At 39.5% G+C, this 144,179-nt stretch overlaps 3 protein-coding genes across 5 annotated transcripts in view; 2 read left to right on the top strand and 1 right to left on the bottom strand.

Moving 5' to 3' along the window:
• The window catches only part of BOLL (boule homolog, RNA binding protein), a 73,807-nt gene extending 58,506 nt beyond the window's left edge, over positions 1-15,301 (top strand). The window contains exons 10-11 of the mRNA XM_027563788.1: positions 1,602-1,700; positions 14,701-15,301. Coding sequence (XP_027419589.1) covers positions 1,602-1,700; positions 14,701-14,724 — 123 coding nt within the window. The 3' untranslated portion in view covers positions 14,725-15,301. The remainder of the gene's footprint in view (positions 1-1,601; positions 1,701-14,700) is intronic.
• A 33,977-nt stretch (positions 15,302-49,278) lies between these two features.
• MARS2 (methionyl-tRNA synthetase 2, mitochondrial) lies at positions 49,279-52,203 on the bottom strand. Its single transcript, XM_027563755.1, has one exon. It carries the CDS (start codon positions 52,143-52,145, stop codon positions 50,364-50,366), a length of 1,782 nt encoding a protein of 593 aa, XP_027419556.1. The 5' UTR covers positions 52,146-52,203; the 3' UTR covers positions 49,279-50,363.
• An 11,367-nt stretch (positions 52,204-63,570) lies between these two features.
• RFTN2 (raftlin family member 2) lies at positions 63,571-141,040 on the top strand. 3 transcript variants are annotated; one of them, XM_027563735.1, is made up of 10 exons: positions 63,571-63,684; positions 64,058-64,262; positions 78,665-78,848; positions 80,418-80,532; positions 84,254-84,533; positions 86,933-87,136; positions 96,783-96,904; positions 98,072-98,175; positions 129,503-129,581; positions 139,272-141,040. In XM_027563735.1, exons 2-10 carry the CDS (start codon positions 64,124-64,126, stop codon positions 139,539-139,541), a joined length of 1,497 nt encoding a protein of 498 aa, XP_027419536.1. In that variant the 5' UTR covers positions 63,571-63,684; positions 64,058-64,123; the 3' UTR covers positions 139,542-141,040. The 3 variants fall into 3 exon arrangements, with proteins under 3 accessions (XP_027419536.1, XP_027419524.1, XP_027419547.1); XM_027563723.1 differs by having other exon boundaries at positions 63,592-63,684; positions 64,116-64,262; XM_027563746.1 differs by lacking the exon at positions 63,571-63,684 and adding an exon at positions 66,179-66,310 and having other exon boundaries at positions 64,178-64,262.
• The last annotated feature ends 3,139 nt before the right edge of the window (positions 141,041-144,179 follow it).

Genomic DNA, 144,179 nt, shown 5'->3' with positions numbered 1-144,179 from the left:
CTTGACCTCTCAGAGACATTGGATATACTCCTTGAAATTCTTCATACCTTTGGCTTCCATGATCCTGCTCTCTTCTGGCAATCCTTTTACCTCCTCTTATTTTCCTGTGTAAGCTGATCTTTTTCTCCCCATGATTTCTTTTTTGATTCTTCATTCTTTCACCCTACATACTCACTCTGATGTTATCATCCATACTCATGTCTCTGGCCCCATCCTCACTTCTGAATTTTAGACCTGCACTGTTCAGTACAACAATAGCCATTACCACATGCAGCTATTGAAATGTGGCTAGTCAGAATTGAGGTGTGTTTTAAGTGCAAAATACACACCAAGTTTTAATGACATAGTGTGAAAAATGAGTGTAAAATTTATCACTAACTTTATGTTGAGTACACTGATATATTTTCATATGTTCAAATAAAATCTATTACTGGAAATTAGTTTTACTTTTTTTTTTTTTTTTTACTTTTCTAACATGGCTACTGGAAACTTTTCTTTCAGTTTTATTGAGATACAATTGGCATACAGCAGTGTGTAAGCTTAAGATGTACAGCATAATGATTTGATTCATACATATCATTAAATGATTATCACAACAAGCTTTGTGAATATCCATCATCACATACAAAATTAAAGAAATAGGAAAAAATTTGTATGTGATGAGAAGTCTTAGGATTTACTCTCTTGACAACTTTCCTGTATAACATCCAGCAATGTTAATTATATTTATTGTGTTGTACATTACAGCCCTAGTACTTACTTAGCTATAACTGGAAGTTTATACTATCTTAATTTTAATTAACATTTAATTAACAATTTTAATTAACATTAATTAACATTTAATTAACATTTTAATTAACTTAAATTTAATTAACAATTTTAATTAACATTAACATTTAATTAACATTTAGTTCACATTTTTGTTAGTGCTTCTTTAGAGCCATCAGCTTTTGATTGACTATATACCTGTAATAGAAGTCCTACAAATACCTCAGATTTTATGTGTTACAAACTTAACTTCTTTCTAACCGCCACACAATTACATCAACATGAAACTTGCTTTTCTTTTATTCCATATATCAGTGAATGGTGCCACCATCGGTTGGACAAGCCATTAATCTGCTTTTACATGATCTCTTTCCTGTCTATTACTCTATTGCCTCACCTTTCAGCTATCAGTCAGTGTATATTCTTCCTTCCAGCCATACCAAACAACATACACAGATAGGTATTCTTAGTTGCCTCTACCTTTTCATATACTACTCCTACCTCATTCCCTAATTTTTCAAATTCTAGCATAAACTCCACTAGAAAATGTCCCCTGACCACCTCCCCAACTTTCTAAAGCTATGTTAATTGTTTTCTTTTCCCCATGCATCCCTATTCATGTGTCATAGGACTTTGTTTTCCCCCATACATCTCTATGCAAAATGTCATACATTTTGACTAGTCTGTCTCAGACTAGTCTACAATTAAAGATAGAGAATGTGTTTCTCATCTGTGTTTCTCCATTATGTAGCAAAATGCCTAGAAAATTGTAATACTGAATAAATATTTTTAATTAATGAAAAGCAATATTTTAAAATTTTTTTTACTTTTAGCCTTATTCTGATCATGGAGTTCAAGCAACATATCACCAGGTTTATGCTTCAAGTGCCATTGCTATGCCTGCACCAGTGATGCAACCTGAACCAATTAAAGTAAGAAGCTTGTTTTGATTTTTTTTGTTGTTGTTCTTAAGTCATATTTCACAGTTTCCAAATTCTCTTCTGGAAAGAAACAGCTTTAGATATTTATATCTCATTTGTGATCTGAAGTACAGGATTAATGAATTCTTTCATATGAAGGAAATACAGTTCTAAATTGGCTATAATTTCTATTAGTTTTGGGGATAGAGAAGAATAGAAAGTTAATGCTTAATCAGTACAGAGTTTCTATTTAGGATGATGAAAAGGGCTTCCCTGATGGCTCAGATGATAAAGAATCCACCTGCAATACAGGTCTGAGTTTAATCCCTGGGTTGGGAAGATCCCCTAGAGAAGGAACTAGCTACCCACTCTAGTATTCTTGCCTAGAGAATTCCATGAACAAAAGAGCCTGGCAGGCTACAGTCCATGGGGGTCACAAAGAGTTGGACATAACTGAGCAACTTTCACTTCGCTTCACTTCTGTTAGTTTTGAAGAAGTTATAAACCACACATGGTCAAAAGTTTTCATTTACTGTAGAGTAAAATATATATGACTTAAGATCTTCCATTTTTAAATATACAATTAAGTGGTATTAATTATATCCACATTGCTATGCAACCATTGTCACCAATATCTAGTTCCAAACTTTGTCATTACCCCAAATAGAAACTCTGTACCCATTAAGCAATAACTTTGTGTTCTCTCTCCCCAGTCCCTGTTAACTTCAAATCTACTGTCTGTAATTCACCTAGATATTCCATATATTCAGCGTTTTATTACGTTAGTGACATGTAACATTTACGGGGAAATGAAAATAGTTTTAATGATCTACTCTTCCAGTTTGGGAATTGTGCTCATGCATCTTAAATTAGATCCAGGCCAAGAGTGGTAATGTAGTTAGATCCCATTATATATTTAGTATATTTCAACTGCCTTATCCTGCTTCTTCCCATGTGACCTAGGTTCTTAGTGAAACTCTTGCATCTTCACTTTCGGGAAATGTGACTATATCTCTAGTAAAGAAGAGATGAACTGTTGAACTGTTATGATGGAAATATGACTCTTGCTTGCAGTATATTCTTTACAATAAAATGATGGAGGTTAACTATTTCACACTCATATTTTTGCTTCTGACCCATCCCATATGTTGGAACTCAGTCTACTTTAAGGAGTCTTTCATATCCCCTCTCGCCTTTACTGCATTTCTTCATTACTGTTGCTGCTAAGTCACTTCAGTCATGTCCGACTCTGTGCGACCCCATAGACGGCAGCCCACCAGGCTCCCCCGTCCCTGGGATTCTCCAGGCAAGAACACTGGAGTGGGTTGCCATTTCCTTCTCCAGTGCATGAAAGTAAAAAGTGAAAGTGAAGTCACTCAGTCGTGTCCGACCCTCAGTGACCCCGTGGACTGCAGCCTTCCAGGCTCCTCCATCCATGGGATTTTCCTGGCAAGAATACTGGAATGGGGTGCCATTGCCTTCTCCGATTGCTATTGCTACTGCACTGCAAACATGAATTAAAACCATAATTTTGACCTAATGCCAAAGCCTAAAGTGTTGGTAAATGTTATTTATAGGAAGTTCATCATAGGATCAAAATTATCTAAAACAAACTTACAGTGTTGATGCTTTCTCCAGATATACCTCTCTTAAAATAGCTATGCCATACTAGATAATCAGTTGCAGATTATATATTACATACATACACATTATATATGTATGTGGGGGGGGGTGTATATATATACACATACAAATGATTGAAGTTGTACTTGTTGAATAATTCCAATAGAGGATAGAATGGTATTCAGAAAGAAGAAATTTCTAAAGAATATAAATGTTAAATATTCTTGATTTAAAGTTTTATTCTTCTAGTTGAAGAGTGTATCCTTTTCTATATTTTCTTAAATGTGTGACTAAGAAATGCAGAAACTGTGCAGAGAAAATGTTATCTTATTCTTTATTATATAAAATTATATAAATGTTGAATATAAATCAGAACAGAGGTATAAATAAATACCTTACTTTCTACATATAAGCATAAAACTGGATTCAGAAACCTGCCTGTTGCATGACTAGAGAGCTGCTAAGAGGAACTTTACCCTTTCTATTTTGACATAGATCTTTGCTCTACTATATCACAGGCTAAAGGGGAACAAAATCACTGACTTGTTTCTATTTTTACTTAATCCATCTTGTTAAGGCTTATAGTAATTCTGGTTATCACATGGGATACAGCCTAGGGAAGATTTTGGTACTGCAAAGTTAAGATTTCAGGACTTGGTAAGAATTGAAGAGCTACGAACTGTTATAGTTAACTAGCTTACTCCAAAGCCCACATCTCACACAATTGTAATTAGATGTCCTCAAATCTGAGATATCATGGATTATCATTTTATATATCACTATGAAAGAAGAAAGCCCTGTATCCTGATGCAGGGTTTTTGAAATATGAAAAGATGTTTATCTCAGAATCAATGAGGTTTGGCATGTTTTATTTTTATTTACTTATTTACTTTTATTCTTTCGCTGTGCCACACATAGGATCTTAGTTCCCTGACCAGGATCAAACTCATACCCCCGCATTGGAAGCACAGAATCTTAACCACTAGACCACCAGGAAAGTCCCTGGCAAGTTTTATTTTTCATTTAGAGCTGCAGGATCATAGGAAGCCTGAGTTGAGGGGCAGAAAAAAACTCACAATTTCTCTTTTGTTAGAGATAAAGGGAAAAAAAAGAGAAAATTCAGTTAAATAAACTTCAGAATCAAAACTGGAACACAGGGGGTTTTGTATAGTTTTGTACATCCTGTTTTATCTTTCATGGTTGAATGTTCTATGTATCTTATACTCAGTATTCTTCTTTAGGTGATTTGATGGCACTCAATAGAAAATGGTGCCCCATTCAGGAACAGAAAGTCCAATTCTATAGTTTTCTAAAACTATACAACTTTGTAGAAATACTTCACTGTACAAGTTTTACTGGAAACTTGTGTGGAAAATTATCCATTTTTTTATAATGTACTTGTATTATAGAAATATTAATCCACAAGTGTTAAATCAATAGACAGTCTTATCCTAAAATTTATTAAAGTAGACTAATATTAAAATAGTGATATCTGCAAGATTAACCTTTATTCTTCCTATGTAAATTTTCCCTGGTGTACCAAAAATCTTGTTGACTTAAAATATAGAAAAGCAGAAATACTCCTTGAAAGAATTTAAATGTATTGTTTTTAAAAGTGTAAGTCATTTTTAAAACTCTTAATTATTATTATAATTTTAATGATGTTAATTGTATACATACAAAAATAAAATTTCATATGTCAAAGCTGTCTTAAAACAACAAATCTAATCAATAAAATACAGACCTTATTCAGAGCACAAGTCTAACCATTATAAATGACTGTCAGAAACTACTCATTGACTGTAAGCCACAGGTTACTGTACTCTATCAAATTAAATAAAATATTTTAAAGCAGATCAATATAGAAACTAGTTGGTTAATATGGTACTAATTAGAATTGTTGTTATTTGGTCACCGAGTCATGTCCAACTCTTTTGCAACCCCAAGTACTATAGCCACCAGGCTCCTCTGTCCTTGGAATTCTCCAGGCAGGAGTACTGAAGTGTGTAGCCATTCCCTTCTCCAGGGGATGAGGTCTTCCTGACCTAGGGATTGTACCTGGGTCTCCTGCATTGCAGGCAGATTGTTTACTGTCTGAGCAACCATGCTGCTACTGCTAAATCGCTTCAGTCATGTCCAACTCTGTGTGACCCCATAGACGGCAGCCCACTAGGCTCCTCTGTCCCTGGGATTCTCCAGGCAAGAACACTGGAGTGGGTTGCCATTTCCTTCTCCAATGCATGAAAGTGAACAGTGAAAGTGAAGTCGCTCAGTTGTGCCCGACTCTTAGCAACCCCATGGACTGCAGCCTACCAGGCTTCTCCGTCCATGGGATTTTCCAGGCAAGAGTACTGGAGTGGGGTGCCATTGCCTTCTCCGCTGAGCAACCATGGAATCCCATTAATTAGGGTATCATTCCCTGATTCAACAGAGTCACATCTTTTATACAGAATTAATTGTTTAAATCAGTAAAACAAAATCATATAATGTCAAAATTATCCCGCTGAACTAGACTATAGTAAGGAACAAAAGGCAGAATTTAGAAAAGAATAAAAGAAAAAAAGGCAGAATGGCCATCATCAAAAACTCAACAGACAGTAAATACTAGAAAGGGTGTGGAGAAAAGGGAACCCTCTTGCACTGTTACTAGGAATGCAAACTGATACAGCTACTATGGAGAACAGTATGGAAATTCCTTTAAAAACTAGGGATAAAACTACCATATGACCCTGCAGTCCTGCTACTGGGCACATACCCTGAGGAAATCATAATCAAAAAAGACAGTGTACCCCAGTGTTCTTTGCAGCACTATTTACAATAGCTAGGACATGGAAGCAATGTAGATGTCCATCAGCAGATGAATAGATAAAGTTGTGGTACATATACACAACGGAATATTACTCAGCTATAAAAAGAACACATTTGAATCAGTTCTAATGAGGTGGATGAACGTAGAGCCTATTATACTGAGTGAAGTAAGTCAGAAAGAGAAAGACAGATACCGTATATTAATGCATATATATGTAATTTAGAGATGGTACTGATGAACCTATTTTCGGGGCAGCAAAGGAGACACAAACAAAAGGACAGACTTGTGCACACAGTGAGGGAAGGATAGGGTGGAATGTTTTGAGAGAGTAGCACTGAAACATATACATTACCATAGGTAACATAGTCAGTGGGAATTTGCTATATGATGCAGGGAACCCAAAGCCAGTGCTCTGTGACAACTTAAGAAGGGTGGGATGGGGAGTGAGGTGGGAGGAAGTTTCAAGAGGAAGGGGAACATATGTATATCTATGATTGATTTATGTTGATGTATGGCAAAAACCATCACAGTATTGTAAAGTAATTATCCTTCAATTAAAAATAAAATTTAAAAGGAACAAAAAGAAAATCTTTGTCTATTTGGGCATTCAAAACTTTTAATATGAATATCAAATCCCTTGGTAATAAGGGTATAAGTAGAGAATTATAAAGTATCTCTATTTCCTTATGACATTTTTCCATTTAACTCTGAAGTATACTACCTATTCATGAAAACATTTCATATTAAGGATGATATTTAACCAGTTGCCAGGCTATGAGGAAGTTCTTCTAATTAAAGCACTGATTGGGCTTGAATGAAAAACACCTCTTTCACCTTACCCATTGATAAGACCAAATGATTCAAAAGTAAATTGGAAAGAGATTTTACTTACTACCACTGCCTGTTTCTAGCTCAGAGACCCATAATGTGCACTCACCTAAACATTAACAACTGTCTCTACTTTATAGAAAAATTCCACTGCTATCTTCTTCCTAACCATTTCCTCATGTCAGTATCATTAACACATTTTATAAAGCAATTAGAGATTGAAATTCCCTCGTGTTCAGCTGGTCCTAAGGGTAGAAGAGGACAGTCGTAAAGGGGTATTGCATTCTGAGGACAGAAACATAAAAAAACCTGTGCTTTGCACCTCCAAACATACAGGAGGGTAAAAATTTTCGTTTACTGTGCATAGGTCTAACTATAGATAGCCTCAAAGGAGACAGAGAACAATAAAGGGAATCAAAGACTCATGAAACCAATTTTTAGAATTGTCATGGAGAGATCACAGGTCAGGAAGCAACAGTTAGAACTGGACATGGAACAACAGACTGGTTCCAAATAGGGAAAGGAGTATGTCAAGGCTGTATATTGTCACCCTGCTTATTTATCCTGAGAAATGCTGGGCTGGAGGAAGCACAAGCTGAAATCAGGATTGCAAGGAGAAATATCAATAACCTCAGATGTGCAGATGACACCACCCTTATGGCAGAAAGTGAAGAACTAAAGAGCCTCTTGATGAAAGTGAAAGAGGAGAGTGAAAAAGTTGGCTTAAAGCTCAACATTCAGAAAACGAAGATCATGGCATCTGGTCCCATCACTTCATGGGAAATAGATGGAAAAACAGTGTCAGACTTAATTTTTTGGGGCTCCAGAATCACTGCGGATGGTGATTGCAGCCATGAAATTAAAAGACGCTTAACTCCTTGGAAGGAAAGTTATCACCAACCTAGACAGCATATTCAAAAGCAGAGACATTATTTTGTCAACAAAGGTCCATCTAGTCAAGGCTATGGTTTTTCCAGTGGTCATGTATGGATGTGAGTTAGACTATAAAGAAAGCTGAGCGCCAAAGAATTGATGCTTTTGAACTGTGGTGCTGGAGAAGACTCTTGTGAGTCCCTTGGACTGCAAGGAGATCCAACCAGTCCATCCTAAAGGAGATCAGTTCTGGGTATTCATTGGAAGGACTGATGTTGAAGCTGAAACTCCAGTGATTTGGCCACCTGATATGAAGAGCTGACTCTTGAAAAGACCCTGATGCTGGGAACGATAGAGGGCAGGAGGAGAAGGGGACAACAGAGGATAAGATGGTTGGATGGCATCACCCACTCAATGGACATGGGTTTGGGTGGACTCCGGCAGTTGGTGATAGACAGGGAGGCCTGCCATGCTGCAATTCATGGGGTCGCAAAGAGTTGGACATGATTGAGGGATTGAACTGAACTGAACTGAAACAGTAAAGTACACACTGAAAAACTATTTGAATATGACACTGCATCAAAGATAAGGATAAATAATATATACATGTATTATGTATAAAGGATATTATATAAGAGGAAATTAAATTTTTAAAAATATATCCCGTGTTCCCAATAATTACAAGCTAAAAAACAGGAATAATGAAGTAGCTGCTAGCCAGTGTAAAAATAAACACTATATGAAGCTGTTAATACAGTGGAAAGAATTAGAAGTTGTTTGTTACTGCATGCTTGTTACCACTGAGAAATAGTTGACTGGCCCTCTGAAATACCTACTGTGAAGCTCAATGACAAACCCATCATTCACAAAGAACTTCCCATTAGGATTTTAGTCTGCCTTATTAAATATGGATGTGCAGTCACATTAGAAGGAAGCATTCAGGGACTTCCCTGGTAGTACAATGGATAAGAATCTGCCTGCTAATGCAGGGGATACCAGTTTAGTCCCTGGTCAGGAAAGATTCCACATGCAGATCTTAAGCCGGTGAGCCACAACTATGAAAGCCCACACACAACAACAAAGACCCAGCACAGCCAAAAATAAATAAATGAAGAAGAAAGCCTTCAGAATGAGAGACCAAAACAGGGGGAAAAAAGGAATTCAGAAGAAACATATAATTCAGGGAGCAAAAAAAAAATCAAAGAAGCATAATAATATCCTCTCAGAGATAAGGAAAAATTTATGACATGTGGTCCATGCATAGTCATCCCAGAAAATACTTTTTTTTCTAAACCTCTTAGTCTTTTTAATTTTTTAGATTTGTATTTTGAAATATTGATAATTTCAGATTTATAGAAAAGTTGTAAATAAATTTTTCTAAAGACAGAGGCGAGTAACAATAGAGAAAAGAATAAAGTCAGAAGATAATTCAAGAAGCCAAATATTAATTCTGGAAAAAGAGAAAATGGCTTGGAGAAAATTAGCAAAAAAATTAATAGAAGAAAATTCCCTAGGAAATTAATGACAGGAGTTTCTGGATTAAAAGAGCCCAAAGAGAGATCAAAATGGTGGAGTAGGAAAATGTGGAGCTCACCTCCCACCACAAACACCTCAAAGATACATCTACGTGTGGAGCAGTTCTCACTGAAAACAAACTGTAAGTCATCTGGCAGAAAGACAGCTATATTAATACAACTAAGTTTGTAAGAAAAATCCAAGATCCAGATGAAATCAGGTAGGAAGAGAAGAGAAATGATCAGGTCAGGACCTGCACACCTGGGAGGGGAAGATGGAAAAGGAGAGGGATTACACAGGCTCAGAGGAAGTATACAGACTTACTCCCTGGAGAGTGAGGTTCAGTCCCCATTTTGGGTTTCCCCACCCCTGGAGTCTGGCACTAAGAAGACAAACTCAGAATTCGAGTTTGAGCATTAGTAATAAGAATGCTAACTGCATTAGAGGAAAGAATTGATTAGCACAGTGCCAGTTTTAACAAAGAACTAGAAAATATAAAAAAGAATCAGAACTGAATATGACAAATGAAAAACAACTAGAGGGAATTAACAGCAGACTAGGTGATGCCTAAGTGATCTAGAAGGTAGAATAATGGAAATCCTTCGATCTTAACAGCAAAAAGAAACAAATTTTAAAAATGAGAACAGTTTAAGGGACTTCTAGGATAACATCAAGTATGAAAACATTCACATTATAGGGAACATTATAGGGAGATGAGAGAGAGGAGTTGAAAACATAGTACATGAAATTATGGCTGGAAACTTAACAAATCTAAAGAAGGAAACAGATGTCCAGGTACAGGAACCACAGAGGATCCCAAATAAAATGAACCTAAACAGACCCACACCAAGGTATATCATAATTAAAATGGCAAAAGTCAAAGATACTGAGATGATTCCAAAGGAAGTAATAAAACATTCAGTTCAAGGGAACCCCCATAAGGCTATCAGCTGATTTCTCTGCAGAAATTTTGCAGGCCAGAAGGAGTGGCATAATACATTCAAAGTACTGAAAGGGGAAAACCTGCAACCTAGGACATTCAACCAAGCAAGATTATCATTTAGAATAGAAGGGGAGCAGGATTGCAGGAGGGGTTAGTTGCTAAGTCATGTCCACTCTTGTGACCCCTTGGACTGTAGCCTGCCAGGCTCCTCTGTCTATGGGATTCTCCAGGCAAGAATACTGGAGTGGATTGCCATTTCCTTTTCCAGGGGATCTTCCTGACCCAGGGATCAAACCCAGGTTTCCTGCACTGCAGGCAGAGTCTTTACCAACTGAGCTAAGAGATACGTAATTTTCCAGACAACCAAAAACTAAAAGAATTCAGCAATAGCAAACCTAACCTTGAAGGAATGTTAAAGGGTCTTTTTTAAGTGGAAAGGGTCACAAGAAGTAAGAATCTATAGGAAAGAAAAAGTCCACCAGTAAAGGCAAATATGTATTAAACACGGTGGAGTAACCACTTAAATAAGCTAGTACTAAGAGTAAAAGACAAAAAATTGTAAAAGTCAACTTATAATTACATTAAACAGTGAAAGGATAAACATGAAGATGTAAAACATGGCATCAAAAACAGAACATGGGCATCTTACTTTTCATAACATAAGATTCAATTTATCAAACCTTAGTACAGAATTGTTTCCTGAGCTTTTTTTGATGACATCTTTCCCTACTTTGAGGACACAGGATAATGAGCAATAGATTTTGTATTCCACACTTCACTAACAATATTTTAAATGTGTCTGTTTTGGAAAGGCATGAAGGAGGAATATAGGGGTATCTTTTTCACTCATGAGATTACTGTTCCTTCATTACTGAGATCTAGCCAAAGCACTTATCTAAGATATACTGTCAAGATTTGCTGAACCCACTCCAGTGTTCTTGCCTGGAGAATCCCAGGGATGGAGAAGCCTGGTGGGCTGCCGTCTCTGGGGATGCACAGAGTCGGACACGACTGAAGCACCTTAGCAGCAGCAGCAGCCAAACCTCAAGGATTTTGTCGTAGTTCTTGTCCTCTTAGATTCTAATTCAGTACTGTCAACTAGCCTGTGCTCAGATTTTACTCATTCTTATATGTGGCTCTCTTTCTTTCCACTGTATTTGATATTTCAGTGTCTCTTTAAAAAAAAAATATATTCCTCTTTACCAACTAATCATGGCATGATTCTCTTTGCCCTCTAAGTTGTCTTCTAAGGGAGTTTTCAATTTTATTCTGCATTTTGGTAGTTTTTAAGTGACTCTGATCCTAGTCCTTTGATTCTTTTCCTATTTTAACTCTAAAACACCACCACCTGGATGAATGTTCACTACCTCCTCAAACTGAAAATCATGAATATATAATTTCTTACATTTTATTTTCAGGATCCTCACCTCTTTTGTGTTAGCTTGCCCATCTTACTTATCCCCTGAAATCAAAACAATGCTTGTTATTTTTCTGACCTGTTTTAAGCCACACAATCTATTTATACTGTTATGTATCCCTTTTTCAGTTCACTAACTTGCTAAAAATGATATACTCATTTCTCTTTCCACTGCCACATCCCTTTTCTAAGCTCTATTATTGCCTAACCAGATTACTGTATATTTATTCAAGGCTTCTCTATCTTCAGTTTCCATCCTTTAGTCATGCATAAAATCTGAATTTAGTTTTTTTAATCTGAGGTGGGTTTTTTCCCTGTTTTTATTCTCATCAACTCTTATCTGTATCCTTACCAAATTCCTGCCATTGCAGTCTTCCTTCAATATTCCCATAATAATCAACATGTTATTCATATATAACTACTTATATTTTTTCTTTGAGCTGTAATGAATTAGCACCACTCTTGTTCTCTCTAGGCATATTGAGCCTTCAATCAAGCAATTCCATATACAGAGAACAGTTTAACTTCACTTCTCTATTTTTTATGAAAGAACCAGGACATATTACCAGTAAGCTATGAGTAGTAGCTTAGGTATGAATAGCTATATATTACCACAGTATATTTCATTCATTTACCAAATATTTGTTGAGCATCTTTCATGTGCTAACCAATATTCTAGACACTGATAATATAGCAGTGAATGATATTAAGTGGTATTAGACACTATTGAACAGGCCAGAGAAAACCTGGCCTGTCTATAGTTTAGCAAACCAGACAGGTTTGAACCCCTAGAATCATGCTGTTCCCAACCTGGTCACCACTAGCCACAAGATTCTAATTTCAATCTTAAATAATTAGAATTAAGTTTAAAATTCAGTTCCTCAGTTGCAACTAGCCACATTTCTATTTTTAATTGAGGTATAGTTAATTTATAGTATTGTGTTAGTTTCAGGTTATACAGCATACTGATTCAGTACTTTTGCAGATTTTCCATTATAGCTTATTATAATAGCTATAATTCCTTGTGCTGTACAATAAATCCTTATTGCATATCCATTTTATATATAGTAGTTCATATCTGTTAATTCCATACCCCTGATTTGTCATTCCTTCCCTCACCCCTTGGGTAACCACAAGTTTGTTTTCTGTGTCTGTGGGTCTGTTTCTGTTTTGTATATATACATTTGTATTTTTTTTAGATTCCACATATAAGAGGTATTATATTGTGTTTGTCTTTTTTCTGTCTTGACTCATCTCATTAAGCATAATAATATTCTCTAGGTCAATCTATGTTGCTGCAACTGGCAATATTTCATTCTTTTTTGTGGCTGAATAATATTCCATTGTGTGTATTAATCTGGTTTTCTATTGAATGGCATCTGGATTGTTTTTCGGCTGTTGTAAATAGTGCTGCTACGAACATTGGGGTACATTTATCTTTTCAAATTAGCATCTTCTTTTTTTTTTTCCAGATACATACCCAGGAGTAGAATTGCTGGATCATGTAGTAGTTCTAGTCTTAGTTTCCTAAGGAACTTCCATACTGTTTTCAATAGTGGCTGCACCAGTTTACAACCCACCAGCAGTGTAGGAAGGTTCCCTTTTCTGCACACCCTTGCCAACATTTATTTGTAGACTTGTTGATAATGACCATTCACTGACAAGTGTTAGTTGATATCTCATTGTGGTTTTGATTTGCATTTCTCTAATAATTAGTGATGCTGAGCATCTTTTCGTGTACATATTAGCCATCTGTATGCCTTCTTTGTAAAAATGTCTGTTCAAGTCTTCTACTTGTTTTTATTAGATTGTTTTTGATGTTGAATTATATGAGCTGTTTGTATATTTTGGATATTAACCCCTTATCTGCTGTGTGTTTACAAATATATCCTTCCCATATATTCTTCCCATCCTGTAGGTTGTCTTTTCGTTTTGTTTATGGTTTCCTTTGCTATGCAGAAGTCTTTAATTAGACCTTATTTGTTTATTTTTTCTTTGATTTTGCTTTAGAAGACTGATCCAAGAAAATATTGCTGTGATTTATGTCAAAGAGTGTTTCACCTGTGTTCTCTTAACAGAAGTTTTAGGGTTTCATATTTTACATTTAGATCTTTAAACCATTTTGAGTTTATTTTTGTATGTGATGTGATGTAATGTTCTAATCTCACTGTTTTACATGTGCCTGTCCAGTTTTCCGAGCACCACTTGCTGAAACCACATTTAAAGTGCTAAATAGCCCCACATGGTTAGTGACTACCATATTTGACAGTGTAGATACAGAATGTTTCCATCAACATAGAAATTTCAGTCAGGTAGTACTGCTCTAAAGAAATTGGAATATGGAAACTTGAGCCTATCCACAATGTAGAAATATGTCATAGGACAGCTTGGTTCCCTAAATTAAGAAAAGACTTTTGCTCAAAGTGCCAAAAAAAAATGGTAGTAGGAACTAGGTTGTTTCTTTGGCCCAAATTGATATTAACACAAAAACATTCTCAGGATAACACAGATACACAGAATTACTCTGTGTTATATGACTTAGATATCTTAAGTGCCTGTTCTACCAGTGCTAACTTGAACAGTACTTTGGAGGTTTTAGACAACTTTCTAAATAGACTTCTGGCAACCTCTACTTCCTTTTTTAAAAATATGTTTTTAAAACTACCTAATAATATTTTCAAAATAGAAGGAATGTAATTCATTTGTTTCTCTGTTGACCTCTTTCTCATTTCATATATGAAACATTTATACTATTAATATAATGCTAGACTAAAGATTGTGTGAAGTAGATTGTAAGCTCTCAGAGAGCAGGAAGCAGGCCTTTCCTGAGTTCTGACCCCTCCTAATCTCTACTTAAACACTATTGTATAATTAGTACCACATGTTCTGTGAGTATTTATTAAATGTTCATGGATGTTCTACACGTATCTGTTCTAACTTATCTTTTTTTTTTTTTCCTCATTCAGGGTTTCTGATCTATATTCTCCTTCTCTTTACTTAACAGACAGTGTGGAGCATTCATTATTAAGACAATTTGGGCAGCTCTAGTCCAGCTCAACTGATTTCTTATCCAGTGATCCTTGTGTAGCCGAGATCCAGCTTCAATGAACCGGCTAGAAGCTGCCCATTGTGAAACTTAGGGTTAGTTAATACCTCACCATACTTATTTATTCCACTATAAGCTGTCTAAATTTGATGAAATTTGCTTTTTCAGCTGTTCTACAAAATTATTTAGGTAAATGTGGCATGTTGATTTTTTAATGTGTTTATCTAACTGTAGTGACATTTTCTACAACGTGTTTTATCCATTCCATAAATAATAACCACATTGGGAATAGTGAGGTGTCTTTCATTTTCTCTGCTTTGTGTTATTTCTTTTCCTCTCAATCTTTTAGAAGTTTATGTTTCATGTTCTTTGGTATTTATTTTAATATTTAGGATAAGAGTCATTTCTAATTCTAATGCCTTTTATCATATAGTTAATCTTAATGAATCAGTTCTACTGCTTGGCAATTTTGTCATTTTTGTCTAATTTCTTGTTACTACTGCTCTTTAATTTTGCTTCTACCATGGTTTTCAGAATTTTAATAGTATTTATATGCATTTTTAAAAACATTTCCAAACGTTAGAAATACCATCAACATGATCAGTATTTTTGCCTTTTCATGTGATTAATTTGACTATATTAAATTTTTTCTCCTAACATTTGAGATAATGCTCCAGTATCCCTATAACATAAGCCATTTGGTACCAAACTTTATATAATATGGATCACTTAGTAGAATTGTTTTGATTAAAAGAAGGGCTTACCTCTGACATCTTATTACATTGATATTCTTCTGTATTTTGGTGCTCTTTTAATGCTTTAATCTTTTGACCTCTTCTTACATTTTACCAATATTTTCAATTATATATGTGTTCTTAAAAGGACAATTATTTCCATAAAAAGCAAATCTATTTCCTACTCCAAAGAAAAACATTAAATTATAATTATAAAGCCAATTCTTATTATATAATTGGAAAATAAGTGAGGAGAAAAAGCTGTTATTCAAAAGTTATAGAATAAATCGTGCTTTTATTTTTATTTTTTTTTATTTTTAGTATGAAAAAAATTTATTTTTAGTATGAAGACAACCACCTTCAATCCATTTGTAATTCTTTCCCTGACCTCCTAATTTTAGACAAGAAGGTAAAGCCATAAATATTGGCATTACCCAAATAAATCTGTTTTCCTTTCTTATTCCATCTACAAATATATTCCGTGCTCAGCAGCAGAAATAATAAGACAAGGACCTTAAAGTTTCTCCTGGTGAGTCAAATAGGGAGTTTCTTTTGAAACCATAATTAATATGCTTGCCAGTCAAATGGTTTCATGAAGACAGCATGACCATATGAAATATATACTAGCATATGAGAATTCCATGTACATTAATTTCTGTCAGGTTTTAGAAATGTAAAAAGACTTAAGTCCCACAATGAAATTTCAAAGTTTTTCGTTCTGTAAGTAAAAAGTACTAACTACTGGTATTAGAGGTCTTCTTTTAATAGTACTGTCCTTGAGAACAAAAAAAGTTAATGTTTTGACTTTCAAAATGTTAAACATGATGCTAAACAAATCCTGGATTGTTAATAAAAATTAATGATGCATTATTGGATAAGGAATTTTTATAATTATGCATACCTAGATGTGTTTTTTCAGAGCAATGTAGGTTGTATGTATGCACACACGTATATACATAAAAAGCATATACACATACGTTTTCTCTATATATATACATGCATATAATTCACACATATAGATTTTCTTAGAATTTAGCTTCATTTTGAGAAGCTAATCAGAACTGTGGAAATTACTGAAACCTAAATATATGGAGGGTATCATCAACCTTCTTCATGGCCTAGCTTGGTAGCCCAAATGTGTTTTTCTAAAAACAGACAGATTGGAAGGATGAAACTTCTCCCTACATGTACTAAGGAAAGCTCATCTTATTTTTTTCCTTTCTGTAGGTTTTTTTTTTTTGGTTGTGCTGTGCAGCTTGCGGGATCTTATTTCCCTGATCATGTGTCAAACCCAGGTCACAACAGTGAAAGCACCAAATCCTAATTCCCTGGCAGCATTGCCTATAGTATATCTTCTATAGATAAATTTGAAGTTTTTACTTACTTAGTACCCATTATGAAAGATCAGCCTTAAGACAGCTGCAATTCACTCTGTTTTAGAGTGAAACGGATAATACGTATATCAGTCCCTGTACCAGAATCACAAGGTAATAACTTTACAACCTATTTTCTGAAAATCTCTAATACAATCAGAGATAGAAAGATGGTAGCATGGCAAAAGGTAAAGCATCTTGGGAAATTAAGACTTGTAATTTCCTATCAACTGATTTCACAATAGCTTAGAAAAAGACATATGATTTAGTTTATAACATTGTTTTATAAATTTCTGCCAATAATGGCAGTACATTATTTTCAAACACATTTATAGATGATAACTCCCATATGTTAGGAGTGTTTCCTGGATTTATGCTATGTTTTACTATAGAATAATGAATTTGGGTCACACTAAAATTATATGTATTTTTCCCAGAAGTAGTGCTTCAATAATATTAAAATATAGAATCAAAGGACTAGAAAAAATTTTCAGAAAACATCCAGTTCAACTTTGATATCATGCCTCAACATGCCTTATTGTCATAAATAGTAAATTGCTCGACTGTGAACCTACACTTTGACTAAAATGTACTCTGAAATCCCTGTAGACTTCAAGGGGAAGGGGCCAAATTATACCCTAAGAATGGATGTAATATTCATAATTGGTACTGTTTCTTTCAACTGTATTCAGTGTTTTCATTCCTGTACATAAATTCCTAAAAATATACTTGGCTGTCAGCTTCTGTACTTGCAGGCTGAGTACTACTCTCTGGTTAACAGCTAAAGTTATTGCTTTCGTTGGACCTGCTATGTGTGTTTCTGTCTCTGCTTTTATGTATTGCATAAATTTGCTAATTACTTTCTGCATTCTCCTGCTTCCTCTCAGAAATCAAATGCCATTCAAGATCACTTGTTTTATTGTCATTATTTTCTCCTTTCCATGTGGCATAACTTCTTCAGTTCTCTATTATATATACTAGATTCATGGTTATCTTGATGTTACCTGCTTTCTGACCTGTCAGGATCAGCATATATAACATAGAAGGTGTAGATTTCAAACTAGTGAAATAACAGATTGAGGATTTCCCATATTATCATTCTTTTTAGGCATAATGCTTAAAATAGTATCAATATAATGACAAGCCTGAATTTATCAAAGTAAAGATACACAGTAAGTCATTAAGACATTCTACTTAGGCTGGTGACTGATAGCCATACTGACTTCTGGCTTAATTTTAAAATTTTCCATTTACTGGTTTGTCAGTTTTCCCCATTTGATATGTATTTTTTAGTTAAAGAAGCTAATACTTGATTATTTACAAATATTTTAGCGCATAATTTTCTGAAGGAAGCTAGTATGGTACTTAGTTTTGCATTCCTGTCAAAGTGTGTACCCGTGAGTAATGGTCATTCAGTATTTCTCTAAAAGTGATCTAGGTCATAAATATCTCAGTGCACTTTCCCCACTTTGAAAAGAAGGGGTATAAGAAGCTGCCTCTGTATATGTAGGGACTAAAGTCCTTCCCTCCCTCCCCTGCTAAGTCTTTTCCTCACTTCAGCCCTTTTACTTGTTGGTTTTTGTTCCTAAGCAGAAAAAACTGGGGGGACCTTCACAATCCTGAGATCTATGTACCTGTAACATTCCACTATGCTCTTAGGCTTAAAGAGAGGATTTCCAAAAAGATTTTTTTTATTAGACTCTTACTTTTTTCTGCGTTTATTTCTCTGTGGACTAGAGAGGGTGAAATACATATCTGAGAGTTTTTCTTTCCTAGGGAAAACGAACACTTTTCAGGAAATGGTAGGTTTTTTTGTTTTATTTTGTTAAATTTAAGGAAAGTAAAGTATAAAGGCTTCAAAGTAAATGTCTCAAAGTTTTTAGCATTTATTTTCCTCCCATTACTTAGTATCAAGTTTTATGACATTCTTACTAGATTTCTGTCTTTAATATGTTTTGGTGCTTTTTTCATTTTCCCTAAAATTACGAGTGAAAAATTCAAAATACAGTTAACCCTTAAACAACTTGGGTATTAAGGGCACTGACTGACACACACACTGACACACACACCCTACCTGCGTATAATGCATTAATCAGCCCTTCATCTGCAACATTTTTTATCCATGATTCTCCCCTGGTTCCTTACCTGTAAATTCAACCAATGGAGGATTTCCAACAGGATAATGTAACTTGAAAAAATTCAAGCAATATGGGGAACAATGTTTTGACTAAAGGAATCCAGCTCACATAATTAATTGATACTTCAGAGTATCATTCTTCATTTTCACAGCTGCTTTCCTTCTTCCATTTCTGAACCCATTAGTACTCTTGAAGCTTCATGTTTTTCACAGTGGTTCCTAATTATAACAGAGTGATCATTTTCTAGGTATGAAAAAAGAGAACTCAGATAGCTTTTGCTTGACCATGGAATGTTTTATCCTTTTCTTTCTTTTGCTTAATGTATTATAAATATTATAAAAGGAGACTTTAAAAGATGATGGTCAGGCACAGTTATCTTTGTATCTAATTAAAGATCAGATTAAATTAGAAAGGATGTTAGTTAATAGTCATCTTTTTGTAAATCTGTATCTTACTAGATTTCAAAAAGGTTTCTTGTTTCCTCAAAGAATCTCATAAGTATAACTCTAGATAATGAAATACAGACATTTTGGGTTACACTTTAACAGATTTGTACTTTTGAATTAAAACCATTTTAATCCATTGACCTGCTTCTTGAAAATTACTTTCTAACTCATCATCACCTTTGCTTAAATTTTGTGTACCCATTACAGAGAATTCAAGTTCCCTGATTTTCTTCAAAAATGGACTGTTAGGGAAAATATCCAAAATTAATTCTAAAGATCATTTCTTCATGTAAGTTGTCCTGTTGATCTACTTTATTTATTAAACATCTTTCAAACCAAACTTCTCGATACACTCTAGGTAGAAAGTATTAGTCGCTCAGCTGTGTCTGACTCTTTGTGACCCCATGGACCATAGTCCGCCAGGCTCCTCTATCCGTGGAATTCTCCAGGCAAGAATACTGGAGTGAGTTGCCATTCCCTTCTCCAGGGGATCTTCCCAACCCAGGGAGTGAACCAGGGTCTCCCACGTTGGAGGCAGGTGCTTTACCATCTGAGCCACCAGGGAAGCCCTAGGTAAAGGTTGCCAACCATATAGTATGCACTAACATTTTAATCTCAGGTCATACAGTTTCAAAAGACTCTTATCTTTATTGATAATAAATATAGTTCTAATAAGACAAGCTTATCATTAGGGTCTGTCTGAGTAGGGTCATGTGAAAGGATGACACTATATCTTTTCTGAGAGTTTTCTCAGATCTTTTCTCAGAGTTTCATCAGAGACTTGTCATGTTCCAAAATGAACATTAGCTTAATCTTCTCCGAAATGATTGTATGGGTTCAGAATTACGAGTCCTTGTTTTCTAGTACTTATTTCCTCTTGAATCTCAGCGTCACCTTCGTTGATGAGCAGCAGACAGACAATTTGATTATCTTATAGAAATCAAAGCTATTTACCTATAGACGAGATCCTCTGATGTTTTATCAATCATATTAAGTTCTGTTTTCACTTCTCTCCTTCTGGTAGTCAGAAAGATCTTGATTTTGCTGACCTCTGCTCCTAGTTCTTATATGTGGGAATTATATATTTATTATTCAAATCAGGACACTTGAAAGTGGACACTAAAAGTAATTTATTATATAATTTTTGAAATATGTACTTCAGTTCAGTTACTCAGTTGTGTCCGACTCTTTGTGACCCCGTGAACGGCAGTATGCCAGGCCTCCCTGTCCATCACCAATTCCCGGAGTCCACCCAAACCCATGTCCATTGAGTCAGTGATACCATCCAACCATCTCATCCTCTGTCATCCCCTTCTCCTCCTGCCCTCAATCTTTCCCAGCATCAGGGTCTTTTCACATGAGTCAGCTCTTTGCATCAGGTGGCCCAACAAAGTAGATTATCCTATTAATAAACCTATTAAAATAATTCTATTCAAAGACTTTTTCAGAAATAAAATTTTGATATTACAGAAGGCATAAACCTAGATTGTCTCAGGGAAATCGAAATGTAAGTGATCCTACTGATACATTTTAAAAAATGAATGCAATATTAGGATCAAAAAGTATAGTCTGAAAGACATTAAGCCATAAAAAATAGGTGTGAATTCCTCTTACTTTAACCCTTGAAGCTTTATGGTTTCTGCCTCAGCCATTGATACAGCTGTATAAGTAAACTGAATTTTGTTCAGGTAGAATAAGCCTGTTTCCCTGTGTTATAAACATGAAATTGCAGAATCTCATAACTGAGGGACTGTAGGGTTGGAGAAGGCAATGACATCCCACTCCAGTACTCTTGCCTGGAAAATCCCATGGACAGAGGAGCCTGGTAGGCTGCAGTCCATGGGGTCGCTAGGAGTCAGACATGACTGAGCGACTTCACTTTCACTTTTCACTTTCATGCATTGGAGAAGGAAATGGCAACCCACTCCAGTGTTCTTGCCAGGAGAATCCCAGCGACGGGGAAGCCTGGTGGGCTGCTGTCTATGGGGTCGCACAGAGTCGGACACGACTGAAGCGACTTAGCAGCATAGGGTCTACAACTGTGGAATAGTCTTTTGATATTAGTCTTAAAATGTAGTAACTTAACCCAGGTAACTCACTTTGCTATATAATTTCTAGGTAGTTCTAAAGAAGAGCTTTCGTTTAGTCATTGAAGATTGTTTCAAGTCTATGATAACATTCCTTGGGAATTCCCTCATGGCTCAGATGATAAAGAATCTGCCTGCAATGCAGGAGACTCAGGTTTGAGCCCTCGTTCGGAAAGATCCCCTTCAGAAGGAAATGGCAATTCACTCCAGTATTCTTGCCTAAAGAATCCCATGGACAAAGGAGTCTGGTGAACTGCAGTCCATGGGATCTCAAAGAGTCAGACACAACTGAGCGAATAAAAACTGCATTAACTTTGTTGATGGATGATAATCTGCTATAAAATGATGCTTAAAATATGTTTTTGCTTACTATATTTTTCTAAGACAAAATAACACCTTATTTATATAGCACTTTAAAATTTATGAGTACTTCACATGCATTAACTCATTTTATCCACTCAATATTTTTGTGGCATAGGCAACTTTCTTTAAGAGAAGTGAAGCTTAGAAAGGTAAAAAGAGTTGCCAAAGATGACATTACTATTAAGTGATAGAAACTCAAACTTCTATTACTAATAAATAGTCACCTGTAAGGAGGCAAGTGGGAAGTGGTTGTGTGGGGAAATGGGAGGGGAGTATCCTTAGAGAACACATTACTTTGCAGAAATAGTGGTTGTCTTATTCAAGAGTTTATAGAACATCAGTTGTCGAATCACTAAAATTAAATCTTAGATACAAATAAAATGTCTATTCTAATCCCTTAAGCACCTGGGAGTTGGAATCAAAAAATATTTCAATACTGAAGTAAACTTATATCTCTTAAGGTAGCCAGATGCCTCATCATCTAGTTAGTGACATCCATGAATGGATGGAGACTCCCATTGTCCCTACCTATTATCCAGCAAAAGCACAGCCAAGGGAACAGGTATGACAGAATCAGCAGGGAAAGAAGACCCTATTGAGCTTGACTGTAGTCTGGCATGGTGAAGAGACCTGAGACATGTAGAATAAGTGGGAGGCCCTCTGAGGCCCCTCGCCCTCCTTTCTCCCCCACCCCTGTCCCCATGAGGGAACAGGGGTGGGGCCCACTGGCCTTACAGGCCTCTGGTAAAATACTACTACTATGATGGGGATTTTTGCCACTGACTGGGGTTGGGGAGGGAAGAGGGGAAGCTCCAAAGGGCTCTGGATTCTGGCTCTGGATTGTGTTGTTAAAAACAACAGAAATAAAAATGAAAAACTCTGATAAACTTGAAACTGTTTAATCATGCTTTTGTCAAGTAACCTAAGTCTGAAGAGTTCCCCAACCAAAACAGGGGTAATAGAATCATCTTAGAATTTAATTTTTAGATTGTTAATCAAAATTTGTCCTAAAAAGTGTTGTGCTGACCAAGTGGGCTTTATTCCTGGGATGCAAGGATTCTTCAGTATTCACAAATCAATCAGTGTGATACACCATATTAACAAATTGAAAGATTAAAACAATATGATTATCTCAATAGACGCAGAGAAAGCTGTTGACAAAATTCAATACCCAGTAATGATTTAAAAAAAAAACAAACTCCAGAAAGCAGGCATAGAAGGAACATCCCTCAACATAATAAAAGCCATATATGACAAGCCTATAGCAAACATTATCCTCAATGGCAAAAAAAAAAAAAAAAAATCCTCTAAAATCAGGAACAAGGGTGCCCATTGTCACCAGTACTATTCAACATAGTTTTGGAAGTCCTAGCCACAGCAATCAGAGAAGACAAAAGAAATAAAAGGAATCCAGATTGGAAAAGAAGAAGTAAAACTCTGCAGATGACATGATCCTCTACATAGAAAATCCTAAAGATACCACCAGAAAATTACTGGAGGTAATCAATGAATATAGTGAAGTTTCAGGATATAAAATACACAGGATCTGGATACACAGAAATCCCTTGCATTCCTATACACTGACAATGAAAGAAACAAGGAAACAGTTCTATTCACCATTGCAATAAAAAGAGTAAAATACTTAGGAATAAATTTACCCAAAGAAACAGAAGGCCTATATATAGAAAACTATAAAACACTGATGAAAGAAATCAAAGATGACACAAATAGATGGAGAAGTATACCATGTTTGTGGATTGGAAGAATCAATATAGTGAAAATGAGTATATTGCCCAAAGCAATCTATAGATTCAATGCAATCCCTATCAAGCTACCCATGGTATTTTTCACAGAACTAGAACAATTTCACAATTTGTATGGAAACACCAAAAAACTTGCAATATCCAAAGCAATCTTGAGAAAGAAAAATGAAACTAGAGGAAACAACCTTCCTGACTTCAAACTATATTCCAAAGCTGCAGTCATCAAGACAATTTGGTAGTGGCACAAAGACAGAAATATAGGTCAATGGAACAAAATAGAAAGCCCAGAAATAAAGCATCTATGAACACCTTTGACAAAGGAAGCAAAAATATACAATGGAGAGAAGACAGTCTTTTTAACAAGTAGGAACTTCCCTGGTGGCACAGGTGGTAAAGAATCTGCCTGCAATGCAGTAGACCTGGGTTTGATCCCTGGATTGGGAAGATCCCCCAGAGAAGGGAAAGGCTACCCACTCCAGTGGAGTATACAGAATACTCCAGTAAACAGAATACACTCCAGTATTCTGGCCTGGAGAATTCCATGGACTGTATAGTCCATGGGGTTGCAAAGAATCAGACATGACTGAGTGACTTTCACTTTCACTAGTGCTGGGGAAACTGGTCAACCATGTATAAAAGAATGAAACTAGAACATGTTCTAACACCATATGCAAAAATAAACTCAAAATGGATTAAAGATCTAAGTGTAAGACCAGAGACTTTAAAACTCTTAGAGGAAAACCTAGGCAGAACACTCTCTGATATAAATCACAGCAAGATCCTCCATGACCCACCTCCAGAGTAATGGAAATAAAAACAAATGGGACCTGATTAAATGTAAAAGCTTTTACACAAGGAAGGAAACAATAAGCAGATGAAAGGCAGCCTTCAGAATACAAGAAAATAAAAGCAAATGAAACAACTTACAATCTTCAAAATACACAAGCAGCTCATGCAGCTCAATAACAGAAAAACAAACAACCCAATCAAAACATGGGCCAAAGAACTAAACAGACATTTCTCCAAAGAAGACATACAGATAGCTAATAAACACAAGAAAAGAAAATAATCACTCATTATTAGAAAAATGGGAATCAAAACCACAGTGAGGTATCATCTCACACCGGTCAGAATGGCCACCATCAAAAAGCTACAAACAGTAAATGCTGGAGAGGGTGTGGAGAAAAGGGAACACTCTTACACTGTTGGTGGAAATGAAAACTGGTACAGCCATTATGGAGAACAGTGTGGAGATTCCTTTTAAAACTGGAAATAGAACTGCCATACAACCCAGCAATCCCACTGCTGGGCATACACACCAGGGAAACCAGAATTGAAAGAGACACATGTATTCCAGTGTTCATTGCTAGGACATGGAAGCAATGTAGATGTCCATTGGCAGATGAATGGATAAGGGAGTTGTGGTACATATACACAATGGAATACTTAGCTATAAAAAGGAACACATTTGAGTCAGTTCTAATGAGGTGGATGAAATGAGCCTATTATACAGCATGAAGTCAGAAAGAGAAACATTCTCAGTATTTCTCTTTCTATGGAATTTAGAAAGACAATAAAAACAATCTTACATGCAAGGCACCAGAAGAGACAGATATAAAGAACAGACTTTTGGCTCTGGGAGCAAGTGAGGGTGGGGTGATTTGAGAGAATAGCATTGAAACATGTATATTACCATATGCAAAATAGATGACCAGTGCAAGTTCCATGCATGAAGAAGAGCACTCAAAGCCGGTGCTCTGGGACAACACAGAGGGATGGGATGGGGAGGAAGGTGGGACGGGGGTTCAGGATGGTGGGCAACACATGTGCACCCGTGGCTGATTCATGTCAATGTATGGGAAAAACCATCACAGTATTGTAATTATCCTCCAATTAGAATTACTTTTTAAAAAACTGCAGTTCAGCACACTGGGAAATATAAGGAACTCAAAGTGAGAGAAGGGCCTTTTAAATTATCCCAGAAAAACTTTAATCACTGGGGTAGCAAAAGATACTTACAGGCAGTGCCATCTACTTTATATTTTGAGAACATGACACATTTCTACATGTTTTTGAAAACATAAAGGCTACCAATAAAATAAATGTTCGGTTGCTTTTCTTCTTCCTTTCCATTCTTGGTGATAACTGCAATGCACAGCCATCCAAGGTGGATGGGTCATGGTGGAGAGTTCTGACAAAACATGGTCCACTGAATTAGTGAATGGCAAACCATTTCAGTATTCTTGCCTTGAGAACCCCCTGAACAGTATGAAAAGACAAAAATATATGACACTGGAAAATGAGCCCCAGGTCAGTAAGTGTCCAATATGCTACTGCAGAAGAATGGAGAGAGAGCTCCAGAAAGTGAAGAGGCTGGACCAAAGTGGAAATAATGCCCAGCTGTAGATGGGTCTGGTGGTGAAAGTAAAGTCCAATGCTGTATAGAACAGTATTGCATAGGAACCTGGAATGTTAGGTGCATGAATCAAGGTAAGTTGGACATAGTCAAGCCAGAGATGGTAAAAGTGAACATCAACATTTTAGTAATCACTGAACTAAAATGGATGGGAATAGCCAAATTTAATTCAGATGACCACTAGATTACTACTGTGGGCAAGAATCCCATAAAAGAAATGGAGTAGCCCTCATAGTGAACAAAAGAGTACAAAATGCAGTACTGGGATGCAGTCTCAAAAAATGACGAAATGATCTCGGTTCATTTCCAAGGCAAACCATTCAACACAGTAATCCAAGTCTATGCCCCAACCACTAACACCAAAGAAGCTGAAACAGTTCATATTTGAAGACCTCCAAGATCTAGAATTAATAGCCAAAAAAAGAAGAGATGGCCCTTTCATCACAGGGGCTTGGAATGCAAACTAAGGAGTCAAGAGATACATAACGTAACAGGCAAGTTTGGCCTTGGAGTACAAAATGAAGCAGGTCAAAGGCTAACAGAGTTTTGACAAGAGAATGCACAGGTCATAACAAACACCCTTTTCCAACAACACAAGGGATGGACATCATCAAATAGTCAATACCGAAATCAGATTGATTATATTCTTTGCAGCCAAAGATGGAGAAGCTCTGTACAGTCAGCAAAGAAAAGACATGGAGCTGACTATGGCTCAAATCATCAGCTCCTTATCGCAAAATCCAGGCTTAAATTGAAGAAAGTAGGGAAAACCACTAGGCCATCAGGTATAATCTAAATCAAATCCCTTATGACTTTAAGTGGAAGTGACAAATAGATTCAAGGGATTAGATCTCACAGAGTGCCTGAAGAACTATGGACACAGGTTCCTAACATTGTACAGGAGATGGTGACCAAAACCCTACCAAAGAGAAAGAAATGCAACAAGGCAAAATGGTTGTCTGAGAAGGGCTTACAAATAGCTGAGAAAAGAAGAGAAGCCAAGGAGAAAGGGAAAGATATACCAATCTAAATGCAGAGTTCCAAAAAAACAGCAAGGAGAGGTGAGAAAGCCTTATTAAGTGAACACAAAGAAATAGTACTCTCGCCTGGGAAGTCGCATGGACGGAGGAGCCTGGTAGGCTGCAGTCCATGGGGTCGTGAAGAGTCAGACACGACTAAGGCGACTTAGGAGCAGCAGCAAAGAAATAGAGGAAAACAATAGAATGGGAAAGACTAGAGAGCTCTTCAAGAAAATTAGAGATACCAAGGGAAGGTTTCATACAAGAATGGGCACAATAAAGGACTGAAATATTAAGGACCTAACAGAAGCAGAAGATGTTAAGAAGAGGTGGCAAAAATACACAGAAGAACTGTTCAAAAAAGGTCTTCATGACCTGGATGACCACAAAGGTGTGGTTACCTAGCGCCAGACATCTTGGAGTGTGAAGTCAAGTAGGTCATAGGAAGCATCACTACAAACAAAGCTAGTGGAGGTGTTGAAATTCTAGCTGAGGCACTTCAAATCCTAAAGGATGATGCTGTTAAAGTACTGCACTCAATATGCCAACAAATTCGAAAAACTCAGCAGTGACCACAGTACTGGAAAAGGTCAGTTTTCATTCCAGTCCCAAAGAAGGGCAATACCAAAGAATGTTCAAACTGCCATACAGTTGTGCTCGTTTTGCATGCTGGTAAGGCTCAAAATCCTTCAAGCTAGGCTTCAGCAGCAGTATGTGAACTGAGAACTTTCAGGTGTACAAGCTGTGTTTAGAAAAGGCAGAGGAACCAGAAACCAAATTGCTAACATTTGTTGGATCATGAAGAAAGCAAGGAGGTTTCGGGAAAATCTACTTCTGCCTCACTGATTATGCTAAAGCCTTTGTGTGGATCACAACAAACTGGAAAATTCTTAAAAAGATGGGAATACCAAACCACCTTACCTGCCCTGAGAAACATGTATGCAGGTCAACAATCAACAGAAGGGAGTGCATTAAGGCTGTACATATTGTTACCTTGCTTATTTAACTTATATGCAGAGTACATGTGAAATGCTAAGCTGAGTGAATCACAACCTGGAATCAAGATAACTGAGAAATATCAACAACTTCAGACATGCAGATGATACCACTCTAATAGCAGAAATTGAAGAGGCGCTAAAGAGCCTCTTGATGAGGCTGAAAGAAGAGAGTGAAAAAGCTTGCTTAGAGGCTTCTGGTTCAAGATGGTAGAGTAGAAGGATGTGTGCTTATCTCCTTCTGTAACAGCACCAAAATCGCAACTAGCTGTTGAACAGCTGGTTCAACAGGAGGATGCTGGAACCCACCAAAAAAAGATACCCCATGTCCAAAGACAAAGAAGAAGCCACAAGAAGGTAGGAGGGGTGCAATCACAATAAAATCAAATCCCATACCTGCTGAGTGGGTGACCCACAAACTGGAGAACAGTAATAGCAAAGAAGTTTTCGCACTGTTGTGAAGGTTCCGAAGGTTCTGTCGGGGCATGCTTGCCAAGCTGGATATCTGACAAAGGGACTGCGACTCCCCAGGGAATCTGACCTTGAAGGCCAATGGGATTTGATTATAGGACTTCCACAGGACTGGGGAAAACAAGGACTCCAGTCTTCGAGTGCACACACAAAATCTTGCATACACCAAGACCCAGAGGAAAGGAGCAGTGACCCCACAGGAGACTGAACCAAAACTACCTACAAGTGTTAGAGGGTCTCCTGTGGAGAAATGGGTCAGCAGGGGCTCACCTCAGCGATAAGGGCACTGGCAGCAGCAGTCAAGGAAGGGCTCCCTTGTCATAAGCCCTCTTTTATGTCACCATTAACATGAGATACGAGGGCTGGGTCGCCTCAAGCCAAACAACTACCAGTTCAGTACAGTTGCTCAGTCGTGTGGACTACAGCATGTCAGGCCCCCCTGTCCATCGCCAACTCCCTTAGTTTACTCAAACTCCTGTCCATTGAATCTGTGATGCCATCCAACCGTCTCATCCTCTGTCATCCCCGTATGCTCCCACCTTCAATCTTTTCCAGCATCAGGGTCTTTCCAACTGAGTCAGCTCTTCGTATCAGGTGGCCAAAGTATTGGAGTTTCAGCTTCAACATCAGTCCTTCCAATGGATATTCAGGACTGATTTCCTTTAGGATGGACTGGTTGAATCTCTTTTCAATCCAAGGGACTCTTCAAGAGTCTTCTCCAACACCACAGTTCAAAAGCATCAATTCTTTGGCGCTTAGCTTTCTTTATAGTCCAACTGTCACATCCATACATGACTACTGGGAAAACCATAGCTTTGACTAGACAGACCTTTGTTGAGAAAGTAATGTCTCTGCTTTTTAATATGCTGTCAAGGTTGGTCATAATTTTTCCTTCAAGGAGCAAGCATCTTACTTTCATGGCTTCAGTCACCATCTGCAGTGATTTTGGAGCCCAAAAAAGTAAAGTCTGTCACTGTTTCCATGGTTTCCCCATCTGTTTGCCATGAAGTGATGGGACCAGATGCCATGATCTTCGTTTTCTGAATGTTGAGCTTTAAGCCAACTTTTTCACTCTCCTCTTTCACTTTCATCAAGAGGCTCTTTAGTTCTTCTTCACTTTCTGCCATAAAGGTGGTGTCATCTGCATATCTGAGGTTATTGATATTTCTCCCAGCAATCTTGATTCCAGCTTGTGCTTTATCCAGCCCAGCGTTTCTCATGATGTATTCTGCATTTAAGTTAAATAAGCAGGGTGACAATATACAGCCTTGACGTACTCCTTTTCCTATTTGGAACCAGTCTGTTGTTCCATGTCCAGTTCTAACTGTTGCTTCCTGGCCTGCATATGGATTTCTCAGGAGGCACATCAGGTGGTCTGGTAGTCCCATCTCTTGAAGAATTTTCCACAGTTTGTTGTGATCCACACAGTCAAAGGCTTTGGCATAGTCAATAAAGCAGAAGTAGATGTTTTTCTGCAACTCTCTTGCTTTTTTGATGACCCAACAGATGTTGGCAATTTGATTTCTAGTTCCTCTGCCTTTTCTAAATCCAACTTGAACATCTGGAAGTTCACAGTTCATGTACTGTTGAAGCCTGGCTTGGAGAATTTTGAGCATTTCTTTGCTAACGTGTGAGATGAGTGCAATTGTGTGGTAGTTTGAGCATTCTTTGGCATTGCCTGTCTTTGGGATTGGAATGAAAATTGACCTTTTCCAGTCCTGTGGCCACTGCTGAGTTTTCCAAGTTTGCTGGCATATTGAGTGCAGCACTTTCACAGCATCATCTTTTAGGATTTGAAATAGCTCAACTGGAATTCCATCACCTCCACTAGCTTTGTTTGTAAGGCCCACTTGACTTCACATTCCAGGATGTCTGTCTCTAGATGAGTGATCACACCATCGTGATTATCTGGGTCATGAAGATCTTTTTTTGTAGAGTTCTTCTGTGTATTCTTGCCACTCTTCTTAATATCTTCTACTTCTGTTAGGTCCATACCTTTTCTGTCCTTTATTGAGCCCAACTTTGCATGAAATGTTCCCTTTGTATCTCTAATTTCCTTGAAGAGATCTCTAATCTTTCCCATTCTATTGTTTTCCTCTATGTCTTTGCATTGATCACTGAGGAAAGCTTTCCTATCTCTCCTTGATAGTCTTTGGAACTCTGCATTCAAATATATATCTTTCCTTTTTTCCTCTGCCTTTCACTCCTTTTCACAGCTCTTTGTAAGGCCTCCTCAGACAACCATTTTGCCTTTTTGCATTTCTTTGTCTTGGGGATGGTCTTGATCCCTGCCTCCTGTACAATGTCATGAACCCCCATCCATAGTTCTTCAGGCACTCTGTCTATCAGATCTAATCCCTTGAATATATTTATCACTTCCACTGTATAATTGTAAGGGATTTGATTTAGGTCATACCTGAATGGTCTAGTGGTTTTCCGTACTTTCTTCAGTTTCAGTCTGAATTTGGCAATAAGGAGTTCATGATCTGAGCCAGTCAGCTGTCTTGTTTTTGCTGACTGTATAGAGCTTCTCCATCTTTGGCTGCAAAGAATATAATCAATCTGATTTCAGAGATAGTAGATAATCAAGTACCAGAGATAGTAGATAATCAGCTATCAGCAAATAATTAGATTAAAGCTTTACTGATCAAGGCCCTGCCCACCAGAGCAAGACCCAGTTTTTCCCACCACCAATCCCCATCGGGAAGCTTACACAAGCCTCTCAGCCTCCTCCATCAGAGGGCAGACAGAAGAAGCACGAATAAGCACTGTCTCACAGTGGCTAAAATGAAAACCACCTTAAAGGAAGTTACCCACAATGAAAAAGCAGAATATCACAGAGGAAGATAAAAACCCCAGAAAAACAACGAAGAAATGGAGATAAGCAACCTTCCAGAAAAAGAATTCAAAATAATGATAGGGAACATGATCTAGGATCTCAGGAAAACAATGAAGAAGATGAAGACCTACAAGAACTAAAGAACAAACAGAGCTGAATAATATACTAGAAGGAGTCAGTAGCAGAATAACTGAGGCAGAAGAATGGATAAATGACCTGGAAAACAGAATGGTGGAAATCACTGCTGCAGAACAGAATATAGAAAAAAGAATGAAAAGAAATGAAGATAGCCTAAGAGACCTCTGTGACAGCATTAAATGCACCAACATTCACATTATTGGGGTCCCAGAAGGAGAAGAGAGAGAGAAGGGACAATGAGAAAATATTTGAATTGATAATAGCAGAAAACTTCCCCAACATGGGAAAGGAAATAGTCAACCAAGTCCAGGAAGCACAAAGTCCCAGTCAGTGTAAACCCAACGAGGAACACATCAAGACACATAATAATCAAACTGACAAAAATTAAAGGTAAAATATTAAAAGCAACAAGGCAAAAATGACAACACACAAGTGAACTCCCATCAGGCTATAGCTGATTTCTCAAAGAAACTACAAGCCAGAAGGGAATGGCATATCTATACATTTAAAGTGATGAAAGGGAAGAACCTATAACCAAGAATACTCTACCCAGCAAGACTCTCTTTCATATTTGATGGAGATCAAAAGCTTTCCAGGCAAGCAAAAGTTGGGAGAATTCAGCACCCACCAAGCCAGCTTTACAACAAATGCTAAAGGAACTTCTCCAGGGCAGGAAACACAAGAGAAGGAAAAGACCTACAGAAAATAAACCCAAAACAATAATAATAGGATCATATATATTGATAATTACCTTAAATGTAAATGGATTTAATGCACTAACCAAAAGATATAGACAGGCTGGACAGATGAAAACATGTGCATGTATGCATTTCCACTTACCACATCAGTCTGCTTGACCCCCTCAAATTGTTTATGTAATTATTTTATATTGTTAGATTAATCATGTTCCCATGATTAACTAATTATCTAATTTTTTGTCTGGCTATTGTGAAAACTGATAAGATATTTTTTACGATTGTGATTATGTAACTATTACTCAGTACCATTGTAACATGATTGGTCAACAGAAAAGTAATAGAACTCTATATCACCAAAACTACCATGTAATAATAAAACCTGTAATCACTTTTTAAAATTCAGATGCATATCAGGATTATCCTGGAAATTTTTGGAAAATACAAATGCCCAGGTATTGCTTTTTCTTTTGCCAGGACTCCAGATATCTTTCTAATGAGCAACCATGTTTAAAAACAACTGGACTATATGATGATATTTTACTTTTATCTAGTTTCACTTTTTCTATTTCATATTCACTGCTCCCATTTCATTTAGTTTATATTTTCCAATTTCTCCATCTCTTTTTTTTTAATGTTCTTTCTCAAGCCTTTATCAAGCGTAGTAGAAAAGCTTTCATATACATATATATAAATAATGTTAATATATAAGAAAACTTACGTATTTTTGCCTAACTAAAAAATTTATGACATTTTGATTCCACTTGTTTGACTTACTATGAATAGAATGTAGGATTCCTAATTTTAAAAAATAGATGTGCAACAAGCAACAAAGGTTTACTCTATAGCATAGGGAACTGTAGTCACTATCTTGTAATAACCTATAATGAAAAGTAATTTCAAAAATAATATGTATGTATGACTGAATCACTTTGCTGTGCACCTGAAACATTGTACATCAACAATACTTCAATAAAATATATATATTAAGAAAAATAAAATTTTAAAAAAGAATAAGCTGGCTTAAACTCAACATTCAAAACACTAACATCATGGCATCTGATCCCATCACTTCATGGCAAATAAATGTGGGAAAAGTGGAAACAGTGCCAGATTTTATTTTCTTGGGCTCCAAAATCACTGCAGATTGTGACTGCAACCATGAAATTAAAAGACGCTTGCTCCTTGGAAGAAAAACTATGACAAACCTGGACAACATAGTAAAAAGCAGAGACATTACTTTGCCAACAAAGGTCCGTCTAGTCAAGGTTATGATTTTTCCAGTGGTCATGTATGGATGTGAGAGTTGGACTATAAAGAAACCTGAGTGCTGAAGAATTGATGCTTTTGAATTGTGGTGTTGGAAAAGACTCTTGAGAGTCCCTTGGACTGCAAGGAGATCCAACCAGTCCATTCTAAAGGAGATCAGTTCTGGGTATTCATTGGAAGGACTGATGTTGAAGCTGAAACTCCAAAACTTTGGCCACCTCATGCAAAGAGCTGACTCATTGGAAAAGACTCTGATGCTGGGAGAGATTGGGGGCAGGAGGAGAAGGGGACGACAGAGGATGAGATGGCTGGATGGCATCACTGACTCAATGGACATGAGTTTGTGTGAACTCCAGGAGATAGGGAACCTTGGAGTGCTGCAGTTCATGGGGTCACAGAGTCAGCCACAACTTAGCAGCTGAACAAGGCAATTGCTAGTCTTTGCATAGACCCTCCATGTAGTGTTTGCTGTTGGGGATAAGAGCTATTCTAGTTATCTTTTTTTTTTTTTAATTGGAGGCTAATTACTTTACAGTATTGTGGTGGTTTTTGCCATACATTCACATGGATCAGCCATGGGTGTACATGTGTTTCTCATCCTGATCCTCCCTCCCCATTCCATCCCTCAGGGTCATCCCAGTGCACCAGACCTGAGCACCCTGCCTTATGCATCGAACCTGGACTGGTGATCTATTTCACATATGATAATATACATGTTTCAATGCTGTTCTTTCAAATAATCCCACCCTGGCCTTCTCCCACAGAGTCCAACAGTCTGTTCTTTACATCTGTGTCTCTTTTATTGTCTCGCATATAGGGTCATCATTACCATCTTTCTAAATGCCATATATATGCGTTAATGTACTGTATTAGTGTTTTTCTTTCTGACTCACTTCACTCTGTATAATAGGCTCCAGTTTCCTAGTTATCATTGTTTATATCCTAATGACAAGTACCAAACTCATGCTACTGTTGATACTGATGTTGTTTTTCAGTTGCTAAGTCATGTCGAACTCTTTGTGATTCCATGGACTCTAGCCCACCAGGCTCCTCTGTCCATGGGATTCTCCAGGCAAGACTGCTGGAGTGAGTTGCCATTTCCTTCTCCAGGGACCTTCTCCACTTTCCTTCCTTCCTCTGGACCAGAGGCTGAACCCACCACTCCTGCATTAGCATGCAAACCCTGTACCACTGAGCCACCAGGGAAGCCCAATTTTTACACTGATAGAATGTGTTATTTCAAGATAAATGGATCACTATCATAATTGCCTACTGAAGTCTCCTTAGCTCAAAAATTCTAACAGTGCCCACAGTTAAATACAGCTTAATATCACTGAAATCACAACACTTATTTTGATAACTATTAGGTTAGTACAAACATAATTGCAGTTTTGGACCATGAATTTTAAATCATTATAACTAGACTCAAACACATCTTTATTAATCAAAATAGGAACCATTAGAATCAACACATTTTTGCCAACAAATCTGTGCTTCAGGATTTGACAAACTTGGAAAGCATTTCTGCCTCCTACTGGTTTTGGAAGCTGGTTTGGAAACAGCAAAACTCTTGCTGGTTTGGAAGCTGGTATCAGAAGTGCTTTTGATATCTCCAAAAAATTGTCGAGATGCTTGAAGAAGTCAGGTGACTAGTGGCAAGAGGTCAGGTGAATATAGTAGATGAGGCAAAACTTCATAGCCCAATTTGTTCAACTTTTTAAGCGTTAGTTGTGCAACATGTCTTCAGGCATTGTCATGGAGAAGAATTGCCCATTCTGTTGACCAATGCCAACTGCAGGCGTTGTGGTTTTTCAGTGCATCTCATCAATTTGTTGAGCGTACATCTCAGATGTAATGGTTTTGCCAGGATTCAGAAATCTGTACTGCAATATTGTAATTATCCTCCAATTAAAAAAAAAAATTTAACTGTGACGGATTCATTTTGATATTTGGCAAAACTAATACAATTATGTAAAGTTTAAAAATAAAATTAAAAAAAAACTAAAAAAAGTAATAATAAAAATAAAAAAAAAAATTTAAGAATTAAAAAAAAGGCTGTAGTGGATCAGACTGGCACCAAACAGTGACTGTGGCCCTTTTTTGGTGCAAGTTTAGTTTTGGGAAGTGCTGTAGAGCTTCTACTCAGTCCAACTATTAAGCTGGTCATCACAGGTTGCCATATAAAATCCACTTTCCATCACACGTTATAATCTGATTAAGAAATTGTTTGTTGTTGGTCGTGTAGAATAAGAGAAGATGACACTTTGATATGATGATTTTTTTATTTTTGGTCAGCTCATGAGACACCTACTTACGGAGTTTTTCACCTTTCTAGTTTGCTTCAAATGCCAAATGACTGTGGAATGATCAACAGTGAGTTCTTCAGCAACTTCTAGTGTAGTTGTTAAGAGGATCGGCTTGAATAATCCTCTCAGTTGGTCATTGCCAAATTCTGATGGCAGGCCACTATGCTCCTCATCTTCAAAGCTCTCATCTCCTTTGCAAAACTTCTTGAAACACCACTGCACTGTACATTTGTTAGCAATTCCAGGGACAAATGTGTTGATGTTGAGAGTTGTCTCCACCCATTTTGAACTCGAGTGAAAAATCGCTCAAATTTGCTTTTTGTCTAACATCCTTTCTATACTCTAAAATAAATATAAACAGCAAGTAATAAGTCATTAGCAAAAAACTAAAGGGAGAAATGTGCATTAAAATGATGTATAACATAATCACATTTATTTAAGTATATATCACAATATCAAATGACAAAGTTAAACAAATCTAAAACTGCAATTATTTTTGCACCAACCTAATATCTTTTTGGGGGGCTCTAAAAATCACTGCAGAAGGTGACTGCAACTATGAAATTAAAAGACGCTTACTCCTTGGAAGGAAAGTTATGACCAACCTAGATAGCTTATTCAAAAGCAGAGACATTACTTTGCCAACAAAGGTTCGTCTAGTCGAGGCTATGGTTTTTCCTGTGGTCATGTATGGATGTGAGAGTTGGACTGTGAAGAAGGCTGAACGCTGAAGAACTGATGCTTTTGAACTGTGGTGCTGGAGAAGACTCTTGAGAATCCCTTGGACTGCAAGGAGATCCAACCAGTCCATTCTGAAGGAGATCAGCCCTGGGATTTCTTTGGAAGGAATGATGCTAAAGCTGAAACTCCAGTACTTTGGCCACCTCATGCAAAGAGTTGACTCATTGGAAAAGACTCTGATGCTGGGAGGGACTGGGGGCAGGAGGAGAAGGGGACGACAGAGGATGAGATGGCTGGATGGCATCACTGACTCGATGGACGTGAGTCTGAGTGAACCCCGGGAGTTGGTGATGGACAGGGAGGCCTGGTGCTGCGATTCATGGGGTCGCAAAGAGTCGGACACGACTGACTGAACTGAACTGAATATCTTTTCATTTATTTTACAATACTTTATACTTTTCTGATTAGAAGACTTTTATACCTTCACAAAGTATCCTTAAGTGGTATGAGTAAACTCTCTATGTAACTGCACAATTGAAAACCTTTTTTGACCCTAGAAGCATCTAGATCTGATATGCTATAGAATACCCATTGTTTTTATGACTTACTCCTGATGGTTAACTATTCTAGCATTGGCAGGTTGTTTCATTGTCAGTAGATGTGTTCAGTCTTAAGTCAATAGAATGGCATGTATGTCCAAATCCTGGAAATTACAATAATCAACCATGCCTCTTTAGAGAAATGAGGCTTTTATCTTAGAAGCTTTAATTTCCCTTGAAAGTGAAAGCGAAGTCACTCAGTCGTGTCCGACTCTTTGCGACCCTGTAGCCTGTACCAGGCTCCTCCATCCATGGGGTTTTCTAGGCAAGAGTACTAACTATAGATAAATTGGTAGCTTTTAGAAGAGCTACTAGAACACCTGTACAATTTCTGTGGTCACATTCAAGCTGGGCAATTGATTTAGCCTACATGCTACTTCCAATGTTTTATTCAGTTTTATGAGATAAACTTAGGCTCTTGGTGCTTCCATTCTTCTTGAATCACAATGTGCATGTGTGCTAAGTCTCTTCAAGTCATGTCTGACTCTGCGACCCATCAGGCTCCTCTTTTCATCGGATTTCTCCAAGCAAGAATACTGGAGCAGGTTGCCATGCCCTCCTCCAAGAGATCCGATCCAGGGACGAACAGTGTCTCATGTCTCCTGCATTGGCAGGGGGGTTCTTTACCACTAGCGCCACCTGGGAAGCCCTGAATCACAACATTTAAATTCAAATCATCTAAAGGCAAAGGACTGTATAGTCAAAGCTATGGTTTTTCCAGTAGTCATGTACAAATGTGAGAATTGGACCATGAAGGCTGAGCGCCGAAGAATTGATACTTTTGAATTGTGGTGCTGGAGAAGACTCTTTTGAGTCCCTTGGATAGCAAAAAGATCAAATCAGTCATTCTTAAAGGAAATCAACCCTGACTATTCATTGGAAGGACTGATGCTGAAGATGAAGCTCCAGTCCCTTGGCCACTGATGCAAAGAGCTGACTCATTGGAAAAGACCCTAAAGCTGGGAAAGATGATTGAGGGCAGGAGAAGGGAGAGATAGAAGATGAGATGTTTGGATGACATCACTGACTCAATGGACAGGAGTTTGAGCAAACTCCAGGAGATAGTGAAGGACGGGGAAGCCTGGAGTGTTGCAGTTCACTGGATCACAAAGAGTCAGACATGGCTTAGCAACTGAACAACAATATCTAAATACAAAGCAAAGAAGAGCTTTTTTAGACAAAAGGATTGGGCTAAACACTAATGCTCTGAAGTAGGCATTTAGTCATTGAGATGCCTTAGCTAAAGTTTTTATATTTTCAAGTGTATTGAGTAAAGCAGTATCTCCAGTAGTCCTATGTTCAGCAGTGGATCAAATAAAAATCATTTGTTGGAACTCAGTCTAGTCATGAATATTTTACTTAACAGTAGGATGTTACTCCATTAATACCAAAGTTTACTAATACCTGGTTTTCTCTAATAGTCACTTTCTAAATCATAGGATCTGCCTTCTAATTGTGTATATCAGTGTCTTTTTTTTTTAAACGAATCTTTACCAAAGTTCAGGGCTGGCACAAAGAAGAAAGTATAACATAATAATTTAGAAATGCCACTAGATATGGCTATTCTCCAGTCCTTTGCAGTTTTTTATAGCCCTAGGATGCCTTCCAATTAAGCAGGTTATAAAGTAGCCTACTCTCTCTAGTGGGAATTTCCTAAAGTACACCTTTCTCTCCTCAGAATCCAGGCCCCGTTAATATTTTTAAAATCTTTCCCTTTGGTAATAATAAAATAAGAGCCATTTACTGTGCATAAAACCCTAATTTTCTTTAAATCTCTTAATAGGAACCAAGGTTACATTCTGTGAGAAGAAGCTTTCTCAACCTTCATCTGTAGGTTTGAAACTTCGATCGATATTCTCGAAGCCCACACTTTCATCCTAGAAAAGATATCAGAGCAGAGGATTCAATTCTTACTCCACCTTCTTCCACTGATTCTGTTAAGTAGAGTCTCAGATAACTATTTTATCCAATAGTAGAAAACAACTAGAGCCATGTATGGTCTGGTAACAAATACGAGGGGTTTTGATGTGCCTAAGGTTAAATGTTTTTGCTTTTTTAAGGGAGGTAAAAAAAATCTTAGTAGCCAGAACATTGGAAGTACAGGATAAAATGATGGTTTCCTTTATTAATTCACACATACTTAAATAACACAGACTTATAATCTGTAACAAGCAGAACAAAGGTTATATATATAGAACAGGTATCTTGATAAAGTGTGAAAAGTTTGATCATCATCTGGCTCTTATCCACATGATGTCATATACAACCACTTAAAAACATCTTTGGTGTTTGGATTTTACAGTTTTATTCCAGATGTTTTCTATTTTTTAGACACAGCATGGCATAAATATAGAATATACATAGGAACAAGTCATTTGTTACAATAAGATAAGTTCAAAAAAACTATCTTATTAGGGAGATAATATCTATAGATATTTGTTTTCATTATACTTAGGTTTGTTTATATTCTACTTATATTAAATATTTTTGGTAAAACATTTCAAATTCTAGGTTTACATTAGGAATTTTGCCAGATACTAATATATAGACAATTTGTATATATAATATCTGGAAGTCTGTCACATGACCATGTATTTTATATGAATTACTATGGCCAAAGTTGAAACTATTCTTAAATATACTTAAAGGTATCTCCATATCTACTTCTTGCCCTCTTTTGTTATTCATATGAGAAGTATAGGGGTTCTTATAGCATCTTAGCAAGTATAAACATTCACTGCATATATCATGTACAATTCAATACCTTCTTTTAACACAGTGACACTGTCGATATTCCTATGTATCTTTCATTCAGGTCTTAGTTTGTAAGATTTCTGGACTTTCAAAACATTAACTTGGACTAAGTAAAACTTAACCATAACATTATTTTTCACCTTTTAAATACAAAGCTTGATTGTCTGCTTTTACAGATTAGAAAAGTTTATTATTAAAAAAACACCACACACTAAGTAGAACTTTTTAAAATAGAAAATGGCCATGCATGCCAACTTCTCTTTAAATGCTGCCTGTTTAATATATATACCAATTTTCTTCTGCAAAAACATTATATTCTTTTTAATAATAAAAAATAGAAATTACATAAATAAGCAATATTTAAACTGACTACATGGAAATTTATTATAGCATTTATTTACATTTGATTGCACAATGCTAGGAGTCTTATTTTTTTCACTATTTTAATTTCATGTCCACTCAAATAACTAGAGTTGGTTTGCACCTCTATTAGGAAAGAGTAAGAATTACATATTTTTAAAATTATATATTAAAACTTTCTTACAACATTAGAAAGAAAACCCAGTTATAACGAGTTAACTTTTTTTAACCCTGTCTCATAAAGAATAATGAACTACCATTGAAGTATGTATTTTTGGAGTATTTCACCAAAATGTTTCTACGCTAAAATATTTATGTTTAGGAATAAAATATAATATAGCACAGTTATAGAATAAGTAATATAAAGATATTCTGACACATCCAAAGGCCAATCCATCTATTGAGAATATTTTATTTTCCTACATTAATTTTGAAAGTAGCATGCTGTATGTTATGGTCCAGTGTTCTATAGTTAGAGCCCTAATCAAAAAAATCATGAAACAATCTAATTCCACTTGTCTGGTATTTTCAGTATACATTTTAATCCCATATTTATAATTCAGGCTTATTTAGTATACACCAAAGCATTTTTTTCTAAAACTTTAATAAATTTCTAGAGTCCAAGAATAATTGCATTTTGCTTCAAAAACAGATTTACATTGGTATTTTTCTTAGGTAATATATTGTAGGCAAATGTGCTCTTTGCCAAAATGTTTTCCTGTATTTCCACAGTGCATTCACTAAATTCTGTAAAGATTACATTACTTCATCTTTCTCTTCATATATAAAATATTTTAAAAATGCAGGTAGTGTTAATGTATCCCCAAAAAAACCTGTTCCATTTAACTTGTGATATTTTCCTCTTATTTTATAGCTAATATAACATATCCATGATAGCAAAAGCAGCTTTAATAACAATGAGATCAATGTTTTAGCTTTTAATTATCATGTCCTTTTTGTTATGTCATGATATAAAAATGAACTAAGAAGACTAAACCTTAGCCTCATAGTTCTGAAACAACCAATGACAGTACATAAAGGAAATGTTTAATTAATATAAAAAGTATTACCTAAAAAAGCATATCTTTTTTCTTTGTTTTAGAGAAAAAAATCTAAAGGATAACAATTTTAAAGTATACAGTAACAATTTGAGATTATTTTTAATGCTTTCAGAGTGTTTCTTGCTAGTCATATTTAAGATCTTAGTTTTCAAAATGTCTTAACTTTGGTACCAAAGCAAAGAAAGCTACACAATATCCACTTCTATAACATACTTTTAACAACACGTAAAAGAAACTTCCTAAAATCCTTAGTAATATCCCTATTATGCAAACTATTTTTCAAAAGATACTAATAGATGTAAATTTTTCCTACCCTATAAAGTCAACCTTAGGATTATTTTATTCAGGCAGTATCCAAGTGTTTATAAGAATAGTTCTCAATAAAATAACACATTTAATATCCTAATGTCTATGCAGAAAGAAAACTGAAAATAAACTCAGCAACAATCCTATGTTTACAAATACATTTTTATGCCTGTGCCCTAGCTATGTGTCTGTCTTTAGAGAATGACTTGTTTAAAACTCAAGCTCAGACTTAACTGTCCTCACATATTGAATATTTAAAACATCTACCTCTACAAACTTATCGATGATGGGTTTTGATAACTTGGTTGAATTTGGTTAGTCTCTTTCACACTTCACTAGTTAAGCAGTAAGTTTTCACTATTTTTCCTTTTTTTTTTTTTCCTGCCTGAGATTAGGGTGATTTCCTAGTTTCTACACTTAGCTACAGTGTAAAAACTGTTATACATTTATATTGAGACATCCTTTGTGCCCCAGAACTGATAAGATTCATTTTTAGATGATCTTAATACATTATGGAAAAAGGAAGATGTGCTATATATACTCTTAGGGTAGAAAACGGATTTATGACATTAGTTACATCTAAAAATGTTTTACTTAAAATTTGTTATGAATTAACTACCTTCCAGAAGCTGATTTTTATGTGGACATTTTAATAAGAAAAAACTTTATTCTTTGAGGATTATTAACTAATAGACTTTTTAAACTGGGTCAGTGTCATCATGAACGTTAAGAATATTTCTATCATATTCAGCAAAAAAATACTCCTTCCAAATCTTAAAATGGTATGAACATCCAACCATCAACTTTCATGCAATTAACCATACATATTTTCAAACAATTCATTTTATTTTAGTACTTAACAATTTTCTTCTATAATACCAAAATGGGCTTCTTATATACTGTAACATGATTTATTTAATCACATTCCAGTAATGAGTTGTAAAATGAAACTGAACTCAGGACTAAAAAGTTTCTCTTTCTAAAAATTTAGGGAGTTTCCATAGAATAAGTTTTATAAAAATTTAAATAAAAAGAGTTAATGCAATAATTTGAATTTACCAGGACTGAAGATTCTTTGCGTTAGGAAAGCCTTTGTAAATTCCTTTAGTAAGTGAATTTTAATGGTAATCTTAAGGATGTAGATTATGTAGACTGTGTAGGATATTTTTTATAATATTTCACTCTGATTCTATTAGCAAGTCATAATCTACCATGCAAATACTGGAAAAGTACCCATCATGCCTCGCTAACTATGGGACTGTATAGTTTGAATTTAAAGAATTTGGAAGAAATTACTTAAAACATTACATAAAGATGTATATGTTCCTAGCTTCCAAGTTAACAAGGACTTTAATATACAATTTAGATGATAGCCAAGGGACCTATATACACATAGGTTTCATCCTAAACTTCTTCAAGGTGTAGCCCATGTCCAACTTTAGCTACATTTCATTAAAAAAGTAAAATATGACAGAGTGTTCTTTATGAAATTCATAATAAAGTCTCTATAGAATTTGTAGAAGTTAAAACACGTCTTGACTGTCATGTGTGACATATGTCAGATATAATTTACCAGGATTTGCTTTGGTAGTAACTGGAGTCAAGGGCATTTAATCTGGTTCCTGCAAGCTTGTTAGGAAAGATGCTGTAAGAATATAGTAATAAATGTTCAGTAAAGTCATAGAACTTAAATTGTTAGTTAAGTAGATGAGTCTTAAGTTCATTTGTATTAAAACTGTATGTATGAAATGAAAAAGTTTCAGTGTGACCTTAATAAAATTCTCTGGCTTTATTACTATAATAGTTAATTCAAATAAAACTTGAATATTGCCATGTTTCCATGTTTAGAGATAAATGTATAAAGTATTAGTAAAATGTTATTTTTAAATACTTGGATTCATGAATTTATGACAACATACTTTCACTTTGAGAATTGTTGGATTCAAAAATTTGGAACACTCTTCTGAAAATAAGAAACAACAATCTTAAGGAAAAAGAAAAAAGAGATTATGGAGTTATTAAAATTTTTAACCATTTACACCAATACACATAAGCAGCATATATAAAGGAAACTATTGAAAGCAAGAAAAGGAATATATTTCATTATAAGGTAAGTATCTTTCCCAGGTTTCTTTTTCGGCACTCGTATGTTTCATAATCTAGCTATCAAGAACTAACTCATCTTGAAACACTGATTAATGTATTTCAATTAAGTGTTCTTATTTAGACTTTTCATTTTCAGATCTTTGGATCTGATTTTACTATTTCCTCTTCTTCACAATACAAGACTCAGTATATACTCAGGGATTGTTGTGGTGTTGGTGTTAAGGATGGTGCTGAGGCTCTGGCACTAAAACAAGTTTGAATCTAGGCTCTCCTGTTTTATAAACTGTATAAGTTTAGCTAAGTTACTTAATTTCTTTGGTGTCTCAATTTCTTATCAGTTAAACAGAGTTAAAAGAATACTTACTAAGGTTGACGGAAAGAGTAAATGAGAACACAAATAAGGAACACAGAATTGGTGGTCCTCTCCCTTCACCTTCACTTATTATTGAACTAACAGAAAAATTGGTAAAATTATGGCCATGGGATTGTTCTCTTTTAATAATCTAGAAAGGACTCACTGAACAGGTATATTTGTTGGCATTTCTACTGAAAAAGCAAGTTATTATTTTCACAGAAGCATGCATGGAAAAAGACAAGGTTTTAAGAGTCACAAAACCTTACCTGCTATAACTTTTTCATTTTTTTCTACCCTTAGAAATGATGATACACTAAGTGGTGAGCATTAAAGACTGAAATGCTAACATCTAGTGTAAGTTATTTTACTTTCTCATTGCCTAGTTTCTCTGAACTCACAAATGGCAGTTTAATTTCTTTCCAAATTTGAACATTTCTTGTCATCTTCAATTTTAACTTTTTATATTTTGAGGCTGTTAGATTATACAAGTTTAATTGTTATAACTTACTATTGTTATTTTTATATTCAGTCTCACTTCATCTTTAATAATGATTATCCCCTCAATATAGATTGTCTACTATTATGATGCTAGCTTTTTTTTGGTTAATATATGCCTAGTGTTTCTTCATGTCTTATTTTCTGTTATGTTTAAGTATATACCTTTTTTTTTTTTTAATCTTTACATAATTGTATTAGTTTTGCCAAATATCAAAATGAATCCACCACAGGTATACATGTGTTCCCCATCCTGAACCCTCCTCCCTCCTCCCTCCCCATACCATCCCTCTGGGTCGTCCCAGTGCACTAGCCCCAAGCATCCAGTATCGTGCATCGAACCTGGACTGGCAACTCGTTTCTTACATGATATTTTACGTTTCAATGTCATTCTCCCAAATCTTCCCACCCTCTCCCTCTCCCACAGAGTCCATAAGACTGTTCTATACATCAGTGTCTCTTTTGCTGTCTCGTACACCGGGTTATTGTTACCATCTTTCTAAATTCCATATATATGCGTTAGTATACTGTATTTATGTTTTTCCTTCTGGCTTACTTCACTCTGTATAATAGGCTCCAGGTTCATCCACCTCATTAGAACTGATTCAAATGTATTCTTTTTAATGGCTGAGTAATACTCCATTGTGTATATGTACCACAGCTTTCTTATCCATTCATCTGCTGATGGGCATCTAGGTTGCTTCCATGTCCTGGCTATTATGAACATTGGGGTACATGTGTCTCTTTCCCTTCTGGTTTCCTCAGTGTGTATGCCCAGCAGTGGGATTGCTGGATCATAAGGCAGTTCTATTTCCAGTTTTTTAAGGATCTGAACTACATATAGCTAACTTTTAAAATTTAAGCTTCAATATTGCTTCCTTTCGACAGAAAGTCCATCCTATGATATTTTAATTACCAATATATTTGTATTTATTTCTGCCATGCCATTATGGGTTTTCTTTTACCATATTTTTCATTTTTCTTTGCTCTTTTTTTCACCTTCCTGTCTTCTGTTGAATTGAGTTCTTTAACATTTCATCTGGCTAAGAAGAAATACATTCCAGTTGTGTTATTTTAGTGATTAACCAAACTGTGTAACATGCTTGTTAACTTTTTATTTTTAGTATTTATAGCCTTTAACCAGTAGATATTTCTAGATTAGTTCAAAGGAAGTCAAACTACTGATACTGTCATATTTAATGTGTCCCAATGTAAAGGTTATTATCCTTTTAAAATATTTTAATTAGGAAAAATGTGTAATTAGTCATACTTTTATTGACTGTATTAAGAGAATAAAACAATGATTCGTATCTGTATCAATCATAAACTAGTTCTCGAAGGTTCACCTCCTGTTCAATCCCATAAACCAGTGACTGTCAACCAATGAGGGGGTGTACGTACCTCGAGAGTGGTAGCATAGAGGTTAGTACCATGTTACCCATACCATACACTACGATAACTGGCATCACCCATTTCCAGCTATTCCTAGAGCTGTCCCTTCAGCTTACCTAAGTGAGTCTTCTAGGCCCTCTGCAAATGTTTCATCCAAAAATCCTTAGGACGTGAAGGCAGATCTCATCTCTCCTTGGAGTTATTTTCTTCTTGCAGATCATACATTTAGTTTCCTGAAACATCCTGACATTTCATACCATCATCTTCTTAAGTAAGGAGCTGTGGACTTATGGTGAATAAATTGTGTCACAGACTAAACGGGAGTGAAATACAGTTCATAGCCAAGGATGGAACTTCTCTAGTCTCACCTTACTTTGGTGAAGATCCAATTAAGACTGAAGCTCCCAACAGCTATACACGAGAAGAAGCACAGTAGAGAGTATATTATTTGTAGTTGTCTATACCATAGGAAGATCCTCTTGGTGTATACCTCTTCCCAGTCCCCTTTACTCATCATGGAAATTTAAGTAGAAACTGATTAATATAATTAATACAATCTAAAGCAAAGTATTTTAAATATGGTCAACTACTCCATTAGATGGTTCCTCTTAATTCACAGGATCTATACAGGGTAAAACTAAAGCTCTATAACTATCTACTTCTTTCCCCTCAACTCAAAGTAGTTCTTGATAGAAGAAAGCAGCTTAGGCTGGGATTCTCCTATCCTCTGCCTCAAACTTGAAAGGTTAAAATCCTCACTAATTGACCTTAATTAACTTGGTTGTTACTGTTCTGGCCTTCCAGCAATATTAACCTCCAAATATAGTGTGTTCCTATTAATAGAAGTTAACCAACCCTATCTAAAGCTCCTAGAAGAACAAGGGGCAGGGCCAACTGTGTTATGCTGAAATGACATTTTATACTGTCTTAGTTTTGCAAGGGGCTCCAAGGCTTTGTTCTAGAACTGATCCCCCTAATTTGTAATCCTGGTTACCTCCACCTGTGCCCACGCTCCCTGCAATCTCTCTGAACTAGTTAACTTTTGCAGCAAAAATAGACACATCACTGCCAGTAGGTCCACATCTTTTCAGGTCCACTGATATTCATTCTGGCAAAAAATGAAGACAAGGACCTATCAACGTTTACAGCATCCCAGACCTCATTAGCAAGAACAGTTGTTCTACATCTGGTAGAACTATGGATAGGGGGGGAACTGCCTCCAGGAGGCAATATTATACAGCAACTTTATGGACCGAGTCTTAATCAAGAGGCATGGCTGCTTCCCCACTGTAACTCAAAGTTACACTAATGCAGGCTGACACTGCAACTACCCACACACTCAGGGATGAAACAGCCAGCCAGTAAACTATCCCTACCATAATGCCCAAGAAGTAATCTGTGGATTGCTCAGTACTGCCACCTGCTACTCAAGCTTCATTATTATGTCATCCTAGTTGGAGGCCCAAAACCTGACCAACTACTGGCTTTACTTCAGTTTCAGAACTTTCCAGATCCAAAGAGTTATGTGCCAATAACAGATACAACTATAGGGGGTTGGGGGGCAAGGGCCTGTACCTGAGAGCCCATGTAGCAGCCTAAGCCTTCTTGAGTGATCAACTTAATACTCAATTTCTCAGGCTCTTCTCAGTCCCTATAGAGTCACACAGGTGCTCAAGAAAAATAATAAGGCCTACTTCCAGAATAAGTGTGAGATTTCAATTAAATGAGACTGTAACTATTTCTTGTTTCTGCCTATTCTTGACCCCCATATAGCCATAGGTCTTCTGACTTCTGAGGTGCCTATCTGTGAGTTCGCTTGTAGAATAGCCCTCTAATATACAATGGTGCCACATATACATTGCCCACAACTTCTTGCATGACTTCATAGTAGACTGTAGTCTTCTGAGCTGACAGCTTATTATTACTTTAACATGACATTCCATGAACACCTGATCAGTGCTCTATCACCTCCTGCAACACTGCCTCCAAAAATACCTTAAAATCAATATTTGAGAGCCTTAGGGTAATATTGGGAGAAACTTCCTTTCTCGTCAAGGAATCCACAAGATGCCAGATAAGGTGTTAGCAATTCTGGAACAGGGAAATTCTTAGAAGTCTACAAGTTTATCATCTTTTCCCACGAAGTGGTTAAGGTGTACTCTCTTAGAAGTGCATGCCTTCCAGTTTTAAGTTCACCTATCCTCTACTTGCCATTCTTAAACTGCTGAATCAAACTTAACATACCAACTCAGTACTCAGAGGATCCCTGCTTTACCTATTCTGCCTCCTGCAGAGAATCTAACTGGTTCATCTTCCATATCACCACAGAATAAGTCCTATCCAACTTACCACACTTCTTCACTCAAAATATCCTGTCTTCTGTAATAATTATGCCCTCTCCTCTTGGCTCCCCCCGTTTTCCTGTGTCCTCTACTACCACAAACACTCTGGTAGAACTTAAGTGCCTACACAAATGACAGACTGCACAAACGGAACTCCTTTAACACCCAGCAAGCCAAGGTGCAGTGTACTAACTGGCATTAGGCCATGGCAAAGACCATTCCAGTGAAAGACACTGTCCTTCCATTCATGATAGGGGCTGTAAGACTTATAATGGCACTACGAAGACAGAGGTTATCAACACTGCTTTCCAAGTCTGTTTTCCTTCATCCATGTAAACATCCCATCTCTTTCACTGCTCTGCTCTCTAGCCCCAAGAGATATTATATGCCATCCTAGGTCCCAGTAATCTACCCTAGTAATCCCAGCAGATAACTGGAATATGTCCTATGGAAAGCCCAAGATTCCATTATGAAGAATAAGGAGGATCTAAAGGAACACTGGTAGAAATAGTCCTTCCACCCTTAGAATGCCTTCAAGCATTCTTTTCTAAGCAATGTTTCCAAGCAACCAGAAATCTCTCACTACACTAATTAATAAATAGAAACTGGAGCTGAACAGTAGCACCCAGAATAAATCTGGGGGAACTACTAGCACAATAGTTTAATTCATAGTGAGCTCTCTCTGCTTGCTACCATTCTTAGAATGGATATCTCAAGGCAAGTTCTCATTTTAAACTTTGCCCTAGCTGTCTAATCACCTATGAGATTAGCCATGAGACTAGTCTGGGCAAATAATGCTGGCTTACTATGTTGTAGTCACTGTATAAATTGATACCTTAACATCTTCTCTGTGATGTTCTCTTATGGAGCCTTGGAGAGATCCCTAAGTCCAGTTTGAGATTCCTGGAGCACTGATCATTTCCTCCCTTCACCATCACCTTCAACAAACGCAACAGAACTGATCTGAATAAGGTACTTAGAAAACTTTTAAACTTTAATAAGTTAAAGGAGCAAAAGAAATAATAAAAACTACTTGAAAGTAAATGTATTAAATTTATAATAGCTATTCCACAATTTCTATACTGTATTATACATACTGATTGACCAAAAGAAATCATATAAGGTAAATTATATATGTGGATAACAAAATTAAGACCAAGAAATATAAAGAAAAGATTACCCTTCTGAACTTTCTACAGATTTTTTAAATCACACCTGTAAACCTAATGTTATTAAAGTTTAAAAAAATTTTAACATACCAAGTAAATCAAGAGAGCTTTATAATTTATCATGGTCCAAACACATGTGATAGTTACTTATTAGCTGACTAAACATCTAATGGAGTGAATGTCCTTTTTCAGTAGTCTGAAATGAGGATTTTGATCTTTTTTTATTGCTTATTGTAAAACAGCAGTAATTGCAGTTATCCTTATTTTAAGAAAATAAAATTTTTTCTTTAAATTATGCAAAATTACAAAGCAGAAAATGTATTTTAAATACTCTGAAACCTCAATGTTAAGTAATTAAATATGTGAGACTAGAGCCATCTACCGGTTAAAGTATAATGGTACAAAGCACAACTACTGGACAATTAACTAGCAAAACTGGGAGTCAAGATTGTTAAGAATTAAAAATATAGGCAAAAATCATCTAATCTAGGACACTGGTTTTTAAAGCTTTAATGAAACAATCTGTTTTCAACAGGAGACTCAACATATGTAACAAAGTAAAAGCTGAGGTAGGGGGCCTCCAACCCCCACTCTCTGCCCAGCAGAGGCCAGGCCAATAAAAAACAAGCCATGAGAGGTAGTCTGGGCAAATAACTGGTTTGGACGGAGGTACACAATGAGAAGGAATAGTATCAGCAAAGTTGTCTCTTACCCCTGGAGACATCTCAGAGACACTGGGGTACAAAGGACAGTGGTTAATGCACACAGAGAACTGAAGAGTAGGGAGTAGGCTCCTGAAAGGCTATCAAACCTCTTTTCACAGGGACAGTACTTATGTGCTCATTTGATCCAACACTTTAGAAAGCATTAATATAATTTCCCTGAAAATGCAAAAAATAAGAAAATAACAAATTTACTTTTTTACCACAAGCTAATAAGAACTGAGTTTCTAGGTCTTGTGGGCTTTTACCAGCCAGGACCTAGACTGGTCCAGTCTTGGAAACAAGACCCCAGTTTCAGGTCCCAGTCTCCTCCCTTCAAAAGGGGATGGATGTCCATAGAATCGAGACAAAAAATGGAGCTCTCCAAGGCTCCTCTCTGTGGAAGAAACCCCCAACCTAGACAGCAGCCTGTCAGCTAGGCTTGGGGTGACAGGCTGGAGCAGAGTTCCAAAGACTCGCAAACACTCCAAGGCCACATGAAGCACAGTACCCAGCCAGGGAGCATCCACGGGGCTCTCCCAGTTCAGCTTCCATGGCGCATGCCTTTGGACAAAGCCGTTAGTCTGCCGGACACAGCTGGACACTGCCTCCAGAGCCTTATAGATCTGAAAGTTATCGTAGTGGTCTGCTACCTGCTTGGGCAAAGTGGCCACTGCGCTCACTAGAGCGTAGTCCTCTGCCTGAGCACGACCTGACGGCCCTACCAAGCCTGGCTCACTGGGAAAGCAAGTAGCGCAGAAAGCCGGATAGATCCCAGAAGGATTGATCTTGTTGGCAGTACATCGGTTCAGGAGACCTCCCAAAGCATCTGCCAGCTCGGAATCCAACAACTTAACCACCTTTTCATCATAGTAATCACAATCCCAGCTGGGGACGCCCTGCCGAAGAAGAAAGTAGCGGAAGCCATCCACCGTATAGCGGTCAAGACAAGTCCTGGGATCCACCACGTTACCCAAGCTCTTAGACATCTTCTGACCACAGACTGTCCAGTGGGAGTGGACATAGATGCGGTGTGGTGGGCTCATGCCGGCCCCTAAGAGGAGGGCAGGCCAATAGATAGCATGGAATTTGAGAATGTCCTTGCCTATGATATGAGAGGTGTTCGGCCACCAAGATTTGAACTCAGCGTCTGGGTAGCCAACTACAGTAAGGTAGTTGACCAAGGCATCCAGCCATACGTAGATGGTCTGTGAATCGTCCCCGGGCACCGGAATGCCCCAGTGCAAGTGGCTACTCCTTCGAGAGACCGATAGGTCCGGCAGCTCCTCCTCCAACCACTGAAGGACTGTGTGATGGAATGGCTCCGGTGTTATGGCCTGAGGGTCGCCCCGCAGCCACTGCTGGAGCGGCTCCCGGAACTGGGAAAGCCTAAAAATGTAGTTTTCTTCCTTGGTCCAGGAGACCGGGTGTCCGCTCTCGAGAGATACAGGACACAAATCCCCTGACGGGCCGGGCTGCCTGGTGACCTTGGCTTCAGGCAGGAAGCACTCGTCGGAGGCGCAATACCAACCTTCATAGAGGCCCTTATAGAGAAGACCCCGAGACTTCAGCATCCCCCAGAAATGCTGCACAGCTATCCGGTGCCGGGCCTCGGTGGTGCGGATGAAGTCGGTGGAAGAGATGTCAGCCTCCCGGAAAAGCTGCTGGAACTGGGCAGAGACTCTGTCGCACAGCTCGGACGGAGCCAGGCCCGCGGCGGCGGCTGCCTGCTGAATCTTCAGGCCGTGCTCATCGGTACCCGTGGAGAATCCCGTGGCGGCGTCACTGGGAACTCGGAGGCGATGGTGTCGGCACAGGGCGTCCGCCAGCAGCGCGGAGTACAGGTGCCCGATGTGCGGCGCGGCGTTCACGTAGAAAATAGGTGTGGTAAAGTAGGCGCGCGAGTCGCGGGTATCGTCGCGGACACCAAGAGGACCCGAGCTGTAGTAGCGGAAGCTAAAGTCCTCCAAGAGCGAGACCCTACTCGCCCCTCTGCGACCTAGCAGCCGGAAGGCAGAAACTCGCAGCATGACGCCCGCGGATCTCTAGCGGCGAAGGGGGCGTTCTGGAAGCACGTGTGAGGGGCGCATGCGCAGCCGGGCCGCACCGCCGCTTCCGGCCAGAAAGCCAATGAAGGCCGGCCCGGAGCGCCGGCCCTCCGCGGCACCTCCCGAGCGCCTCCCTCCACTGGCCTCAGGGCAGCTGTTGTGAATTGTGGGAGCGAGCGAGTATAGCTTAGAGGAGCTGAGTGTAGGAGAGGTTGTGAAAGCAGATAAGTCTGTATCTTTCTATAATATGCTGCGTGACCTGCTCTGGGATGTAATTTTATATTTATAGATCTGTTTTGGGGTGTTTGTTTTTTTTTTTCCTCCAGGCTGAGTTGCTTATGGGCAAGAATTTTATATTCAGGCATTCCTCAAACTCCTGTCAGTGACCAGTTGCAGGACTATACCCTCTACATAGCTATGGTCAACGTAGGAATCTAAAATATCATATACATTTTCCTCTCAGAACCTAGTGGATACAATAAATCCAGAAGGGAGAAGAGAGAGGGGAAGGAAGAAAAATGATGACCTAAATAAAGTACTTGAGGAAAGGGTAAGATCTGAAAAAGTAACAGAAATATTTTCTCCAAATGCAATTTTTGTTGAATCCATGAAAGAGGTTAGCCTGTGATGTGTCCAGTCTTTTCAGAGATTATTGAGATTCAGAAAGCTTGAATGCTTTCGCCGTGCACCTAAGGAGAAAAACAATCTTCAGATTTATTTCTCAGTGTAGTTGCCGGTAGTATTCTTCTAAAATGATCCTGAGGTTCTCCTAGAGAAGTGTTTTTCATGTTTGCTTTTAGTAAGGGAATCCTAGCATTTTTCAAAAAGGATGCCTCCATAGCCCAGAACTGGATTCATATTAAACCTTGCTTCTTGACATACTCTCATCTTTGGTCTATGACTGGCCATCTTTTTTCTCTCCCATTTAACTTGATTATTTAATAATAACTTTATTATATTATTTTAATAAAGCAAATGTAATGCCTGTGAATCCATAATCCAATTTATAAACTGGAAGTGGTTTTCTGTATGTGATCCCAGCAGAGCTGCATTAAAACAGCACCTGGAACCTTGTTAGAAATGCATATTCTTAGGCCCCACACTCACCTCCTGAATCAAAAACTCTGGGGGCTCCCAGCCATCTAGGTTTTAATGAGCTTTCTAGGAATTCTGATGCACACTAAACTTTGAGACCCACTGAACTAGGAGATCACTGGCGATTTAGATCTATGTGCTCTTTTTTCCTTGTATTCCTGTCTTCTTCCCAGAGGTAATCATTGTCCTGAATTTTGCATATATGTTATAACATATATAGTATGTCTAAGTCTATAGAGACACAAGCCTTGAGAGTCCCTTGCACTGCAAGAAGATCAAACCAGTCAGTCCTAAAGGAAATCAACCCTGAATATTCATTGGAAGGACTGATGCTGAAGCTCCAGTATTTTGGCCGCCTGATGCCACTAGTGGACTCATTGGAAAAGCCCCTGATGCTGGGAAAGATTGAGGGCAGGAGAAGAGGGGGGCAACGGAGGATGAGCTGGTTGGATGGCATCACTGACTCAATAGACATGAATTTGAGCAAACTTGGAAATAGTGAAGGACAAGGGAGCCTGGTATGCTGCAGTTCATGGGGTCGCAAAGAGTTGGATAGGATTTAGTAAGTGCACAACAACAAAGCAGCATATTGTTTAATTTTGCGTGTTTTAAGCATTCTAAAAAAGGATATCATGGGAATTCCCTGGTGGTCCAGTGGTTAGGACTTGGCCTTTTCACTGCATGGCCCAGGTTCAATCTCTGGTCTGGGAACTAAGATTGCAGAAGCCATGCTGGCGCAGCCAAAAGGAAAAAAAGATATCATACTACATGTAGTAGATTCATATTTTTGCCTGTAACTCTATAATTCATTTTGACTGCTGCACAGTAATTTATGAGTTGAGGTGTACGGTAAGTTGGATCTGATTTCTGTGGTGATATAGAAAGTAGATGCTCTATAGGAGTTACAACAGATACACAAATAGCCTTTGGGTACTTAGTTGATATGCTGTTTGGTCAAACAGTTTAAGAAAGGGCAAGAGAAGGATAGATAAAACTGGAGGGTATGTACAGTACCCTCCAAAACTAGGAGAAAAATCCAGTATCTGAGAAATCAGATTCTCCAGAAATTTTTTTCTCCATGATTCTTTCTTTCACCTTGTCCATGTAATCAATTCTTAAACATAAAAATATGCTATTTTTTCCCCCATCTTGAAAAAAATTCTCAATCTCCACTACTGCTCCATTTCTTTCTTTCCCTTTATAGCAGAACTCCTTAAAAGAAATGGCTGGTAATACACATTTAAGTGGTTCAAGTTTTTTGCTCTTAGAAACAGTACTGCTATTAACCTTCTCATCTATATATATCTCCTGGTTCTTACATGCTAAAGTTTCTCATGGGTGTGTATCTAAGAGTGCTATTGCTCAATCATACAGGATGTAAAAGTTCAATTTCACAAGATAATGCTATTTTCTAGCATGATTAAACAAATTTATATTCCCATCAGTGACTTACCCTTAAAGAATTCTCCCTAATTCTTGATATCATCCACTTCTTCATTTTTGACAAATAAGTATAAAATGAGTTATCTCACTAATATTCATAGAAACACTAGTCTCAATAACCAAAAGGTAGAAACAACCCAAATATCTGTGTTCTGATGACTAGATAATCAAATATCCAGGCAGTGGAATATTATACAGCCATATAAAGTACTGGTAAATACCACCACATAGATAAATCTTTAAAAGTAACCAGACACAAATGCCCACATTTTATATTCCATTTATATGAAATAGAATAGACAAATGCACAAAAATACATATTAGTGGTTGCCTGGGGGTGAAGGAAGGTTGGAATGGAAAGTGAATGCTTAAAGGATAGAGTTTACTTTGTGGGGGGTAATAAAAAATTCTAGAGCTAGATAATGATCATTGTACAGCACTGTGAATCTACAGCTGATCCTTGAACAACATGGATTTATCCACTTACATGCAAATTTTTAAAATAAATACACACTACACAATTCACTGTTGGTTGAATCCACAGATGCAGAACCACTGATGCAGAGGGGCTTACTGTAAAGTTACACTCAAATTTTCCACTATATGGAGGTTTGTGCTCCTAACCCCCATGTTGTTCAACGATCAACTAATGCCACTGAATTGTACACTTTAAAATAGTTAAAATGAAACCCTAAAGAAGCCACCAGAAAATTACTAGAGCTAATCAATTAATACAGTAAAGTCACAGGATATAAAATTAATACACAGAAATTTCTTGCATTCTTCCTATACACTAACAATGAAAAATCAGAAAGAGAAATTAAGGAAACAATCCCTTCACCATTGCAACAAAAAGAATAAAATACTTAAGAATAAACCTACCTAAAGAGACAAAAGACTGTATACAGAAAACCGTAAGATACTGATGAAATCAAAGATGACACAAACAAATGGATATACCATATTCTTGGATTGGAATAATCAATACTATGAAATTGATTATAAGATATGGCAACTCACTCCAGTATTCTTGCCTGGAAAATTACATGGATGGAGGAGCCTGGCAGACTACAGTCCATGGGGTCGCAAGGAGTCAGACACAACTGAGTCTGCACACCCAAAGCAATCTACTGATTCAGTGCAATCCCTATAAAATTACCAAGGGTATTTTTCATAGAACTAGAACAAAATTTTTCACAATTTGTGTAGAAACACACAAGACCCCGAATAGCCAAAGCAATCTTTTATTTCTCAAGCCATGCCCTCCTCCAGGGGACCTTCCCAACCCAGGGATCAAACTCATGTCTCTTATGTCTCCTGCATTGGCAAGTGGGTTCTCTACCACTAGCAACACCTGTAAAGCCCTCTCGAAGCAATCTTGAGAAACAAAAATGGAGCTAGAGGAATCAACCTTCCTGACCGCAAACTATACTACAAAGCTATAGTCATCAAGACAGTAAGGTACGGGCATGAAAACAGAAATATAGACCAGTGGAACAAGGCAGAAAATCCAGAGATAAACCCACACACCTATGGGCATCTTATCTTTGACAAAGAATGCAATAATATTCAGTAAATAAAAGACAGCCTTTTCAATAAGTTGTGCTGGGAAAACTGTACAGCTATATATAAAAAAATGAAACTAGAACACCTCCTAACACCATACACAAAAATAAGTCAAAAATGGATTAAAGATGTAAGGCGAGAAAGCTTTTGTGGAAAATGTAGGCAGTACACTCTTTGACATAAATCACAGCAAGATCCTCTTTGACCCCCCACCTAAAGTAATGCAAATAAAAACAAAAATAAACAAATGGGACCTAATTAAACTTAAAATCTTTTGTACAGCAAAGGAAAAAATAAGCCAGATTAAAAGACAACCCTGAGAATGGGAGAAAATAATTGCCAATGAAACAACTGACAAAGGATTAATCTCCAAAATATATAAGCAGCTCATATAGCTCAATATCAGAAAAACAAATAGCCTAATCAAAAAATAGGCAGAATAAAACAGACATTTCTCCAAAGAAGACATACAGGTGGCCAATAAATACATGAAAATATGCTCAGCATTGCTCATTATTGGAGAAATGCAAATTAAAACTACAATGAGGTATCACCTCACACCAGTCAGAATGGCCATCACTGAGAAATCTACAAAGAATAAATGCTAGAGAGGATGTGGAGAAAAGAGAACCCTCTTACATTGTTGGTGGGAATGTAAATTAATATAACCACTATGGAGAACAGTATGAAGATCCTTAAAAAACTAAGAATAAAACTAGCATATGACCCAGCAATCCCACCATAATAGAAAAAGACACATGTACCCACAATGTTCATAGCAACACTATTTATTTACAATATCTAGGACATGGAAGCAACATAGATGTCCATCAACAGATGAATGGATAAAGATGATGTGGTACATACATATAATGGAATATTACTCCGCCATTAAAAAAAATGAATTTGAGTCAGTTCTAGTGAGGTGGATTAAACTAGAGCCTGTTACACGGAGTGAAGTAAGTCAGAGAAAAATAAATATCATATATTAATGCAAATATATGGAATCTAGAAAAATGAAATTGATGAACTTGTTTGCAGGGAAGGAATGGAGATGCAGATATACAGAACAGGATTGTGAATTTAGTAGGGGAAGGAGAGAGTGGGATGAATAGACAAAGTAGCATCAACATATATATGCTGCTGCCGCTGCTGCTAAGTCACTTCAGTCGTGTCCAACTCTGTGCGACCCCATAGATGACAGCCCACCAGGCTCCCCCATCCCTGGGATACTCCAGGCAAGAACACTGGAGTGGGCTGCCATTTCCTTCTCCAATGCATGAAAGTGAAAAAATAAAGTGAAGTCGCTCAGTCATGTCCGACTCCTAGCGACCCCATGGACTACAGCCCACCAGGCCCCTCCGTCCATGGGATTTTCCAGGCAAGAGTACTGGAGTGGGGTGCCATTGCCTTCTCTGCATATATACACTACCATGTGTAAAATAGCTGGTAAGAAGTTGCTATGTAACATATGCTGCTGAGCCTGGTACTCTGTGATGACCTAGAAGGGTGAGGTGGGAGGAGAGGAGGGAGGGATGTGATATACATATTATGGCTGAATTGTGTTGTTGTACAGCAGAAACCAACACAACATTTTAAAGCAATTTTCTTCCAATTAAAGAATAAATTATAAAAAAATAAAAGTTAAAATGGTAAATTTTTTATTGGTTGTATTTTACTGTAATAAAATGTTATCTCACTGTTGTCTTGATTTGCATTTCCCTAAACAGAATTAGGGGGCTCCCCAGGTTACACTAGTGGCAAAGAACCTGCCTGCCAATGCTGGCAGATGCAAGAGACGTGGGTTCAATCCCTGGGTCGAGAAGATCCCCTGCAGGAGGGCATGGCAACCCACTCCAGTATTCTTGCCTGGAGAGTCCCATGGACAGAGGAGTTTGGCAGGCTGCAGTCTGTGGGGTTGCAAAGAGTCAGACAGGACTGAGCAACTAAGCACACAGCACAGTGCTTTGAAGAAGTCATTAATTACTTAGGAAATTTGACTACACTTTGAATCTAACATTACATTAAATAGTTAAAACTCAATGTTGGTCTGCTAGGTTGTGAATTCTGGAGAACATAAACTGGCTTTTTGATCTTTGTGTCCACATAGTGCTTTACTATGTAGTAGGCATTTCATAAAACTGGTTGTTTTGAGGGGTTTTTTGCCTTGCTTGCATGCAGAATCACTTACAACTCTTTGCAACCGCTATGGACTGTTGCCCACCAAGCTCCTCTGTCCATGGGATTTCCCAGGCAAGAATACTGGAGTAGGTTGCCATTTCCTCCTCCAGGGGATCTTCCTGACCCAGGGATCAAACCCGAGTCTCCTGAGTCTCCTGCATTGGCAGGCAGATTCTTTACCACTGAACCATCAGGGAAGTCCTCTTTTTTGGATCAGGACCACATAAAATAGATTGAATTTTAAAATTTTATGATCATGCAAAAACTTTTCTCTGTACAGAATGGGTTGGATGATATATATCTCTTAGAAGCTTTAAGACTTCAGTGAACTCACATGTTCCAAACTTGAGTAGTTACCATGAGAATAATATGCTACCAATTATAAAGAAAGCTGAGCGCCAAAGAAATAATGCTTTTGAACTGTGGTTCTGGAGAAGACTCTTGAGAGTCCCTTGGTCTGCAAGGATATGGAACCAGTCAATCTTAAAGGAAATCCACCCTGAATTTTCACTGGAAGGACTGATGCTCAAGCTGTAGTCCAATATTTGGCCACCTAGTGTGAAGAAGATGACGGATTGGAAAAGCCCCCGATGCTGGGAAAGATTGAGGGCAGGAGGAGAAGGGGGTGAGAGAGGTTGAAATGGTTGGATGGCAGCACTGACTCAATTAACATGAGTTTGAGCAAACTCCAGGAGATAGTGAAGGACAGGGAAGCCTGGCATGCTGCAGTCCATGGAGTCACACACAGCTTAGCAACTGAACAACAAATTATGGAGAATGGTTTCACAAAGCTCATTCATTCATTCATTCAAAGACTAACTGGGCCCATACTGGAACATAGACAAGAACAGATATATCTTCATCATATCTGGCCACATAAGAGTCTGCACTTGGGAAAACCCTCTATACAGTACAGAACTGAAAACTGTCCCTGAAATCTATAATTGACAGCAAATACAAATCAATAGAAAAAAATGACCAATGTTAAAAAACATTTATTCCAGAAATGTGTCCTACTTAATGTAATTACTCAATATACAACAAACCTGGGGATACACGACAGGCAAAAGATTATCTATGAAAACAAATATGATTGTGACAGTTGAATATCAGAAGGGGGGAAAGAACTATTTTACCATTTATCTTACAATTAGCAGATACATCAAAAGTTAAACAAGAAATAAAGATGGGATGAATAGGTAGAGCACAGATTTTTAAGACAGTGAAAGCAATTCTGTATGATACTGCAATGGTGGATATATGTCAACATATATTTGTCAAAAATTTGCTGTACCTATTTGCCAAAAGGTACAACACCAGGAATGAACCCTAATGTCATCTAAGGACTCTGAATGATAATGATGTATCAATGATGTGTGATTGATTGTAACAAATGCACCATAACAGTGCCACAGTGGTGCTGGGTGTTGGTGGAAGGTTGTGCCTGAGTGGGTATAAGAGGATTTATAGAAACTTTCTGTACTTTCCACTCAATTTTGCTGTGAATCTAATATTATTCTAAAATATCAAGTTTATTTAAAAAACAAAGTAACAAAACCAGAAAACAGACATTTTTTTCAAATGGAAAAATATATTATTGAAGAATGTACATTTTTCTTAAGTACAAGTTGGAGATGCAAGACATTGTTTAACCAAAAGTATTTGTCTAAAAATGTACAAGCATTAAAGAGATATGGAGCAAATATGTGTGATAACAAACGAAAGCTTACTGCCCAAAATACAGTTTTAAAGAAAAAATCTAAAACTTCCCTGTTGGTCCAGTGACTCCAAGCTTCCAATGCAGGGGGTGCAGTTTCCATCCCTGGTCAGGGAACTAAGATCCCACATGCCATGCAGAAGAGACCAATAAAAAGAAAAAAAAATCTAACATTAATATCTTAAACAGTTTATAGCCAATTACATATTTCTGTAAGTAATGTAAATGAATTATTTACTCATTAGAATACATTTTCTCAGCTTATTTCTGATTTCCTTGTATGTAAACTATTTCCTCTGACCATTTATGAAGTAAAGTCAAAGAATTTAGGAATTAATCCAAAGCAGGGGAAAAAGTAATCTTTACAAAATTCACCATAAAACTTTGATAATAACCAAAATGCTGTTTATTAAGCATAATATTAATATAACTAAATCCTATATAATTGTTAAAATAGAAGGAATGTGTGTCATATTGACATAGAAATATGTTTTAAAATATCATTAATAGTCAAAAATTTCTTTTGTTGGACTTTTTGAGAGAAAAATGATTAAGTGATGCAATTCTGAACTAAAGGAAGTGCATTTCCTTTTTCTAGAGATAATAAAAATTCTTTGAGGACATAATGATGCATCTTAGTCATTCATCTGTTCAATCATCAACTCTCAACTGGACTACCGCAGTACTTTCCTGAATGACTGGCCTCCCCCTATTTTGATCCTATTAAGGCCATCTTCCTCAAATCAACCATAGTAACCTACCAAAAATACACTTATGTCACTTGCTTATTGTAAACTCCTCCTTTAATTTTTCCATTTGATTATATGATTTTCCTTTGTTGTATACAAAATAAAGTCAAAATCCCTTTGTGCAACTTAGAAAGCCCATTATACTGACTCTTGCTTCCCTTACATCTTAGTCTTCTTTCAAATTTTATGTTCTAGTAATTCTCAACTGTGTTGTATTCCTTCAAATTCATGCCATACTGTTTCATGATTCCATAGTATGGTTCATGCTTTTCCCTTTTCCTGGCACATACTCCCCACCTCTGTTTATCTATCTTATCCATGCTCATCCTTCAAAACAGCTCTGTTATACCCTCTAAGCTGAGTTACAGGCTCTTTCGAGGATTTCTATAGCATCCTATGCATGCTATCTTAGTAGCTACCAAATCAAATTGAAATTATCTATAAGTCTGTCTTCCCCATTAAGAATTCAGTTTCTTTAGGGCAAAGGCCACATTTAGTCAGCTTGTGTACCCAGCCAGCATTTAATTTAGTGCCTGGAACATAGCAGATACTTAATAATACAATGATTATTTAATAAATAATTTACCAAATACAGCAATAGCGGGTCAGTTCAGTCACTCAGTCGTGTCCGACTCTTTGTGACCCCATGAATCGCAGCACGCCAGGCCTCCCTGTCCATCACCAACTCCCGGAGTTCACTCAGACTCATGTCCATCGAGTCAGTGATGCCATCCAACCATCTCATCCTCTGTCGTCCCCTTCTCCTCCTGCCCCCAATCCCTCCCAGCATCAGGGTCTTTTCCAATGAGTCAACTCTTTGCATGAGGTAGCCAAAGTATTGGAGTTTCAGCTTCAACATCAGTCCTTCCAGTGAACACCCAGGACTGATCTCCTTTAGGATGGACTGCTTGGATCTCCTTGCAGTCCAAGGGACTCTCAAGAGTCTTCTCCAACACCACAGTTCAAAAGCATCCATTCTTCGGTGCTCAGCTTTCTTCACAGTCCAACTCTCACATCCATACATGACCACTGGAGAAACCGTAGCCTTTACTAGACGGACATTTTTTGGCAAAGTAATGTCTCTGCTTTTGAATATGCTATCTAGGTTGGTCATAACTTTCCTTCTAAAGAGTAAGCATCTTTTAATTTCATGGCTGCAGTCACCATCTGCAGTGATCTTGGAGCCCAAAAAAATAAAGTCTGACACTGTTTCCACTGTTTCCCCATCTATTTCCCATGAAGTGATGGAACCAGATGCCATGATCTTAGTTTTCTGAATGTTGAGCTTTAACTCAACTTTTTCACTCTCCTCTTTCACTTTCATCAAGAGGCTTTTTAGTTCCTCTTCACTTTCTGCCATAAGGGTGGTGTCATCTGCATACCTGAGGTTATTGATATTTCTTCCAGCAATCTTGATTAGTGAGCTTCAAATACTCTATTTCTGCCATTCTAGAGCTTACAGCAAAAGAGAACATGAAAAATGACAGGTATAGAAGCACTGGGAATAGTCAAATCAGTCACACTAGATCAGAATCTGCTGTCTTTTTAGCCAAATTTACCCAGAAGTTGCTTATGACCAACCGTGCTCATCCTTGAGAATGAAAGACTATGGAATTTTCCTCTGTTAAAAAACACTTCTGAGAAGTAAGCTATTTAAAGAAGGCAGAAGGAAGAGACAAGAGGTCACAGTGATCTACAAACTAAATAATCTATCCCTTTTTGAGAGTTTTCATGTGCACTCTTCAATGTAACTGAAAAATCTTTTCAGGCTTGTGTTCTATAAAATCTGAAATTGATCAAGATTTGCTTTGTAAATAATGGGAATGGTGGCAGAATCACTTCCTTTCTATTACTATTCTCAACCCTGTTTTATAATGTAAAAGCACATTAACAAATCTATTTTATACTATTTGCCAAGTGTAATGTTAAGATATGAGATAAGATTATCTTTTTCAACCTTTGTAACAAGCCTGTGAGGTAAGTACTAGTATTAACTCCATTTTATAGGGGAGGAAATTGAAATTTGAGAGGTCCATAACTTGCCCAAGATCACGTCTCTAGTAGGCATTAGAAGTTGTATTTGAACCCAGGTGGTCTGATTCCAGGGCTCACAGTTCTGATAAGTATGTCATACTCATCAGAGTGATATGTAAATCATAAAATACAGTAACACTCATTACATTGTTCCATTATGAATTGTTCTTGACTTCAGGTAAATAGCAACATGTAAGGCTGAATGAATCAAGTTGTCAGTTGTTGTTTTTTAATTGAGGATACTCTGGGACCTGTGGAAGTGTTAGTTACTATCATAAGTCTTCTAACAGTAGAATATTTTAAACTTTGTAGATGTTAATGAAATTAATAATCCACATTAATGTCTCTTTGCAGTTAAATCTTTTTATTATGTTTAATATAAACATTTTATTTGTGGCAGTTTAGTATATGATTTTTCCAACAAAAAAATAAATAAATAAAAAACTTCATGTGAAAAGAAATCCTCAAAAGTGCTATCTAAAGACTAAGAATGGAATTTTTTTTTAACTTTAACTTTTTTCTTTCTAGACTCCAGAAATAGTTTCCTGACTTCCTTTCTGGAAATGATTTTTGTTTCCAACCACGTTGAGAATCCATTTTTTTCATTCTCTCTCTCTCTCTCCTTTTGCTTTCTTGGTAGTAGCAGGGAGGAAGGAGGGGGTGGGCACAAGAAAGAGGGAAAAGAGAAAACAGAAGAAGAATTGCATGCCACTATGTCTGAATATAGCCTCTACTTGTAGGTATTTCCATCTGATTTGCACTTTTGCCTTTTTATTTCCGTTTCTGGACACCTTCTTTATCATCCAGCCAACTGGAATAGACAAAGCACTGTTGGTGCCCTGAGCGACAGAACTCTGGTAGGGGGCTGGCTGTAAATTGACGTGGCATGGAAATTCTCCGCTAAGTTGTAGCAGCTTGCATGTTTCTACTAAGATCAAGCCCAGCCTCCCAGAGCTGTAGCTTAATCATCATGGGTTCAGCGACTTTACAGCAAAATGGATAGAAAAAATCTTCAGCTCCTTTCTTTGGACTCAAATGTTTTCTTTTTGAGTATCTATGTTTTAGAGGAAAAAATCCAAGCAGTTAAGTCTGTAACTTTCTTTTTGCAGCTTAAACAACAGAGTTTGCTGGTCTCCCTCCCCTATCCTGCAATTTAATTCCTTACAGATTTTGCCATGGGGTGCGGACTTAGAAAGCTAGAAGACCCTGATGATAGCAGCCCTGGAAAAATATTTTCTACCCTGAAGAGACCGCAAGTGGAAACAAAGACAGAATTTGCTTACGAATATGTATTGCTGGACTTTACATTACAAGGTATTTTTGCTTCTATTTTATTTGTTAAATGAAAGATTTCAAAGATAAAGGACTACTAGTTTTTAAAGGGTTGGTTTGTGGCTTTTTACATGGTGCTTCATAATTAGATTGTGCAATCAATCTAACAATAATGCTTTGTTTCTTAATTACATTCTGAAAGATTTCAGTTCTGTTTGCTTTGTTTTTTGTAAATTTGGCTCATATGTACTTTATAAAATTAGAAAAACTGCTTGGAAACAGTTCTTTCACTTTTAAATCAAATGCTTATTTGTAGAAGGATTCATGAAAAACGCTTGCTTTCTCGGCCAAGTAGCTATAGCCTTAATGACAGTTTATGTTTTGAAAAAGATCTGAAAGGCACAAGAAGGTGGCATGTAGGAAATGTTACTTGCATCATGTGGAAGAATATTTGCTAAGACGATTCTGAGGCCTCCAACTGTGTTAAATGTTGTATTGTGCTAGTCATTTGATATTTTTGACCAAACTAAACCTGAAGTTTGAAAATACAGTAAAAAAGAAAAAACTATAGTCTTCTCTAAGATACTTCCTTTGCTTGATACCCGGTCCCTAACAGAGAAACTCCCTGTTCCAGAAAGTTGGAAACACAAATAAACAAGCCCAGATGGCAGCCTTGTGCACAGAACAGAGGCAGCTCGACTTCACAAATACTTTACCTCACTCCTTTTGGAAACTTTACTGTACAATGACATTGATAAAACTGAGTTTTTAAAAAGCAGAAGTATATCTTTAATTATAGGGTACTAAAAATGAAGTTGACTGTCTTGCTTGCTATTAGAATTTCCAGATATTAGTATTAAGTTCTTATTGGCAAGTTATGCTTTTAAATTCTAATAAGCTGCACATTTTATCAGTTAATAGATTTATACTAAGTATATTATCAGGCTGGATATTAATTTATTTTAAACACAAATTCTCCATTTTTTGGTTTGTTCTGTAAACAGTGGATCTTTGTGCAAGTAGCAAGAGCAGCCCATTTTTCTTTGTCAAAAACTGAGCTAGCCAGCAAACTCCCTTCCAGAGGCATATGCAAAGTCTGTACATATATTTTTAATGTATTTACATTTCCATTTTTACCTAAGGTTAAGGCTACCAAAAGGAAAACTGTCAGTATTCTTACTTTTCTTTTTAATGATGAAAGTTAAAAGTAGATAAAGATAATGGTGATAATCAGAGAAGTAACTACTCAAATGAATTTTTCTATACTTTTTCAAAAACCATCATTTGAGAAAATATTTGTAATGTGGTGCTATATTTTCTCCATTGATTGTTGTCAATTATTTAGGACTGATTTTTATAAATTCAAGGACACAAACACATATTTTCCTTAACCTCAAAACCTTATCTGTTCATAAAGATTAGGCCACAGCCATTCTGATCTGTGCTTTAAGATTTGCTGCACAAATCCCCATAGGTCTTAAAGCAACTTAAATTTTTTTTCTGATTTATTTCTTCCCAACAGTGTTAGCAATGTCAAACAAATTTGTTTAAATGCAACCCTCCTTGAATCAGAAAAATCTACAGTTTTCTTCAGAAGTCATTTTGGTTTTGTTATTATTAGAAGCCCTTTTCTCTGTGAAAGGAGTAAAATTTCTACCTTTCACTCTACGTGTTTGGATGAGATGACAGAGTATTACAATATAAAGTGGAGATACGGGCATAGTTTGCAAATGCTAACTCAGAAAGCAAGCATCTATTTTAAAGTTGCACCTGGTTCCTATTTGGTCCAGGCGCTTAGTCTCCTGGTGTTCCCTTTCTCTCCGATTCTTCCACATGTTTTCGGTTTTGTTTTGTTTGTGTCTCTGCCTTTGCTTCAAAAGCCAAAACTCAGTATCAGCCCAGCTCCACAAATCACCTTTTTCTCTTCTGTTGTATCTCACCCCCACCTATTCCTCTAGTGTACAGAGAAGTGAGTCACATGGGGGTTAAAGCACGCCAGCCTTCTACGTTTAGCCCCAGCCATTCTGACCTGGAGTTGCTGTAAGGACTACTGAATAGTGGCATCTTCTGCCTCTCAGAGGCCATGTGCAGTGAGTAACCTTCCAGGAAACAAAATGGTCTGGTGGCGACAGCTGTGTGTGCTCATGAAGAGTCTGTCTCTTACGTTATTCTCCACTGTTTTTCCCAACAGAGAACATGGGATAGGGAGTTAGTCCCAGTGGGGCAGGAGACCCTTTGAAATTTTCAGTGCCCTGTGTTATAGTGGGTATAATTATCTTGAACAATTTGTTTTCCATTTAGTTCCATTCCCTCTGCATGTATGTGTGTGTGTGTGTGTGTGTGCCTTTCCCACACTTTTTTTTTTAGTGTTGTGGGGACTTTGAGCCATTATTTATATATCTCTGGTGGTGGTGGCGGTTTAGTTGCTAAGTTGTGTATGACTCTTGCAATTCCATGGACTATAGCCTGCCAGGCTCCTCTGTCCTTAGGATTCTCCAGGCAAGAATACTGGAGAGGGTTGCTATTTCCTATGGGAGAAATAATAGTCTAATCATTAAGCACACAAGGGTCTGGAGTCAAGTTCCTGGCTTCTGAATCTAGACTCTTTCACTCACTAACTTAGCAAGTTTATGAACTTTGCTGTATCTCAGCTTCCTCATCTATGAAATGGGCATTCTAATGGTGCTTACATAATAGAATTGTTTTAAGGATTAAAGGAGATTATACAAAATAATCTCTTTGAAAAAGTACTTGGCACTTGGTAAGCAGGGCTTCCCAGGTGGCTCAGTGGTAAAGAATCTGCCTGCAATGCAGGAGACACAAGTTCAACCCCTGGGTAAGGAAGATCCCCTGGATGAGGAAATGGCAACCCACTCCAGTATTCTTGCCAGGATAATCCCATGGACAGAGGAGCCTGACAGGTTACAGTCCATAGAGTCACAAAGAGTCAGACATGACTGAGTGACTGAGCACCCATGCACAGAAGCACTTAATAAAAGTTAAGTATTATCCCTCCTAGCTTTAGGCCAGGTCTACTAATTGCACTATTGAGATTTCAGCACAGTCTTTGTGATAAATTTTCTGAATTATTGTATAGTAATCTATACATGTGTATTAATGAGAGTGTGTGTCAGAATTTCTGACACATATTACAGAATTTATTAGTGAAAAGTTCAATGAACTCTGCAAATGATCCAGAAGGGTTGGTGTGCCTTCTTGTGCAATCCTAGAAAATAATCTGAATAACCATGGCCTTAAAGATTTTTAGAGCATGTATATCTTTATGATTAAAAAGAAATTTCTATAACATTAGAAACCCAAAAGAAGGACAGATGGTAACTTCCTTATTTGATTTTCTAATAGAATTATGTAAAAACGCATTGAGAAAATTTTTGCTGGGCCCTGGCTAGCTTTCTTATTATGAGAACAGAAACTCTCATTGTCTTTTGTTATCATTGTTACAGTAATAAATATATTGATGTATGGATTCCATAGAAGATGCTGATAAGCAATGAAATACAAAAAGAAATAACGCATAGTTTTTGCCTTCTGGTACTTTAAATTCTAATTGGTCAGACTGGACAAGATTATGAACTCCTCAAGGTCAGGAAGTATGCCGTGTCCACCTTTGCATTGCTGTGTTTGGCACACTGTTTGGCACAAGACTGATGGCCAGTAACTGGTGTTGAAATAATGGGCTTCCCAGGAGGTGCTAGGGGTAAAGAACCTGCCTGCCAGTGCAGGAGACATAAGAGAAGCGGCCTCAATCCCTGGATCGGAAAGATCCCTGGATCAGAAAGATCCCCAGATTGGGAAGATCCCCTGGAGGAGGGCGTGCCAACCCACTCCAGTATTTCTACCTGGAGAATGCCATGGACAGAGGAGCCTAGCGAGTTATAGTCTTATAGGGTCGCAAAGAGTTGAACACAACTGACAGTGTGGACCTGCAATGAGGAGAGGATACAAGGGGCATTTGTAAGAGACATTACCAAAGAGGAACTTAGCCTATGGTGGGCTGGATAGGAAGGGACAGAAAGAATGAGAAATCCAGGATGACTTCCCAGTTCTGAGCCTGAGTAACTGTAGGAATAACCATGCCTCCCACAGTACAAGGGGCATCCCACAAAGAGTCAGTGGGTGAAACAGCAATTCCATTCCAGGCACGCTGCCTGTGAGGTGGCAGTGGAACATCCTGGCAGAGAGAGTTACAGGTACACAGCTGGAGATGATGACTTCCAGGAGGAATTGAAGTAAATAAAGTCTTAAAGAGGAGAATATGGGCAGAGCATAAGTGTCTTGGGCTGAGTCATCAGGCATATTTAATGGTATTGAGGACTATTCAACAAAAATGACAGAGTCTACAAGTCTTCCCTTGTAGCTCAGTCGGTAAAGAATCTGCCTACAATGCAGGATGCCTGGGCTCAATTCCCTGGTTGGAAAGATCCCCTGGAGAAGGAAATGGCAACCCACAACAGTATTCTTTCTTGGAGAATCCCATGGAACAGAGGAACCTAGAAGGCTACGGTCCATGGGGTTGCAAAGAGTTGGACACGACTTAGCAACTAAACCACCTCCAACAAAAATGACAGAGTCTGAGGACAACTGCAACGTATATAGCACCAGAGAAAACAAGGAAAGGACGGGTTTCAAAAAGGAAGAAATGATCAGTAATTTTAAATACTAGAGAACTTTCAAGAAGAATGAAAATGCAGCACTGAAGAGAATGCATCTAAAAATCAACAAGAGATGAATAAAGTGTCAGAAATGAGGGAAGGAAGGAAAGAAGGAAGATCAGTCCAACTAAATTTTCTGTATCTGTTTGACTCATAAGTTCTTGAATATTTTCTCAAGCTGTCAAAAGATTTTCAAATGTAAAATGCTACATAAAAAGAAATTTATAGCAAAAATTGCTAAATTTACTCAAGTGTCAACAGAATCCTTGACATGGTCCCTAGTGCAAACTCCTACCAGGTGAAAAACTGCATACAGACTTTCCTTATGTTTAAATTGGTGGGATATTTTGGTTTAAAAATGTAATAAAACCTCACAATTTCAGACTGTTATAGAAGAGAAAGATCCTATTCTGACCTGGGGGAGTAGGGAATCTCTGATAATAGCATACAATTAACCCACTTGTTAGCTAAGACAGTAAGGCATCTGCCTACAATTCGGGAGACCTGGGTTCGATCCCTGGGTCGGGAATATCCTCTGGAGAAGGAAATGGCAACCCACTCCAGTACTCTTGCCTGGAAAATCCCATGGACCAAGGAGCCTGGTAGGCTACAGTCCATGGGGTCGCAAAGAGCCGGACACCACTGAGAAACTTCACTTTCACTTTTCAACCCACTTGAATAAATATTGATGTTGGGAGGAAAATACATTCCTATTGGCAATCTACATTATATTGGGGTTTTTTCTTATATCTGGGTGGACATTTATTTATTCTCTGAACTAACACTTACTCAGCACCTACTGAGCTCAGAATGAGGATACAGAGATAAGTAAACCCTAGTCCTTGACTTGTAAGAACCTGCATCGTAGCGAGCATCCTGCTGTGGGGTATTCATTTATGGTGCAAACACTCTATGCTGTGATACAGGCTTTGCTAGAAATCTGAGGGTTGTAGAGGAGGAAAGAAGAGCACCTCCACTTGATAGGTAGATCCAGAAAGACTCCTTAAAAGACATTCCACCTCAGGCTTCCCTCAAGTGGTAGAGAATCCACCTACCAATACAGGAGACACAGGTTCAATCCCTGGTCTGGGCAGATCGCACATGCCCATCGTGGCAACTAAGTCCATGTGCCACATATACTGGGTTGGTGCTTTAAAACTGGGAACCACAACTACTAAGCCCACGTGCTGCAACTACTGAAGCCCGTGCCCTACAGTCAGTGCTCTGCAACAAGAGAAGCCACTGCAATGAGAAGCCCACGTATCGCAATGAATAGTAGCCCCCACTCACCACAAGAAGAAGCACGCACAAAGCAACAAAGGCCCAGTACAGTCAAAAATAAATAAATAAAATTATTTTTTAAGAAAAAAAGCTTGCTTAGTTGCTAAAAAATGTTTTTAAAAAAATTTTTAAGTGCCACCTCCTATCATCTAAAGAATGAGTGGAACTTAGACAAAGATTTGTATCCATAATACATAAAATGAAACTGAAAATCAAGAAGGAAAAAACAACTGAATAGAAAAACAGACAAGAAATTTGGACAGGTAGATGACAAAACAGGAAATCCAAATGGCCAACAGACATATGAAACTGTGCTCAGCTTCATTAGTAATCAGGAAAAATGCATGCTAAAACCACAGTGAGAAACCACTACAAATTATCCAAAAAACAGCTAAAATGTTAAGAAAATGAAAGTCATGTCCAACTCTTTGTGACCCCATGGACTGTGGCCTGCCAGGCTCCTCTGTCCATGGAATTCTCCAGGCCAGACTATTGGGGTAGGTAGCCATTCCCTTCTCCAGGGGTTCTTCTCAACCCAGGGATGGAACCCAGGTCTCTTGCATTGCAGGTGATTCTTTACCAGGGAAGCCCCTAAAATGTCAAAAGACTGCTGATACCAGGTATTTGTAAACTGGTACAACCACTTTGAAAAAAAAATGCTTTGTCATTATCTCTTTAGCAAAGATCCATATCCCAGTGGAAGCGTGACTACGCATTCACCTGCAGCACATACAAAAATACTGATAGAAGGACTACTTGTAATAACCCCAAAAGAGTGAACAACTCAGAAATCTACAAACAAGAGATTGGAAAAGTAAATTATGGTATATCATACTATGCAGGGCTTCCCAGGTGGTGCTAGTGGTAAAGAACCAGCCTGCCAGTTCAGGAGACACAAGAGATGCAGGTTCGATCCCTGGATCAGGAAGATCCTCTGAAGTGGGAAATGGTAACCCACTCCAGTTCTTGCCTGGAAAATTTCATGGATTGGGGAGCCTGGAGGGCTACAGTCTATGGGGCTGCAGAGAGTCAAACACTACTGAGCGATTGAGCACATGTACCTGTACATACAATGCAACCCTACACTGCGGAAGTAAGACTCAGTTCAGTTCAGTCACTCAGTCGTGTCCGACTCTTTGCCACCCCATGAACCGTAGCACGCCAGCTTTTTCTGAAAAGGGCCAGATAGCAAATATTTTAGGCTTTGTGACCCATGTGATCTCTGTCCTGACTACTCAGCTCAGCCAATGTAGAGTCAACATACCATATGCGACAAAACAGGCCATAGGCAGTACTTTTGTGGTTCTCTACTATAATGCAATGAGAAAAACAAATCATAACTACACAAGCTGTACCAGGTGAATTTCACGAGCTTAATGTTCAGTGAAAGAAAACAAATACAAAAGCACATATTGTATGATTCCATTTACATAAAGCTCCAAAAATTGAGAAAACTGAACTATAGTGTTTATTTACATTCTTGCATGCATGCATGCTAAGTCGCTTCAGTCATGTCCAACTCTTTGCAACCCTATGGACCATAGCCCACCAGGCTCCTCTGTCCATGAAATTCTCCAGGCAAGAATACTGGAGTGGGTTGCTGAGCCCTTCTCCAGGGGACCTTCCCGACCCAGGGATCAAATCCACATTTCTTACGTCTCCTGCATTGGCAGGCAGGTTCTTTACCATGAGCGCCACCATTCTAGCATAGTTAACTAAGAAGAAGAGCAAGGAATTGAGGACCATAAAAGTCAAAGTAAAAGAAAAAGTCAAGTTAGCACAGAGTGGGAGAGAGGGATTGTGATCGTAAAGGGCGGAATGGTAGGCTTCTGAAGTGCCTGTCATTTTCAGATTTTTGAATGGATGGCATTACCAAATGTTGGCACTTTAAAATATGTTTTGTGCTTTCTGTATGTTATGTTTCTACCCCCAGACAAGATTTTTTTAAAGGTTAAAAAAAAAAAAAGCTAAGTAGGGAGTGGGAGTAAGACAAGGCTGAAAGACAAGATGAACAGACTCAGAAACAAGAGAATATTTCATGGTTTGGGAACTGCAAATAGAATAGGTGGAGTGCAGCACATGAAGGAGGCAGCAGTGGAACACAGACTGCAAGAGTTTTAAGTGGTCATGATGTGATCTTTTGCACAGCTGCCTATAATAATGAACTATGTAGTTCCTCCAGTTAGAGTGTATTTCAAAACTACAACTGTATTACTTCAATTAAATATATTAATGAGTGACTACAAAGATGGCAACTTTTATTGAAAACAAAAAGTTATGTAATTTGGATGTTCCTTATATAGTAGTTTATATTTCTAAGTAACAAAACATTTTGACAAGTAGTGTAAACCAGATACTCCTTTTAATATCCATACATTAAATTGCTTAATAATTTATAGAAATCAAAAGCTTTAGTGCAGCTCATGTCTGAATTTGCACAAATTCCGAATTAACAAAATTGCAAATGAAGTTTTACTTTCCTGTAGGTGCTAAAAGGGCTTCCCAGGTGGCACTAGTGGTAAAGAATTTGCCTGCAAATGCAGGAAACGTGAGAGATGCAGGTTTTATCCCTGGATCGTGAAGATCCCCTGGAGGGTATGGCAACCCACTCCAATATTCTTGCCTGAAGAATTCCATGGAGTCATTCTTTTTTTTTTTTTTTTAATTTTTTTGGACCGCGCGGGCCGGGCGACCTCCCCCTGCGCGCGCAGCCTGGGCCTCTGCCCGCCCCACCCACGCCCAAGCCCCCCATGGAGTCATTCTGTCTGGTACAGTCACAGCCTTTGTTGTTGTTGTTGCTGTTCTGTTGCTCAGTTGTGTCGGACTCTTTGCCACCCCATGGACTGCAGCACACCAGGCTTCCCTGTCCTTCACTATTTCCTGGAGTTTGCTCAAACTCATGTCCATTGAGTCAGTGATGTCATCCAACCATCTCATCCTCTGTCACCCCTTCTCCTGCCTTCAATCTTTCCCACCATCAGGGGCACAGCCTTACCACTCACTAACAATCTGGGCAAGTTATCAAACCTCTCTCTTCCTGCGTTTCCTCATTTGAGAACAGTGATAATATCTACCTTATGGAGTTTTTGTAAGGACTTATTAATATTAGGCATGTAAAGCACTTCACATAGTGCCTGGCACAGAATACCCTGGTATATGTTACTTGTTATTTTTTACTATAATTGCTAAATATAATATGGATTTTGACAGTCTGTTCCCTTTTGAAAATATGGTAAGATTACTTGCCAGTGTTTGCCATCGTATCTTTATCTGAGGAAATAATGTTTCATAAATATTTCAAAAATACATACCAATCTTCACAAAAAAACACATTTATATGTCCTGGACTTTTTTCATAGAGTTACATCATCAGAGCGAAGCTTTTGGTATTGAACAAGTTCTTAGCTTTATACTAAAAGAATGTGACTTTTTTGTATTTTTAAAATTAGATCTTTATCTATGAAGTTTTTAAGCAAAGGACCATAAAAAAGTGTACTGATATTTTATTTCAGAAACTATGAGGAAAAATGACAGAACGTTACTTAACCTTCTATATGTTTACATTTTAATGAGAAAAAAATCCACGCTGCATGTGGGTAGTTTTCAAAGCAACTACAAAATACTTTCCTTCACAATGGCCTTGTAAGGTATAATAAAGCTTTTACCAATCATGTAGCATTGATTGAATTGCAACCAACCCCACCCATTAATGCTGTCAACAACGTTTGTTCCATCTCCCAAGGAACTGAGAAGGAACTCGTGGTGGTTGAGGAGCTAAGAGCAAGATGGCTCGCAGCTGCTGCTAACTGCCTGTGCTCTTCAGTTCTAGCCAAAACAACCACACCTCCCCGCTAATTTCCTGTGTTTTAAAGTAATAGAGTCTCTGATATTACCACCCCAGTGTAAGGAGATCAAATCAAAGGCTTGACGCAGACACCAAGCCTCTCACAGAAACGTAATTATCCACTCTAGTGAGCGCTGATGAAAATACCTCACTCTGGGGGCACAGCTCACCCTTCTTCACGTCTCTAAGCTGAATCAGGTTGCCAGTCTCTTTTCAGCACAGTTTAAAGCATTATTAAGAATAGAGGGGATTACATGAAGGGATGTTCTCAACAAAACTTCCAGATTTATTTCTCTTTTCCTTGCTCCTGGGTTTACTTTTCTTGAATGACACTGGCATGTTTAAAGTAAGTCACAATGTCAGATAAGAAAGACAGTCTGCCAACAGAGTGAATCACAGCCCTCTTCTCACCACCATCCTCCTGTCTCCACTAAGAAGAAGATTCAGTGACACTGGGCCCACATGGCAACTACTGGACCAAGGCTGCTGCACTCTCAGATGAGGTATTAAGTCTTCCCCAGGTCCCTTCTCCAGCACAGCCCCTTTCTTTGTTTAATCAAGCTGGTACCTTTGGACATTTGAGTCTGGGACTCCATGGAATAGATCGGTGTGAGTTAGGGACCCTGGTCTGGAGAGTGAGCTGGGGACACCTAATCTACAGGGTGAGTTAGGGATTTGAGGTCTAGAGTGTGAGTTAAGGGCCTCTGATCTAGAATTCTACAGACGGACCCAGGCTGGGCTTTTGAAATAAGTCCAGATCTCTACAATGAACTTCTTCCTGGAGATTTTTTTTTTAAACCAACAATGACTTGTCTCTGAGAACAGCTTCCATTCAAAACCGTCTTTTCTGAGCTGGGCCACCAACAGAGAGACACGTCTCTGATGTCTCTGTGTTTATTTTGTACCAGGCCCTGGGCTCATGTTTTATAGTTACTATCAAAGCAACTCTATGAAGTTAATTTGTCCCCATCTCAGAGAAGCAAAGTAACTGATTCCAGATCTAGTACATGGCATAATTTGAGCCCGGGTGATTTGCTTCCCGATCCTAACGCTAACAGTGAGAATAGTGTGCTGCCCCTCTTTCCTCGGGAAAGGACTTTATTTAACAAAGCAGCCAACAGTTGTATAGCACATGCTAGCTACATGCCAGATGCTTTCTAGGAACACATATAAACTTATAAATATAAATTTATTCAATCCTAACAACCCTATAGAGACTGTTATTATTCTCACCTTGCAGATGAGGAAACTGAGGCACATGGGTGCGAAGTACCTTGCCGGCCCTCAGCAGTGAAAGTGAAAGTGCAGAGTCCTAACCACTGGGCCACAACGGAATTCCCCATAGAATCTATTTTCTAAACTGCTGCTCCGTGAGCATCCTGGAGCTCTGTTCACTGAATATGTTAATGTTACAACCAATTTTTCATACAGCTGGTCCTTTAATAAGTATATTTTAAGCATTTACAGTAATTGTCATGTCTATGCTGAGTGCAATTTATCAAAAGACACACAGACCTCCAAATAGAAGAACATGCACATTTGAGACAGTTGAATAATTAATGTAAAGCACTGGGCCCAAAGTGATATGATCCTTACAAAAACTTATGCTAAGATATGCTTATAAGTATTGATGTACAACTTTTCTTTACCCCCTTTGTGGCTTTCTTGGACTTCTTAGTTTGTAATTCCTCCCAAAACTTCTGTCTGTTTGTATGTTTGTGTTTTGTGCATTAACATTATTTTGCATTGAACTCAAGACAATAACCTTACTTCACTGAGAGTAGAAGAGGATGTAGATTAGACAAGAAAAACTGGATTTGTTCCATTGTCACAAAATTTCTCTGACATCACCAGAGAACAGGGTGTTCCTCAGAAATACATTCTCTAACTGAACGGAAATCTCTTTGAGCACCAGTGTCATTTTGTTATAGCCATCTTCTCCATGATTGCATTTAATGTGCTACAAAAGTCTGCCTTTGAAAACAGTGTTCTGAAACAATAGAATGGAGGGAATGACTTCATTATCAAGTGGACCAGTGAAGTGTAGAAGGTATTTTAAGTGACCTCAGACTGTAAAGTTTTTATAGTTCTTTTATCTAGTTTCATAATTCATTTTATTCCCTCTGATGTCCTCTGCCCCCTTGCAGGCCATCACTCTTTCCTTGCTGCTGATGCTAAGTCACTTCAGTCATGTCCGACTCTGTGCGACCCCATAGACGGCAGCCCACCAGGCCCCGCCGTCCCTGGGATTCTCCAGGCAAGAACACTGGAGTGGGTTGCCATTTCCTCCTCCAATGCATGAAAGTGAAAAGTGAAAGTGAAGTCGCTCAGTCGTGTCCGACTCTTAGCGACCCCATGGACTGCAGCCTAGCAGGCTCCTCCGTCCATGGGATTTTCCAGGCAAGAGTACTGGAGTGGGGTGCCATTGCCTTCTCCCTTTCCTTGCTACTTCTGTCCAAGTAGGGGCTCCAAGCCTCTACCAAAAGACTTAGCACTAAACATAAGATGCCTTTAAGTTGTACACACAGACAGAATTAACTAACATTGAATCTCATAACCAGAAAGCTGTGCTCTTTTCAGTTCTTTTTAAGCCATCTAATCAGTTTAGAGTTGGATGGCTAATTCTCCCTTTCGACAAAGATAGACTAGGGCTGTGTGGCTCAGCCTTTGGCAGATAACAGTCTCCCGCTAGATTCTGACAAGTGTTTTCTTTTTGTTGCATTTATTCATATGTAACTTTCTACTCATGGTAAGTGATTCTGGTTTTATGCCCGTAAAGAATTCTCAGTCAAACAGCAGAGCCAGATATATAAACAAGTAACTATAATGTAGCTTGGTAAGGGAGCTAGTAGGATGCACAGCACAGAGGAAGGCGTGATTAACTCAGCTTGGGGAGCAGGAAAGGAAATGAAGGTCTGTAGGCATGAAATAGTGTGCCTGGCTCAGGAACACCAGTAAATCAGGCCTGCCAAAGCAAGACGTACAAAAAAAAGACCGACAAGACTGAAGGCTGAGTAAGTAGATAGAGGCCAGACTCTGAAGATTCTTCTGAATTATGCTAAATATTTCCATTTTCTACAAATAAGCAATGAGATCTATTAAAAGATTGAAATTTTCTTTAGAACTATATAGGATTAGTATAGACGTCTAAAAATAAGTTTAGGCTACATTTCATTCCTTAGTCTTAACAGTTTATTCTCTTTTATAGTTTCTTATTTCCTTTGTTTGGAAATCAGCGTTGGTAGTTAAATACTAAAAAAGTAAAACCAAATGAATCACAGAGTGATTGCCACACAAGCAGGCAGAACTGGGTCATTTTGCAATGAAATCCAGCTGTTTCTTCCAAGCCCAGGATCACTCTCTTTGTTTTTATTCCTATTCATAATGATGAAAATATATTGTATATAGATTAGTTTAAATCCAAAAAAGGATGAACATTTGAGTAAATGGATTCATCATGGTTTATATAACTTTTCTTGGAGTGCTTTATTTTCATTTGAAAAGTTGGCATGAACCCACATGAACCCAAGTGGTGTGTTTCTGTTCCATCACGTGGATCTGAATGTAAGAGCCAGTGGGGATTTCCTCTGACCCTTCTTCCTTGTCTGCTTCTTAACCTACTTCCTGTGTTTGGGCAGCTGGCAGCAGCTCTTTGCTGGACAGCACTGACCACACTAACAGAATGCCAACAACCAGTGCTACCCATACCTGGAGTTAATTTCATATGTCTTGTTACTCAAGAGATAACCAAATTACAGCTCTATTTATAGCTATTAATTCTTGGTGGTTTTCCAGAAAGTTAGAAATAATATTACAGAAAATGAAGTTGTTTTTAAAATTAATACTGAAAAAATATTCATTTCCCATATAACACACCCTTTTCCTTTTACTGAAAACTATACAGATTCTACTTTTCTATAGTTTCTACAGATTTGTCCTACTTCAAAGGGATGGTTCAACTGCATACCAAATTTTGCATTTAAATTTCCTTTATATTTAGAATTTTTGCTTATTAAAAAGAATTTCTGGGTACCTTTACTTTTTCAGTTTCTTTACTCAAATATTTATTAAGTGCCATAAGAAATCATATTTTTAGTTTCCCAGAGAAACTTAAAACATGATGTTTTTGAAGTGTAATTGGAAATAAGAAAGCACTTAACAATTCTTGCTTAACAAATATCATTTCTTCATTTTTAGTCTTTAGATTTGTATGAATATCACTCTTAAGAAATTTTACATCTCATCTTGTCCAGAATCATAAAAACAATTGGCTTCTAAACCTAATACTGTTTCTCCTATATATGTCTTCTATATCTATTAATGGATATATAGTCACTCAAATGAAATCCTAAAATATAAAACTGCCTTAATAGAAATTGAAACATACATATATATATACAAGGTATTATATTTCCACTTTAAGACATATTGGTAATACTATATATCTGCCAGCTTTTAAGATTACTTTTGCTTTTTTTTCTGGAATTAACTTAGAAAATATGTAATCCCTGTTAGTGTAACTTTATTTGAGATTAAGTCATATGCATGAGTGTGTTTTCTATTCATTAGTGTCATCACACATAGATAGAAATAATGTATAGTTCAACTTTATGAATGTGCAAATGTCTCTGTATTTGATATTTCAGCTTCACCAAACCCAGAAGTCATCAAGATAAATTCCATTCTTGATATAGTAACAAAAGTGGAAGACTACTATCTTAAAGGATATATTGTTGGAGCTATTCATCCTGTTATACAACCTGTGGGGCAGCAAAAACACTTGCCTGCAAGTTACCTATACAGGGTGGTGCTATCGCGCTTGAAATTAAGGTAAGGCTGGTGCTCAAGAAAACTGTCATATTGAGAAGCTGTTAAGAGAGAAAGTTTTCTTTGGCTAAAAGAAAAGAAAGTTTGAACCCAGTGATGGAGAATAAAGGATAATTAGGGGTTTTGGCTTAAAGGCAGATTTTCCAACAAGTTGAACTTGGATTGGGAGAAGAAAATGTCAATCTCCTTCCTTAAAACTTCTCAGGATTGAGCCCCTTGCCGACAAAAATAGGTCCTTGGTAAGGATGTCAGTGAACAGAAGAAAAGAAAAATATACTCAAGAAGAGCGAGAACACTCCTGTAGCAACTTCACCAGATGAGGGAGTAACAGTTAGCTGCCTCCAATCACTGAGCTGAAAGAGCTGACTGAACAAGTCCTCTTTCACTGAGCATTTTTTCTGAAGTGTCCGATGTAGTTTTACTAACAGTAGCCACAGAAACTAACTTCCAAAACTTCTACAGCAAAAAGTCCTACATGCTGAGTTCTTATAAACTGGATAGATCTCTTACCAGCTTTTTCCAAAAACTAGGAGATAAAAGTCATCCTTTTTAGATTTTTTTTTTAGCTTTTTAAATTTTAATGGCTGCTTTTCCAGACAATACAAATGTTTTTCCTAACCTAGCTTGTACATTTGATAGTATTCAGAATACTGTTGTTCCTTACAGGTGGAAAAGTAAAAATAACCAAACCAATGTCTTTGATACACATATTAAATATTTGTTACACAACTCTTCAACTGTATCAAAATCATTTCAAAGACCAAGGTAGAAATTGTGTTTTCTCTTTACAGTGATGGACTAATAATCACTTTAACTGTGAAAGGACTAAGCAGAGAAGGGAAAATGAAATAAGGGAAAGAGAGAAGAAAACAGAAAGATTGGGGGAAAAGAAAAGGCTTTAAAAAAAATTCCCAATGTGCTTTTAGGAACCCTGTCTGCTACTGAATAACTAACTGCCCACTTGGACATTCTGAGAGGACATGTACACAACCAGCTTTATCCATGACAGGGTGCCACATCAGGTCTTTACTAGTTCAAGCATTACTAGGTAAATAGGTCACTTACCACACAGTAGCAACACTTTATGTCCTAACTACAAATCTTATAAACCATGGATAAGTTATTTTTCTCTTTTTGCTCTACTTCAAATAGATTTAGCAGTGCCCTGCCATGGCTAAGAATAATCAAGGGGGGAAGGTGAGAAAAGAAGAAAAAGGAAAAAGATAGGACAATACTTATCTGTACTTAAGAAGGATCACTTTTGCACAATAATGAGGTATAGCTGTGATCTAAAATAATTTCTCATAACTTATCAAAACAATGGACGTGTAGCTTTTCTTTCATGTTAAATTAGAAATTAAATTCTTAGAGATTTTAACCAAGGTAATCTAAATAAAAATTATTATGTTTTTTTCTGATAATTTTACATAAGAAGACAACCATTAAAGTTGAAATAACAAAGAAAAAGGGATACCTTGACCTTATTTGTGAGTAGCTCACTCATTTTCACATGAGCTTATTAGTTAAAAATTAACAATTGGCTTCCAACCATAAACATATTCTCTGTTACAGCACGAAGCATTCGACAGCACCCAGTGGACAAAGACGCCCAAGGCTTGTGATTGAGGAATGTCCTTTAACTTATGAGACACAAACAAATGACGTAACAAAAGAACTGATAGAAAAGGTACTAAAATACATGTTTTTACATGGGATATTGAGAAATATTTCATATTTCTTCATCAGTTTCCTTTCCTACTTTAAAAAGAACAGGGAAATGATAGGTGACTTAGTCTACTAGGCTTTAAAACAAAGCATATTACCAAATTGTAGAATTAAAAACAGAAATAGAGGCCAGTGAAACAGAAAAGAAATGCCAGAAATAAATTAATACATATATAAGAGGTTTCATAACAAACCTGATAAATAAAATGGAGAAATAACCATTACTTAGTGAATGGTGCTGGAAAAATGGGCAATCAATCGGTAGAAAATAGACTCCACACATTTCACATAAAATAAAGAGTTAAGTTTTTCAAGTTTAAAAAATCCAAAAGAAAATGAAAGACTGGACATATTTAATTATAACAGTAGTTGAGGAACTTGAGTTTGAATATATAAATATAATTATATACTAGGAAAAAAAGAATCCGGAGAAATGGTCAAGAAATGTGTCTTACGGAAGCTTCATTTTCAGAGTATATAGGAAATGAACACAAAAGCATGAAAGTACATTCAGTCTTGAATGGACCGACAATCCACAGAAAGTACAAAGGAAACACAAATAATGAAGAAACATTTGGCAAAGGGTTCAACCTAACTAATAAATTTTAATGTAAGTAAAAACTGAGAAGTAATACCTCACCAGTATGAACTGAGAAATTAAATTGAAAATATTAAATTCAGTGCTGTAAAGACCTTTAAGAAAAAATTCAAATATAGTCATATATAATGCAGTTAGCACTGGAATAAATTAGTACAGTGAATATCAATTTGGTTATAAAAATCATAAATCTTATTTTATTTTCCTTTTTAGGAATCTATTCCAGGAAATTGACTGAAAAGGGAAAAGTCATGTTTATGCAAAGATACCTTAAACAGGGGCCAAATTCTCAACAACTGGAAAACTGAGAAGGAGGCAATGGTCTAACAATAAGATAGAATACTTTATGGGCATTGAACATGACAAGTACATTGGCTGTTGAGAGAAAAAAATCTATTCGATAGAACTTCATAAACCTTAAATGAAAAATTAAACACTATATATATATTGATTGAAAAATTGTACATTCATAAGTATTTGAAGTTGACAGGATTTGATGGCTAAAGTTTGGATTTTTTTAACTTTAGTTGGATTGACATATGTGTAAGGTTTAGCTTTATTTAAATGAATACAGCCAAAAACCTAAGGCATTTCCTGTCAAATAAGAAACTGTGAAATTTGTTCACTGTTACTATTGTGTTGTTCCCAAGCTTTAAATGACCGTGTAAGACTATCTGTGGCTTGTGTTTTGCCAGTTATAGCAGCTAAGTATTTCCCATTTAGATATAAAGTCACCATTCATTAAGGTTTTTTAGGAACAGTTTTCAAAACTAGATTTTTATAAACAAGGTACTCATACACTATTTACTGCTACTATTCTGGGAAATATTTTTTATGGGAATAAATTCACTCCAGAAACAAAAATGAAACTGCTAATTTAGTCTTAATAGATCGTCATGAGAGCCCTTGTTTTGCATTTGACTTCCTGAACACAGTTAAAGATCTATTTAAACAGGAAAGTACTATTATTTCAGCAATTAGAGTAATGGGATTATTTTATGAAGAGAACAGCTTCAGGAAACATAGCATGTGAAATGTTTGAACATTGCCCCGTGTATGAACAAGAGCAATAGATAAGTGCCAAATACTATTTTTGAACAAATGCTTTATATAAAGAGTTGATTATTGAACAGCTAGATTTTAGGTTATTTTAATATTATGTCAATGTTTGCTCTTTTTTAAATTTAGATTTACAAATGTTTTCCCTAGGATTTCTAAATAAAAAACATTAAAAACATCACTCTTCTAAATTAAAAATGGAAAAGACAGTACTATTCCATAAGATAGCCAAACTTTTCCAGACAAAACTTTTTAGTAGTAGAGAAAGACTTCTGTACTTTTTCACCCAAATCAACAAATAAAACCTAGAAAAAGCACTTTGACCTGGCTCCTTACCACATCTCCTCTCCTCTCCCAGGAGTCCTGATATAAAGGACAATTTATGGTTATTTTGGAGGTTTCTTGCAATGCTACAGTCATAATGTGTTAATTTATAGGAGTAAATGATACTGTGTCAGCAGTGTTTGTCCTAGCTCCAAATAGCCATAGTTTCTGCCTGGCTCAGAATTCCCTCCTCTTCGGCCAGAGCTAAGTTACAGTCGGCCCCTTTAAGTGGATATTGCAGCCTGATTTCACCCTGCTTCTTCTTCTTTTTTAAAAAAATATTTACTTATTCAGCTGCACGGGTCTTAGTTGGGCTTCCCCAGTGGCTCAGCTGTAAAGAATCTGCCTGCAATGTAAGAGCCGTAGGAGACACAGGCTCGATATCTGGGTCTGGAAGATCCCCTGGAGGAGGGCATAGCGACCCACTGCAGTAGTCTTGCCTGGAGAATCCCATGGACAGAGGACCCTGGTAGGCTACAGTCCATAGGGATGCAAATAGTTTGTCACAATTGAAGTGACTTGGAACACACACATGGTCTTAACTGTGGCATGCAGAATCTTTAGCTGTAACATGCAAACTCTTAGTTGGACATGTGGGATCTAGTTCCCTGAGCAGGGATTGAACTTGGGCACCCTGCACTGGGAACACGGAGTCTTAGCCACTGGACCACCAGGGAATTCCCTCACCACTCTTCTTACTGGCCTTTTTCATTCCCTTTCATTTCTGACTATAGATGTTTGCACTTGCAATCCGCATCATAACTCTTTCTTCCCCTTCCAAGTAAATTTAAAACACTTTAAACATTTAAAGTAGTGACAATATAAAAGATGTTTCTATTTCTTCATTTTAACATATTTAACGAATACTTATAGAGCACATATAGGTACAAAACATTGCAACACAAAAATGAGTAAGATAGTGCCTACCCTCAAAAGAAGTGTGTTTAACACAGGAGAAAGACATGACACAAAAAGAACAAAGAAATGATGCAAAAGCAGAGAAAGAAAAGTGCCAAGTGTGAAAATAATCACTCTTAAGCTCTCAAATGATTTCACTGGCATTGTCATGTGTTTCTGAACCCTACTCAGTAACTGACAAGATTGAATCTAATTATGTGTATTTGGCCCAGAAAGGAGACAATAGCTTCAAGATATGAGCAGATCAGAGTGGGAGTATGAATTTGGCTTATGTATATGCATACACATTTGTCAAGAGTAAGTCTTTTAACATTTTTCTTTTACCTACATCAAGCAAACAAGACTGCATGTTTTCTGCTTTTAAATTAATGTCTCTTCTTTATTAATTAAGATGTATTTGGTAATGTTATTTTTGAGCATTTCTTAGAATAGTTTTATATTTTACTTCAACTGGAGAAACCATTGTTAACAGGGCTGCAAAATTCATGCTATAGAATTATTAGTTGTTCCCAAATAATAACCTTTTGGAGAAAATACAATTCTTGTTTTCATAATTTCTAAAGTGTATTAGTTCTGTTTGAAGAAGTCAGAATAATAGTGTGACTCTGTCTTAGGCCTGGTCCTGTATTAGAGGTCATTAGTTTGTTTATGAATAGGCCTTTAGTTACTGGTCGATTTACTCCTTTTCTAATGGATTTCCTTAATAAGCCTAAAGATTAATTGATAAAGTAATCAATGTAAATGAAGTTTACATTTTGTTCTAACATCTCTTTTTAAACCTCAGGTTAACGTAGCTGCTAAAAGAGGAATGAGATTTGTTGGATTCATATCACAGCATTACCCACCACTTAAATTCTGCAATGGAACCAACCTCGATGGAGACATTGAATCAACACTGCATGTGAGACGTAGTCCAGAGGAAAACTGTAAAAACTGGAATGAAGGAACATTAAGTGGGCAATCGTCTGAAAGTGGAATCGAGGAAGAACTGCATCGTGAAAGTGGACAGTGTCAAATGGAACGAGATGGCAGCCCCAGTTTCTCTAAATCAAGAAAAGGAGAAGGTAATAATAGACAAGAAGAGTAGAAATAGGATCTATATTCTTTTAAATTTAGCAAAAATATGTTTTGAAGGGTTTTTAACAAATACGAGACAAATTATATCTCTAAAGATTAATGAATAAACTTGTATAAACTTGTCTTGATTTTTTTAAATTATTACAGATGGGTGTAAGGTAGGGCAGTTTTCCATACAGTTATCCCTGGCATGGTCATACACCATCCACGTAACGAAACTTTGTGTTAAAAATTGGCTTCTGTTTAGTCATGAACCAACACCTCTGTAAAATGAAGGCTGTGCATGTGTACCAAAAAAGTGATTCTGTAAAGAAAGCTGTTCTGATTTATGTTTTTCCCTAAAAACAGTCTGTGAGAATTTTAGTTTTGGCCTTTCCCATTTCATGGATGGTTTTCACCTTTGAAGTTAATTGGCTTCCTTTAATCACCAACTGGAATATGAGAATGCACATCATGATGAAACAATTAATATAACAATAGTGCCTGCATCCTTAAATAACTTTAAGCAATAGTTTTATTCTTCTTTGCAGCTAGCAAGTCTTCCCAAGAAACTGAGAGTATTTTGGACTGTTTTAAGTTTTCTGATACATTTATGGACATGATTTAAAAAGCACTAATAGAGAAAATCAAAGACTGTGTAAACCTTAGAATTAGGAGTTTACAGTCAGACTGCCTCAGTGTCTTTATAGAAAGGTGTTGCTGTGATAAATAGAAATGAGATGTCTACAAAGTGCTTATTCTGCCTGGCACAGAATAGACTCTGTATTAAGTTAGCTGTTATTAACTGATCCTTTGATCAGTCTTGGTTGGTGCTGAGGCCACATGCACTGGTGGTATCAGCTTTCTGGGTTGTGGTGAGATTGCTCAATATTTGTGCATGGCAGACATTCATTGGACCACAGTCAGCATGGCCTCCTTAAGAAAGAACCAAGAGCATTTCCCAGCTCATCATCTTACCACCTCACCACCACCAACACCATTCCATTTTTATTTAACCAGTTCTTTAGCTAACTACCACCCTGATTTTCCTGTAGTGTGAAAAATTTAGGAATGTAAGAGTGAACAAGTGTTGGAATTATGGTCATTATTATATTCTATTCTATATTCTGTTATATGGTCAACTATTATATTCTATCCACATGTATGCTGCATGCTAAGTCCAACTCTTTGCAACCCTATGGACTATAACCCACCAGGCTTCTATGTCCATGGGACTCTCCAGGCAAGAATAATGGAGTGGGTTGCCATCCCCTCCTTCAGGGGATCTTCCTGACCCAGGGATTGAACCCAAGTCTCTTGCATCGCCTGTGTTGGCAGGAGGGTTCTTTACCACTAGCGCCACCTGGTATCCATGCTATACTATGCTATGCTATGCTAAGTCACTTCAGTCGTGTCCGACTGTGTGTGACCCCATAGACAGTAGCCCACCAGGCCCATGGCTACTTTTAAACTCATGCTCATTCCCATCCTGACTTTGATTAGATCAAATGTCTATTCCTAATCTTTTAAATTCCAAATCAAATATGCTACTTAATTATCAGTCTTTAGATTCTGCCTTCTATTTAGATTATTTTAAAACCCTGATAACTTTTCTATGCCAGGGGTTGGTTCTTAACTTTTGGTGCAGGGGGTTGGGAGCAGACGCATAATAAAGACCTCTTGGAGAGTCTGGTGAAATCCATGGAAACTCACCAAGAAAAACACAGATAACACACATATCGCTAATACTGTCTGGGATGAAAATGACGTCAGACTTCCTAATGCACAACCAATGATGTGGGTCCATCACATTTGCTAACTTAAAGTAGTATGCATTCTAGAGTCACTTTCACATATGTATCCAAGGAATGAGTAATGTTTGTAATAACAGAAATTCAATAATAATATCTATTTCCATCAATAGGAGAAAAGTAAACTTGAATGCTATGTAACAGTTAAACTAAATGAACAAGACCTACATGTATTAATTATACTTCTAAAGCATAATATTGAACAAGAAAATTAACTTATGGATTGATACACACAACACCCCATTTTTAAAAAATTTTAAATTGCAAAACATCATTTATATGTATAGACATGTATTTTAAAGAACAGAAGTACTTGCATGAGAATGATTAACACCAAATTCATTACAGTAGCTATTTCTGGAGAATAGGATTAGGAGAGATACATCGTGAGCCTTATCTACATACATCTCTCATTTCCTTGAAAAAGCTCTGACGCAAACATGGCCCAAAGTTAACATTTGATAAAACTTGCATGGTAGGTAATTTATTATTCTCTGTGCCTATATGCTTGAAATAGCTCAGGATTAATTAAATTTTTAAAACACAATTTTAGTAATACTTTCCCTTTTTTCTTCCTTCTGAATACCTATCCTCAGATAACAAGTTGTATACAGTCTTCAATGTTTTTGATGATGAATCAACCTGCTGGAACTATCAGGAAGGCATCCTGTCAATGAAAGTAACAAGAAAAGGCTCTGTCATTAGTACACTTGATGCTGATTGGCTGGAGTTAACTACATTTTATTATAAACAAGGCTTGTCTTTAATTGATTCTTTTGTATGCTGGGAAACATCTAAAGGTAAGTTTTATATTATGATATGTTGATACCTAAAAAATTTGACCTGTGTCAGAGTTGGTGGAAATGTTTTTGCCTCTCAAGTTCAATGGCTAAAAGGACAGATATTACTACTAAGAAAAAAGATTCTAATTATTGCACAGTATAGTTCAGTTTAGTCACCCAGTTGTGTCTGACTCTGCAACCCCATGAACTACAACACACCAGGCCTCCCTGTCCATCACCAACTCCCGGAGTTTACCCACTCTCATGTCCATTGAATCGGTGATGCTATCCAACCATCTCATCCTCTGTCATCCCCTTCTGCTGTCAATCTTTCTCAGCATCAGGGTCTTTTCAAATGAGTCAGCTCTTCACATCGGGTGGCCAAAGTATTGGAGTTTCAGCTTCAACATCAGTCCTTCGAATGAATACCCAGGACTGATCTCCTTTAGGATGGACTGGTTGGATCTCCTTGCAGTCCAAGGGACTCTCAAGAGTCTTCTTCAACACCACGCTTCAAAAGCATCAATTCTTCAGCACTCAGCTTTCTTTATAGTCCAACTCTCACATCCATACATGACCATTGGAAAAACCATAGCTTTGATTAGATGGACCTTTGTTGAGAAAGTAATGTCTCTGCTTTTTAATATGCTGTCTAGGCTGGTCATAACTTTCCTTCCAAGGAGTAAGCATCTTTTAATTTCATGGCTGCAGTCACCATCTGCAGTGATTTTGGAGCCCAGAAAAATAAAGTCAGCCACTGTTTCCACTGTTTCCCCATCTATTTGCCATGAAGGACAGGACTGGATGCCATGATCTTAGTTTTCTGAATGTTGAGCTTTAAGCCAACTTTTCACTTTCCTCTTTCATTTTCATCAAGAGGCTCTTTAGTTCTTCTTCACTTTCTGCCATAAGGGTGGTGCCATCTGCATATCTAAGGTTATTGATATTTCTCCCGGCAATCTTGATTCCAGCTTGTGTTTCTTCCAGCCCAGCATTTCTCATGATGTACTCTGCATATAAGTTAAATAAGCAAGGTGACAATATACAGCCTTGACGTACTCCTTTTCCTATTTGCAACCAGTCTGTTGTTCCATGTCCAGTTTGAATTGTTGCTTCTTAACCTGCGAACAGGTTTCTCAAGAGGAAGGTCAGGTGGTCTGGTATTCCCATCTCTTTCAGAATTTTCCACAGTTTATTGTGATCCACACAGTCAAAGGCTTTGGCATAGTCAATAAAGCAGAAATAGATGTTTTTCTGGAACTCTCTTGCTTTTTCCATGATCCATTAGATGTTGACAATTTGATCTCTGGTTCTTCTGCCTTCTCTAAAAGCAGCTTGAACATCTGGAAGTTCACGGTTCACGTATTGCTAAAGCCTGGCTTGGAGAATTTTGAGCATTACTTTACTAGCGTGTGAGATGAGTGCAATTGTACGGTAGTTTGAGCATTCTTTGGCATTGCCTTTCTTTGGGATTGGAATGAAAACTGACCTTTTCCAGTCCTGTGGCCACTGCTGAGTTTTCCAAATTTGTTGACATACTGAGTGTAGCACTTTCACAGCATCATCTTTTAGGATTTGAAAGAGCTCAACTGGAATTCCATCACCTCCTCTAGCTTTATTCATAAGCTAGATGCTTATGAACCTTTGATGCTTCCTAAGGCCCACTTGACTTCACATTCCAGGATGTCTGGCTGTAGGTGAGTAATCACATCATTGTGATTATCTGGGTCATGAAGATCTTTTTTGTACAGTTCTTCTGTGTGTTCTTGCCACCTCTTCTTAATATCTTCTGCTTCTGTTGGGTCCATATCATTTCTGTCCTTTATCGAGTCCATCTTTGCATGAAATGTTACCTTGGTATCTCTAGTTTTCTTGAAGAGATCTCTAGTTGTTCCCATTCTGTTGTTTTCCTCTATTTCTTTGCATTGATCTCTGAGGAAGGCTTTCTTATCTCTCCTTGCTATTCTTTGGAACTCTGCATTCAAATGGGTATATATCTTTCCTTTTCTCCTTTGCTTTTCACTTCTCTTCTTTTCACAGCTATTTGTAAGGCCTCCCCAGACAGCCATTTTGCTTTTTTTGCATTTTTTTTCTTGGGGATGATCTTGATCCCTGTCTCCTGTACAATGTCATGAATCTCCATCCATAGTTCATCAGGCACTCTATCTATCAGATCTAGTCCCTTCAGTCTATTTCTCACTTCCACTGTATAATCATAAGTGATTTGATTTAGGTCATACCTGAATGGTCTAGTGGTTTGCCCCACATTCTTCAATTTAAGTCTGAATTTGGCAATTGCACATGCAACTTTAATGTAAAATCTTAACAATCCTGTGTGGTACTATTGTAATGTTTGCTGTTGGGTTGTAACGATAAGAAATAGACAAACCTCGGTGTGATCAACTAGTAGAATTTTCCGAGTAAGATGTACTACAGCAGCCCAATCAGGAGGCATATGATGGCATTTAACAACTACTATCCAAATTTATTACACTAGCCCAGTTTCGGATGGGAGAAGGCAATGGCAACCCACTCCAGTACTCTTGCCTGGAAAATATCATGGACAGAGGAGCCTGAAAGGCTGCAGTCCATGGGGTCGCTAAGAGTCAGACACAACTGAGCGTCTTCACTTTTACTTTTTACTTTCATGCATTGGAGAAGGACATGGCAACCCACTCCCGCATTCTTGCCTGGAGAATCCCAGGGACAGGGGAGCCTGGTACGTTGCCATCTATGGGGTCGCACAGAGTTGGACATGACTGAAGCGATTTAGCAGCAGCAGCAGCAGCCCAGTTTTGAATACTACCTACCATGTCCTCCTCTCTAAACCCGACTCCTCCTAAAATTTGTATAGAAAAATAAACTTTGGTTCAGAAAATGATCTGTATTTATTTATGCCTTTCCCTTATCTTTCATCTCTATCTAATCTTCTTTTAGTTATAATGGATATGTAATTATTTGTCTGTCACAAAAACAAGCAAAACTTTCCAAAAATTATTTCTAAGAAAAGTGTTTTTTGTTGTTTTTTTTTTTCAAAAGAGATTAGTGCTAAAAGAAAAGAAAAAAAAGATAGTAAGGAGACTGGAAAAATGCATTAAGAAGAATGGAGTTTATGCAGATCAGGATAGTTAGGGACCATGATTCACTGAGGTGAGAGAGGGGAATGAAAAAGCAAACCAGATGAGATCTCAATAAACCTCATTATTATTAGATCAGCCTAGTGATGCCTTAACTAATACAACTAAAGATTTTGGTTATTTAAATTTGTCAAGTCGTGTTCCAAATTTAACTAGCAACCAAGAGTAAGGATCTAGTTCATTGGAGCACCCCAAAATACAGCCCCTTGCATAGTGTTTGGCACTTAGCAAGTACTCAATAAAGATTTAATAGTATTTTTGGTTATTGGAAACTTCTTCCAAGTTGATCTTTTATGGAAACAGCCAGATCTGATATAAAGCCTGTGGACTTTAGTATTTAAACAGTTTAAATTCTGTGTCTTCTACTTAGAGCTGTGTGACCTGGGGAAGTTAGTTGAGCTCACTGAGCCTCAGTTTCCTAAAAGGGGTGTAAAAACATTTCTACTAACTGTTGTGAGAATTTGGTAAGATACACTATGTACAAAGTGACTCCCACAGTGCCTCACCCACTGTCAGCGTTCATTTTCTGGGATTGGCCTTCTCTCCTGACACTTACAAGATGTTCTTACAATACTTTTAGTATGAATCAGCTATTTGGAGGTCAGTTTATGCTTCACATGTTTCTCTCTCTGTGTCTATGTCTTGCTCTTTCCTCCAAAGAGTCTAAGTTAAAGCCATTCAAAACAGGGGCTGGGGTGTGTGGAATTCCCTGGCAGTCCAATGGTTAAGACTCCACGCTTTCACTATCAAGGCCTGGGTTCCATTCCTGGTCAGGGAACTAGGATATCCTGCAAGCTGCGTGATGTGGCCAAAAAAAACTTTAAAGAGCCATTCCAAATTTTGGATTATGACTAATTGCTTAAGGAAAGACAAAGAAATCCTCCTTTCACAATGTCTTTCAGGCATCCCTGCCTTGAGCCTTGCCTGGTGGAAATAAAATTAGCCACAGCAGTTGCCAGCCAGAGGCTCTTTAGGGCTTTTGTTCTTAAAGCCTCAGAAGCTATTTAGAGAGCCCCAGGGAGAGTCTCTCCCTGTCAGCAGCTCCGGAATGTCTCATTAGGCGTGTTGCATTGCAGGCCATGCCAAGCCCTAATGAGCCATGGTCTGTAAGGTCTGGTGACTGGGTGTGTCACTCAGGACTTTCCTGGGAGTACACAGGGAAGCTGTGAAGGGGAAATTGTGACCTGTGCCTGTGTCACCATGAGAAGCAAGTCAGAGGCTGAAGGGGCCACTTTGTCCTAGAACATCTGATGCCTGACATCCAAAACACGTAGGGGACAATGCATATTTTGTTTTGTCTTGCTCCCATCCTCTTCCAAAATACTGTCAGAAGCCAGCCCACACATGAGGAGAAGCACAAAACCAGATATTGCTCAGAAATTTAAATATATTACTCCACAAATCTCATTCTATAAAATTCTCCAGAAACAGAGAGAAGTGGAAAAAAAAAAAATTTAAGTCAGGAAAGTCATGGTGGAAATCTTGTAAGGTCTGTGAAATTCCTCTTCAGTGCCCTTTCCCACTCACTTTCGAAGCCTTTTCTGTTTTGAAAAGTCCCACACACAGGGGCACCCAGGGACCCTCCTGCTGTTCTTATGGCCCGAGGGTCTCACTGCATGACTTTCTCCTGTTCCTGGCCTTCTCCAGCATCTGGCCTTCTCCAAACTGGCCTGCAGCTGGGTTCTCTGCACACTTACAACTCCCAAATGAATCCAGAGGAGCCTACAAGAGGCTTATCCAATTATGCCAATAGAGACAAAGCACTTTATTCTACCAGAACATGTAGAGATCCAGCGGGCAGCTGACATGGATGAGATGGTCAACTCTACCAACTGGTACAGAACACACACACACACACACACAAACACAACACTTGAGGTTATTACACTTCACTAGCCTACCAATGCCCACCACCCTCAGAGCATAGCCTCTTCCTACCTATGATATACCCACATCTGAAGGCTACACTTTCATTTTTTGTGGATTCTTTTTAGACTTCACTTGATAGTCATTTCAGTCTCTTCACTCCTATAAAAATGCTTGTGTGGAGTTGGAGGTGTATCAGAATGAAAAGTAGGGTAGAGTAATGGCACTGAAACATGTATGTATTCATTTCATATATACATATATGTATGTATGTGCTACTGTGCATAGTTGCTCAATCCTGTCCTGCTCTTTGCGATCCCATGTACTGAGCTCACTAGGCTCCTCTCTCCATGGGGATTCTCCAGGCAAGAATACTGGAGTGGGTTGCCATGCTCTCCTCCAAGGGATCTTCCTGACCCAGGTATTGAACCCAAGTCTCCTTCATTTCAGGCAGACTCTTTACTGCTAAGCCACCAGGGAAACTCCATATGTATATAGATATAGATATAGATATACACACCAGGCCGTAGGCCTGGCACATGGGGTTTATACTGATGAGCAAAATGGACGTCTTCCCTATTCTTAAAAGCTAACCACAGGGCTTCCTTAGCAGTCCAGTGGTTAAGACTTGTGTTTCCATTGAGAGGGCACAGGTTCCGTCCCAGGTCAGGAGAAACTAAGATCTCACGTATTACTCACAGCAAGGCCAGAAAAAAAAAATTGAGAAGCAGTGGATCAGGTCAATTCTTTGTAACTTTTTAATATTATGCACACATGCTCAATCACTTTGCTGCTGCTGCTGCATCGCTTCAGTTGTGTCCGACTCTATGCAACCCCATAGACGGCAGCCCACCAGGCTCCCCCGTCCCTGGGGTTCTCCAGGCAAGAACACTAGAGTGGGTTGCCATTTCCTTCTCCAATGCGTGAAAGTGAAAAGTTAAAGTGAAGTCGCTCAGTTGTGTCTGACTCTTAGTGACCCCATGGACTGCAGCCCACCAGGCTCCTCCGTCCATGGGATTTTCCAGGCAAGATTACTGGAGTGGGGTGCCATTGCCTTCTCCGTCAATCACTTTAGTCGTGTCCAACTCTTTGTTATCCTATGGACTGTTGCCTGCCAGGTTCCTCTGTCCATGGGATTCTCCAGGCAAGAATACTAGAGTGGGTTGCCATTCCCTCCTCCGGGGGACTAAACCTGCGTCTCCTGCACTGTGGGCGGATTCTTTACCCACTGAGCCATCTGAGAAGCCCTCTGCACACATAGAAAATGATAATGTTGTACATCATGCGAAATGCCAGGCTGGATGAAGCACAAGCTTTAATCAAGATTGCTGGGAGAAATATCAATAACATCAGATATGCAGATGACACCACCCTTATGGCAGAAAACGAGGAGGAATGAAAAAGCCTCTTGATGAAGGTGAGAGAGTAGAGTGAAAAAGTTGGCTTAAAACTCAACATTAAAAAAAACTAAGATCATGACATCTGGTCCCATCACTTCATGGCAAATAGATGGGGAAATAATGGAAACAGTGAGAGACTTTATTTCCTTGGGCTCCAAAATCACTATAGATGGTGACTGCAGCCATGAATTTTAAAGACACTTGCTCCTTGGAAGAAAAGCTATGGCAAACCTAAACAGTGCATTAGCAGAGACTTTACTTTGCCAACAAAGGTCCATATAGTCAAAGGTATGGTTTTTCCAGTAGTCATATATGGATGTGAAAGTTGGACCATAAAGAAGGTTAAGCACCGAAGAATTGATGCTTTTGAACTGTGGTGTTGGAGAAGACCCTTGAGAGTCCCTTGGACTGAAAGGAGATCAAACCAGTCAATTTTAAAGGAATTCAATCCTGAATATTCATTGGAAGGACTGATTCTGAAGCTGAAGCTCCAATACTTAGGCCACCTGATGCCAAGAGCCAACTCATTAGAAAAGACCCTGATACTGGGAAAGGTTGAAGGCAGGAGGAGAAGGGGATGACAGAGGACGAGATGGTTGAATGGCAGCACCGACTCAATGGACATGAGTTTGAGCTCCGGGAGATAGTGAAGGACAGGGAAGCCTGGCATGCTCCAGTCCATAGGGTTACAAAGAGTCAGACACGATTGAGCGACTGAACAACAATATTGTAGGACACATAGATAGAAGAAGAAAAGCTGCTCTGGGCAGGAGGGGGCGCCCTGTACCTTAGTTCATCTGAACCCCATTCTAAGCACACCAGTGGGCCAAGGCACAAAGGGTGGGAAGGTCTGAGATACATGCTGTTAAGAGATGAGTCAGTTCAGGACAGTTAAGTAATTGTTCAGAATTGTCACCTTACCCCAATAGCTGGAGTATAACACACCAAGCACCCCAATGGTCACTCCCCATGAGGCCTTCCCTGCCCCCCTCCCCAGCTACCGCTTCTGTCAGGGAGAGTTTCTTAAGAGATAGAAATAGTCCCTCCTGGGAAGTTATCATTCTTCTGTGGCTCTGAGGACCAGAATGGTCCCTAAGAAAGCTTAGCCAGGGGACTTGGGGAGATCTAAAGTGAGAAGGAATGTCTTTTGTTTTTAACTGAAGTTGTAAGATACAAGGAGATCCAACCAGTCCATCCTAAAGGAGATCAATCCTGGGTGTTCACTGGAAGGACTGATGTTGAAGCTGAAACTCCAATACTTTGGCCACCTGATATAAAGAGCTGACTCATTTGAAAAGACCTTGATACTGGGAAAGATTGAGGGCAGGAGGAGAAGGGGACGACAGAGGATGAGATGGTTGGATGACATCACCAACTCAATGGACATGGGTTTGGGTGAACTCCAGGAGTTGGTGATGGACAGGGAGGCCTGGCATGCTGTGGTTCATGGGGTCCCAAAGAGTTGGACACGATTGAGCGACTGAACTGAACTGAATAAGACACATAGAACAAGATGCATTAATCTTATGAGTACAACTGAATAGAAGACAAATGTTCAAGATACAGAACATTTCCTTATATGTCAACTACTATATCTCAATATTGAGGGGTAAAAGGCAAAAAAAAAAAAAAGGATACAGAACATTTCCGAAATCCCAGAAGGCCTCCTCATGGCCCTTCCCCATTAATATCCTCCCATGCAGAGAGAAGCATTGTTCTGACTTCCAGCACCATAGATTAATTTTGCTTAGTTTTGAACTTCATGTAGGTTGAACTATACAGTATGTTTTATCTCCTCGCTTTTTTTCTCAACATAGTATCTCTGACAGTTATCCATGTTGTTGCATTCCAGTGAGTCTTTCTTTTTTATTCTTGGTGGTATTGCAGTGTGTGAGTCTACAACATTTTCATTCTTTTAAACCAAGAGAAGTTTAGAAGTACTAAGGAATCTCAATACTGAGAACAAGAAAACAGATACCACAAAACCCATAGTTCTCCAACTATATAATCCTAAAGTAAATAAGAAGAGATTACAATTAACTATATAATTATCAGAGTATATAATTATTCTTAAAGTTCATACCCCCATTCTAAAAAAGGACTTGAGGCAAATATACAATTTTAAAGATGGTCTTGGGATGCTCCAAACTGACGATCAAAAACAGGTTTAATTCTGTGGGTCACTTTGGTATGACAGTAGACAAGTACATTTAAAGGAAGTAGAACATATATTGTAGTTAGAATAGCAATTTCAACAAGTAAATTAAACTTTACTGGGTTTTGGGAACCATGCCGAACAAAGTAAATTCTTCATGTTATTCTGCCTGAACTGTAACTGATATAAAAATAGTAGTAGTGATTTTCTCTTAAAATTTTATAGCTCATTAATAAAAATGAAAACTTAAAATTACATTTGAATTACTTTGGTTTTTTTTGTTTGTTTGTTTTTTGGTTTTTAAACTTAATAGATGTTTTGAAAACTTTGTAGGTTATTATTTGGATAATCGTCCATCAAGGAAACTTTGATGTGCTGTATAAAAACAAAATGTTTAACCAGCACATGATCATGGGAAAATTGTAGGAGACAAAAGAATTTCCATAAAATCAGTTTAGTTTTGGCCAGCTGGTTATTGTCAACTGTTCAAAAAAATGTCAGAGAGGCCCTCCCTCAAAACTTCCTTCCCAGCAGGAATTCTTTTGACAATAACTTCTGTTTAGGATCTTCCTGTTACCATTCTTTTTTTTTTTTAAGCATCATTGAAGCAAAGAATTGTTCTGTATTTATGTTTTTTAAAATAATCTTACCTCACCTTGGTTTTGATATCACACTTGTAATTTCAAAGATTAATATTTTTGATGTTGTTTTTCTTAGTGGTATGATTGACATACATACAACATGAAGAACAGAAACCAGCATTTGATTTCCAGGTGAAGGTGATTTCCAGATGTTTTTAGGCTTAGGAAATCCACTTGCTTCTCACTGTATGATATTATTTTATCTTGTGTTTGTTATTGTAGTCTTCATGTTTACAATTTGATTTTAATTCAGTTAGGTATAAAACTGTCTTAACTTTTGAAAAAAAAAAGAAAGAAATTACCTCAAAGATAAGGGAAATGTCATAGATTCACCTAAAACAAGTATTTATTAATTGATATATTTTTCTTTCAGCTTCCTGTAAGGGTTGTTTATTAACATTTTAGATGACCTGAAAAGACACTGAATATGTGCAACTCTCCTTAATTGTATCTTTTTCCTCACAGGGGATCAATTGTCGAAATCTTTGGAAGGAGTCTTTATCTATGAAGAAGAAGGGTCTGGAGTACCAGGATTCAGCAGGAAAGGAAATGATGCCATCGTAGTAGAACAATGGACAGTTATTGAGGTAAACTGTGTTTTTTTTATAATTTGGCTTTACTTTTATATTGAGTTTTACATTTAGATCTTCATTGCCTAACACGGACAATATTCTTCAAACACATGTTTATTCAGTGTTCAGAATTTCATCACAAATACTTGAACAAACTTCTTGCAAATTTGGGAAAAGGTGATTTGTTTTACTCAATGTTCAGATTTGTTTAAAGATAGCAAAATAATTATAGCAGTAGATTCCCAAACGTTCGACATTCTTATTCTAAACAACATCCTCGGCACTGAGATTCTCTGTACACAATGCCAAGACAACTAGATGAAAGTGAAAACAAATTCAGTCAATTTTGTCTTTGAGCAACCAATGTGACTGACTTTTTCACCTTGTGAATTGACTTTCAAAGGCAAAAATATCCAAAGGTATTCTCTCTCTCAGCAGACCAAATGTATACACACAGCATTGTCCTTCCTAATAAGAGGTGACTTTGCTGTCAGCATTGTGCGCTCTGAATTCAGGTATCACCAAATGGACTGCCGTTGAGGTGTACAGACTGAATTCAGGTATATTTGCTGGTGTATGAGGCCCTCACTGACAGCCTCTCTCAAGGACACTTTCACCTTTCTGGCCTTGCCCAGCTTAGAGAGACATAGGCCATTTTCAAGGAAACTGGAAACCCCACTGAGGGAGGCACAAGGATGTGGGATAAGAGGAACAACTCCAAGTAAGAATCAATTCCAAGTGAGTGAAAAGCAGTGAACATTCTTTGCTCCTCTCACCTTTGACTCCTCAATGCTCACTCTCTACTCCAGTCCTCACTTCCCAGGCCCTAGACCAGTGTTTCTGAAAGTGTGGCCTCTACTTGGATCCAAATCACCCAGGGAGCTTTTTAAAATGCAAATTCCTAACCTCCACCCTATACATTAAAGTTTGATGCCCAAATAAGACCTAGGGAAGGAAGGCCCAAACCTTAGAGAACCTCGCTCCACTCAGATCCCCAGGGTTTCTAGCTTGGTTGAATGGTTGGGAAGCAGCAGGAAGCAGAAAAGAAGACTGGAGCCAGTGAAACTGCACTTAATGGAGCATGAATGCCCCTTATCCCAACACTCCTCACCCTTATTGTCATGATTTGTGTAGCTGGTTGTCTTTGTCATTAGACTATGACCTCTGTGCTTATTCACGCAGGGTTGTGAAATCAAGACAGATTATGGTCCTCTGCTGCACACTCTGGCTGAGTTTGGATGGCTCCTGACAAGCGTGTTGCCTACTCCTATACTGAGACATGACAGGTAACGCTGAAGTACCTGACACACCCTCATTTCATGCTAAAACAGAGATCATCTGTAAGATAATGCAACCTAACAGTGCTTATATAAGGCCTACGAAAAGCATTTCACTGAACTTCTAATCTGATTTCATGGGCCTTGGAGATCAGCAAATCTAACCCTCTCTTGTTATATATATCCCTCAGTACCCATAAGGGATTTGTTCCAGGACCCCCATGGATACCAAAATCTGGGATGCTCAAGTCCCTTGTATAAATTGGCATGAAGTGTTACTCGCTCATTCGTGTCCAGCTCTTTGCCACTCCCACAGACTATAGCCCACCAGACTCCTCTGTCCATGGATTCTCCAGGCAAGAATACTGGAGTGGATTGCCATTCCATTCTCCAGGGGATCTTCCCAACCCAGGGATCAAACCCGGGTCTCCTGCATTGCAGGCAGATTCTTTGCCATCTGAGCCACCAGGGAGTTTTCAAATGTGGGGAGGGAATGGGGCAGGCAAAGAGAGGTTGACAGCATGTCCTGGTGTTTTGTAATGGACAGTCTATTCCAGGGCCCAAAACTGTTTGCTTGGTTCTTTGTAACCCTTTCCTCACCAAAGATAAAGGTAAAGTATGTTAGCCACATCTGACTCCTTGTGACACCATGGACCATAACCCACCAGACACCTCCATGGGATTCTCTAGGCAAGAATACTGGAGTAGGTTTCCATGCCACCCTCCAAAGGATCTTCTCAACCCAGGGATCAAACCCAGGTCTCCTGCATTGCAGACAGGTTCTTTACCACCTGAGCCACGAGGGACACCCTATAAAGTGGCATAGTATTTGCATATAATCTACATGCAGCCCGTATACTTTCAGTCATCTCTAGATTATTTGAAATAGCTATACAATTTAAATGCTATGTACACAATTGCTGGCAAGTTCAAGTTTTGTTTTTTGGAACTTTCTGAAATTTTTTTCTCGAATATTTTCCATTGGCAGTTGGTAGAATCTGAACTGCAGATGCAGAGAGCCAACTGTGCATACAAGCTATTATTAAAGGCACCGCCTTCTCAAGGGCGTGTGAGTTCACACTGGCAGCGCCAGAGAAGGGGCAAAGTAGACCAACTCCCAATTCACTGCAGCTTCCAGGACTCAGAGGTGCCCCTCCCTTCGAAGGCCGTACTACTATGCCTCCTTTTTTCCAACTTGAGATGCTGACTCTTCCCTAGAGTGAAGATTGAGTGGATATGAATCTGCAAACAGAAAATACAGCCCTGTCTGCGGGACCCTTCGTCCTGCTCTTGTGCACTGCCTGTGTGAAACTGCCCTCAGTCCAGCACACAGCTAGGGTTAGAGCTGCAGTGGGGCCCAGAGGGTGGGATGGAGAGACAACAGCGCTTCTGCCTCCATTCCACCCCTCCAGTGTGGGGGGAAAGGTAGCTCTCTCCTGCACCATGAACTTGTTTTCTGTTTCCACTAAAATAAACACTTACATTAGAACCACTTCAAAAATACCAACTTTTCCTTTTGTCCTATTCCTGGGGAAGGAAAAGATCGAGTTGTTATTTTTTTGTTTGTTTGGAAAAAGAGACAAATTAAGCCCTCTGTATGAAGTGCTTTGCTGTCCCTTGGACTCAGAGATATTCCCTCTGCTCTATTTGGCATCCAGAAAATGACTGACTGCCAAGGCTGTCCTGTCTGGGCTGGTACAACCTGCAGAGGACAGCACAGTGTTGCCTGGGCCTTCCCTTTGAGCAGAGGCAACTGGACCACAGCTTAACACTGATAGCGTAGCTAAGGGAAGCAACTCCCCCTTCCTCGAGGAGGAGGATCCACCCTTTAGTTTAGCAACTTTACCCCTGCCCAATAACACTACCTCCCCACAAACTTTAAAAACATTGAATTGACATGGTTATATAATAAAGCCACACCTTCTTCAGGTGGGGAAAGGGATAAAAGTGGATACAGGGTAAAGACACTCAGGCTTTAAAAGGAGAGGTTGCTGCTGCTGCTAAGTCGCTTCAGTCATGTCCAACTCTGTGTGACCCCATAGACGGCAGCCCACTAGGCTCCTCTGTCCCTGGGATTCTCCAGGCAAGAATACTGGAGTGGGTTGCCATTTCCTTCTCCAATGCATGAAAGTGAAAAGTGAAAGTGAAGTCGCTCAGTCATGTCCTACTCTTAGTGACCCCATGGACTGGAGCCTACCAGGCTCCTCCATCCATGGGATTTTCCAGGCAAGAGTACTGGAGTGGGGTGCCATTGCCTTCTCCGAAAGGAGAGGTTAGAAGTAAGCAAAACAATCTTTTCTTCTCAGAGGTTTATTGGTAACTGTTCTCAAATTGTGAGTGGTAGCTCTCTGAATCATTACTCAGCTTCTAAAAGTCTGTGACATAGAGGCTTCCCTGGAGGCTCAAGGTAAAGAATCCTCCTGCCAATGCAGGAGACACAGGTTTGATCCCAGGTCTGAGAAATTCCTCATGTGGAGGAGCAGCTAAGCTGGAGTGCCACAGCTAGTGAGCCTGTGCTCTAGAGAGCTCAACTACTGAGCCCACATGCTGCAACTGCTGAAGGTCGTGCACCCTAGAGCTGTGCTCTGAAACAAGAGAAGCCACTGAAATGAGAGGCCTGCACACCACAACTGGCGAGTAGCCCCCACTCGCCATGACTAGAGAAAAGCCAGTGCAGCAATGAAGACCCAGCACAGCGAAAAATAAATTAATTATTATTTTTTTTAATCTGTGACACATCTGTCAGATCACAGGACAGCAGTAATTCTCAAGATTTGGCCTTCAGACCAAGCGATGTGAACACTGTGAAATGCCCGGGAATATACACATGCTGGAGGCTTATCCCAGCAGGACAGTCAGAGGCTCCAAGGGTAGGGTCCATGAAGCTCCATTTTCACAAGCTTCAGAATCTCATCAACATTTGAGGAACTTTGCATAGGTGGTGAAAAAAGAAAGAAATTCCACTTCCCTGCCACCCCTCACCTTCCATCTGCCAAGTCAGTGGTCTACCTGACTCACCCTCCAATCTCCCTCAGAATAACTTCTGTATTTAGCCTCCTCATTTCTCCTAGGTGTATAATTTAGGGCATCATTGACCCTTCCTAAAAGTCCTCTAAGTTCTGAACCTTTCATGTTCCTTTTTTTCCCAGTGGAAAATATATTTATCATTCCTCTTTCCTATTAACTCAGGACTTGATTCCCATGAGTCTAAATATTTCCTAAAGTGATATGAATGACCAGCCAGGCTCTAGATTAGATAGCAAGACTAAAAGGTTGGATGCTGAGCAATAGAACATGGGCTGCCACTCGCTGAGCAACTCCTGTTTGGTTTGGGAATGAGAACAGGACTGAGACCACAGGTGGGAAGGAACACATCTCAAGTATACTGTGATGGGAGAGGGTGGTGGAGCCAGAGCGATGCTTTGCCTGACCACCTTGTCCTGTGTGTCAAACAGCATAAGCGTCACAGGCCAGATCAAGTGATTAGGAGGCTCTCTGGAGTGGGGAGGGGCTGTCTGCTGTCCTTGGGGAAGAGGTAGCACTGCTGCCTCACCACAGTCCCAGTTTCCTCTGTACCCCTGTGTGTGCATGTGCTTAGTGTGCTTAGTCGCTCAGTCGTGTCTGACTCTTTGTGACCCTATGTACTGTAGCCTGTCAGGCTCCTCTGTTCATGGGATTCTCCAGGCAAGATTTCGAGAGTGGGTTGCCATGCCCTCCTCCAGGGGATCTTCCCAACCCAGGGATCAAATCCAGGTCTCCCGCACTGCACACAGATTCTTTACCGACTGAGCACCAGGGAAGCCCAGTGTACTGCCAGTATCCACCAAGATGCTGTGGAGACAGAATGGACCTTACAGGCCCTCCTTGTGAAGGCTCCTCTTTATGTGCAATTAAACTAGCAATGGGGCATGAATTTCCTTGTAGTCCAGTGGTTAGGTTTCCGTGTTTTCACTGTAGTGGCCTGGGTTCAAAACCTGATTGAGGAACTGTGCCACACACTGAGCTGGCACAACCAAAAAAAAAAAAGCAAGGGGGCTACTAGGACCCTCCAGGGCCCTGCAAGCCAGCAGACTTGTCACCCAGCCTCACCCATCAGTGTCTGGCACAAACCTCCACACAGGGTTGGGCCTTTTTATTCTTGTCCAAATATCCTGTCCCTGTGACAGTCACACGCTGGTCTTAGCTGCTTCAGTACACACAGAATAGTAGTCACCTTCAGCCAGGTCATCTTTAAACATCAATAAACATATTACATACAGTTCATCTTGGTCCAGGTAGAGGATAGAGCCTAAAAGTTTTTAGTTTCTGAAACTAGAAGAATGGTTCAGGCTTTGAGATACACAGATCTCATCTGAATTACACCATCACCATTTACCAGCTATATGACTTGGAGAACTTCTTTGAGTCTCAATTTCCTCATCTGGAAAATGATATAATATCAGTTTCACTGGATTATCATGATGTTTGAGTGTGATAAAGCAGGGTCTGTGCATGATATCTGTCCTAAATCAAGATATTTCAGAAAATGGAAACACTGTAGTTCACTGTATACAAAATCAGCACTGAGTATTACAAACCAATAAAACCAATTCAAAAGACAAATAATGACACTATAAAAGTTCATGCCTATACATGATGCTTGCACTCAGAAAAACAAATGTTATCATCTTTCTTTTTGGGCCCACATGTCTTAAAACATAACTTAGAACCAGTAAAAACTTTCTTCCTAAATATTTTGAACTCATATACAACAATTGTGTCTTAAGCAACTTTCAATTTTTTTCTACTCTATCATGTAAGCCATAATTTGAATGGTCTCTACATGAAGTATTTTCTTTCAGTACTCAAATATATCCTGTTAGATACAGAAAACAAGCTTGTGGTTACCAAAAGGAGGAGAGAAAGCAGGAGGAACAAATTACGGATTGGGATTAACAGATACAAACTGCTACATTTACAATAGATAAGCAACAAAGATATATTTTTTATTTATTTTTAATTGAACGATAATTGCTTTACAGTATTGTGTTGGTTTCTACCAAACATCAACATGAATCAGCCATAGGTTTACCCAACAAAGATATGTTGTATAGCCCAGGGAATTATACCTGTTACCCAAAAACTGCATTTGCCTCTTGGTGGGTATCTAGTCAAAAGTTACAAAGAAGCCAAAGATCAGGAAAAGCAAGGATTTATTACTTACAGCAAGTAAGGAGACCATGGAGGATCTTTTCCAAAGTGGTGTCTCCCCAAACAGCAAAACTGGCCTGGGGCAGGGGGAGTGGTAGTGAGATGGGGACTGGTTTGGTATATGTGTATTCATGAAGGGGCTTGAGCAGAGGAGAATTCTGCATAGAATCAGGGTAAATGTTGACCAGAGTCCAAGCTTTCAGTCAATTCAGTCACTCAGTCTTGTCCAACTCTTTGCGACCCCATGAATCGCAGCACGCTAGACCTCCCTGTCCATCACCAACTCCCGGAATTCACCCAAACTCATGTGCATTGAGTCGGTGATGCCATCCAGCCATCTCATCCTCTGTCGTCCCCTTCTCCTCCTGCCCCCAATCCCTCCCAGCATCAGGGTCTTTTCCAATGAGTCATCTCTTTGCATGAGGTGGCCAAAGTATTGGAGTTTCAGCCTCAGCATCAGTCCTTCCAATGAACACCCAGGACTGGTCTCCTTTAGAATGGACTGGTTGGATGTCCTTGCAGGCCAAGGGACTCTCAAGAGTCTTCTCCAACACCACAGTTCAAAAGCATCCATTCTTCGGTGCTCAGCTTTCTTCACAGTCCAACTCTCACATCCATACATGACCACAGGAAAAACCATAGCCTTGACTAAACGGACCTTTGTTGGCAAAGTAATGTCTCTGCTTTTGAATATGCTATCTAAGGTGGTCATAACTTTCCTTCCAAGGAGTAAGTGTCCTTTAATTTCATGGCTGCAATCACCATCTGCAGTGATTTTGGAGCCCCCCAAAATAAAGTCTGACACTGTTTCCACTGTTTTCCCATCTATTTGCCATGAAGTGGTGGGACTAGATGCCATGATCTTAGTTTTCTAAATGTTGAGCTTTAAGCCAACTTCTTCACTCTCCTCTTTCACTTTCATCAAGAGGCTCTTTAGTTCCTCTTCACTTTCTGCCATAAGGATGGTGTCATCTGTGTATCTGAGGTTACTGATATTTCTCTCAATATTTCTTTCAATCTTGATTCCAGCTTGACCAGCTTTAGTTGATTGAAATCACAAGGATCAGATAAGGTCTTATCATCTTTCCTTAGGCTCTGAGCAGGCTGGGATCAAAGCACATAGTCACAGCCCTCCATGTGGGTGGAGTCTTCTGCTCAACCTAAGATCTGTATCAGATTGCTATCCACATCCCTTGAGGAGGAATTAGGATTCTGTTTTATTGCTGATCTCCAGTAGCATATTGGGCACCTACTGACCTGGGGAGTTTCTCTTTCAGTATCCTATCATTTTGCCTTTTCATACTGTTCATGGGGTTCTGAAGGCAAGAATACTGAAGTGGTTTGCCATTCCCTTCTCCAGTGGACCACATTCTGTCAGATCTCTCCACCATGACCCGCCTGTCTTGTTTTGCCCCACGGGCATGGCTTAGTTTCATTGAGTTAGACAAGGCTGTGGTCCTAGTGTGATTAGATTGACTAGTTTTCTGTGAGTATGGTTTCACTGTGTTTGCCTTCTGATGCCCTTTTGCAACACCTACCGTCTTACTTGGGTTTCTCTTACCTTGGGCATGGGGTATCTCTTCACGGCTGCTCCAGCAAAGCGCAGCCATTGCTCCTTACCATGGACGAGGGGTATCTCCTCACTGCCACCCTTCCTGTCCTTCAAAGTGGGATAGCTCCTCTAGGCCCTCCTGCGCCGGCACAGCCATGGCTCCTTGGATGTGGGGTTGCTACTGGAGATCAGTGGAGAAATAACTCCAGAAAAAATGAAGAGATGGAGCCAAAGCAAAAAGAATACCCAGCTGTGGATGTGACTGGTGATAGAAGCAAGGTCCGATGCTGTAAAGAGCAATATTGCATAGGAACCTGGAATGTCAGGTCCATGAATCAAGGCAACTTGGAAGTGGTCAAACAAGAGATGGCAAGAGTGAATGTTGACATTCTAGAAATCAGCAAACTGAAATGGACTGGAATGGGTGAATTTAACTCAGATGACCATTATATCTACTACTGTGGGCAGGAATGCCTCAGAAGAAATGGAGTAGCCATCATGGTCAACAAAAGAGTCCGAAATGCAGTACTTGGATGCAATCTCAAAAATGACAGAATTATCTTTGTTCGTTTCCAAGGCAAACCATTCAATATCACAGTAATCCAGGTCTATGCCCCAACCAGTAATGCTGAAAAAGCTGAAGTTGAACGGTTCTATGAAGACCTACAAGACCTTTTAGAACTAACACCCAAAAAACATGTCCTTTTCATTATAGAGGACTGGAATGCAAAAGTAAGAAGTCAAGAAACACCTGGAGTAACAGGCAAATTTGGCCTTGGAATACGGAATGAAGCAGGGTAGAGGCTAATAGAGTTTTGCCAAGAAAATTCACTGGTCATAGCAAACACCCTCTTCCAACAACACAAGAGAAGACTCTACACATGGACATCACCAGATGGTCAACACTGAAATCAGATTGATTATATTCTTTGCAGCCAAAGATGGAGAAGCTCTATACAGTCAGCAAAAACAAGACCGGGAGCTGACTGTGGCTCAGACCATGAACTCCTTATTGCCAAATTCAGACTTAAATTGAAGAAAGTAGGGAAAACCACTAGACCATTCAGGTATGACCTAAATCAAATCCCTTATGATTATACAGTGGAAGTGAGAAATAGATTTAAGGGCCTAGATCTGATAGATAGAGTGCCTGATGAACTATGGAATAAGGTTCATGACATTGTACAGGAGACAGGGATCAAGATCATTCCCATGGAAAAGAAATGTAAAAAAGCAAAATGGCTGTCTGAGGAGGACTTACAAATAGCTGTGAAAAGAAGAGAAGTGAAAAGCAAAGGAGAAAAGGAAAGATATAAGCATCTGAATGCAGAGTTCCAAAGACTAGCAAGAAGAGATCAGAAAGCCTTCTTCAGCGATCAATGCAAAGAAATAGAGGAAAACAACAGAATGGGAAAGACTAGAGATCTCTTCAAGAAAATCAGAGATACCAAGGGAACATTTCATGCAAAGATGGGCTCGATAAAGGACAGAAATGGTATGGACCTAACAGAAGCTGAAGATATTAAGAAGAGATGGCAAGAATACACAGAAGAACTGTACAAAAAAGATCTTCACGACCCAGATAATCACGATGGTGTGATCACTGACCTAGAGCCAGGCATGCTGGAATGTGAAGTCAAGTGGGCCTTAGGAAGCATCACTACGAACAAAGCTAGTGGAGGTGATAGAATTCCAGTTGAGCTATGTCAAATCCTGAAAGATGATGCTGTGAAAGTGCTGCACTCAATATGCCAGCAAATGTGGAAAACTCAGCAGTGGCCACAGGACTGGAAAAGGTCAGTTTTCATTCCAGTCCCAAAGAAAGGCAATGCCAAAGAATGCTCAAACTACTGCACAATCGCACTCATCTCACACGCTAGTAAAGTAATGCTCAAAATTCTCCAAGCCAGGCTTCAGCAATATGTGAACCGTGAACTTTCTGATGTTCAAGCTGGTTTTAGAAAAGGCAGAGGAACCAGAGATCAAATTGCCAACATCCGCTGGATCATGGAAAAAGCAAGAGTTCCAGAAAACCATCTGTTTCTGCTTTATTGACTATGCCAAAGCCTTTGACTGTGTGGATCACAATAAACTGTGGAAAATTCTGAAAGAGATGGGAATACCAGACCACCTGATCTGCCTGTTGAGAAATGTGTATGCAGGTCAGGAAGCAACAGTTAGAACTGGACATGGAACAACAGACTGGTTGCAAATAGGAAAAGGAGTATGTCAAGGCTGTATACTGTCACCCTGTTTATTTAACTTCTATGCAGAGTACATCATGAGAAACGCTGGGCTGGAAGAAACACAAGCTGGAATCAAGATTGCCAGGAGAAATATCAATAACCTCAGATATGCAGATGACACCACCCTTATGGCAGAAAGTGAAGAGGAACTAAAAAGCCTCTTGATGAAAGTGAAAGTGGAGAGTGAAAAAGTTGGCTTAAAGCTCAACATTCAGAAAACTAAGATCATGGCATCCGGTCCCATCTCTTCATGGGAAATAGATGGGGAAACAGTGGAAACAGTGTCAGACTTTATTTTTCTGGGCTCCAAAATCACCGCAGATGTTGACTGCAGCCATGAAATTAAAAGACGCTTACTCCTTGGAAGGAAAGTTAAGACCAACCTAGATAGCTAATTCAAAAGCAGAGACATTACTTTGCCAATAAAGGTTCATCTAGTCAAGGCTATGGTTTTTCCTGTGGTCATGTATGGATGTGAGAGTTGGACTCTGAAGAAGGCTGAGCGCCGAAGAATTGATGCTTTTGAACTGTGGTGTTGGAGAAGACTCTTGAGATTTCCTTGGACTGCAAGGAGATCCAACCAGTCCATTCTAAAGGAGATCAGCCCTGGGATTTCTTTGGAAGGAATGATGCTGAAGCTGAAACTCCAGTACTTTGGCCACCTCATGCGAAGAGTTGACTCATTGGAAAAGACTCTGATGCTGGGAGGGATTGGGGGCAGGAGAAGGGGACGACAGAGGATGAGATAGCTGGATGGCATCACTGACTCGATGGACGTGAGTCTGAGTGAACTCCGGGAGTTGATGATGGACAGGGAGGCCTGGCGTGCTGCGATTCATGGGGTCACAAAGAGTCGGACATGACTGAGCGACTGATCTGATCTGATCTGATCTTTATCGCTGAACTCTTGCTTTACGACTGCTTTTCCTTTGTCCCTGCATTCTTTTTTCTCTTAAAATCATTATTTACTGACTTGCATTGTACGATAGTAGGCAATCAATGAATACTTGTTGAATGAATGGTTAAATGAAAGAGAGCTATGAAGGAAAAATAAATAGTGGTAACAAAAGTTTAAAATATATATTTTTTTTAATTATTTACTGAGACCTGTTCAAGTGCAAGCATTGTGGCCTGGCTTAGATCACAGATGGCTTTTTTGTCAAGAAAGCCATTCCTGGTTCTCTTTTTCTGGGGAATCCCACCCACCCACCCTACCTGCTCACATACTCATTATCTTGTAATAATGAAATATGACCTGCAAAAGTACTAAAATTACTATTCTATACACCTGAAACTAACACAGTATTGTAAAGCAACTATACTTCAGTAAGAACAACAAAAAAAAAATAAAGCAAGAGAATTCCACAAAAACATCTACATCTGCTTTATTGACTACACTAAAGCCTTTGACTCAGTGGATCACAATAAGCTGTGGAAAATTCTTCAAGAGATGGGAATATGCGACCTCCTTACCTGACTCCTGAGAAACCTGTATGCAGGTCAAGAAGCAACAGTTAGAACTAGACATGGAACTACGAACTGGTTCCAAATTGGGAAAGGAGTACATCAACGCTGTATATTGTCCCTGTTATGCGAGTGTATGTTCCTCGGTTCTTTGTCTCATCACAACAAAGATTTGGAGCGACGGACATGAAAACCCTCGGTGCATCACAGCTCTCAGGTCTTGGACAAACCGTGTTATAGCTCTTAGGCAAATCAGTGTTACAGCTCTATTTTATTTAGAAGATATCAGGAGAATCCATCCTTGAAGCATGAGGGCATGCCAACCCAAAGACTCGAAGAGAAGAGAGTGGAGGAGCATGTGGGGGAGGGAGAGAGAGAGAAAAAGAGCACACACACATGGGAGAGAGAGAGAGAGAGAAAGTGCTTTGGCTCCTCCTTTTATATGTTTTTTCCTCCACCTGGGCCTGCCCTATGCAAATTGGGCTTAGCCAGGAGTGCTGTTTATTCTACCTAAAGTCTTCACTCTGGTCCTCGGACCTTCCTTTGACCTTTCTTTGTTCTCTTTTCGTGGGCTTTTCCCTTCCTTGTCTTTTAGCCACCGCCATTTTGGACTCCTTTTCCCTATTCTACCTACCTAACATTCCCCCCTCAAGAGATGGGAGGCCCAATTCTTTGGGAATAGAGGCTTCGAGGTCTTTCTGGCTACTTCCTGCTGAACTGGGATGGCGAGGTGTATTGGGCCTCCCCCTCTTGCTAGTCTCAAGCCTCAGAGTCCTTATAGTGGTGTCCACCTAAGGTTGTGTGATATTTTCCGTGGTCGGCTCTAGTTTTTTATATTTGTTGAACTGACACTGCATATTGTAGCTTGTTGACCTGGGCAGAGACAAATCAGGTTAGACAATTGACAGTACATGGAATAATCATAAGCATCATCAATATGGAATAACAAGGACTAGTAGGGACATTAGTCAATTTTAAATTCACATGGCCAGGATGGTTCCTGTCTGTTTTGGAGTATAGTCTCGGTCAAGCTGTGTTAGCTCTTTAGAGTTACCCTGAGAAATCTTATCTCCAGAAACCAGATTTTGGGTGTGTTCATTGGAATGGCACTCATTTGTAGTTCTGTATAGGTATCTGAGATCTCCCAGGGGCTCACAGGTGTATTGAGTGTCCTCTTCTGTTTTCTTCCACAGCTTGACTCGTGAGTAGTGAATCCAGGAGTCATATCCTGGTACCTTGACTGCTGTGGGGGTAGAAAGTATTACAGGGTAGGGGCCCTTCCATGTGGGCTGGAGTTAAGCCTTTGGGGACCCATCTTTCCAGACTTTAATTAGGACTTGAGTCCCTGGAACATATAGTGGTGACTCTTTAGAATCTTTTGGGTACTGGTTCATACCCCACAAGCGTATATCCTGTTGGAATTGCCCAATGGCCATGGTATAAGACTGGAGGGTCTGAACCTCTGGATCTAGGAAGAGGTCATTGACATAAACAAAAGGTCTCGCATATCGCATCTCATAAGGACTAAGACCAACCTGTTCCTTAGGGGCAATGCGGGTGCAGAGGAGAGCTATTGGTAAAGCCTCCTTCTATCCCAGGGAGGTCTCCTGGGTTATCTTTTTTTATCACTGATTTTAAGAATTGATTGGCTCTTTCTACTTCTCCTGAAGATTGAGTCCTCCAGGCACAATGGAAATAATAAGTAATGCCCAATGCTTTCGAGACCCCTTGGGTGACCTTAGCCTTGGGTGACCTTAGAAGTAAATGATGTCCCACTGTCACTTTGTAATGACCTGGGCAGACCAAATCTTGGAATGATTTCATGGAGCAATTTTTTTACCACCTCCTCAGCCTTCTCAGTCCAGGTGGGAAAGCTTTCAATCCATCCTATGAACGTATCTATCATGACTAATAGGTATTTATACCCTTGAGAAACTGTCATCTGGATGAAGTCCATCTGCCAGTCCTCTCCTGGGTAGGCCCCATGTCGTTGGACAGGCTGGGCCAGCTGGAGTCTTCGAGCTCCTTGGGGGTTGTTTAATTGGCAAGTGGGACAAGAGGAGACCAGCTGTCTTATAGTTGTTTGGAAGCCTGTTCCTCTGAAGGACCTTCCTAGTAATCTTTGGAGGGCCTTTTCTCCTAAATGAGTAGTGGCATGTAAGGAGTTAACCAACTTCCGTTGGAGATTCCCAGGCAGAAAAAGGAGTCCCTCCTTTTGGAACCACCCCATATGATCTTCTTGAAAGCCCTCGCTCTTAGCTTTAAGAGCCTCACCTTCAGTATATGAAGGAGTTTCTGGCAAATTAGTCTGTGGAACTAAGGTGGCAATCCCTATTAGGTCATGGTTCTGTAATGCTGCTCTCCTAGCTGCCTGATTAGCTGCTTGGTTCCTTCATGCCACTTCTGTGCTCCCTTTTTGGTGTCCTTTACAGTGGGAGACTGAAACCTCAGTGGGCAGGTGGACTGCCTCCAAGAGTCGAAGAATCTGATCACCATATTTGATTGGGTACCCTCAGGTGGTCAAGTGGCCCCTTTTTTTCCAAATAGCCGCTTGTGCATGTAGCACCAGAAAGGCATAGCATACTTGGAGTCAGTGTAAATGGCTATTCTTTTTCCTTTTCCCAGCTCTAAAGCTCGAGTCAGGGCTATGAGCTCAGCTAATTGATCTGAAGTACCTGCTGGCAGAGGCTTAGCCTCTGTGGTCTCAAAATTGGAGACTACTGCATACCCAGCTCTCCTTTTTTTCATCCAAGACAAAGCTGCTTCCATCAGTGTACCAGATTTCCTCAGGATTGGTCAGAGGATCTTCTGACAATCCCTCTCGGGGTTTTTTCCAGTGGTCCAAGATTTCTAGACAAGAGTGAAAGGGGAGAGAGCCCTCAGGGGTAGGGAGGAGGGTGGCTGGGTTAAGAACCTCACAAGGGGATATAGTGAGGCCTGGATTTTCCATCAGCATTACTTGATACCTGAGGATTCTTTGATCAGACATCCATAAATGGCCTCTCCCATTTAGGAGTTATTTTACTTGGTGGCTGGTAAAAATAGTTAGTTTGCCCCCAAAGGAGAGTTTTAAAGCATCTTCTATCATGATTGCAATAGCTGCAAGATTTCGAAGGCAGCGGGGCCAGCCCCGGACGGTTGGATCGAGCCTCTTGGATAAGTAAGCTGCAAGCTGGGGCTCAGACCCCCACCTTTGAGTTAACATTCCCAAGGCTATTCCCTCTCTTTCATGGACATAAAGTTGGAATGCTTCTTCTGGGCCTGGCAACCTCAAGGCAGGTGCCTGAGTTAAGGCCTGTTTTAGTGTAGCCTCTGCCTTCTTTTGAGGAGTTTCCCACATCAGTGGGATTGAATCATCTCGTCCCTTTAAGCTTTCATATAAGGGTTGGGGCAATTAAACCATAGTTGGGTATTCAGATTCTACAATATCCAGTTAGCCCCAGGAAAGCTCGCAATTGTGTTCAAGTCGTGAGGGAGGGCAACTGGAGGATTCCTTGTACCTGATCAGAGGACAGCCTCCTGGACCCTCCTGGACCCGTGTATAATCTGAACTCCCAGGTAAGTGACCTTTGTCTCGACCATCTGTGCCTTAGCATGGGAGACTTTATATCCCCTTTCTGCCAAGTTTAGAACATGAATTGCATGTTGTTGGGCACTTTTCTCATCTGGAGAGCAGATTAGTAGGTCATCTATGTATTATAATATTTTCCCATTAGGTCCCAGGTCCAGATCTAGGAGATCCCGGCTAAGGGCCTATCCAACCAGGTGGGGGCTATATCTGAACCCCTGGGGTAATACTGTCCAAGTCATCTGTTGGTGTTTTTCTCCTGGGACCTCCCAGTCAAAGGCAAAAAGATATTGGGATTCTTTAGCCAGTGGTAGGCAAAAAATGGATCTTTGACATCCACGACTGTAAACCACTTGGCACTGGGTGGGATTTTTCCCAAGATTACATAGGGCTTGGGTACTGTGGGATGGAGGGGGACTACAGCTTCATTTATGATCCGGAGATCTTGAACCATTTGCCAGGTTCCGTCTTTTTTCTTTACTGACAGGTTTGGGGTGTTACATGGTGAACTGGTGGGGACCAATAGCCCACAAGCAAGGAAATTATTTATTAATGGCTGTAGTCCCTCCTGAGCCTCTCTTTTGAGAGGGTATTGTTTCCGGTTAGGAAACGGAGTGGGATCTCAGAGGACAATGATGACCGGTTCAACTTGGTGGGCTCTTCCAGGAATCCCCTGGTCCCACACCTGAGGGTTAATTTTGTCTTCCCATAGTTTTTGGTCCCTCTCTATTGAAGGTGTAATGAGTTCTTCAGTAGTAACCAGGAGCTGTAGAGCTCTAGGGGCTGAAAAAACTTACCATCACAAGTGTGGTTCCCAGTTTAGTGAGTATATCTCTTCCCAATAAGGGAGTAGGACACTCAGGGACCACCAGAAACTGGTGGGAAAATATTTGTCCATCCCAGCAACCAAGAAGTGCTTGGGTGAATCTTTTAGTAGTTGCTTTTCCTGTAGCACCCACAATGGTACAGGTTTGGGAGAAGAAGGCTCCGGAGTAGGAGATCAAGACAGAGTAGGTAGCCCCTGTGGCAACCAAGAAATTCTCGGACCTACCTGCCACATCCAGTTGCACCCTTGGCTCCAGCCCCCTGATGGTTATCTGTGACAGGCGGGCTGGCTGGAGCGGACCGCTTCAGTCCTCTTGAAGCATCGTGAGGGTAGGCTTGGCGCTTGACCTTGAGGCTCTTGGGTCCCCAGGGCAGAGTGCCACCCAGTGGCATTTGTGGCAAGCCATTCTAGGAGACTTGTCACAGTTTGGACACTTTTTGGCCCAATGCCCCGCCTGTCTACAGATCAGGCATTTGTCTCGTGCCTTGTCCTTCAAGGACTCGGGGTTTGCCATAGGGCTTCCCTGAAGGGTGGCCAGCATCTGGGCATGCCGTGTCTCTTTCTTTCTCTCCTTCTCCTGGGCCTTGGCTTCCTTCTCCTGTTCTCTGTTACAAAAGGTATTGGTGGCTGTCTGGACCATCTCATCTAAAGAGGCAGCAGGATCCTGCTGTTGTAGCTGTTGTAACTTAATTCTGATATCTGATGCACATTGGGACAGGAATTTGTCCTTTAAAATCACCTGTCCCTTGTAAGAGTCTAAGTCCAGATTGGTAAACTTTTGGAGTGCCTCTTTTAGCCTTTCTAGAAAAGCAGTGGGGTTCTCATTGGGCTCCTGAGTTATTGTTGAGACTGGGCACAGTCCCACAAGTAATAGGCTTCTTTTTGTTTCCTTAAGTAGACTTCCTTAGGGGTGAGTCTTTCTGAAGCTTATCCTACCCAGAACTGTTGCAACCTGAGAGCCAGGCGTCCCCGGGTCAGGGTGCAGATCCCCAGTCAGGCTAAGGCGTGACAGCCTCCTAGAGATCGAATCCCCAGGCAGGTCGAGGTGTGACAGCCTCCCGAGAATTGGGTCCCTGGGCAGGTCGAGGCATGACGACCTCCTGGGACCCCTGGGACTAGTGGATCCCCGAGCAGATTGAGGTGTGACAACCTTTCAAGGACCAGATCCCTATGCAGGTCAAGGCGTGATGACCTCCTGGGACCCCCAGACTGGAGTTGGTGTCCCCAAGACCTCCAGTGTGACCAGTACTGGGTAGGATTAGGGGGTTGGATATTATAGAGTATTTGCCTCCCAAGGCCAGCTATTTTCTGGTTGTCTCTCCAGAAGACTGTAGAGGCAACCTTGTGGGTCTGGATGGGGCTCAGGAAAAGAGCATGAAACAGGAGGGAAGGGGGCAGAGCACAACCTTTGAAAGAATGACATAGCACAAGGGTATAATGTAAACCAATTAAAATCAATTGGATCCAAGATGACAAGTCAAATTCAAGTAAACCTTAATCCCCAATCTATAAGCCAACAGACAAACCCAGAGGTGGCAGGACACCTCCAAGTCACTGTCAAAAGATGGAAGACTGGGTGGTTCCCCAATGGCTGGGATGATCCTCTCACTCATTAGCATATGAATTCACCCTCGCAAAACCTAGCCAGGCCGCATTTCTTGGCCTGTATCCTGTAGAGTGTGGCGCTTCTCTCTGAATCTTAACAAGTCTACCTCTTATCTATCGCTTTGACTCTCAATGAATTTTTGCAATGAGACCTAGAGCCTGAGTTTCATTACTTTTGGCTGGGCTTGAGTCCCGGGAGAGAGCTGAAGGACAGGAGGAAAAAGCAGTGGGAAAAACGTGCCAAAGAATCCCCTTCATAGCCCGCCGGAAAATTTGCTAAATATCTGACCGGTGCTCACAATTTCATTGGTCTGATCCTTGGCACAGAGAAGAGAAAGGACAGAAGAACCCCCACTGGCTTGGGTAACAGCTACTGGGGCTCAGCAGATAGCGCCTTTGGGACATGCTGAGGAGTAGCCTCTCCATAGTCCCTCAATTGTGCCCCTGCCACCCGCCTGTTTATGGGAGGTTCGAGGAAACAAGAAACAAGAGATTGTAAAGGTCTCTCCAGCCATAGAAGCGAAGACCTCTTACCTTAACCAGAGGTCTTCTGGAATCTGAGACTGGGCCACGTGAGCTTTCTGCTGAGTTCGTTTTTCCCTGTCCCGTTTTCCAGCACGATGGGGCTTCCCCAGCGCTGGGTTTCTTCGCCTTCTGCTTCTAGCACGGGAGCTTTGCTGAGTTGGGCTCCTGCTGTGCTTGGCCTCTTCCGCGCAGAGATTGTTTCAGCCAGGTTAAATCCAAGTCATGGCACCATAGATGTCATGCGAGTGTATGTCCTCGGTTCTTTGTTTTGTCACAACAAAGATTTGGAGCAATGGACATTAAAGCCCTCCGCGCTTCACAGCTCTCGGGTCTTGGACAAACCGTGTTATAGCTCTTAGACAAATCAGTGTTACAGCTCTATTTTATTTAGAAGATAGCAGGAAAATCCATTTTCGAGGCGTGAGGGTTGATCCAAAGACACGAGGAGAAGAGCACCGCAGCACACCGGAGAGAGAGCGAGCTAGCTTTGGCTCCTCTATTTATATGTTTATCTCTCCCTGGGCCTGTCCTATGTAAATTGGGCCAGCCAGGAGTGTTGTTTGTTTTACCTGAGGTCCTCACTCCAGTCCTTGGACCTTCTTTTGTTCTATTTTCGCGGGCTTTTCCCTTCCTTGTCTTTTAGCCACCGCCATTTTGGACTCCTTTTCCCTATTCTACCTACCTAACAGTCACCATGCTTATTTAACTTATCTGCAGAGTACATCATTTGAAATGCCAGATTGGATGAAGCACAAGCTGGAGAAATACCAATAACCTCAGATATGCCAATGACACCACCCTTATGGCAGAAAGCAAAAAGAAACTAAAAAGCCTCTTGATGAAAGTAAAAGAGGAGAGTGAAAAAGCTGGCTTAAAACTCAGCATTCAAAAAAACTAAGATCATGGCATCTGGTCCCATCACTTCACGGCAAATAGATGTGGAAACGATGGAAACAGTGAGGGACTTTATTTACTTGGGCTCCAAAATCACTGTAGATGGTGACTGCAGCCATGAAATTAAAAGACAGTTGCTCCTTGAAAGAAAAGCTATGACCAACCTAGACAGTATATTGAAAAAACAGAGACATTACTGATAAAGGTCCATATAGTCAAAGCTATGGTTTTTCCAGTGGTCATGTATGGATGTGAGAGTTGGACAGTAAGGAAAGCTGAGCACCAAAGAATTGATGTTTTTGAACTGTGGTGCTGGAGAAGACTCTTGAGAGTCCCTTAGACTGAAAGGCGATCCAACCAGTCAATCCTAAAGGAAATCAGTTCTGAATATTCATTGGAAGGACTGATACTGAAGCTCTAATACTTTGGCCACCTGATTCGATGAACTGACTCATTGGAAAAGACCCTGATGCTGGGAAGGATTGAAGGCAGGAGAAGGGGATGACAGAGGATGAAATGGTTGGATGGCATCACTGACTTAATGGACATGAGTCTGAGCAAGCTCTGGGAGTTGATGGATGGGGAGGCCAGGCATGCTTCAGTCCATAAGGTCGCAAAGAGGCAGATACGACTGAGTGACTGAACTGAACTGAAGAACAGCTATATCCTGTCAGATGATATAAAGTTGTTTTCCTAGGGTGTCCTTAAAGTTATTGCTTCATTGCCATAGGCAAGATCATACCACTGAGATTTAAAGCTGTGCTATCATGGAATCATCAACATGTGGTCATCTGATATCACGACCTCATTCCAGGGTTATTGTTATCAGTTCTGAAAACTTGCCAGAATGCATTTTTAGTATGTATCACTATATAATTAAACAAATAGGCCCAATCCTTTTCAAAAAAAATCGAGGTGAAAATTTACATCGAATTCTTCAGGACAAATCTGGTTAGGGGATCAGATTAGTTGAACCAGCAGCTAATATTGCTAACCTCAAAATAATCACCAAGAAAAAAAATGAAAAGAGGAGATAAAGCTCCCTCTGTCCACCTCAGATCAGCTCCCCTCTCTCCAGTAATAATCTAAAGCAGGCAGGGAAGGGGGAATGTGCATTTCAATAAGAATCCAAGGTGATTCTGATGCACTTACAGAAATATGGAATTATAACCTTACACTGAGAGGGAAATATTTTTTAATTTATTAATTTTTAATTGGAGGATGGTTGCTTTACAATATTGTGTTGGTTTCTGCCATATATCAACATGAATCAGCCATTGGTATATGTATGTCCTCCTCCTCTTGAACCTCCCTCTCATTTCCCTCCCGCATCCCATCCCTCTCAGTTCAGTTGAGTCCCTGAGTCGTCTCCGACTCTTTGCAACCCCATGAATCACAGCACGTCCCTGTCCACCACCAACTCCCGGAGTTTACTCAAACTCATTCCCATCGAGTCGGTGATGCCATCCAGCCATCTCATCCTCTGTCATCCCCTTCTCCTCCTGCCCCCAATCTCTCCCAGCATCAGGGTCTTTTCCAATGAGTCAACTCTTCGCATGAGGTGGCCAAAGTACTGGAGTTTCAGCTTTAGCATCAGTCCTTCCAATGTACACCCAGGACTGATCTCCTTTAGGATGGACTGGTTGGACTTCCTTGCAGTCCAAGGGACTCTCAAGAGTCTTCTCCAACACCACAGTTCAAAAGCATCAATTCTTCAGCGCTCAGCCTTCTTCACAGTCCAACTCTCATATCCATACATGGCCACTGGAAAAACCATAGCCTTGACTAAATGGACCTTTGTTGGCAAAGTAATGTCTCTGCTTTTGAATTAGCTATCTAGGTTGATCATAACTTTCCTTCCAAGGAGTAAGCGTCTTTTAATTTCATGGCTGCACTTACCATCTGCAGTGATTTTGGAACCCCAAAAAATAAAGTCAGCCACTATTTCCACTGTTTCCCCATCTATTTCCCATGAAGTGATGGGACCAGATGCCATGATCTTCGTTTTCTGAATGTTGAGCTTTAAGCCAACTTTTTCACTCTCCTCTTTCACTTTCATCAAGAGGCTTTTTAGTTCCTCTTCACTTTCTGTCATAAGGGTGGTGTCATCTGCATATCTGAGGTTACTGATATTTCTCCTGGCAATCTTGATTCCAGCTTGTGCTTCTTCCAGCCCAGCGATTCTCATGAGGTACTCTGCATAGAAGTTAAATAAGCAGGGTGACAATATACAGCCTTGACGTACTCCTTTTCCTATTTGGAGCCAGTCTGTTGTTCCATGTCCAGTTCTAACTGTTGCTTCCTGATCTGCATATAGGTTTCTCAAGAGGCAGGTCAGGTAGTCTGGTGTTCCCATCTCTTTAAGAATTTTCCACAGTTTATTGTGATCCACACAAAGGCTTTGGCATCACTACGAACAAAGCAAGTGGGGGTGATGGAATTCCAGTTGAGCTATTTCAAATTCTGAGAGATGATGCTGTGAAAGTGCTGCACTCAATATGCCAGCAAATTTGGAAAACAGCAGTGGCCACAGGACTGTAAAAGCAGAAATAGATGGTTTTCTGGAACTCTCTTGCTTTTTCCATGATCGAGCAGATGTTGGCAATTTGATCTCTGGTTCCTCTGCCTTTTCTAAAACCAGCTTGAACATCAGAAAGTTCAGGATTCACGTATTGCTGAAGCCTGGCTTGGAGAATTTTGAGCATTACTTTACTAGCGTGTGAGATGAGTACGATTGTGCAGTAGTTTGAGCATTCTTTGGCATTGCCTTTCTTTTGGATTGGAATAAAAACTGACCTTTTCCAGTCCTGTGGCCACTGCTGAGTTTTCCACATTTGCTGGCATATTGAGTGCAGCACTTTCACAGCATCATCTCTCAGAATTTGAAATAGCTCAACTGGAATTCCATCACCCCCACTTGCTTTGTTCGTAGTGATGCTTTCTAAAGCCCACTTGACTTCACATTCCAGTATGTCTGGCTTTAGGTGAGTGATCACACCATCATGATTATCTGGGTCGTGAAGGTCTTTTTTGTCCAGTTCCTTTGTGTATTCTTGCCATCTCTTCTTAATATCTTCTGCTTCTGTTAGGTCCATACCATTTCTGTCCTTTATCGAGCCCATCTTTGCATGAAATGTTCCCTTGGTATCTCTAATTTTCTTGAAGAGATCTCTAGTCTTTCCCATTCTATTGTTTTCCTCTATTTCTTTGCATTGATTACTGAGGAAGGCTTTCTTATCTCTCCTTGCTATTCTTTGGAACTTTGCATTCAGATGCTTATATCTTTTCTTTTCCCCTTTGCTTTTCACTTCTCTTCTTTTCACAGCTATTTGTAAGTCCTCCTCAGACAGCCATTTTGCTTTTTTACATTTCTTTTCCATGGGAATGATCTTGATCCCTGTCTCCTGTACAATGTCATGAATCTCTATCCATAGTTCATCAGGCACTCTGTCTATCAGATCTAGGCCCTTAAATCTGTTTCTCACTTCCACTGTGTAATCATAAGGGATTTGCATTAGGTCATACCTGAATGGTCTAGTGGTTTTCCCTACTTTCTTCAATTTAAGTCTGAATTTGGCAATAAGGAGTTCATGGTCTGAGCCACAGTCAGCTCCCGGTCTTGTTTTTGCTGACTGTATAGAGCTTCTCCATCTTTGGCTGCAAAGAATATAATCAGTCTGATTTCGGTGTTGACCATCTGGTGATGTCCATGTGTAGAGCCTTCTCTTGTTTTGTTAGAAGAGGGTGTTTGCTATGACCAGTGAATTTTCTTGGCAAAACTCTATTAGCCTTTACCCTGCTTCATTCCGTATTCCAAGGCCAAATTTGCCAGTTACTCCAGGTGTTTCTTGACTTCTTACTTTTGCATTCCAGTCCTCTATAATGAAAAGGACATGTTTTTTGGGTGTTAGTTCTAAAAGGTCTTGTAGGTCTTCATAGAACCGTTCAACTTCAGCTTTTTCAGCATTACTGGTTGGGGCATAGGCTTGGATTACTGTGATATTGAATGGTTTGCCTTGGAAACAAACAGAGATCATTCTGTTGTTTTTGAGATTTTGTCCAAGTACTGCATTTCAGGCTCTTTTGTTGACCGTGATGGCTACTCCATTTCTTATAAGGGATTCCTGCCCGCAGTAGTAGATATAATGGTCATCTGAGTTAAATTCACCCATTCCAGTCCATTTCAGTTCGCTGATTCCTAGAATGTTGACATTCACTCATGCCATCTCCTGTTTGACCACTTCCAATTTGCCTTGATTCATGGACCTAACATTCCAGGTTCCTGTGCCATATTGCTCTTTACAGCATCAGACCTTGCTCCTATCACCAGTCACATCCATAACTGGGTATTGTTTTTGCTTTGGCTCCATCCCTTCATTCTTTCTGGAGTTATTTCTCCACTGATGTGCAGTAGCATATTGGGCACCTACCGACCTGGGGAGTTCCTCTTTCAGTATCCTATCATTTTGCCTTTTTATACTGTTCATGGGGTTCTCAAGGCAAGAATACTGAAGTGGTTTGCCATTCCTTTCTCCAGTGGACCACATTCTGTCAGACCTCTCCATCATGACCGGTCTATCTTGGGTGGCCTCACAGGGCATGGCTTAGTTTCATTGAGTTAGACAAGGCAGTGGTCTGTGTGATCAGATTGACTAGTTTTCTGTGATTATGGTGTCAGTGTGTTTGCCCTCTGGTGCCCTCTCACAACACCTACCATCTTACTTGGGTTTCTCTCACCTTGGACATGGGGTATCTCTTCTCATCCCTCTAGATTGTCACAAAACATTAAATTTGAGCTGCCTGTGTCTGGCTCAGACAGTAAAGAATCTACCTGCAATGCAGGCAACCTGGAGTCAATCCCTGGATTGGGAAGATTATCTGGAGGAGGGCATGGCAACCCAGTCCAATATTCTTGCCTGGAGAATCTCCATGGACAGAGGATCCTGGCTGGCTACAGTCCATGGGGTCACAAAGAGTCAGACATGACTGAGCGACTAAGCACAGCACAGGGTCATACAGCAATTCTTTGGAACTCAGGGAAGACCTAGAAAACTAAAGCCTTTTTTTTTTTTTTTTTTTTTAACAAGAAACAGGGGACATGGGAGGGCTTTGGGCCCTCCAAAATGTCATAGTACATAAACAGATACATGACATATCTTTGTCATTAAAATTTAATGGGAGAAGGGGGAGGAATTCCAGAGAAAATATATTAAAAGGCTCCTTGGGGAAGCAATAATGCAAAAAGAGTTGCATGTCAGGCCAGTGAATAGGGTAGAAAAGATCCATGAAAGAGGAGAGGAGGTCGTTGGAGGCTGAGAAGTCTGAGATGTAGGGACTGTTAAGAAAGAAGAGTGCTTCCAAAAGTAGTTTTAGAGAGGATATTCCTGGTGCCAGATAGGGCTAACCAGGAACAGTAAATAGGAGTCATCTCACATAGCTGCACTGGTCTGTTGTTAGTAGCTGCCCAAACACCATAAAAACAAAGATTCTAATACCAGGATCAGCAGAAAAGAATGGAATCAGTTAGTGAGCACATGAAAAGTGGAAGTATGAAGATCGCAAAATAGTTCCTCTTTATGGCAACCATAAGCACAAAGCAGAGTCACCAAAGTGCAGGACTTATTCAAGGAGAAGTAAGTACATGTGAATGAATTCCTAAAGACCTCTCCTAATTTAAAACTCATAGATCTAACAAAAAAAAAGTAGGCCCACACAGATATAGAGAACTAGCTAGTGGATACCAGTATGGAAAGGAGGGTAAATAGAGATAGGAGTGATAGATAGAGATAGGTGATTAAGAAATACAAACTACTATGTATAAAATAAATAAGGTGTGAGGATGTATTGTACATCACAAGGAATATAGCCAATATTTTATTGTAATTATAAATGGAGTATAAACTTTAAAAATTGTGAATCACTGTGTTCTATACCTGAAACTTAGGTAATATTGTACATCAACTATGCCTCAATTTAAAAAAAATAGAAAGCAACTATACTCTAATGCAAAATAAAGAAGTTTAAGGTTTGGGGAAAAAAATAGAATTCAAGACTGATTTTACCAAAACAATAAATGTACAAGAGGAGAGAGAATTTTTGTTTTGCTTTTAAATTTATTTATCTAGTCAAGGCTATGGTTTTTCCAGTTGTCATGTATGGATGTGAGAGTTGGACTGTGAAGAAAGCTGAGTGCCGAAGAATTGATGCTTTTGAACTGTGGTGTTGGAGAAGACTCTTGAGAGTCCCTTGGACTGCAAGGAGACCCAACCTTGCAGTTGGATCTGAAGGAGATCTGAAGTTCTGAAGGAGAATTTCAGCCCTGGGATTTCTTTGGAGGGAATGATGCTAAAGCTGAAACTCCAGTACTTTGGCCACCTCATGCGAAGAGTTGACTCATTGGAAAAGACTCTGATGCTGGGAGGGATTAGGGGCAGGAGGAGAAGGGGACGACAGAGGATGAGATGGCTGGATGGCATCATTGACTCGATGGACGTGAATCTGAGTGAACTCCGGGAGTTGGTGATGGACATGAAGGCCTGGCATGCTGCAATTCATGGGGTCGCAAAGAGTCAGACACGACTCAGCGACTGAACTGAACTGAATTTATTTAATTGAAGGATAATTGCTTTACAGAACTGTGCTGGTTTTTGCCAAACATCAACATGAATCAACCATAGGTATACATATGTCTCCCCACTCTTGAACTTTTCTCCTGCCTCCCTCCCGATCCCATCCCTCTAGGTTGTTCCAGAGCCCCAGTTTGAGTTCCCTGAGTCATACAGCAAATTCCCATTGGTTATCTATTTTACACATGGTAATGTACGTTTCCATGTTACTCTCCATTACTTCCCACACTTTCCTTTCACGCCCCTCCCAACACCCACCCTGGTGCCCCTCCTCCCCCATGTCCACAAGTCTGTTCTCTGTGTCTGTGTCGAGAGAGCATTATTATTATGTGTAAATCCACAACCATTCTACATACAGCATTACACATACGCTTAAAACAATTTTGTTAATAAAACACATATAAAAAGTGCATAAAACACAAATATCAGTTCAGTTCAGTCACTCAGTCATGTCCAACTCTTTGCCACCCCATGAACCGCAGCATGCCAGGCCTCCCTGTCCATCACCAACTCCCAGAGTTTACCCAAACTCATGCCCATTGAGTCCGTGATGCCATCCAACCATCTCATCCTCTGTCGTCCCCTTCTCCTCCTGCCCTCAATCTTTCCTAGCATCAGGGTCTTTTCAAATGAGTCAGCTCCTCACATCAGGTGGCCAACGTATTGGAGTTTCAGCTTCAGCATCAGTCCTTCCAATGAATATTCAGGACTGACTTCCTTTAGGATGGACTGGTTGAATCTCCTTGCAGTTTAAGGGACTCTGAAGAGTCTTCTCCAACACCACAGTTCAAAAGTATCAATTCTTTGGCGCTCAGTTTTCTTTAGAGTCCAAGTCTCATATCCATATATGACTACTGGAAAAACCATAGCCTTGACTAGATGGACCTTTGTTGACAAATATACATATTATAATTATAAAAACACTGTAATTACCACTGGACAAGACAGTGGCACCCTAGAACTACCCCATCATACCCACTCCCTTCATGCAGAGGTAACATGACCCCAACTTTTAGGATAATCACTTCCTTCTTTTGCCAGTAGTCTTACCACTCATGTTTGTATCCCTAAATAAACAATTTAGTTTTGCTTGTTTTGAATTTTATAAAAATGGAATTATATATATTCTTTCATGGGCTTCCCTGGTGGCTCAAATAATAAAGAATCCACTGTAGGAGACTCAGGTTCGATTCCTGGGTCAGGAAGATCCTGAGAAGGGAATGGTTACCCACTGCAGTATTCTTACCTGGAGAATTCTATGGACATAGGAGCCTGGCAGGCTACAGTCTATGAGGTCGCAGAGTCAGACACTACTGAATGACAAACACTTTCACTTTCTTCCTAGTCTTTCACATGTTGCATCTTTCACTTAGCACTGTAAGAGTCATCCACGATTCCACTGTAAGAGCTCTGTGTAGGTGTTTGTTTATCCGTCTTGCTGCTGATGCTTTGGTTGCTTTCAGGTGTTGGCTGTGACAAGCATGCTGTTCTGAACCTGAGCACATATGCCCAAGTTTCTCAAGGGTGTAGACCAGGAAGTGGAATTGCTTGCTGGGTTATAGTTTATTTCTTTGGCTTTATAGATACAAATGCCGAACTCTTTTCAAGTAGAATGTTGCAGCTTACTCTCCCACCAGCAGAACATGAAAATTCCCATTGCTCCAACAAAAAAATATTGTCATACTTTTAAATTTTGCCATTCTGATGATTGTATATATAGCGTGACCTCAGTGTGGTTTTAGTTTGTACTTACCTAATTGCTACTAAAATTGAGCACATTTTCATACATTTCTTGACCACCGAGATTTTTATTTTGTTAAGTACCTATTTAAATCTTTTGCCCACATTTAAAATTGTATTTATAGGAGTGTTTAAATGTATATTGGATGAGGCTTTTTATTTGTTATATGTGTGTTGTGATGGTCTCCCTAATTCTGTCTGAGGCTTGTCTTTTTTACTCTCTTTATGGATGTCTTTGTTTTAAGGGGTTTGTTGTTTGTTTTTAATATTTATTTATTTGACTGCACCAGGTCTTAGTTGTGGCATGGGGGATCTCCTCCCTGACCAGGGATCAAATCCAAGCCCTCTGCCCAGAAAGCATTGCACAAATTGAGTTATTAGTTTAGTTCATGAGATTTTCTGTTATCAGGAAGCTAGTCTTTTTCTTGGTTGTTTATTGACACCATAGCAAACCTCCCTCCCTTAAAAATAACCAAGTAGAGAGTCTTCTTTTTGTTTTCTTATGAAATGCATAGAAGAAGACAGGAAAGGGAGAAGGAAACATTTACTGAGCATCTGCTATGCTCCAGGGTCTGTGCTAAGAACTTTATATCCACCACTGGTATTCTTAGAACCATCTTTGTTTTACAAAAGAGGAACAGGAGGCTCAGAAAGATAGGACAACTTAATCAGTGTCACATAGCTAGTAAGCAACAAAGCTAGGATGCAAACCCAGGGTCAGTATGACACTAAAGTCATACATGCTGTTTCTCCCAGACTCCACTGCCTCTCTGTTAAACACATCACAAAGAAATGATGTGTCCGGATATTGTGTAGTACAAAGTTGTAGAACTGGTTGAACACACTTCTCCCCCTTCTATGTTCTGCCTCCTCTGCCTGTACTGTCAAGACAATCCCTGGCTCACTCTCCCCAGATCCCACACTCCTATCTGCCCACTTCTATCTGCCTACTACCAAGGCAGAGAGAAGAAGCCCCTTGTCCCAGGGACAGCAGCAGTTCTGGGGGCTTCTCTTGCCTCTCCCAGGTCCGTACCTGTCCTTTGACCTTTGGTTAATCCTGGGTGTGACCCCAGAACTGATTCAGCCTTTCACTTTGTTTCAACTGGTTTCTTCTGGTCAAACACCTGGACCTGACCTTGCTTCTCTCACTAGTTTCTCTTTTCCAGTCAGCCTCACTGATTTGACCTTCGCTTTTCTTCCTTCAGTGTGGTCCAGGGTCCCAGATCCTACCTAGGCTTTGGCCTCGGGTGTCATGGTAATTTCCTGGACATTATTCTGGACTGATGACCCTCCTTTCCCCTCTCGGCCCTTGTATCCATTCACTCTGCTTTCCACCATTGCTTCAGGGAACCCAGCCCCCCAGGCTGCCCTGGCTAACCTGTACCTCATGATGACAATGGCACCAGGGAGCTATCTACTGCCCTCAGGAAGCAAGGACTAGCAGGTGTTTTCACATCTTCTTTGAAGACTATTCCCTTGAGCAGCTTATACGTGCAGTCTATGTGTGTGTGTGTGTTAGTTGCGCAGTCGTGTCCTACTCTTTGCAACCCCGGGGACTGTAGACTGCCAGACTCCTCTGTCCATGGAATTCTCCAGGCAAGAATGCTGGAGTGGGTTGCCATTCCCTTCTCCAGGGAATCTTCCTGATCCAGGGATCGAATATAGATCTCCTGCATTGCAGGCAAATTCTTTACTGTCTGAACCCCCAGGCAAGCCCCTACTTGCAGTCTATACTCTTCACCAAAGCAGGTTGTGCCATAACTTTTACAGAGTTTATGCGGAAATCAAGCATTTTCCAAAAGCTGCATTGATTTGATATTATATCAAAGCATGACCACCCATTAATAACACTCTAAAAGAGAATCTAAAGGTTCTTAACTCTCACAGAAAAGTATTAAGTTACTCAGTTAACTAATAGTACTTTCTGGGTAAAAAATTTCTGTAGGGAATAGCAGGTGTAGGCTCTGTCCAGGAACTTGCAGGAGAGCGTTTAGAGATCTCTTTGATTCCATAATGACTTTACCAGTCAAATCCTTTTAGAACCTGTGCTACAGAGCAAATGTCCTATCCAAGCTCAGTAAACAGAGTTACCTCTGGAGCTCCTGGAGACTCTGAAGGACTCACTTGCCCTGTCATAAAACTGTCCTTCTGTATGGTTTCAGACCTCTTTCCCTTTCATTCTACCATGATCACCATTCTCCAAACCAAAAGGCATTCCACATCTCACAGATGTTCTGAAAATAGCAGGGAATCTTTCAGACCCAGGAATCAAAACTGTATCTCTTACATCTCCTGTATTGGCAGGTAGGTTCTTTACCACTGGCACCACCTGGGTAGCCCAAAAATAGCAAGACTTTTTTTTTTTTTTTTTAACAGAAAGCAGTTTATTTCATGTAACTAATTAATTAATTTTTGGCTGCTCTAGGACTTTGTTGCTTTGCTTGGGCTTTCTTTAGTTACAGCAAGCAGGAGCTATTCCTCGTGGCCATGAAATAGCTTCTCATTGCAATGGCTTCTCTTGTTGCAGAGCACAGGCTCTAGTGCGCACTTGGGCTTAGCTACTTTGAGGCCCGTGGAATCCTCCTGGCCCAGGGATCAAACCCATGACCTCTCTTTGGCAGGTGGATTCCCATCCACAGCGCCACCAGGGAAGTCCCAGCAAGACCTATTTTAAATCAGAATGTCCTTTAGAAAACCAGAGACAGTGAGGTCTCAGACATATTTCAAATTAAGTCTAACTCTAAAGACCTTCCAAAGTCTTACCTGGGCAACCAAAGACTGTCCTAAGATAGGCAGCCTTTGAGCAACTGTCTCCACACTTACTGTTTTACCCCATTCATAAAGGTTGAGAAGCCTGCTGTTGGCCAAACATCACACCCTAGTATACTCAGATTGCCCCATCCTCTAATCTTTTGGGAAAAACTCATCAAGGGTCACCCCCAGTCCCTATCCCGGGGCTCCAGGAGGCTTTCCATTCAAGAAGATTAATTGTCCCCTGACTTCTCATCTTTGGATAGTTCTAGGCCTGGTTCCTGCATGTGATTCTCTACCTGCATCACATACCTTGAACATTATCCAGAAACCTCTTGCTCTATTCTTGTGCCCCCTTTCCCTTGACTGTTCTTTCTGGAAGATGTTCTTGATTCTAATATATTTTCCTCCCACTCGACCCTGCCCCACATTTCATTAAATGAATGGGGGAACTGGGAGGAAATCCCATTTTCTGTGCTCCTTCCAGTGGCAGGCACAGTGGAGGCTCTTCATACCCACTGACTTATTTATCTATCACAAAGCCCTTGATAGGAAATGAAAGAGAATTTTAAAACTTCACCAAAGTCACCAGGTATTAGGTGGTATCATCAGCCATTTCAGTACTGTCAACTCAGGTGCAGGGGGTGGTGCAGAAGGCACAACCTGAGAGCTGTGAGTTCTGGGGGACTTACTAAGAATTCTAGTGCAGGATACAATCTCTCAGAGAGCTCTGAGGAATGCTCCCAAGAGGTGAGGCAGACAGGTCAGCATGTACATAGTTTTGGAAAAGGGTTACGTGCAGTCAAGCACACACCCTGGTAGAAGGTCAGTCATAAGGAACAGGTATCTCAGTTCATGACCTTAGATCTTTTCTAAGTATGGGAAGATATAAGTCACCAGGTTCATTAAAAAAATCCTAAAATATTTCTAGCTATGTGCGGGCCTGTTTTCTCAGAGCACCAAGTGCTTCATTCTGATCTTCACCTGAATTCCTTTTAGAGTGAATTATAAGTCCATGGTTGCATTGGCTAATGACTTGATTCTTATAGAACTAGATGGTGAGCAACATTCTTTGTTTTACAGTAAAACTGAGTCTTGAATCCAGGACTGTCTGCTTCTAAAGCCACTGCCCTTTCCAGTATTCTCCCTGCCGCCCAAATAGCCAGCCTGTTCTGTGCACCGCCAGTCCCTTCCTGTCTCATGCTGACGTCTCCAGATGACTCAAGCTGTTCCCCAAAGCTATGAGATATTTCACATCATGTCTTTTTTTCAAAGATACAGTCAAACTAAAATAGATTAGACTAAAAGCAGTCTTTAATAAAAAAAGAAGCAATCTCTCATTACCACTTTGTGGGAAGATTTGCTCTTTCTCAAAATTCAACAGTATTAGTAAGTTTGGGATTTTCAAATTGTGTGGTGTTGACCACTAGGGCCAGAGTTTCAATGTTTCATTTGTTTTCCAGAAAAAAGAGCTCAGCATAAAATGCAGCTAATAGTGAGGTTTTGTTGGGGTTTTTTGCATAATAAAAGTCGTAACTGAGCAACATTAGCTACAGACACTCCTCCCCATAAATCCATGGAGACTCTGTGAAAAGCATTTCAGAGAAATCCAAACCCCAAGTAGTCTTTGGCAAGGGGTAATTTGCCATGATGGTAGTTAAATAAGGAGAATATTGAGTAGCTGACTACAAAGAAGCATCTGAAAATGAGACTAGCTGTGGCTCAGGTCCCTCAGTGGAAAATGTATATAAATTTCTCACACGTGGCAGTCCAAACTGGTCTCTTTCTTTCATAAGACAAATTTGACAATGCATACCAAGAAGCTTAAGTCATACCCTTTTGGCCTAATAATCCCACGCCTATGAATTTATCTCAAGGAAATAAGTCATAAAGAATAAAGAAGACTATACATATTTCTATAACAGCATTATTTATAATTAGCAGAAAGCCGGAAGCAACCTAATTTTCCAGTAATAATGGAAAGGCTTAGTACATTTTGGTATCTTAATTCTTTGGGATATCATGCAGCTATTAAGAATATGACCATAATGTACAAACAAGAAAAGAGATAAGCATAGAATACAGAATGCAAATATGTATGCAAAACCAAGTATGTTAGCACAGTGAGATTACAAGTTTTAAACATTAAGAATTTCTTTTATAAGGACCATATTTAGCTTTTAGGGATTTTTTTCCCCTTGTTTATCTGCTGCAACTTATATAGACTGTTTCATAATTATTAATGGATCAGATTATTTTACAAAGAATACATGTGGAACATTCTAGCCAAGTGTGAAATATAGAGAATTACTAATTTAGAAATGCTAACACTGTTGTTTTAATTTTCAGTGAGGGGAATTTGGCTACAAAGCAGGTTGTATTCCTTCAGAGACCAGTTATGTGGAATTCAGCTGCTCAGACACCAGAAGTGAGTAAAAGTGATGCTTTATGAACTGTTAAACTGAACCATTTAATCCTTAATCTCTCACTGTAATTCTAAATGGTGAACAGATGAGGAAGTGGGAACTTGATAAGGAAACAGCCTTCTGAACCAACATATAACAAGAGAAATGTGCCAGCAAACAGGAACATGAGACAGTTCTGAAGGAAATCAGAATATGACCCCAAAGTATACCATTTGGGTGTAAGGATTACTATTTTGAGCTAAAGGCAATGAAACAGAACCTCTCCCTTTCTGACAAAAGCAGGGCATAAATTTTCCTTATGCCAATGTGACAAAAATTTCCTTTTGTAAAATTGCTTCCCTCTCCTGTACCAGAGACGACGCAGAGATGACGCATCACTGGGAACAATGCCTGTAGTCCCCACAACTTACTAAACCCTCTCTTGCATTAGTTTCCCCAAATACATGCTCAGTCACATCCAGACTCTTTGCAACCCTGTGGACTGTAGCCTGCCAGGCTCCTCTGCCCAAGGGGATTCTCCAGGCAAGAATACTGGAGTGGGTTGCATTCCCTCCTCCGGGGAATCTTCCCCACTCAAGGATCAAACCTGGGTCTCCTGCACAGCAGGTGGATTGGATTCTTTACCACTAAGCTATTCCTAAATATTTAACTTCCCACAGTTTACTGCCCCTAAAACCCCAAATCCCTTTTTATTTGTCTGGTCACTTCACCACAGTGTATCACCCTTTGTAAAATGAAAATCATGTCCCAGGTCTAACTGCCTCTTTGGGTTTTTACTTCTCTGTGCAGCCCTCGTGTGCATCCAAAATAAACCTTTTCTCCTATTAATCTTTTTCTAGTTTAATTTGCAGGTCTGAGATGCTGAACCTAAGATGACAGAGGAAAAGATTTTCCGCTCCTACAGTTATAAGCCTCATAAGTGAATGTGCCTGATATTATGACAGATCTGTGCAGTCTTGACTTCTGACGGCACTTTTGTATTGTCTCCTCAAGGTCATATTTTTTCAGTTCTTTGCTGAAGGGCTCTGCTGAGTCTCAAGTCACCTTATTCTTACTAGATTCCTAGTAGATGCACACTTAGAATAGTATCATTGAATGAACTAATCTTAATTAAGACCTGCTGCTGCTGCTGCTAAGTCACTTCAGTCGTGTCTGACTGTGCAGCCCCATAGACGGCAGCCCACCAGGCTCCCCTGTCCCTGGAACTCTCCAGGCAAGAACACGGAGTGGGTTGCCATTTCCTTCTCCAATGCATGAAAGTGAAAAGTGAAAGTGAAGTCGCTCAGTCATGTCCTACTCTTAGTGACCCCATGGACTGCAGCCTACCAGGCTCCTCCGTCCATGGGATTTTCCAGGCAAGAGTACTGGAGTGGGGTGCCATTGCCTTCTTCATAATTAAGGCCTAATTAATCTCAATTAATTAAGGCCTAACTTTCAAAAGAGGAAGTTTGCAAATGGACCAGAAAATTATTTAAAGTGATTCCATATTATCAAGAAAATAATGTTTTAGAAAACTTCAAAGTTTTTCTAAACTAGCAAAGCTATTAATAGACTAACAGTATATGTAATAGCTGTTAGTCTATTAATGCTGTTGTCTCACATTGATTTTGAACAGACTCTAGCTGGTTCCACAGGCAAGCAAGTAGAGGGGCTGTAGGTGGATAGGATGATAACTCCCTTAGGAGGAGAGCAGAGTGATCAAGTTAACAAAGATTTCAGAAAGACTGAATTAGAGCCCACAAGTGAGCAGTGCCTCCCAGTCCTGGGGAGAATGGCTCAAACAAGTTCACAAGAAATATTCTGTCGGACTTCCCTGGCAGTCAGGTGGTTAAGCCTTTGCTATTGCAGGGGGCACAGTTTCGATCCTTGGTCCCTGATAGTAAGATCCCACAAGCTATGCAGTGGAATCTTATATATACATTTATAACATGCCTTAAAAAAATTCTTATATACTTTTAAGACCATAATGGCACCATTCTTTGCTTGTACCTTGAAATCAGTTGTTGTTGGGGAAGGGTTGATGGGGGATTGCTTCATTTATACAGGTTTTCAAATAATTGTTTCAAAGGTGAAAATTGTTAGTCACTCAGTCCTGTGCAACTCTTTGTGATCCCATGGACTGTAGCCTGTCAGGCTCCTCTGTCCATGGAATTCTCCAAGCAAGAATATTGGAGTGGGTCCCTTCTTCAGGGGATCTTCCCAACCCAGGGATTGAACCTGGGTCCCCTTCACTGCAGGTGAATTCTTTACCATCTGAGCCACCAGGGAAGACTTTTTCAAAGGTATTTGGTTCTAAAAACCAGTTGGTGAAAATTTGAAACATTACAAACATTGCCTTATGATTGTCAAGGAGTTTTCAATAAAATTATAAATTTCATGGGCTGTTGGAAATTGATCTAGGGTTTAATTCTTGAAAAAAGATTTTCTCTTTCTTTTACTGAGACTAATGTTAAGATATGTAAAACTTCTTGTTTCAATTGCACTCAACATGGAACAGTACTTTTATGTTAAGCAAAACCATTTCATGCCTCTGTTATAAAGGAGGGAATTGAGAATTGCATAATGAAGAAAACATATCATAGGAATTTTTTCTTCTGAAGTTATAAAGACCTTTACTTTTGGAATGTGTTTGTTTCACAGATGTTTTATACAATATTCTAGATAGCTTGAGAAATTTTAAAATATGGTCAATATAAATTCAAATATTTATACTCCCAATTTCTGCCTCAATTTCTTTAAGCTATTGAGGCTTCCCAGGTAGCACTAGTGGTAAAGAACCTGCATGCCAATGCAGGAGACAAGAAGGTTCAATTTCTGGGTTGGGAAGCTCCCATGGAGCGGGGAACGGCAACTCACTCCAGTATTCTTGCTTGGAGAATCCTGTGGACAGAAGAAACTGGGAGACTACAATCCATAGGCCTGGATACAGGAAACTGGCAGGCTACACTCCTTTGCAATCATGGGGTCACAAAGAGTCAGACACGACTGAAGCAACCTGGCACTAGCACTAGCATTGAGAGACAGTTTATTTTAGGAAAATCAGAAAACTTTTAGAAAAAAAAATAGGAAAAAATCTTCATGAACTGGGGCTAAGCAGAGTTCTCAGATATGACTCTAAAAGCGTAATTCATTTTAAAAAATTGATAAATTAGACTTTATCAAAATTTAAACTTTTGCTTTGTGAATAACACTAAGAAAATAACAGACAGCCACAGACTGGGAGAAAAAAAAATTTTTGCAAATCACATATATGACAAAAGACTTGTATCCAGAAGGTATCTTAAAACTTAAAAAATAAGAAATAAACAATGCAGTTTAAAAAAATAGTTAAAAGTCTTGAACCAATGAGGATATGTAGAAGAGAAGTAAACACATAAAAAGACATTTAAATTATCGGTCAAGGGAAATGCAAATGAAAACCATGATGAAACCATACATCTACTAGAATGACTAAAATTAAAAAAACACTGACAATTCTTTTTTTTTTTAGGTTTTTGTTTGTTTGTTTTTTAATTTTATTTTATTTTTTAACTTTACAATATTGTATTGGTTTTGCCATATATCAAAATGAATCCGCCACAGGTATACATGTGTTCCCCATCCTGAACCCTCCTCCCTCCTCACTTAGGACTATCAAGAATGAGGAGCAATCAGAACTATAAAACACTGCTGGTGGGAATGCCATGTAGTACAACCACTCTGGAAAATTATTTCGCAGCTTTTTATGGGGTTAAACATGCACTGAGATATGACCCAGCAATCCCTCTCATGAACATTTGCCCTAGAGAAAGAAAAACTTTTGTTTACACAAAAAGCTACACATAAAAGTTTGAATGTTCTATTCATCATCTCCCAAAACTGGAAACAATCCAAATGTCTCCAACAGATTTATGGATAAACAGCTGTGGTATTTCCATACAACGAAATACTACTTAGAAATAAAAACATATGCGCCCTTTTTCTTTTTTTGGCCACGCAGAATGTGGGATTTTAGTTCTCCATCCAGGATTAAGTCCTGCGGCCCCTGCAGTGGAAGCCCAGAGTCTTAACTGAACTGCAAAGGAAGTCCCCACATACACTCTTAATAGCCACAATTACGTGGATTAATCTCAAAAATGGGGAAAAAGTGGAAACAGTGGCAGATTTTCTTGGGCTCCAAAATCGCTGTGGATGGTGACTGCAGTCACAAAATTAAAAGACACTTTCTTTTCTTGGAAGAAAAGCTATGACCAACCTAAACATTGCTTTGCTGACAAAGTTCCCTATAGTCAAAGCTATGGTTTTTCCAGCGATACTATATGGATGTGAGAGTTGGACCATAAAGAAGGCTAAGTGCCAAAAAATTGATGCTTTTGAACTGTGGTGTTGGGGAAGACTCTTGAGAATCCCCTGGACAGCAAAGAGATCAAGCCAGTTGGTCCTTAAGGAAATCAACCCTGAATATTCACTGGAAGGACTGATACTAAAGCTAAAGCTCCAATACTTTGGCTGCCTGATGTGAAGAACTGACTCATTGGAAAAGACCCTGATGCTGGGAAAGGTTGAGGGCAGAAGGAGAAGGGAGCGACAGAAGATGAGATGGTTGGATGGCCTCACAGACTCAAAGGATATGAGTCTGAGGAAACTCCAGGACATAGTAAAGGACAGTGAAGCCTGGCATGCTGCAGTCCATGGGGTCACAAAGAGTAGGACACGACTCAGTGACTGAACAACTACAGCAATCTCAAAAAGCATGCTGACTAAAGGAAGCCAGTCTCAGGGAGTTCTCTGCTGGTCCAGTGGTTATGACTTGGCACTTTCACTCCCTGGACCTGAGTTGAACCCCTGGTCAAGGAGATAAGATCCTACATGCTGCAGGCTTTAGAGCACAGACTCAGTAGTTGTGGCAACACAGGCTTAGTTTCCCTGCTCTATGTGGAATTCTTCTGTACTAGGGATTGAACCCATGGATTCTTAACCACTGGACCACCAGGGAAGTCCAGAAAGAGCTTCATTATCCTAGAGTCAATATAGCAATCCCAGAGAAGGACTCTGATTGGATCTGATTGGGTCATGGGCCTACACTGCAGTAGAGAAGGTGGATAAGAAAACTGGCTGGAAAAGCCATTGTCCACGACACCTTTTCCTCTCCCAGGCTTGACTGATTTTTACAGCACCAAGCTTGGATGACCTGACCCAGAAACATACTTTGTGAGCAAGCATATTCTGTGGGGTTTCTCTGTGTGATTCAAAGCCTCTGACTCTTCTAACTGGTACTAGAGCTACACTTAGCCTTTCAGTGGCTTTCTAATCCTCCCTCAAGCCTGAAACACACAAAGGGGAGAAATCCTGAATGTCCACTCCATGTTTTTATTGCTATATAAATCATATTTTTTAGGTACTCTTCCACTCTATCCATCATGACACTATACAAGGCATGCGATATCTTATAATTGCTGGTATAATTCTGCTTATGTTTTTAAGACATCATGTATGGAAAGTGAAAGGTAGACTGATAGGGCACCCTAAATGCAACTGCTTTGTCACTGAGTCTCATGTATTTGAAACAGGTAACTCATTTTTAGTAAATGAGGATGATTCTCAAAAGTTGATCAGTTGGGGACTTCCCTGGTGGTACAAAGGTTAAGATTGTGCTTCCAATGTAGGGGGCCCGGGTTCAATTCCTGGTCAGGGAGTTAGGTCCCTCATACCACAACTAAGACCCAGCACAGTGAAAAAACCAAAACAAAACTGACTGACTTTATCAATGGTGGCATTAGATCTGCATGCAAATCTTGATAGAATCTCCCCAAATTTATAGTGAAATATCAGAAGAAAGAGAACCCGTATGAATTCTGAGAACCTATAGGAATAAGCCTAGCAATGTAGCATGAAAAATCTCTTTATAACATAGGGAAATACTAAAAATACAGTGAGTGCTAAGTGCAAAAGTGAGCTATACATCTCTTTGTGTGCATATGCAAATACACAGTGTTGTTGCTCAGTCGCTAAGTCATGTCTGACTCTTTGCAACCCCATGGGCTGCAGCATGCCATACTCCTCTATCCTCCACTATCTCCCAAAGTTTGCTCAAATTCATGTTTATTGAGTCAGTGATGCTATCTAACCATCTCATTCTCTACTGCCCTCTTTTCCTGCCTTCATTCCTTCCGAACATCAGAGTCTTTCCCAAAGAGTCGGCTCTTTGTGTCACGTGGCCAAAGTATCGGAGCTTCAGCATCTGCCTTCCAATGCATATTTGGGGTTGATATCCTTTAGGATTGACTGGTTTGATCTCCTTGCTGTCCAAGGGACTCTCAAGAATCTTCTCCAGCACCAGTTCAAAGGCATCAGTTCTTCAGTAGGCCGCCAGGCTCTTCTGTCCATGGGATTACCCAGGCAAGAATATTGGAGTGGGTTGTCATTTTCCTTCTCCAGGGAATCTTCCCCACCCAGGGATCAAATGTGTCTCCTGCATTGGCAGGCAGATTCTTTACCACTGAGCCACCAGGGAAGCCCATACATACATAGTAAAACATGCCAAATATTAACAGTGGTATCTCTGTGAGATGGGATTGTGGATAGGCTTTGCTTTTTTTCTTTGTTTTTACCAGGCTTTCTACACTAAGCATGTATTATTTTTGTAATTGGAAATCTTTGAGAAACATACAAATCTTTGACCGTAAATCTACTCACATTTTTGCATAGTGAATAATGTAAAAAGAATAAGATAAGACACTCAGGTTCCAGTTCAAAGCCAACTACCCTTTGACCTTGGACAAATACCATCTTGTTTCTGGGTCCCATGTTGGTAGAAGGAGGAATTCGAGTGGATGATCTTCATGGACTGGTCAGGTTTCCGTCTCCTACACTGTAAGTTATAAGAACATTGCAATTTGATTTGTTGGAAAAGCTATTATTTCATGTGGAGTTGTTGTTCAGTCGCTCAGTTGTGTCTGACTCTTTGCCACCCCGTGGACTGCAGCACGCCAGGCTTCCCTGTCCGTCACCATCTCCCAGAGCTGCTTAGGCTCAGGTCCATCGAGTCGGTGATGCCATCCAACCATCTCATCCTCTGTCATCCCCTTCTCCCCCTGCCTTCAGTCTTTGCTTGCTTCAGGGTCTTTTTCAATGAGTCAGTTCTTCGAATCAGGAGGCCAAAGTATTGGAGCTTTAGCTTCAGCATCAGTCCTTTCAGGGAATATTCAGGACTGATATCCTTTAGGATTGACGGATTGATCTTCTTGCTGTCCAAGGAACTCTCAAGAGTCTTCTCATGTGGAGTAAGGGAGCCAATATCATTGCTGAAGATGTATTTATTAATAGTCATTTAGTAAAAAAAGAAAAGCATTTGTTGTGACATTTTTTGTTATTGTTTTTCAATCACTAAGTTGTTTCTGACTCTTTGTGACCCCATGGACTGCAGCACACCAGGCTTCCCTGTCCTTCAACATCTCTTGGAATTTGCTCAAACTCATGTCCACTGAGTCAGTGATGCTATCCAACTATCTCATCCTCTGTCACTCCTTTCTCCTCCTGTCCTCAGCCTTTCTGAGGATCAGAGTTTTTTCTAATCTTTTTTAGAGTTAGGTATTTAATTATCTTCTAATATTTGAAATTTGTATTTGGTGGTTGTTTACTTATTAATTCTTATCTAAAAGTGAATTACTCTATCTTATTATCCTGACTAATACATAATTTTTATTAAGAAATTTCTCATTGAGCATGTGAGAGTAGGCCTCTATTGGCTGATACACAATAAGGAATTTATTGCAAAATTTACCTTTGGCCCCAGTGCTTATGAAGAAGGAAAGATCCAGACTGCCAAGTGCTCCCAGGCACCCCTCCTTCCTGTCTCATTCAGGCAACAGGAGAGGTCATTCCGGAGTGAGTGTATCCTTTGTGCATATGGGAAAGGAGCCAGCAGCCAGGCTTGAGAAAGGAGCAGTACCCATCAGGCCTGCTTGCAGCCAAAAGGCTCTGTCCTCACCCAGCAGCATTCCAACACCAGGGAGAATATGCCATTCTCAACTTCTGTACCTTAAGGGTAAATCTGTCAGGTTCAACTGCTTGTGTTAAACTCGGTACATCTGGTGAGTGAGAATAAAAAAGAAAAAGATTTGAGATCTAATATTTGCACTTGATGAATGCAAATGAAAATGTCCCCACCATCAAGTTATATCTGACTTGAGACATGAGGGTGGGCCTTTATTGAGGCAGGTCCCATGGCAGATTTGTTCCTTTAAACTTGCCCAAGGACTCAGGTAACCAGCCAAGAAAATGATGAGCTGCCAACACACTCCTTTCTAGACAGCACACTGCAGCCTTCATCTCCCTATATAAACAATGCTTTCAGTCACCGTCAACCGTGGTTACATTCCCTAGCATAAAATTCTATTCAATACAGCTGCTTGTTTGTATTGTGTATTTGCCATGAAAACCAGTAGAAAATACTTTTGTATTTTATACATGGTAGTTCAACAAATCTGTGGTCTAACAAACTTTTGTAAGACTAGCCTAGGAATCTGACTTCTATATTTTTTTCCTAAGGGTTTTTTGATTTATTTTAGTAATTTTACCTCTCACATTTGAGAAAATGTAATCCCAGTTCTCAGCTAACATGTAAATGAGCTTTAAGAAAATAAACTCTTGATATATGGAAAATACTGGGCTTTAAAATTTTTTTATCTTATGGGCTTCCCTGGTGGCTCAGCTAGTAAAGAGTCTGCCTGCAATGCGGGAGACCTGGGTTTGATCCCTGGGTTGGGAAGATCCCCTGGAGAAGGGAAAGGCTACCCACTCCAGTATTCTGGCCTAGAGAATTCCATGGACTATATAGTGGTCGCAACAAGTCAGACACGACTGAGTGACTTTCACTTTTCACTCTTTTATTATGTATCTTTATTCAGTTTCTGTGCCTAAGTATATCCACATGATCCAATATATGTCATGTTGTCAGTATTAAAGAAACCCCCATAAGAAAATTTCATCAGAAGTCTGAACATGAAAGTTGTCTCCCTGAGCTCTTCTTCTACTGACTTAGATATCTTTGTTTGACTTCGTTTCCTTGGCAGGAAAACCATGTCCTTTTATTCTGAACCACACCAAGGGCGTGGTCAGGCCTCAGTAATATTTCATAGTGAAAATATCTACAGCTTCTCAGACAGCCTGCAGAATGAGCTGGTCCTGTCGCTGAACAATCCTACCATGCCAGGCAGAAGCGGTCTGTAGCAGGACAAGGAGAGGGGTCCACCCCACCTGGAAAGGCACCCCTTCTTCCAATATGATCTCTATCTGAATTATCTGTGCAGACTATTCCTATAGAAATGGGGGTGAGGTGGCCTCTAAGGCACTTTTTCTGCTGCTCAGATCCCAGCAAATACCAAGATGAAAAATGGAAGCTTCAAGTATATCTCTATCTGTTTTGTTCCCCAAAGTATGATCTCAACAGGTCTCTCTCCTCAGAGGTGTTGTTGAGGGCCCAGATAGGGCCATACAACCAACCTGACAACAAGGAGAATGGTGGGCCAGGAAGCCACAGACAGTTATTAACAGAGAGGGGAGCACACCTTCACCTGGCCGGAGGGTGGCGCTGAGCTGGTCCTTGAAGAGGAGCAGGATTTGGAAGATAAGCGGGCAGAGAGCTAGAATAGAGGGGCAGGACGACACCCAGCCTTTTACTAACTCCTAGTTGCTAATCTCTTGTGTTTCAGAGGAAAGGCAGTCGGCACGTGAAAGGTGAAGACAGGAGTAAAGTCCCAAGCAGGAGCGTCAGCTTGGACACAGACCTGTTACAGCCTGCAGAGAGCAGAAGCCCACCTGAGGAGTGCCTACTCGCCCCTTCTAGAGAATGCTGGATGAAGAAGAGGCCAGCCCAGCCCAGCAGCTTCTCCGGGTTCAGCAACAGTGACAGCGTCCTGCGGGAACTAGATGATGGACAGTTTGACCAGGAAGACGGAGTAACTCAGGTCACTTGTATGTGAGCAAAGAAGGAAAGCGACAGACGTTCTGTAAATAATTATTAAAGTAATTCCCAAGTTACTTTACTGTATTTCTTTATCTGCATTTATGGGATACTTTGAATCTTTCCAGACTCAGGCTTTCCTCTAATCTACGTAAACTTTGGTTCAACCTCCTAGGCAAGGAAGAGTAACCAACATATTTGTAAATTTAGAAGCATGTTTCACAGTTTTCTCAACTAAAACATGTTTAAACAGATGCCTCATTAGGATATTAGCCGATAATGTACTTCAGTTTCTCATGAATATGCAAAGTATATTTTTCTTACCATTGCTGGTAAGACAACTAAATATCTCAATCAGTATTTTTACCTAATTAGAAAATTCTCAGGAAGTTAGAGTCTTACTTAAGCTGAAAATTTTCTCTTTCCCTATCTCTCTCATGCACATATAAAGGGCTAATTAATAAAATACCTATTTCCTGAATATAACAATTAATCCAAGTTTTGTCTTTAAGTATGGCATGTATAAACAAAGCAAATCCTTATTTGTTAAAATATCCTTTAAAAAATCTTTTTTTTTTTTAACGCCTTAAAAAAAGGGTCACCATGTTACCAACATTGTACTGATTCATCAAGCTTAAACTTTCTTGCATCTAATAGTCTAGAAATAGAGTGGAGCCTCATCCCTAAAAATTCAATACGAAAAGAACTTACAATGTCCATGTTTAAAAACCTTAGTAGACAGAATTAATTCTCTTTTTAAAATTGTAAATAGCTGAAAAGGGAAACACCAATTTTAAATGAAAACTGAAGCATTTTACATCTATCTAGATGTAAATTATGCTTTTATTTTGATTGCTAAAGCATGAAAAATGTGGAAACCCAGAATTTTCAGTCCTACAGGAGTAAAGAGGTGCTCACAACATATGTGAAATGTATGGTGACCTATTTGTTCCATCTCTGCTTTTTTTCCTCTGCTAACAGGGGAACCTTTGCCTTGCCAAACCTTTAACAGGTAAAGATTAAAATTTTACAAAATAGAAGAATTTCATTTTATCTATGAAAGACTTTGAAATGTGGGAAACTTCAAATGAATTACAACTGTGCCGTTGATGAGTTCAGCCTATTATATATTTTTATTAGCATTGGTGTTGACATTATAAGATCATTTGAATAACAAAATGTCATTTGTTATTGGGCTATTGTCTTAATGAACATTAATGCTCATAATATGTTTTACACATATGACAGGTATGTATTACATGTTATCAAATATATGGTGTAACTGATCTCCGTGAATTGATGGTAAGATTGATGTGCAATTATTCTGCTTCTACCATGCACAAGCATTACCTTTGTATGTATAAAGGAACATAGAATATTCTGCTCAGTACTATTCTGTGGAAACAGCTACTAATATTGTTTGCAGAAATTTTTTTTTTTTTACTTTTAGAGAAACTGAGTTCCATATTTAAGAGTTGGTGAATTTTTGGTAGAAATAAATACTGCTGCTGGAGCCCACAAAATGCCATGAGTTATGAAACACAGGTAATAAACTCAAGAAAATGGGACCGTTTTTCCCAAAGGCAGGGTTTACAACAGGCAGAGATTCTGGTATATATTCTGTCAGTATACAGAAGGAATTTGATGTATTAAAGACAGAGATAGAAATTTATATTGGCTAAAGAAAAACTCAGAAATCTTGCTTTTAATTTTTTTAAATTTGCATAAGAATGCTTTCTTTTCACAGTTTGTTTTTAATCTGTTCTTATTTTTTTTTTAAATATTAGAATAGTCTTAGTAGTTGTACCCTGAAAGCCTATAAGCATTTACTCCAGTATTCACCCATAAGTTATGTGACAAATTTGTATGATAGTGAATAAATAATTACCAGGTGGTTCTAGAGCCTTATAAGTAAGTAACTCTATCTTTTAAAAAACAAAAAGTAACAAAACTTGGACTGTATATGCCTAAGGAGTTACGTGTGACTAACCTTATAGTTATCAGCCAGTTGCACAGTCAGTTCTTTTCATAATGCTATGTAATTCCTTAGGGGCTCTGGCATGTGATTTTTTTTTTTTTTAATACTTGTAAGTTATAATGATCAGAGAAGGCAATGGCACCCCACTTCAGTACTCTTGCCTGGAAAATCCCATGGACGGAGGAGCCTGGTAGGCTGCAGTCCATGGGGTCACTAAGAGTCGGACACGACTGAGCGACTTCACTTTCACTTTTCACTTTCATGCATTGGAGAAGGAAATGGCAACCCACTCCAGTGTTCTCGCCTTGAGAATCCCAGGGACGGGGGAGCCTGGTGGGCTGCCGTCTATGGGGTCTCACAGAGTCGGACACGACTGAAGCGACTTAGCATAAGTTATAATGATGAGAAAGTATGGAGATCATATATGTTGGTGGGAGGTTTTGCCATCCCCCTTTGGTACAGCATATATGCACTTCTGTCTAAGGTTTCCATAGCCACCTGTTAGTTCCACCTGTTAGTTCCATCCCATTTGGGTTGAATATCCCCGTTATTTCCATGGACAGCATTTAACACCTAATCACCAGAGAAATAGCCACTGAGCTAAGCAGCAGCTCTATCAATGTCACTTAAAGACAACAGAAACATCACTCTCTTTAAGAGACTCAGGGCTTTCAGGGGCCTTCAGACACCCATAGAAGCAGGAGGCAAGCTATGGTAAGTCCATATCACAACTATCTCCAAATTGTTTATTTTACCAGGACCAGGTGTTTATGTATTTGACTATAAATGTACCAGATGCATTTGCATTTCTTTCGTACTGGAAGAGCTCAGGAGCTGTCTCCTTCCTAGCCTTTCCTCACTACCTGGACATCTCACTACCATTCCTCTGGGCTGGAAGTATCACGGCTCTTTCAGCATTATGATTAAGAAGGGTTTCCTCCTCTCAACTTCTAGGGCCCCAGCAATTCCCTGTGTGGGATGACTAAATTTCAAGTGAGCACTGAAATGGTGTAGGTGGTAACAGCGGGGACAGTCTCTAACCAAGAATGTTAAATCTAAATACACTGGTGGATATGTAGGAAAACAAGCTAAATGCAAACCATCAGAACCATATCTATTTAAATAGTATTAATCGTGGCAATTTGTCATACCTCTAGAGTGAATTTTCGGAGAAGGCAATGGTACCGCACTCCAGTACTCTTGCCTGGAAAATCCCATGGATGGAGGAGCCAGGTAGGCTGCAGTCCATGGGGTTGCGAAGAGTCGGACACAACTGAGCGACTTCCTTTTCACTTTTCACTTTCATGCATTGGAGAAGGAAATGGCAACCCACTCGTGTTCTTGCCTGGAGAATCCCAGGGACGGGGGAGCCTGGTGGGCTGCCGTCTATGGGGTCGCATAGAGTCGGACACGACTGAAGTGACTTAGCAGACTGAATTTTACTTGTGCAAGAGCCCAAAGTTTATAAAGCCAGTTCTGACATGATTAGACATAAAACAAATATAAGACAACCAGTGGTGAACTTCTTGGTTTTATTTTTGGCTCATATATCTCAGACTTGGAAGCTGAAGAAACCAGCAATCTAGAAATGCTAATGTCACAGACCAAAAAACCCTAAAACAGCTGGGGGAAGTAGAAGATTTGCCTACATGGAAAGAAACTTTGAATTTTTTTCATTTCTTTCAAAGGAAGTTTGACCCTCCAAGTTTCAATCACGCACTCACTGTGCCCTCCCCGTTAATCACTGCTGTGCCTGGCCAGCGGGAGACCTGGCTCTGGGCAGGGCAGCCAAGAACCACCTACACGGACATCTGGGAAATTTGAAGTCCAGGCTTTCTAGTTTATGTGCTGCCGAAGCGAGCACAGTCCAGGCTTTCTAATGTAAGAATTTCTTAGGTTGGTTATGAAAAAAAAAAAAGAAACACAATTCCAACTCCTTTGTGTCATAAAGGGGATACTAATCCTCAGGGAAAGAATTGTTTTCAACACCTCAAAGTTTCAAAAGTAGAACCACTCCCGGCACTGTAATAGATGTGGGTTAGGCAGCATGTGTGGGGTTGGAGTGGCTTAACCAAATAAGGTTTTGCTTTTCTGTGTAACAAGACCAGAAATCAGCAGACCTGGGCTTGAGTAGCATCTTCCTTGGTGTCCCAGGCTCCTCCTGACTTTCCATCCCACCATCCCTGGGGCATGGTCTCCTTCCTCAACACCATTTCTTGGTTATGAGCACCCTGCCTAACACAATCCTATAAGAAAGAAGTCTTCCAGGATAGGTAGCAGCAATGCTCAGAAACATATGAGGTAGGATATCAAACGAAGAAATCTGAGCTTTGGAGCCAGGACGGAGTTTAGACCCTGGCCCTGCTTGCTTGTTCCTGTGGACACTGAACTGCTACTTTGAAGTTCAGTTTAAGAAAAAAGTGTTAGTCAGGAAGTCATGTGACCTCATGGACTATAGCCCACCAGGCTCCTCTGTCCATTGAATTCTCCAGGCAAGAATACTGGAGTGGGTTGCCATTCTCTTCTCCAGGGGATCTCCCCAACCTAGGGATCAAACCCAGATCTCCTACATTGCAGACAGATTCTTTACCATTTGAGCACCAGGGAAGCTCTGAGGTTCAGTTTACTCTTGGTAAAATGGGGATGGTAACAAATGAATTTAATTGTATGAGGATTTAG

The sequence above is a fragment of the Bos indicus x Bos taurus genome, chromosome 2 (assembly GCF_003369695.1).
Source record: "Bos indicus x Bos taurus breed Angus x Brahman F1 hybrid chromosome 2, Bos_hybrid_MaternalHap_v2.0, whole genome shotgun sequence".
Taxonomy (NCBI): domain Eukaryota; kingdom Metazoa; phylum Chordata; class Mammalia; order Artiodactyla; family Bovidae; genus Bos; species Bos indicus x Bos taurus.
The sequence above is the reverse complement of the archived record's forward strand: the minus strand, read 5'-3'. Positions and strand labels throughout refer to the sequence as shown.

Coding starts and splice junctions, on each gene's coding strand:
- RFTN2 (XM_027563723.1), top strand. CDS start 63,654: ATGCCACTATGTCTGAATATAGCCTCTACTT. Junction 80,533..84,253: donor CAAAAGAACTGATAGAAAAG/GTACTAAAATAC, acceptor TTTAAACCTCAG/GTTAACGTAGCTGCTAAAAG. Junction 129,582..139,271: donor CAGCTGCTCAGACACCAGAA/GTGAGTAAAAGT, acceptor CTTGTGTTTCAG/AGGAAAGGCAGTCGGCACGT.
- MARS2 (XM_027563755.1), bottom strand. CDS start 52,145: ATGCTGCGAGTTTCTGCCTTCCGGCTGCTAGGTCGCAGAGGGGCGAGT.